At 43.6% G+C, this 144,179-nt stretch overlaps 1 protein-coding gene across 1 annotated transcript; it reads right to left on the minus strand.

Annotated features, from left to right (window-relative positions):
- Nucleotides 1–29,502: 29,502 nt before the first annotated feature.
- Nucleotides 29,503–33,327, minus strand: EOMES (eomesodermin). Its single transcript, XM_086741871.1, has 6 exons — nt 32,567–33,327; nt 32,097–32,251; nt 31,717–31,838; nt 31,074–31,232; nt 30,922–30,983; nt 29,503–30,238 (listed from the first exon to the last, which is right to left on the minus strand). The coding sequence occupies exons 1-6, from the start codon at nt 33,325–33,327 to the stop codon at nt 29,503–29,505; spliced, it is 1,995 nt and encodes a 664-aa protein (XP_086597997.1).
- Between the last annotated feature and the right edge of the window lie 110,852 nt (nt 33,328–144,179).

The following is a 144,179-nucleotide window of genomic DNA, read 5'->3' on the forward strand; positions in this document are numbered from 1 at the left end:
TGCTAATTGAAGACTTCAGTGGTGATTCTGGCTGCCTGATGGCAGCTTATTTATTTCAAAATAATAGACAAAGGATACAAAATAAGACAGATTTCTTCACAGTTTCCACCACAGGGGATGAGTAATTCCAAAGGTATCAAGAATCTCTTCTGTTTGCAGTATTGCTCTCTTGTGCTTTATTTAGAAGATACAACAAAAAGCCAACTCAGGAGATATCAACAAAGTTATACCACACAGAAGGATCTCCTTTGCAAGGGGAAAGGATGCCATTAACAGCTGTCACATATAAAAGTTAATTGCACGTTATTCTTTTGCAATGCAGATTCTTGAATCTATTTCAATAGTTTATCAAGATAAAACAAGGTAAACAAAACAAGCTAAAAAACAAACAACTCCCCCCATAATTTATTCAAATGTTTAAACATTCTTTAAAAGATAACTTCATTTGCTGCTGACTGACATGCAGATGGTATAAAAATAATCACACTCCCAGGCTTTGCTCACTTTAAGGCTTCTATTTAAAACTCAGAGAAGATTCCAGAAGAAACACCAAACTTCAATTTGCCACAAGTAAACTACACTCTTCTTGAAAGTCACAGTGCATGTAATATTCATTCACCGTACCAGTGGTAAGATCAGAAAGTGTTCATAGCCAATCTCTGTGATATATGAAAATGCACAGCCTATATAAAGCCTATATTCCAGAGATCTGGATTCAGTTTTGATGCATTGTTGAAAGCTGTTGATCTTGCTCACATTTGCAAAAGCTTGCTAGAACTGCTGGCTTTATGAGATATTTATTTATATAACACACAGTCAACACCAGAGACCCAATACTATTTGCAGACAAATCAACAAGAACGCTCTTGTTATTCTGGCATGCTTTCTGTTAAGTCTTAGAAAAGAGGTATCCTTTCTTGCATGCCTAGGAATATAAAAGTTCCATCAATCAAAATCATTCATCAGTTTTGTAATGCCCCTCTGCCTGACCTTCATTGCCTCATGTAACAAGCAACCTGCTGAGTCGCCTTCTCTAAAGAGCACATCTTGTTAGCCTAGTCATCTAATCCATCAAACAGAAGAGGAGTAGTTGTGTTGGTCAAATTAATGCAAAAGGCATGCTGTGGTAACTAACATTAACTGAACCTCAGGATCCACATCACCTTAAAACTCTCACCTTCTACACAAAACAGGCAATAGTGCAGTCATCTGACAAGGAGGCGACTGGCAACTGCGTTTAAACAGATTGGGCCAGATTGTCTTTAGGCCGACGTTGTAACAAGAAGAGTACAAGCAAGAATTATTTTAATATTACATCCTTATGCTGCTTATGATCCAGCTTCTCAGGAACATTTACAGTAATATTGTTCTTTTGGATAGCAGCGTAGGGATTATTTTACACTAGCCTACAGCATCTGAAAACTTGGAGTCGGGTAAGATATAAAAGTAGAATTAAAATGGTTTGAGTGAGCATTTACTCACATTGCAAAACTACTGCTAAAAGAAGGTTGACTCTGGCTTTTGATGTGGCCATAATAGAGAGACTACTCTGATCCGAGATTTAATTATGCATTAATAGCATCTGAAAGAGATTCTCTGATGGAACTAATCCTTTCACACCTTGACCCATATATTTTTTCCTTAACCAACAGGAGACATTTAATAGATTAGAATATTAAATATTACTCTGGTCTAGACCTGCATCATAAATCCCTGAGACAACATTTTCAATTAAGACAGCCTGAAATAACCTGTTTTTCAGTGTCCATGATCTGATACACCTATTTGGTTTAACTTATTATTCCAGTCATGGAGCTTGTTAAAATTAGGTGGCATATCAGAATCTAAACTATACATCAGGACAAACCCTGGAATTATAGAGCCTTGCCTCTTTCCCAAACCTCTTGACCTCATTTTCTTAAACTCAGCCTGACCAAGGATCTCTCTAGGTTATTAAATTGTTAACATTTCACAGATTTTTGTATTAGCAGCATGAGACTACTGAAAAATCTGCCAGGATAAAAGCAGAGGTTACCATAGATGGGGAAGTAGTGGCAAGAACTGGAAATAAGAACTAAAAAGGAATTGGTTTGAGTTTTGGGACTGAAAAAAAAAAGATTTACTTTTTCACAGTAGTAATTCTGAAAGTGTTCAGATTGCTTTGTATTTGACAAGGAATATTAATTTTCTCATTCCCCATCCCAACCTAATTTACACTGCAGATCTTTCCCCCAAAACTTGAAATTATAGTAAGGAGGAACAGAATGACAGCAGATTTTGTTTTACTGTATATCACTCCACAGTAATACACACACAGCAGTTTGTTTTAGTGACTTTAAAAATTCAGTAACATCTACAGAGAGCTGGCCATCTTAACAGCTGAAATCAGGGAAAACAATTTAATGTTTTGTTCTTCTAAAAACCTTCATGAATGTTGCTTTTCTCTGTTAATTTTAGATCCATTTTTCCACTCTTCCAGATCCTTCACACACACCAATATGTAACAGTATGGCTTAGCCTCAGACAGACTGCGAGGCACTGCACCAAGGAACCGTTAACTGGTTTGAAGTATGATCTCATTCTGCTTTTTTCTTACTGCTTAACCAGTTCCTCATCTCATGCTCTCTCCCACGTTCAACAACAACAAAAAAAAAGCCTCATGTGAGGAGCTTTGTCACAGGCTTTTTGAAATATGATCTCTACATAAAAAGTTGCTGCAAAGATGTAGACTACACTAAAACTAAACAGAAAAGGGATCAGAAGACCAACTGCCTGGGCATGACTCACTTTCTGCCACACATGTAAGCTATGGCTTGAGAAAGTCATAAAGACAGAGATCAAGAAGTCTTTGATAAAATGGGAGCTGTAAATTTAATGACTGTTAACAAGTGAGAAACAGCTTCACCACTCTGAAAAGGAATTGTTAGTGTAAATCAGATGCTGGCTCCCAGCAGACCCTCCTTGTCTAAGTCATTAAGACTCTCCCTCCTACCACTATTAGTCATGCTGAGTATTAATATTATTCATTATTACTCATAGTTTACTCTTTGAATAACCTCATTAATTTCAATGAGACATTTGCAGTAGGAGGTAGTAGATAATCTATGCATTTCTCTATGGATACATGTCTAATTAAAGGCTATCAAATGAGAAGACTGAGTTTCCCTTGCTGACTAAGCTGATTCTTAAAACTCTGGACCCAGAACTGAAAGTATTTGTGGCTGCTGCTGAAGACATGCTATGTCAAGCTTTCAAAAGTACCTGTGTCAGAATCGGTCTTCACAGCAACTTTCATGAGGATACTGCGAAGTTGAACCAGCCTTTCACCTCCAGACACTACTGTGTAGAAACTTTGAAAGGGACAGCTGCCTGTCCTTCAGTACTCCCAAACAGCATGCTAGTAACAAAATTAACAAGCAGATTCAGAAGAAAACACACACAGTTTGGTACCTCACAGACCACTCTTATTCCTGCTCTTTTGTGGATCCCACTGATGTTCAGAACATTTCTGCTCTGCGGGTCTTCCTTCTTCCAAAGCTAGGGAGAAGAGCAAGCCAGTTAATCATTCATTATAAGATCAAACTGTACTTTATCTCCTTCTGTAGGTATCCTGTGATAAGATCATCTGGGGAGAAGGGCAGACTCTTCTTAAAAGAAGTAAATGGCCTGTGAGAACACCTCAAATCATCCAGGTCATAAATAACTTGAGTGTTGTTACTTTTTATTTTTTAAAAAGGAGAGTTAATTTTCTCAGTCATTTCAATACATTTCAAAACTTCATGTATTACAACATTAACTACTGAATTATAATTTTAAAGAGGAAAATTCTTGTGATAACTTCTACAGAAATAAATTGGGACAGCAGTGTTACAGGGAGCAGGAGACTGGAGGGGTATGCTGTCTGAAAACATGACAATGAGTCACAAAAGCACGAATGATGTCCACTCTCTGATCATTTCCTTCAAATGTTTAAAGGAATTCCTGCTATAGATGAGAACTATAACTTTTTACTCTGTCCCCTTGTCTTGCCCTCACTCCCCTCCCTCCAGTAGCACAGCTACAAAGTCATCACCCATCCTGTTTTCTCACCGCTACCCACCTCATCCCTACGAAAGCCAGCTGGATCAGGCAATGCCTGTGAAGCCAGGCTCCTAATCCCATCAGGGGAGGGTGATAGCAATCTGAAAGAAGCAAGGCGGGACACTTTCTAAACACTACCACCCACAGGAAAAATTTTACTCAGCTGCTTACAGACTATGCAAGCCTGTCTGCTCTCCTGGCCTGAACAAGGAGCAGGAAAAATAAGCCTAGGATCAGACCACGCTGTTTAGTGGCCAGCCCTTTGAGAAGCAGACTCTGTCTCTCCCCCAGCTCTCTGGAGCACACCTTGAACGTTAACCCTGTCCTATTGAATTTGCTCGGTCTCACACACTGGACACGTTGGCTTACATGAGTGGTTCCCACTTCAAGTTTGTCTGAAGCCAGGGTTAAAAGTCAGAGCCACAGGCTGCCGTGACAGCTGAGCTGAGCTTAGTGGATCACAGAGTCAGAGGCTACAGCTCTTTTGCCACGAGATCCTGTCCACTGCATTCCCATGTTCAACAAAATCCCACTACTGGATCCACCTGATCAGCATAGGCCCCTCTTCTACGTGCGCAGCCCACTGCACCACAAATCTTCTCCCATCACAAGCCTGGCTGCGGCATGTGTTTGAGACTAAATCAGGAGGCAGCACACTGGATGATACAAGGCTGCCTTCTTCCTCAAATTGTAAACATGAACCATCCCCTGCAGCTGGGGACAATTTTATTCACCACAAGCTCTTAAGAAATAATAGCCTATGCACTTCCCTCAGAACTGGTGGTGTATTTTGCTCTAATACAGACACATACTGAGGCTGAGGAAGGAAACATTTATCTCCCCCACAGTGGAGCCAGACTAGAGGCAGGCGCCATCTTATCCAAAACAATGAATAAAATGATCCTACCATTGACTGAGCTTTCAAATGCTTCCTTTCCTTCAGATAGGCTTCTCCCTAACACAAGAGGAGGGGTGGAGTTCTTCTCAGGCTTGTAAATATTATCAGATGTACATTAAACATATTGATTGCTAAGGTGTGTTTCTAGACAGGGGCCAATGCCAACATGGATTACAGTTCCATATAAATCCTCCACCTCCTCCTTCCAAGAGCTCAGTCATAATCTCATGGAGATTGATCAAGGCTGACATACTGTAGCTTGAAAAAAAATCGGCCCCAGGGCATTTGCAAATAACTAGTATAAGAACCAGAGTCTATCGGCTAAAACCAGGAAATTCCACACCTGTGAAACTCAGGCTTTCATTATTATTATTTTTAAGAATTCTATAGACTCAGTCATATCATTCTAGTCATCTCAGTTAGAAAATTCTGAATTAATGTATTTCTCAGTTTGAGAAATAGACTGAACAGTTATTTACCTATCACATAAGAATATAGTGAAGAAATATTAGGTAACATCTGTCTCCCAAGTAATAAATCATTGCACAAGTACCAAGGAGTATTAGGACTTACTTTTTTTTTTTTTTTTTTTTTTTTTTTCAAAAAAAGACTCATCATACAATATGTCTTCTACAAATACGGTCGTGGCAATCCTCGTGGATATAATAAAATGATCTGTTATAATCTTTCAAAAAACAGGTTTCATCAAGGATCCAACGAACAAATACTTTTTAATGGGAACCCCTCCTCAAACCAAACCTAGTATAAAACTATCTCAATTTTGATCATGACAAATGCTGGGTCAGTCTATTCCCAGTCACTGGTAAGCAAATAGCAAAGCATCCATTAGCTTCAATGGGAGGATGAGAGGACCTTGAGGCAATGTGTTTTAAGTTACTGATATTCACAGGAATTTCCCTGTGAGCACAAATGTCATACAGTAACCACTGGGCAAGAATAAAATGGTGACATTACTACTAGTGCAGAATAATGGTTCATGATCTTTGCACTGTGCCCTATAGTGCAAATGTCACTACATTTATTAAGATATTTCTTTTCCGTTGTGTTTGAGGGTATGGATCACAGCAGGAAATATTTTATTTTTACAGTGACCTTTGCAAAGCTTGCACAGTTAGATTATGTTGTGGTAATAGGACAACCCAAAGGTCATGAAACATTATTCTGCCCTAGTAACTATTAGAAATGTGATGGGAGTTAGAAAAGGTATCTGTCCCCAGGGCCAGTTTTTCTGGTCTTCCACCTCTGGAGACCGGGGTTCAATATTGGCCACGCCAGTTATACGCTGGAGGCTGTTAAGAGTCCTCGTTAACATTTCACCAGTTAACTGAAGGCTATGCTTCCTGACTTGATGAAGTTCACTCTCTCTTTAGATACTACTGAATCATCCAGACAGTAAACTTAATAATAATGTTTAGACGAGGGGGGGCTGGGGAGTGGGGAGGGGGTGATTTCCAAATGCAAAGGAAGATACTGCCATTCCCTTAAAAACAATGTGTAACTACAAAACCAGTTTGAAGATGAGGAAGAGGCAGCTGGATAACATTGTTGAATAAAAAGCTCCTAACACAGCGGTGCACAGCTTGTTGGCAGTAGACTATATTAAAGATATTTGACAGTCATTGTCCAAACATTAGAAGATAATGACAAGTACAGTACGGTGTTAGTCCATACTTTTCCAAATTACACAAATCTAAAACATAGTGCATGAAAAGCAATGCAATTTTTTTTAAAAAGCATTAGTGTGCATTTTCATAGCAGATAGTAAAGTGAACAGCAATACTGGCTAATGGCTATAAATGTCTGCAAAATACATGTATTTTTGTCACAATATTGTTGACGGGCACAGGATGTCACAGGCAAGTGACAATTGGAAAAAAAATAAAATCTGAGGCTCAAAACCACATGGAAGACAAAATAAGCAGCGATGAGACACTAAGGAAGCAGAAGCAAAAGCTGGTATATCCACTGATGAGTTCAAACTGTCCTGTTGATTCACACATAAACATCATGAGGTGAAGTAGGTGCAGCAGAAAGACTACGGTTCCTGGGGATGACACACGAATTAGAAAAGCATTCACCTCCATTGCGCCAGAACGTCCCGTTCTGGCACTGCCACAACATGTCACTTTGAAACCAAAATGGCATTGAGAAGAATTACACAAACATGGGCATGTGGTTAACCCTGCTGGGGCTTGTTACCATGATGTAACCACCTGATTTTTTTTCCTCAGTGTTTTGCATGCCAGAATTATAAATTTTTTACCATTTTTAGCCTCCAGGCCTTAATTATAGTTGCATTTTGCTGGTACAACACTATTTTATGCTACCTAACTTTAAGAGAACATCACCTTTTCATGTCTTTGCAGCAGTAAGTGCATCACTTTGTTGTCTTCACATGAAGCCAATGCTGAAAACAGATATTCCAAGATTATAGAAATGGGGAAGAAATGCACCAAGAGAAACAAACCAGTGGCGATTTCACAACAATTATAGAAAACAAGAAGAATTGGGGTGGCGGGGCGGGGGGGTAGATTTTTAGGAAGCTTCAAGGTTATCAATAAGATTCCATCTAGGTTTTTTTATTTTGTTCTTAAAACAAACAAACAAACAAACAGATGTAATTTTCAAGGAAAATTACCGCAGAATGAGACTTTTTTTCTAACTAGGATTGAACACGACTGGTGAACTTCACGTTGGAGTCGCAGAAAAGGAGTAAATAGGTTTTGTGACACAAACATGCCCTCTGCTGGAAGAACAAGAAAATGGTAAATACAAGAGAGAGTCCGACTATAATTTCAAAGGAATACCTTTGATATTTCTGGCTTTGCTGTGTACAAACAGAGTTTCTTCACATTATATGTTCTCTTTCCTTGAATTCCAATGAATGAATTTTTCAAATTCTGAATAATCCACTTCATTCAGTGCTACAAAACAATGACCAAATACCTTAGCTACCAACAGAACATTACTGATCCTGCATAGGCCTAATTCTATGCAAGAAGGCAAATGCCGGTACAGTCAAGCGTCTGCAGGAAGCAGTGATCTGACAAAAATATTTGTGTCTTCCTTTCCTTGTGAAATTCCCCACTAGCTGTACATGTGCACCATACCTCTGGGAATATTCATCTTCCTCTAATATTTTCACTATCCATGAACTGTGAAAGTCACATCTACCTCTGCTCTGTGGTCCCACTTCTGCCTGTTCTCAATTATTTTTTCCTTAAAAAAACACCAAAAACTTCTTTGAACAGCTCCAGCATGTGTTCTGTATTAACGTACACAAAGATCAGTGCATATTAAATAGGCTCTTAAGGCCCTTCAGCGTGCTATGAAACCATCATTTTTCATATAAATGAATAACCTCATTAAAACTCTGTCTCCTTGCAAATAAAGGACCACCTAGTCCAAATAAATGCAGGTGACCAGTGCTTGCCTCCTGACCTATGCAATCAAGCAAAGCTACAGATACTGAGTGTATTGTAAATACATGGTTTGCAGGCACCATTCACTTATTGCAAAAGAAAAGCCCTGTTTCTTCCAGCAGTCACCCACTCTCAGCTTAGAGTTAAACTGTGGCTCATTCTTCAGTCTTCTGGTTTATTACCCCTGGGTATTCCAGCTTGTCCAACCTGGGCATGTTGCTAATAGAAGCTATTAACGGTATGAGCTCAAGAAACATTTGTGCCAAGAGATGAACTCCAGGCCCACTTAGGTTATAGCCTCCGCTTTTTCATGGACCTTATGTCAGTAAATAGTTGTACCCAGGTGCTCTTGCACAAACATAGGGTAAGTTGAAATATTGTAGCCACAAAGTCTAATGGTATCACTACATGGGTCCCAGAACCCGCAAAACTGTGTTCAACCATGTTTGGAGACTACTTTCCTGTAAATGTGATCCCCCAACATGGTACTCCAATGGGACAGGTCGGACTTGAAACATGAACGGATCTAAGGCGACCAAACATGCTTTTAGCCACCTTCATAGTTTCACAGGGCACATATATTCAGACTCTGCAACTTTCTAGGGACTGATAGCTCTCCTCTCTGAGCAGCATCTACAGTCATGCTTTTACATCAGCTGGCATGAGCCTTCTTCATAGGCAAAGGTATCAACTCACTCCCTGCTATGGCTGGGCTCCTCGGAGCTGGCTGCTCTATGACCTGCATTCTCACAGAGCTGCAAGGTGCTCAGAGTGGCAGCTTACTCCACAGCATCCCTGGCAACTAGAGAAAAGTATGGATCCATTGTCTTGCTGGGAGCAACAGATTCTCTGTGTTTTTCTCCTGTGTGAGACAGGAGCTCCTGGATCCTGCTGAGCTCCTTCCTATTCCAACTGGAGCCAGTGTCCATCGTGAAGAGCAAAACGGACAACCTGGCTGATCACTTTGCTTTTGAAAGACTTCCAGCTGCTGCACTCAACTGTGCTCTGATTTCACCAGCAGCCACGAATCAATGTGTCCATGTAAGCACTAGTGATGAAACATATATATATTTGTTATTATAAAACTATATTTGAAATCTGAAAACTTCTCAGACATACGAAAGTTCACCTGCCAAGTGGCAAATACCTCAGAAATTATGATAACTCTGAAAAATCTTTGTAAATGAGTTTACAACCACATGCTTAGGTAAGAAAGCACTGCAGTTGGAAATATGTGGAAGCACGTCATTCATCTACAAAAAAAAAAATATATATATTTATTACAGATTTGAACCTCCTACTGATACACACTGTAGGAAGATGTTGCAGGCTAGGCACTATCCTGGGAGAATCAGAGCTCAAGTCTACCCTTACACCTTTGCACTGCACAAATAAGTAAGTCTGGTCTTCAGGACAACCCTCAGCAGGCAAAAGCTGTGCCAATATCTTATGTTGATATAATCAATGTGCTTAAGGTGGAAGAAATACAATCCAGTAAGTATGGAATGTAACAAATTAATTTTTTACATTTTCATGTTGCTGAGTAGCACTGGCATTTAATTAATAGAATCCTTGATTGAAGAAAATAATAACTTAAGGCAAATTTGTGATATTTAAGATAATTATTAACTATGTTAACGTCTTGCATATGACTAGTAAACAAAGCCTATCTTTATTAAACCAAAGTAAAGCAGTGAATGAAGTAGCTTTATGGGGCACTCACTTCCTTTCTGCCACAGGGCCCTAACCTATGAGAACTGTCTACTTCAGTAAGCGAGAAGACATGGTGTTTCCACAACTCCAGATGAATCTCACATGGCTCTTGCTTAAGGGCTGGTGATGGTATTTGCAGGTGCAAGCCTAGTGCCCAGTAAGGACCAATAAGAAGTAGTAAGGACAGACTGGAGAATGCGATGGGACACATCAATAGGACTGGAAGACAGGCACAGGATGACAGCATCTTAATAGCTAAATTCCGCTTCCAGTTACTATCATGCAGGCCCTCTGGCACACTGCATCTATTTTCTAGTCAAGATACCATCCTTTCCCTCCTTCCTCATTTCTCTGTTCCCTTCTGTGCAGCTCAGTTCAGTTTGTGTTCACTTTACCAGGTCTCCCCTCATTTCTGTATCTTTCTCTCCAGCCTCTCCTCTGTGGACTCTTAACCAAATAAAGTTAGGGTGGAATCCTCACAGTTTATTGCATCGAGAGCAAATGTTTAGAATAGAATGTTTAAAATGAGACAAAAATGAGTTTCTGAATCTACACACTAACCAGAGAAAAGCATGGTAGAAAAAACCAACCAAACAAACCAAAACCAAACAGTCTACTTTCTAATTGACTGCAGGGATACTGCATGTTTCCTCTGTCTGTTGACTTCAAGTGAAGTCTAAGTCCCTAACACTTGGAAAAACCTGTGCCAAGTCCTTCTTTTTCTAGGTTTATGCAGTTCAATGGTCTGTATTGAGGAACTAGGTCTGGATTTTTCTTTTTTTAATGTTATGCCATTCTTGCTTACAGACTTTAAGTCTTGGTAATACAATGACAGTTTTCTTGCTTAGTTGTCACTTACACTCCCCACAGTTTTGTCATGAATTTTACCCTCAAAAGGGTAGCTATAATTTTAGAATGATCAAAAGGCATTTGATCAAATGAGTGGGATACATCCCCTAAATTTTCTATGTCATAGTTAAACTTATTTGCATAGGCAGGTATTTTTCTTGGCTTACAGTAATCTTGAAACACTGTGGTCACAGCGGATTTTTGCTTTGCCATTTTCAAATGATAATGTGTCAAAACCCTCCTGGGTCTGTCCTACTCACTTAGTTCTGATCACTGTGCCCTTTCTTCCCTTGAAGTTTTCTTCTTTTCTTCTTTTTTTCCAATCAAGATATATTAATTCTCTAATTTCAGAGGCAAATGAAGTGCAGCTGATGAGTTTGGGGTGGGGAGAAAAGAAAACTTCAGTCTTTATTCCTGCAAAAGAATAACCAGGTTTGGCTATTTATTTTTCCTACACAATTAAAGCTCCACAGCACAGCAAGGGCCCTGCCTCTGAGTGTGGAGACAGCACTTAACACAACAAGATGCTCCTCTTCATAACAGGTCCTGTAAGCATCACCACAATAGAAACAGTAAGTGTTCATTTTCCAGCTAATGCCAAAATACTAGCAGAATACAAAGCACATTTTAAACTGTAAAAGCCAAAAGGCTGGCCTTCTATTTGCCTCATACCACAGAGCCAAACAAATTTTCGGTGACTAAAACACAGCTGCAAAAGAACACAGCAGGAAGAGGATTTTGTCTTCAGTTTCCTTCTTTCTGTGGCAGCCAGGTGTTTTGGAGAGACCTTTGGCATCAGCCGCTGTTTACCAGCGCTCACTCGCACAAGAGGGCACTGTAGCCACACACATCAGAGCAGAGTCCCTCGGCCCAGCAAGCTGTTCGTCTGCAGAAACAGGCTTCAAACAACTCTTCCCCCGAGTTCAGAGTCCTTGTCTTCTCATCCAGGCTGGTAGCAAACACAGCGATATGTGCTGACGTGTTGCACTGGTACACCTTGCACAGACGGATTGCTCTGGGGTAAAACAGATCTTGTAGAGTTTATCCCACACCTTGCACAGACGGATTGCTCTGGGGTAAAACAGATCTTGTAGAGTTTATCCCACACCTTGCACAGACGGATTGCTCTGGGGTAAAATAGACCTCGTAGAGTTTATCCCAGTTCCAAACTTGAATAAAATTTGACAGTTATGCTTTACCTGCGTGCCCAGGGAGTTGAAGTCAGGGAAACGATCATAAGCTTTTTTTTTTTAAAAAAAAAAGTTAAGTCCCAGTTCATACTGTTGAAAGGAAAAACATTCTGTGCTTGTCATAATGTGAATATTTAGATTATACTGGCACACAGAAATCTCCTAAATATTCACAGGACGACCAGAAGAGAGCTCATGGCAGTTTGAGATGCAGGGTATTAAAAACTTACTAGTGTGTCTGACTGCTTGTCATGCTTCAAGCATGTTTATGCTTCCAAGTAAATGGCCTGTCTTTAGGATCAGAGCATTCACAATTCCCACTAATTCATAAATAAATAGTAAGCACCATATACCTCAAAATATCAGGCTACCATTATCACAAGATACTTGTCAGAGTTGCCTAACTTTAGGCTCCCCACTTAATATTTTCAATTACATTTATAATAATGAACAACAAATAGCAAAAAGGTAAAATACTGACATCCTAGCTCTGTCTCAAAGTACCTGAGGTTTGCAGCTCTAGAAACAAAGTAAGATAAGTCTGTTACATAGAATTACATTTATGTTCTGATTTGACACAAGTGGACATGAAGGCTGTTTAGCAAAAAAAAAAAGGGAAAAATAAGAAAATGAAAATCGTATTTAAAACTAGCCACAGAGGGGGCCATTCCTAGAAAAGAAAATAACAAGAGAATAAGTAAACTCCATGTGTATTTTTGCAGTGCTTTTCATTTAGCACAGATGATTAATAGAGTGGTTTGCAAAGAATAAATCTCAACAACATGTATTAAGATTTCCGGTGAGGAAATCTGCAACCAAACCTTTGCAGTGTCAGACTGCAGAATTTAAGGGGTTCCTATGGGGAATGAAGTTCGCTTAAAGGATTAAACCACATCAAAGAAGTGTTAAGTATGACAGTCCAGAAATAGCTCAGGAAATCCTTAAAGCTGATTGCTGGAATCTCTCAGGAGAACTATCAATCTGTAACATATACAATAGCTCTTACACTTTTGCTATTAGCTGCTCTAGAGAAGACATACTGGACAAGTCGGACTTTTGGCCTAATGCCGTGTAACCACTGTGTTCCTATGATCCACCCTGACACACAGGAACCCGTACCGTTACTGATCCTGAGAGATGACCTGACAAACCAGGCTAGGCCTTCAGCCTACTTTCCTGCTACTTTCATCTAAGTGCTAACACACATGGAACACAAATTTTCCAGTATTTTCCTTCTCTTAACACCTTTCTTGTAACTCCTTTTCTTTCTCTGCCCCACTTTTCCAATGCCTGTACTACTGAATAAAAAGAAACAAAAACGCAATAGTCTGGCTTAGGTAAAGCTGTTTTATGCAGTCTTCTCCTAGAAGACTCAGATTAAAAAGGCAGCTAAAACCCTGTAACTTCAGCAGCTGATATTGATTAAAATTTGCCAGGTCTCAGAATATCTAATAAGTTCATATGCTGAACGTGCTTTTCTATGACAGCAAGATTACTAGAAGGCCACCTAGTTTTAGTACAAGTCACAGCCTCTCTCTTTCCTGTTCTTTTTATTTCGCTTTTGCATTTTTGTCTTCTGTTGCCGTGAAGCAGATTTGGACTACAACAACCATACCCCATCTAATATGAGGGCACATGATACCATCTTTCTGCCATGTAAAAAACAAACCAAAAAAAAACCACTAACCACAAAATTGTAAAAATTGTGAAAAAAAAAATATTTTAAAAAATCTTCTCTGTAAGGGATATTGGTAAAATTAAAACTTTCTTGGTATTACAAACATTATCTTCCCCCATGTCTCCAAAAGATTCAAAGTGACAATTATTTGCTACACCATTTGATAGACCAATATTTCTGTTCCCAAAGTGCCAGATAATGGTTAATAGCTGGCTACTGTATGATGACAGTGCCATGTAAACATCATGAGCTGTCAGAGCTGTTTATTCCAAGAAAAAAAAAATAACACAGCAGATTACATGAAATCAAATGAGAATGTTTCAGATTCGCAAAGGCACAGTTGAAATCTGCATCTGATGATCCACCTTTAGATTTCCTAGAACTTCTCTCGCATCTTCTTTATGCCCAGACACAGCCATAAATTCCTCCCGCTTGCAGGAAAAAAAAATCACCTTTTGTGAATGGAAAAGTACTTTGCTGAACTCAGTACTAGCATTAAAGAACAGAAGCCTTCCCTATCTATGAACTGCTGCAAACAATACATGTAAGGTTTGAAAAGCTGTTTGTGTATAGCCAGTTCTAACATTTGCTATTTACAAAGACAAAACAACTATAGTAAATTAATTCTACCAAGATTCTTTGCACTAACCACAGGAGCACTACAGGTGCATTTGTAAAGCCAAAGGGCATAGCACTAAAATAGAATAATCCCTTGTGACATACAAAAGCAGTGTCTGATTTGCTTCTATCATCCAAAGACATTTGCTTGTAGCTGTGCGCTACCTAAATCTAAGGTGTTAATGTACTGGCCTGACTTCAGAAATCTCAGGAGTTGCTCACCCCAGGCAAAAGATAGGCATCTTTTTGGGGGGCTACGCTGTAGTATAACACATGAAAGCTCTGCTTCTTAGAGAAGTAAGGCAGAATCTTAGATAACATCTAAGGGAGCAGATTCTTTTTCCCTTCTTCTAGGCTAATTCTTTTCTTATTAGATTTGTAAGAAAAATAATCATGTTGTTCTTCCCCCAACCACCCCCCACACCTAAAAACTCCCTGCCAAAAGAAAAATCCCAAATCCCCTCAAACCAACAAACTCTCAGAGCCAGTGCAGGATTGGACCATACCTCTCTGTCCAGATTCATTTTAAAGAGCTACAATTTTATGTTACTAACCTAGGGCCAAATTCAACGTACTCTACTCGTGTTAACTTCGATGGGGATGCATGAATAAACAGGATTCTGTGAGACTCCTTAAACTGGTACATGCTACTCAGCGTACAGACTGCCATATCTGGGCCTTTATGACAGCGTCTCTCTTACCCAGCTGGAAGGCACCCTGGCTTTGGAAAGTCTCTGATTCCAGCCAGTACCCTACTTCTACAGGAAAAGTTTTCCTATGTGTATCTCCAGAGTATCTGTATCTTTCTCCTACCCATACTGCCTTATTCGCCTTTTCCAGATTGCATCTGACTGCATGCTATGTCATTATCCTTCATGTATATATGCCCTTTGCATGTTTAGGTGTGTGCTAGACAGTCCATAACCATTACTACATCAAATGGGCTGTGCCTTAAATGTTACACTTGCAATCAGAAGTGCTAGAGCCACAAGCCCAGAAAAGAGGTCTGTAAACCCTGTTGGAGTTGAAGCTGGAAACTGAGGCTACCTGCTTACAAAAGTCAGGCATACCCCTCACAGCTGTGACCTGAAACCTTCCTCCACACTGCGGAGAGCTTCCTCAAAGGGATGTCTTGTGTTAAGTGACCCGGTAATTCTTACAAGTTAGGAACAGTTATGGCTACACAATTTGGAGATTATCATCAACATGTTACAAAGTAGAATTTAAGATGAAGCAAGCTAGAACATCTTCAGCAGTGAGAAACACTATGTACAGATGAGGTGGCTCCTGATGGGCCTGGAAGCTTTCAGTTCAAGTGCTGAAAGGAAGTCAAGTTCAGAGCAGACATACACAAATGGTATGGAACAGGGACCACAACCCTGCATTAGCAAAGAGAAGCCATATGCAACTCCTTCGCACTTCCTCCTGATGTGACTCTGTGCCTGGCTTCATGCTGCAGGATTGAACCTCATTTTGTGGAAACAACAAAAGAAAAGCTCTGATTTGGCATTTAAATGCTACAGCTCAAGGACCTGGCCCTGGGAAGCGCTGACCACTTGATTTTTGCTGCAGTCAGTTCTTTTTTTCAACACCCTGTACTCAATGCCCTCTGCAGACCCAGACCTTGCCTTAGGGATTTAAGTCAAACATTTTCATCAGGAGCTCAGGTAGGGAAGGTACCTGACCTACTCAGAACCATCTCTGAGAAAAGTATAAGCCCCATTCAGAGTTCAGGAGCTCAATGATTTTGACTGATCCACAGAAAAAGGCAACAGACTGTCAGGACTGTACTAGAAATGATCAGGGTATTGCTCATTTGGAATGGAAACATTCAAAAGTGACAGAATATTATGTAGAAAGCACAGTAGAAAGCAGACACAGGAACCACTGAGCCAGTTCCTACTGATGCACTTCAGTTAAAGTTTCACTATCACATATAATGCAGCCCTTAATAAATAGTGAACACAAGATACTATTTGTTCATGAATACTGTCATAAGGCTGCAAGCTAAATACACTTTCACAGCTGTACGGTGAGGTCATAAAATCAGACTCTGCTACACAAATCTACAGTGGTACAAAACATTCAAAGTAATTTGATCTGAAAGATTTCAGGTCCTTTTGGAAAAAAAACATAGAATTCAAACAATTTATTTGGAATTCAGTCCATTTAATTCCATAAGCAAAATTATTCTGCTCAGACATTATGCCATAATGTTTCAGTTTTGTTTTTTTTTAAATAAAGCGGAACTCCTGCCTTATTCATTATATTATACATGATTTTGGAGCAACTGCTACAGAAGGCTACTGCATTTCTACAGAAACTTCAATGGGATTTTCAGGATGGGTAATATAACACACTTACTTATCAGACAGACTGGCACCTTTTATTTTTACTTTGACTTTTTTTCAGCAACTTAAAGTATTGGTTCAAGAAAAGGTTTTCTTGGTATTAGTTTTCTGATACTGTAGCATAATACACCGATTGCAAGGCTGTAATAATGTATAAACCTTACAGCATTCTGCGAGTTTTCCATGCGGTGGCAAAATATAAATTGAAGGTGCGTTTTGCATATTAAAAATAATAATAGCATTCAAAATTCCTACCATATCAAGCACACATAGTGATGCCGGTAATTCTGTGGCTGAGGATTGAGCATGACTTCCTGGCAATTGCCAACACTTCTCCTTTAAAATGGAAACACAGTGTTTACAGCCATAGTTCCATACAATGATAAGTCTGGTTTTAGGGCACTTGACATCAGATTTAAAAAGGTGATAGAAGCACACAACATAAATCACTACATTTCCACAAAATCATTGTGCTTGATCAAAGCTCTTCGGTTAAGTCCTGAAAGGAAACATTCCTTCAGCAGGCTTTGTTTGATGGGTATCCTATCTTCACACTGCTCTGCAACTGATCTTCCTCAGTCAGTTTAGATCTTTACTCAGTGCCTTCCCACCCCTTTTCTGTTCCGAGTGCTCAATAATGAGCGCCTGGTGTACTCTTCAATGCTGATCCAGGCCTCCAAGTCTCCTCTTTCCCTTGTACATCCACCAGAGTCAGGCCTTCCTTCTGCTGCTGCTGAAGCATCCCATCAACTTAAAATCCACCGATTCAGCCCACATCCTTGTGCGGGCTGCTGCAGAGCAGACAGAACTAGGTCCCCATACCAGTCAGCCACGACTGTAAAAGCATCCTCAGGAACACCAGCACCCCAGGCTAGAGGCCACCCTACTGACAAGAAATGTGAGGACCAATTTCATCTAGCGCTACCAGAAGGGAAACATCACAGCACGGGTACTTGAAGTGGTGCAGTGCTAAAGCTCGACATCTCAGGGAGGCCTCCCTGAAGGCTCCCAAGAGTAACATACTCAAGGGCTGCTACAATATCCAGCTCTTACACCTCAACATAACTAGTGCAATGAGAGACTAAACTGCATTTAGGCCAGGTTGGATGAGGCTCTGAGCAACCTAATCTGGTTGGAGATGTCCCTGCTCCTTGCAGAGGGGTTGGACTAGATGACCTTTAAAGGTCCCTTCCAATGCAAACTATTCTATGATTTAGTACTACCATTTACTTGATGAAGGAGACAAGAACAAGGAACATACTGCTGAAAGAGGGGTGGGCACTCAGGGAGGGAAAGAAGGAATGAGAGGGAGGCAGCTCCAACAAGCAGCACTCTAAATTGCAGAAGAATCTAAAGAAAGTGTCCAGGGTCTGAAAACAACTGTAGAAAAGAGATTGCTTGGTAGCATCTTACAGGGATTACAGATAGCTCACAAGGCTGGAAAGGTGAGAAACATGGATGAGTTTCAATCCATGTGAAGGGCAGGTTGCAACACACTGCTTTGCCTGGAACAAGGAACGAGGCAGTCAAGAGCTTACTGGTAAGGATCAGAGAACAGTCCAACATAGGTGACATTGTGCTAGGTTCCTGCTACAGACCTCATGATTAAGAAGGGGAAGTAGAAGAAGCCTTAATCTGAAAGCTGGAGGAGGGTCCATGAGCTGATACTTGAGGTCTAGACCCCACTGGTACTCACTGATGCCAAGAACCACCCTGATAATACTGCTGGGCAAAGGCAATCCAGATTTCTGGTCTGTGTTGATGGTAATTTCTTGATGTAGGCAACTGATGAGTCTTCTGGACTTCTTGTAAAGAATAAGTATGGGATGTAAAGGGCAGCCATAACATTGCGGAGCTTAAAATTCTGACAAGTGAGAAAAGCAAGTAGTACAATTACAAGCTGGCATTTCAGAAGAGCAGAATTCAGCTTGTTCAGGGATTTTCTTGGTAGAATCTCATGGAAGACCGTTGTGGAAGGTAAAGGGAAAGCCTGTGAGAGCTAGCTGATCTGTCCAGATCTTCTTTAGAGCATGCATCAGAAATGCAATACAGATATCACTTTCACCGTATCTATGGAATACTTCTACAGCTACTGATACACCGATGGTGACAGATCTCTGTAAACCTATCCAGACCAGCCACAGCTAGGTGTCACTTCCTGAACCAACAGTTTTTCAATACCAGGTCAAGAATGCCTTTTTTTTTTTTTTGCTTTTTTTTTGGTAAGACTGAAGAATTATGGCCCCCTGATCCTGAATGCACTCATCATCTTTTTGAAACAAGACAAAGATTTTTGCAAGCCACTTAAACTGGCTACATGGCTAGCACACAATTCTGCACCCATCTCTCTCCTCAATTACTGTTGGCTGGAGTTTCCAAGTGTCCTGAGAGATGATGGTGAACAAATATGATGTTGCCTGTGCAGGATATTATGTACTGTGCCTCAATCAATCAGTCAAGAATAACGACCTTCTAGTTTCTCAAACTCCTCTTCATAGCATAACTCACTACTCACATACTGGATTGTAGCTCTCTCCAATCGTAGCTTCCTCCCACTGACAAAAGACATATTTTCTGACAGACAAGGTATATTTTACCATTTTCTATTATCTTTGTCCCAGCTATGGTTACATAGATCTCAGAAAACAGAAATTATTGTGAGAAGACGAAGAAATAGGGAAGATCTCACTAAAAATAGTAAAAAATCTGTGTCAGAGGCAATTCTTTCCTACAAAGAAAGGTAGCTAGAGGGTTAGTAACATATACAATAATAATGTTAATATCTGTTAATAATAATCTGTTTATAATCTGTTATTATATAATATGTTAATAATCTGTTAATATCATAAACCAAATTCAGTGGTTTTCACTTTCACAAAATTCCCCTTGAAATCTAGTGTTGCAGAATTTAGCTCACAACTTGGGTTCTTCCACTGTCCATTTATTTCAGTTTTACCTTTTTAGGATTTTTTTTTTCAGTTTATAGAGTGCCTCCCCTGCACTTGGATATTGACCACTTACAATCTAATCTTGCAAATGCTCGCAAGTTGGGCACTTACTCTAGGAGACCTGAGGTCTACACAGGGAAGTCTCACAGCAGTATGTGTTATGTTTGGTAGCACTGGCAACACCAGTTTTTTTGTCTGACATTGCTGAGCTTGCTCCCTTCACTTTCTGTATTTGACCCTGAACATTTATTTCTTATTTGCAGGAGAAAGCAGAGGCATCAAAGCAGGTCTTTTCTTAAGGTAGTTTGCTATCAATGAAATATACCCAACTCCCCACTTCCCTGAGCAAATTGCACAAATAAAACCCATTCTCGTGGACTCCTTCAGCAAGCTTACTTTACCGGAAGAAACAGTCCTCCAGAGCCTGAGCCAAAAAGTGTTAACTCCTATCTCCTTGTTCCCAAATTAGTCCCTGAGAGATGTGTCATTCATTGCAGAATTAAATTTGGGTGATCATGACAATATGGCAAGGTCAGCAGCCTGCACAAGAAAGGTCACACACCCCAAGTAATATCTGCATTACCATGTTCTCAGTCACCTCTTCCCACCTGATCACCCGACATTTCTTAAAGCCGTGACATAGGGAGTGACTTTGCAATTCTTTCCCAGGGACCTTGGCCCTTTTGGACACTTAGAAAGAACAGAAAGGCAGTAATGAAGGATTTATCCCAACAGCCTGAGGAAACACCATTTAATCTGAAAGAGAGAGTTTTGTCTCTTTGAATGATAAGGCTGCAATTTCACAATCCACAACTTCACAAATTAAGTCAATGTAAGGTTAAACCAAAGTCAAAATCCTGCCCTCTCTTCCTGCAGTCCCTGGGCAGTTGCTTGCAACTCCCTTCTCTACCAGTCCTGTCCACATAATTCTGCCCTCTCCTTTGCACTGTCTCTGACTCTTATTGGGTCTTAGTTGAGCCAATTCAACTCACGAAACCAGCAGAAAGCAATTGTTCATTTCTCCTGGATGTATTTTCTGCCAAGTCTGTAAAATTAATCAACTCACAGAAGGGTATGATGAGCCCCACAGCTGGTACAAGGTAAGAAGTGAACCCACAAACCAATCATAAAAAGGAAAGACTAAGGAGGGATAAGAACGTTTCTCTTTTCTCAACAGTAAGTGGAACCTTAAATCAGCTCAAACCCCCTCCCATTGCTTCACCCTTCATCTTCAGTAAGGATATACCATAAGACTTGAGATGCTTTGGCCTAGCTATTAACCTCTGTAGCTGTTGTAAGAGAAGACTGAAAGCTTTAGCCTTAGACAAAAGAAAGAGTTAATCCACTTAGTCTCCACCAGGATTTTTTTTAGGTGTGGTTATGGCCAATCTTTAAGTCTTTCTATAGAAGAGTGTTTTCACTCTATACTTCAGTGACCTTTAAACATTACGGGCGGCCATTAGCACTTCTCAGCACAACAATATTAATACCAGTGTGGAGAACGATGCAGATCAAATCTGATTGAAGTGGACAGGGTAGAGGAACACAATTTGCCTTGTTTGCTGCTGGTCCTCTCTCCCTGCAACTCCTGGTTTGGAAAATTCCTCAACAACAAGAATAGGGGTCTGTGGGTTGTTTGTTTGTTAGTTTGTTTTTTCCATCTGCAGTCCCTGGGTGGGTTGAGAAAACATCAGAAGGGCATTGCCTCTCACCTTATATTCTCCATGCTTCCTTACAGAGACTCAGAGCAAGGGGAGAAAGTGGCAACTACCTTAGCCACTTGTCAAAAACACCCACAGTCCAGTCTCACAGAAATCCTCCCTCACAGTTCAGAGCAATCCCACCAACGGTTGTGGGGTTTATTTTTTTAACTCTCTTGTGAAATACTCCCGTGTGTTTTGTTTGTTTGTTTGTTTCTTGGGTAGTGTACTAGAGCCAAACACACTCCTTGTTCCTCTAGATAATCACTCCAAATGTGAAACAGAAAGGAGCCTGCCACAGAGCATTCCTCCTGCAGCTGCTGATCAAAGACACTGCTCTGGAACTCCTGATATTTCAGGCCATTTCCAGGGGAACTGCATCTCCCTAAGGATTCTCACTCAATGGGAATGTCAGAAGCAAGAACTGAACCCACATCATAATCACAATTTTTGTGCACTGAAACTGTATTCAGGCTATTACACACATTCCATTATACTATGCAATGATTAAGCCTTTTGCAGCACAGCAAAACCAGGGAGCTTGTGTTTTCTAATACTTGTGGGAATGGCTTTCTCTTCCCATGGTTGAAATCAGGAAAGCAGCAGACCTAACCACAGCATAGACCAGGGACTGGGAAGTAAACTATGGAGCATGCTTGTGCCCATGGAGAGCTGCTCTGGGGTATGAGAGGTGCTGTAAATCTACATTTCACCATATTCCCACAGCTACCCAAACACTGTGATTGTACCACTGTGGCATCTCCACCCAATCAGAAAGTCCCCTCACCATTTTCCAGGCACAGGGTTGTACCAAGTTCCTTAAACACTTCCGAAGACTGGTACCTAAACTGGCCTCGACTTTGGGTACTGACTTCACCATTCAGGCATTATCTGGCATGTGCTGTTATGGGGGGGTGGGGGGGGGCGGGGAATAATTAAAAAAAATAATAATAATGAGTACTGCTGCTTAAACTGATGAAAGCAGTCACCAGCCCCCCCCCACAGGAATATGTAAGGGTTTTTTTTACTCTTACATTCTACTGTTTCTTCTTTCTGCTCAGTGGCAAGCACAAGTATTTCTGCTGCTGCACAGTGAACTGAATTAGATAAAGGATCTGGCTGAAAAATAACCAGATTCTTCACCTCCAATTCACTGTCCTTACTCACTGGCCCACCCTGACAGCAGGCATTTCCAGAGGTTCATTATGTACATGTAATTTAAGTAGATCAAGTAACAAAATATATTGCACATTTGAAACCAAGCCTTACAATGCAGATTTATCTGAATAGATCATTGCTGGCACAAACTTTAGGAACATTATTCTTTCTGTGAGTAAAACAAAAACCATTCAACTGTCACAGATTTTGCCATAACTTTTCATCTGGATCAAAGACATTTCCACCCAAAACAAGTAATTTGCCTAATCTTTCCTCTCAAATGATCCTGCAAAGGAGTTTCAATGTAAAGGCAGCAGAGCAGAATCCTGCCTTCGCTGAAAGAAGTAACAGAAGGGCTGGGTTAACGATAACCTAACAATAAAACACAAAGCTACTAGAAAATAAGCAACTTGATATATCAGTGAAGACTAGGCTACATAGGCGAGGCTTTGTCTGTTCTGTCTGGAGTAAGGGATAGGATAAAATTTACCTGCTATTGTGAATAGCTCCTGAAAATTCTCCTTTGCATTGATATGTCCTCTGAAGCATCAGTTTAAGAGCTCTCCTTGCTTAAATCATACCTTCATTAGGGCAGGAATATCATGTTCTTGTATCCTTATTTGGCATAGGAGAGAAAAGTAATAACACTTCTGCTACTGAGAACTTATTACTAAGAGCAAGCAAGCACTAACACATTATAAAACAGTTATTTTCCAAATAATTCCTCTCCCAGAAGAATAGCCAGAGCATTGTGATCATTTTGTTGAACAGAAAGACAGAAGACCCTAAAAATAAAGGTGAATTGTTTTCCTCCTCAAAGGAAATTTGCAACTATGCCAAGCGATTTACAAAGATTGTGTTGCTTTGTGGACAAATGGGATTATAATTGTTCCATTAAGTTTAACAATTAGTGCCCTAACTACACTAAAAAAACCCTAACCCTGCTGTAAGAAAACCGGGGAACATTCATAACAGAACTGACTCCTTTGCCCTCAGTATATACAATCACAGTACAGATGAACCCTAACATAAAGTTTTGTTCCTAAACCTGTTAAATTGATACTACTTTATGTTACAACCACTTTAGTGGTGCCTCCTTCGACTGTAAGAGTCTTTCTGTAAACCGTAAAACTGCAGAGCTCATACTTCAGCAGAGGAGAACATGGACTTACACGGAGCTCCTGCTACAGATTTGTTAACTGATGTCCCACTCTACTCATCCTTTCCTCATTTGCAGCCATCAGCCCCGGTAAAAGATAACTTAATTTTGTCTTTGGGGCCTTTCTTTCCATGGAGAAGACTCCAGGTAGAAGGAACTCACCTTCCTGAGCTTGCTGATAAGAGACTGTCTGACTTTGAAAAAGCTCTAAAAACATCAGACCAGATTTGCGTCCTAGGCATTCAAAGGAAGCCTGACCTTAAACAGCACCAGGATGAAAAAGATATGCTGCTTTTCAAGCTTCAAACATCATCATGCAAATTCAGGTATTCATAGTTTGGATTCATTGTAGTGCTATAAACCAAAAGGTGGTATGTACTAGGAAAATGCACCTGTTCTACACCTTCCCCAAAAGCAAGAAGTGATGGAAAGCAGCCAACTTGGTTTTAGTACTCTTACAGGAACCACAAGTGGAGCCTTGTGCCGTCCATCTTCTCAGACCACCTTTTGAGGGAAAATGGTCAAAATAGGTTGGTGCCTTTATATGAGTAGCTAACCTATTTCTTTCATGATCCCAGGTGATTATCACCACGTACAACGGAAGACAAACTGCCTGATGCCATTTCACCCTGTGGACTACATTGCTGAAAGGCAGTCTGAGACCATGGCAATGAGGGTCAGACAGGAACCAGCTCATGGGGGTGTTGAAAAATAACCACTTTGCTAATAAACATTATCAGCAAAAAATCAGTTCCTTGCCACAGATGGACACTAAATGGCGTACAACAGATGAAAGACTAAATTTTGTTCACAAGGACTGAGCTGGTGGTCAAAATCTCGGTTGGAGAGAGACTCTTTCTCCAGATACACAGGCTTCCTACACCTGATTAACATCACTCACAGGTGAAAACCCTCTGCAGGCACTCCTGTGTGTAAAGTAAGGCCTTATTTTTTATTATCTGCAGGGTCAGGACTGCAGATTTACCTCCTTCCTGCCCAGTGCTCTCTGCACTAATGCAGTCCTTCAGGCAGGCAAAACACTCAGCACTCCATCTCTCCTTTATTTCCTCTTCCTATCCTGCATTTTATTTGACTCCAAAATGAAATGGAGGGGAGAGGGCGGCAGGTTACAGGAAAGCCTGCAGAGGATTCCACCTCCCCAGATTAGGATTTAATTGTATTCCTAGTGAGTCCCTTCTGGTTGCGCTCGGTCTTTCAGATGAATGTTTCATCAGTATGATTAGGATCACATCCCTCAGTCTCGTCTATTTACACAATCGGTTGTGACAGCTCAGAGTATAGTACTCCCTAAAGGAAATATTAGATACCACCCTATCATTTTATTCAAATCATATTTTGCACGCCGTACTTTCAGCCTAATGTCATTCTTCCCTGGATTACATATTTGTGATATCCAGCAAGCACTAAAATCCTCCCAATAAGGATTAGATTAATATTTGTATTAGCTGTACTCACATTATTATGAACAGGGCTGTGGAGGTTTTGGAAGGGGAGGAAGTGCGCTAAGGATACCTCAAGGGGTTGGGGAAAGGGCTTGTATGTACAAAAAAAAATACGGGGAAAAGTGTTAAAATTATTATTAATAAAACAATAATACTAAAATATATTACTACTAATAATAATAATAATAGCACTGATTGTGGGAAAACTCTGTTCCATGAGGTAGACAGGCGTGAGGGAAGAGCCTTGGAAGCCCCATCTCCCTCGCCTCAACCCCCTCGGCGCCATTTTCTCCTCAGGGTCAGGGCCGCCGGGGCCTCCATGGCCGCCCACCGCCCGTTCTCCCGGCACCCCTAGCCGGTGATCCCGGCGGGAAGGAGCATTTCTGAAGCCTAACGGGACCGTAGAAGCCGTTAGGAGCTTAATCCCGTCTCAACCGCCGGCGGCCTCCCCTCAGGGCGGCCTCAGTGCGGAGGGCCCCGCCGCGCTGAGGCGGCGCTGAGGGGAGGGCGGCGGGGGCGGTTGAAGAGGGGCTGTAAAAATAACCGTTCTCGGGAACACCCCCTCCCACTATTATCCGTGCTCCCCTCAGGCGAGGAGGTGGAAAGCAGCGAGCCGATGGTGAAAAGGCGGCGTTAAGGAAGGTGGGAGCAGAAATTCAGACCGAAAGTAAAACCCCGCTGCGTTAGTCGAAGAGAAAACACACTGAAAAAAAAATAAATTAGAAAATAAAAAAAACCCAACTTGCTCCTTCCTTCCCCCGAGCGCTGAGGCCGCCGACGCAGGGAAAGGAGCCCCTTTCTCCCCAGGGGGACGGTGAGATGTCGTGGGAAGGAGAAGCCTTTCGGGGTCGTTTCGTTTTCTCGCCCGGGGGTGAAGTACCGGTGACACAATTTGGGGCGAGCAGCAAGGGACGAAGTTTCGTTGGAAGAAAAAAAAAAAAAAAAAATAAAATAAAAATCAGACCGTTGCTCCCTATGCGCCGCTGCGAAGAGCACAGACGTGAGGGTCGATGAGCTGTCGGGTCTGCTTTAACGAAAAAGACCCCAAAAAACCAGAATCTTTGCTGAAGAGCGGTCACCGCCGTCCTGGGAAGAGCCCGTCCCCGCCACAGCCATTTACCCGCCGGTCGTCCACGCTATTGAAAAACAAATAAACGCTCTGCCCACGAAGAAGAGGGAACCTCTCCCTGCCCTCAGTGGGGAAATAATCCAGAAAATGGCTCTTTCGCGGGGAACGGCCTCAAATGGTTGCACCGGTTTTTGCCCCGTTTCACGGCGCCCGCGGATCGGGACGAGGCGTGGGGAGTGGGGGGACAAGGAGCCCCCTGTGCGGGCAGAGCCACCGGTGCCTTCGCCCGTAGGGAGCGAAGCAGAAGCGGGCGGGCTGCAGGCGACAGCCCCGATTTTTCCTTAACCGATTGCTACGTTTTGCCCCTTCTCCTCTCACTGTGCAGCACCGCAACGCTGTAAATGACTACTTCTAATATATTTGTTTTCTCTCTCTCTAGACGCCGCCTGCTCTCTATCCCCGTTTCAAAGTCGGATCTCATGCGAGAGGCACCGAAAATCCCAGGGACGGGGCCGACGGGCGCCTTTCGCCACAGCGTTTTCTGCCCGCAACCTGCGAGGCGGAAGGTGCCCGCCTTTCCCCGGCACACGCCCGCCTTGCCCGCGGGTGTCGGTGCCTCGGCTGTGGAGGAAGGGGCAGTCACATCCTCGGCGGGGGGACTTTTGGAGGGCCTCCTCCCTCCAAACCCACGATAAGGAGCCCGCCGAGGCTAGGCGGGGCTTCCCCCCACCCGCAGCCCGCTGTTTGTCTCAGTAAATCACATTACGAAGCGAAGTGCAAGGGTAGTTAACTTTATCTTCTGTTAATGTAAACAAATAAGCAGCATTCAGTTCCTTGATCTTTATTTAAATATAGAGTTGTTTATCAGTGTCATCCTATGAAGATTAATTAGCTACCTTTATTCACAATTTGGCGTCTGACACCCCGTTTTAGGAATGCATTATAATCACAAGGTGTTAATTGGGGCCAGCCAGGCACTTATGTTTCTATTAAACAGTGTGAGGACTTTTCACAAGTATTAAATTCTTTTTTAACTGTGCCGTGCAAAAATATACAGCTTTTATTGGCGCGGAGGAATCGCGCTTCCGAGCGCGATATCCTCCGTATTTGCAGCCCGGGAAGGGCGGGCGAGGTGCGGTGGGCTGGGAACGGGGGGCAGCCGGGGGGCTTTTCCGGGAGGGGGTATCCCCCACCTAGATGAAAAAAAAAAAAAAAAGAAAGAAAAGAAAAAAATAGGGAAAAAGAAAAAAAAATTATTCTGTCTCTAATCGCTTAAAATTTACGGCGAGTCCCCTTCTGTCCCAAATAGGATATGACTCCCTGCGCAGGGGGAGAGCTGCTGGGACACCGGTTTATTTCGCTTGCCAAGGCGCAGAGCCGGAGCCTCGCACCGAGAAGCCAAGAACCGATCGAAATCACCTCGGGAATCCGCCGCTCTCTGCTGCGGAGTCGGGGGAGCCGCTGCCGGTGTCCCCCCCATCGCGTTACCTCCTCCCGGGCGGGCCCTGGCCAGAGCCCCTGCTTTATTTTGTTTGCAACCGGGCATCGCTAACAGTTTAATCCCATTACTGCCTGCATATCCTCAGGAAAGATCCTGCTGCCGGGGGAAGCCGGGATTCAATCGCTCTGCCAGGAGGGGCTTTCTCCCCAAGATAAGCGGGCAGGGGAATTTCTTACCGCGTTCCGGGAAACCGAGGGGGTGGGTGGGGGAGCCGGGGACGCGGCTGCTGGAGGGGGGGGAAAGGCAAGCCGAGTTCACAGGTCTCTCCCCGGGACGAGGGCTGAGCTCACACCTCACCTCCCGCAGATGGGGGGAAGGTGGGGGACCGTCAGATTTTTTGGGCCAAGCTTGAGGGATATGTACAGAACTGTGGCAAACCACAAGATGTTAGAAAAAAAAAAAATTAAAAAACCAAACAACCATGCACCGATGGCTGCTAGCAGCATCCAACAGAGCACCACGCAAAGGATGAAGCACCAAAGAAAAACTTTGCGAGTGGTGGCCAGATTAGAGACAACTCAGCCCCCAAAGATTGCACTCCCTCCTCCCCGCTCCCACCCCCAGCTGGGGCATCCGGTAGAGGTAAAGAAGAGGCAGAGAGCCACCCCCACTCTCATCCCTGGCACCACCACATTTATTAAAAATTGCTACTATGTACATAGAAAAAGAAAACAGAACCAAGTTTTGTAGGGAGAAGTTTGTGTGCCAGTGCTCTAGGGCTGATCAGTTTAAAATGGCTCAAACTATAGGCAAGAAGAGCGGGTAAGCTACATCACTTCCAGTTTTGTACAGGGCAGCTGAAAAAGTCACTTTACATACATGTAAATAGAAATCTCTTAATGTTTTTCGCAATGCTCCATATGCTAAGTTTGATTAACCAGAAAAAAAAAAACTTCAAAGCACCACCGGAGTTCCTTCTGACTGAACAGCTATAGGTCAACTATTTATACATTATTCCACAATATTCTACAGTGTACCTAGACAAAACACAACTGTACACTTTTTTGCCACCTCAATAAAGGTTAGGCTTTTGGGATGGAGGCATGGGTTTTTTTAATGCAAGTTCTAACCTAAGAAAAGTCAGATTTGGTCATTGTAACCCCATTGTTAGCAACAAGACCTTCAAGTCAAAATCCTGCCTGGCAAGCAGGCCTTATTTTGGCTGTCTTCTGCCAAAGAAAGCTTTGGCTGAGCAATATCAGACTCAGCCAACTGTGCTGAAGACAAGGGTCAAAGAAGCCAGCTCAGTTTAAAGCAGAACATAGCATTTGTGCAGCTCCTCACAACCCAGGCCCCATTTATCAGAGGGGCAGGCAGGGAAGAACATTAAGTCTGGCATCCTACCCCCCTCTTTCCTTGCTCAGGAGTGCATAGATTTGATCAGGCCTCTGAGCCAAGCCAAACTGTACACTTTAGTGTCTCTAATAAATAAGCCACATCGTAGAAAATCTAGGCTGCTGCTTACAGCTTCACATGTGGTTCCTTCTAAAAGAGGGGAAGAATTCTATCGTAGTTTGCTCTTTCCCTACTTCATTACCTGCAACAGTCAAAAACCTTTGGCACCTTCTTCAGAATTGCACACAACAATTCAAGGTGGAAGGCAAGAGTCTTTTTGGCAATTGTAATGCAAAAAAAACCAAGGCCACCCTGAAAAAAAATTAGCCAACTGGACTAAAAGGATGCTTTAAGAACTGGTATAGAACGCGTAGTAGCCCATGCCTTTTGAAGTGTCTTTGCTATAGTCCTCAGCATTAATGTCCTCACATTTCATAGTTGGGGAATTTTCGTTGCTGGAAGTGCTAGGGGAGAGCCGTCTTCTCTTACAAGCACCCGTGTAGACCCCAGAATCATTTGAATCTAGAGACTTTATGGAGGGTGGAGTCTCTATCCAGGATGAGCCGATTTCTTCTTTCACCTTCTCCTTGGAAAGCTGGTCTTCAGAGAAGCCTGGAGGACTTGTTCTGGAGGTCCAAGGTAATCCTGTTGCCATTTTTCGCTGGTAAGAGCCCCTGCTCCCCCAGCCTGTCATGGACGGAAACGTTGGGTCAGGGTAGTACCCCAGAGCATGAGATGTCTGAAGTGGGAGGGATTTAATGCCGTAAGGGAGCAAGGTGCTAGGAGAATACTCTGTCTCATAGGAGTTCATGTCCAGTTTGTTGGCAGTGGGCTGTTGTACAGGTGTAACAAACCACCGCTGAGGAGGGCTGGCCACCTCTTCGTTCTGCTGCGGGGAGATCAAGCCGTTTGTCTGAGGGACGGTTCTCTCACTGTTGTAAAACCTGGCTGGGGGCAGGTTGTTGACAAACTGTTCTTGGAAGAACGGTTGCATGCTGTATCGGGCACCGGGGACGATCTGGTGGGATCTAGGAGAATCCGTGGGAGATGGAGTTAATCTGTCATTTTCTGAAGCTGTGTACATGCTACAACATAAAAGAGAAATACTGAGCATTGTTCTTTACAATTACAGTATGAGAGAGTAAAACACAAGCAGGAAGAAATTGAGTTATTGCTTAATTAATAACTAGGTTTAACTCTATGGTTGTTCATTTTCATCTGATTTAGGACTTTGTTTTTCCTAGACCAGTATAAAAATTTCTAGTATTACTGTCACAAATACACACTGTTATCTGCCAGACGATCCATTTTAAATGAGGTGCAGCACCTTCCTCCCAGAAGCCATACTTGTGTATATGTACAGCTCTGGCTTTTCAAAGGCCATTTGATGATAGGAAGTGAGCATTAGGCAAGTCTTCTGTTGACAATTTGAAGAAGCTGCCTGCTCTGTGCGGATACTCAGTACGCTACTGCCAAAATGCCAACCAGCTAGGTTCTCCCAGTACAAGTTTTCCACGAAAATTCCGACACCTGCTGGAAGACAGGTCGTCAAGACAATATGGTAACTATTCAAAACAGACATTTAACACTTCCAGACATTTAATCTCTTTGAAAGGAGCACATCAGCAAGGAAAGCTGCCAGTAGAAGAATTACTACTTCTGAATAACTGAGGTAGCATCTAAAGCAAAACTCTCCCACACACATTTGGAGCCAGAATCCTGCCTCCTAGACAGAGATGGCTGCAAGAGAAGACAAAAGCATACTTACGAGTCATAGTTGTCTCTGAAGCCTTTCGCAAAAGGATTATGGTCAATTTTGAGCTGGGTAATCTAAAAGTGAAAGAAGAATATGGTAAGATGGGATGTTGAACCCACAGGCCAATTGTATTCTTTATTGTCATTTAATATATCCATGCTTACATCAGTGTTTTGATACGCTGTAACTGCTATGAACTGCGTTTCAGGAAAAATAAATGTCTGAGTCTTTGAGGAATCGTTCAGATCTTCAACACCATCTTCAGTCACTTCCACAATGTGAAGCCGGGGCTGGTACTTGTGTAGAGATTGCAGTACTATCATCTAAAAGGAACAGCAGAAGAGACAAGATCTTTAGACAAACTGCACCCAAGATTAAAAGATCTATTTTATAGCCTGACGTTTTCTTCCTCTTAATTTTCTTAATTGTCATATTTTGACTTGGGAATGGGGCAATTTTAACTGTTCACAGGAGATCACTCACAGCTTATAGCCCTGTTTCATTAGGTTACTAATATGCTAAAGTCTGTAAATGGAGGAAATCAAGAGCAATCAGCTACGCTCCCACTTGCTGAGCAACTCCGGAGATAGATACACCAGCTAAAACCAAAGACATTCACACATCTATTTCTGACATTCCCAATTGTCTTAATAAGAAGCAAAGAAAACAACAAGATCTACCAGTTCAAGAACAAGTCACAAAAGCAGTGCTCTATGTCTCGATTAAATCCAGTAAAGCCCCGCAACCCCAGGGGTCCCGCGGCTGAGCCACTAAGAGCCCCTCAAGACTCCCCCCGCTCCCATATACCTGCGCGTTGTTGTTGTTAGCACCTTTATTGTTCGTTAGCTTGAGTTTCCCGAAAGAAATCTCTTGCCTCATCCAGTGAGCCCCGCTGTTGGGCGACTCGGGGTGAACATACACCTTGTTCCCTGGGGAAGAGAAGCCAGTAAAACGGCAGCCGGGCACGGGGGCTTTGTCCCAAAGCCCGCATCCCCCAGTGTCCCCTCTTCCTGCACAGTCTCACACCGCGGCGTGGAACATAAGAAAATGTTGCAGAACACCCTTAAAAGCGTAGCTCTGCCCGCAGCGGGATGCCGAGGGTGGGGAAGCCCCTGCAGAGGCGGGGGGTGAAGCAGGAACCCTTTCTGGGAAGGCGGCGGGGAGAGCCCCGGGGAACCCGCACCTACCTTGCATGTTGTTGTCGGCTTTGCCGCAGGTCACCCACTTGCCCCCCTGGAAACGCCAGTGGTTCGGGTCCGCCAGCACCACCTCCACGAAAACGTTGTAGTGGGCCGTAGGGTTAAGTCCGGTGATGTTAAAGCTCAGGAAAGGAAACATCCGTCTGGGAAGGCGAGGAAAGAAAGAAAAAAACCTCAGGGAATGCGATGCGGGCCGGGGAACTAGGTGCGGAGTCTGGTGTGCCCCGTCAATCCCGGCACCGACCCCCGCCTCATCTCCCGACCGCCTGGTACGGGGAAACTGGGGGAGCCGCTTTTCGGGGAAAACATCCCCGGACCCATAACACTACCGACGGGGAGGGCGCGCACCCACTCGCCCCCCTCCTCATTTTCCCGGGGAACGAGCAGCGCTGCCCGGCGGGGAGCGGCCCCAGGCGCCCTCACCACCACCGCTTCCGTTCGCCCCCCTGCCCGCTTACCGGCCCTGCTTGGTGATGATCATCTCCGTCTGGTGCCGGTGGAACTTCAGCCAGAGGGGCCGGTTGCAGAGGAAGACCTGCGCCCGCAGCCCCGGGCCGGCGGCCGGTACCCCCAGCGCCCCGAGCCCCCCGCAGGAGCCCGACGCCGCCGGGTAGGGGCCGTAGAGGGGTCCGCCGGCCGCTGCCTGCCCGTACTGGTACCCCCCGCTGCCGCCACCGCCGCCGAATTGGGTCCGGCCGCCGGGCGGGCAGACGGCGCCGGGGAAGCCGCCGGGCGACAGCACCGATCCGTAGGGGTACCGCGGGCCGCCGGGGGGCTGGTAGACGGCGCCGTGCTGCGCCGCCGGCGGGTAGGGGAAAAGGGCGCAGGGCCCCCCCAGCTCGGCCCCGGGAGGCCCGGGGGACTGCAGGTAGTAGCGCTCGGGGCTGAGGCCGTCCATGGAGTAGCGGGCGGCGGCCGGGGGCAGGTCCTCCTCCGCGCAGGGGGTGGCCTTGCGGCCGTCCGGTTTAGGGGGAGCGAAGGGCGGCTCGCCCGCCTCTGCCTCGCCCAGCATGGCGGGGGCGGCCACGAACTTCTTGGGCGTCTTCTCCAGGTCCAGGCGCGGCGGTGAACCCGGCCGGGGGGGCCCGCGTGACCCTCCGCCAGCTCCCGTCCCTGTGCCGGTGCTGCCGGCGCGCCCGCCGCTCTCCAGCGGGTAGAAGGGGCCTCCCGGCAGTGGCCCCCCGCCCGCCGCCGCCAGCAGCGGCTCGCCCAGCTGCATCCTCGGTGGGGCGGAGCAGAGCGCCCACGCCGCACGGTACCGGTACCCAACCCGACCCGCGGCCGCGTAGCGCTGGGCCAGGGCTCCGCCGAGGAGATTTATACCAGTGCACCCGGCTCCTCGGGCCGCCGGGGAGGGGCTTGCGCCGGGCTGTCTCATCGCCGCCCTCCACCCCCGCCGGCCCATTGGCTAGGCCGCGTGACACTAATTTAATTAGACAGCTACTAATTGGAACAAGTCACCTGTGACTCTGCTGTGTGTCGTGTGTCGTGTCCCCCCACCACCCTCCCCGGTCCCCCTTCCCGCAGCCGGATACCGGAGGGGCTCCCCCCTGCCCCCGCGCCACCGGGGGGTGAGGGGAGCGCCCCGCATCACCTCGCGGTGGAGGGCCCGATTTCCACCCCCCTCAGAAAAACCACAGACCTTTTGCCGAGGTGGCACCGTCCTGCTGGGTGCACGGCCACTCGGGCACGGAGGGGAGGATCCGCCGTGGGGATGGGGACGAAAGGAAAAACGAGGAGGAAGAGCCGGTCCCAGCAGCGGTACCCAAAGCGGAGAGGGGACGGGTGGCGATCCACCGGGCCGCTGAGACGGGGCGGGTGACCCAGTCCCCGCCACCCCCCTGCTGGCCGTCTCGCCCTTCAGAGAATTCTGCCCAACAGCCGCCTTCCCCCACTCTCTGCTCCCCGGGCAGCATCGTTATCACGGGGGTGAGACGTTTCACATCCCCTGGGACATCTCTGCTGGAAGCGGCGGGCTTGGTTCAAAATTTCGGTTTTCAGGAACTCGGCGCTCGGTTTCTCGCAGCCCGCGTTCCCCTTCAGTAGCAGCCCCCTCACCCCCCACCGGAAGGCAGATTTATAGTTCAGGCAGGTGACCGGATTTGTTTGGCGCTTTTTCTCGGTACGAAAATCGAAGCCTTTTGCCCCAAAGGGTAAGTGAACAGCCCTTGGGAAGATGTAGGTGCCTGTGCGGTTTTTGCGGTGTGCGCAGAGCCCTGTGTGAACCGTTTGCGGCTACAAATCCGCGGCCCCTCGCTCCCTGCTCGCCGCCAGCCAGCTCGCAGGGAGTGCTGCGCAAACCCTGCCTCCTCCTTCACGCCTCAATTTTAAACCGAACCCGCCGAGGGGGTAGGATTTCGTTACCTGACTCGAAGGACCCGCCGGGAGCGGGGAACCGGCCGGGATGGAGCAACCGGACTCTGCCACCCGCTCCCGCCGGGCCTCTCCTCGTCGGGGCAACCGAAATAAATCGCCAAGAGTCGACTGCGACTGCCAAACCCCCGGGGCAAGGGGGCAGGTGGAGCCCCGCTGAGATGCGCGTTTTTTGCGTGAAATCGGGCGCACCCGCACCGTGCCGAGTGCACCCCGGAGGGTGCCCGGTGCCGAGGCAGGGGACAGGCACCGGCGGCTCCGAGGTCAGCCGAGGTTCCATCCCTACCCGCGGTGGGAGCCGTGGGACGGGGGAACCGGCTGCTGCTGCGCCCACCTCCGGCTGCGGCCACGCAGGTCGATGGCAGCCGGCGTTGAAATACCACCACCCCCCGCAGCCCGAACCACCGGGATGATGTTTGGCCCCGTTTTTCCGTTGATCTCGTAAAAAAAAAAAAAAAAATGCACTGGAGAAGCCGGACGCTCCGGCACGAAGGGGGTTTGCGTTCCCCGCGGGGTGAGGAGGGGAGCGGACCCCGGACTCACTAGCCAAATTATTGTTTTGCTTTGAAAGCAAAACAAAACGAGGAGCATCCTGGTCGGCGGAGTCCGGAGCCTCCGCGTCCCTGCCCGCGGCCGGCGAACCCCGGTTCGGTTTCTCCGCGGGGCCGGCCCCCGCCCGGGGCTCCGCTCCCCTCGGCTCTGCCCGCCCCGGGCTGGGGCAGAGACCAAAGAAGATTTTACAGAGCTACTAGGTAGGAGTTAAGGGAGTTAATTTTACGGCATTATAGACCGAAAGGGTCCCGTGATTTAAAACATCCCCGCAATTCAGGTTGGAACGTAGTTCGATGCTGCTGCGTGATTTTTTTTTTTTTTTCTCCTCCAAAACTCGGCTAAGCTCGCTTTTAAAGGCAAGGTAGAAAAGCTTTCGGTGTTGCTTAGAATCCGTCCATCCAGCTCTTCCCAGGCTCGGGGTTGTTTTCAGCTCAGCTCAGGAGAACAGCAGCCTGGCCTCGGTCCCCGCCTCGCACCCCGCAGCTCACGCAGAGCCAGGCAGGGGAGGCCGGAGCTGGTTGCCCCCAGTCACCCCTCGGTAGCCCCGCCGGGCACGGCTGCCCGCAGACCTTCGGCCGTGCCGGGGTTGGAGGGAACGGCCGGTAGCGCGGGGGGTTGTTTATTCGCTCCCTATTGTATGGGAAGAGCTGCTCCCCCGCACCCTTCCCGCAACCTGCAAATTAAAGTTGCCACTGCCGTCACTCACTAGCCAAATTATTGGGACCCAGTGTTTGTCATTCCCTCAGCTTGCAAATCTCCCCTCTCCCGGACCTTTCCGGGGTCTGGCGGGGACCATCGCCGTACGAAGCCGCGGGATTTTCAGTCGTGTGCGGGATCGGAGCTTTCTGAACGGATCCCGCAACCCTTTAGATGTTATCTTAGAGATAAGGCTGCAGAAAGAGCAGACTCTGGTGAAACGGAAAGGAGCATGTTAGATTCGTAAATCCACTAAAATAACCTCCAAACCACAAAAAGAATGATGAAAGAAAACGTAGGTCTTTGAAGGGTTACAGATTATCTTGGTTTGATGGGCTTTATTCAAATATACTCCTGGGGTTTATTCAAATAAGGAGCGTCTCTGACTTCAGAAAAAGCTGTTCCAGAAGAGCTCTTTTTTTTTTTTTTTTTTTAAGCCCAATTTACAGTGTAATTCTGTAATTCTGCCACCGTACCGAAGTATTTCGTCCTTTGCTTTTAGGCTGGGATTGAGCCCTTTCTTCTTTTGTCGGAGGTCATCGTATAGGAGAACGGCCCCCCACTTTAACAAATGGCTTGGACCGGTGGAACTGAAACTGTTAAACTGAAGTACCCAGCTCGTAGGGCCTAAGAGGGGAAAAGAAGTTGGGATCCATAAAATCTATTCTATCGGGGTGTTGTACGTATATATATATAGAAATCCATATATTGCCATATACAAACATATATGTCCTTTATCCTTATAAATATGGCTACACACACGCTGCGCTCCCCCCCACCCCCGGGTCTATATGTACATCTTAAAAATTTAGGTAGTAAGAATCACCTGCCACGCTGTTCCATCACTGTATTCTCTTCCTGAAGTCCTGCTGTCGCCACAGCAGGACCGACATGGATTTTCTGAGAGCTGCGTTTGAATAGTTTCTGTCAGGTAATTTTTTTTTATCCTAAAATCTGGCTGCCGGTTTCTGGATGTCCTCTTCAATTTGCTAGCAGCTGATTCCCCACAGGCTTTGATACTTTCAATTTAATGTCAAGTTTGTGCTGGGATTTTGCAGATTTTCTGTTTTTCCAGTCAGCCAATCTAGCTTCTTTTTTTTTTCTTCTTTTTTTTCTTTTTTTCTTTTCTTTTCTTTTTTTTTTTTTTTTTCTTTTCAGCTACATACAGACTACCTGGCTAGCGGTAAGGAAGGGGAATACTTTTAAATGCATTTATAGAACTTGCCACTCTTCCACCATCTTTCAATATCACGTTAAAAATCACTAAATCGGACATTTTTTCAGATGTGGCTATATATGAGTGCCTCCTTTTAAAAATCTCGGTACTTTTCTTTCCAAGGCCGTTGAATGCTTACAGCTCTCAGAAAAATCAAGGAGATATTAATGTGCCTATGCAAGGTTTGGCATTTCAGCTTGCCACTTAACTTCAGGGGCTATTTTTATGAAGAAGCCAGCTACTCCCTTCCAATGCTTAGGCTGTTTCATCTATGAAATGCAGACAACAGCCATCTCTTTCATGGGAATGTTAGCAGACTAAATTAATTGAAAATGCTCCTTATTTTCTGATGAAAGGAAGTTCTGCCGTAGCTGCAAAGACCGTCAATCCATTTTTGTTTATGCCAAGTGGGATTTACAGTGTGCAGCAGTATACAGTCCTGAAGATACGAAAAGCGTAGCTTAAAATCTGCTTTGAGGTTGTGAAAATTCAAACCCAAGAGGATGAAAAAGCAGAGTTGATTGTTAAAGAGATATATATGGGCTTTACATAGAAGCAGTAAATAGCCCTACAAAACTGAAGAACTGTTATCTTTAATATTAACTGGGGATGATGCCACATTAACAGCAATTCTACTCTTTGGTAATTAATTCAGTTTAGCTGACACTTTCTTAGCTATCAAAACCAATTTAAAAAGGCAGAATACAGACATACAAGCCCCATAATAAGAACAATGTAAAGAATAACCTTTTCTAGTCAAGGTATATGAAACAGAAAGAACAGACATGAGTCAATGAATCATGAGCTGGAAGAAACAGCTCAGTGTTTGAAAAGAAAGCGGTATTCAGAGCAGCCTTATTGGTCACTTCCTTTCTCCTCCTTCGAAGAAAGATGGCACCTGAAAAAATCTTTATATTAAAGGGAAGTGCAATGATTAGAAACTAGTCCAGGTCTGAGCCTACTTGGTAAAATACGGCACTATAAGCAAGGAGAAGGATAAACATATTCAGTGCTTGGAGGGAATTCTTGGCAATGGATAATTTTGCGAGGTGAGACCCCACAACAGCTTTTTGTTCTTGGGCCTATGGGCTAAAAGAAGAAAAAAAAAGTCTGTTCAAAAAAATGTTAGTCTTTATAAAGTGCCATTTGACAAATATTTTGGAAACTTACAAGAAGGGAGATGGGAAAGGTATTAAACTTGTCTTTAGCTTCCAGCTGACTTGCTCCAAACGGAATTGTAGAAATTTAAGGGAAGGAAAAGACTGAAATTAGGCTCACAAAACCAACCACAACCACGAGCAACATTTCATATTTTGTATTATTCATGCATAGGGATCTCCAAACAGTTCTTCTTAAATGCTTGCCTTTTCACCCTCCAATAAGTTTAATGAGGGATGCCTAGCACCTTTTCCCTGGTTTTAAAGCAAGATCACTTACTGGCTTATAGATTTGTGCCCATTGACAGCCTGACAGTTGTGCAATAAAGATGTGAGAACACAACAGGATCCATGACATGGGTGTGATGACCACAGATCTGGCTAGTTTGATCCGATTTCTATTTACAAATCTAATGCTGAGGGTTTTAAACAGCTGATTTTGGCTTGCTTGCCCTGCTTTCTATCAGAAATGACCATGGAACGAGCCTGGATGTGACCATGCTGTCTAAATCACTGCCATTAAAATCAGCAGCTCAAATCCCACAAAAAGATGTTCTGCTTACACTTTAAAAAGTGCCATTTCGTCATGCAAATGCCCCGATAAACTTCATGCTGCTCGGGGCTTGTGATGTCAGAGCCATGAAATATTTCCTGCTGATAGCATAATAGCTGAGAAACAGGAGTTTTGAGAGATGTTTGGGTTTTTGTTTGCTTTGCGTGGATGCTGTATGAGGTTTATAGTGGGAAAACAATTAACTCGAGGGGCTGGAAAAGCGAGTGGCAGTGGGCTACTGTGTAATGGCAGAAACACGGGGGAATATTTCACCCGGTGTCACCTGTGACAGCAATCAAACAGCAAGGCCTAGCAGGGAACCACATATTAAATAGCTGCCGCAACGGGCGAGTCCAGTATCAAAATAAATAGGAAGGGGAGGACATATGTACTCCCTGGGAAGGTGAAAAGATAGCTGTGGGGTTCCCCTCCTGGGGAGGGCTCGGTTTTGGTGGCTGCTTGCCCCGGTTTCCACCGGGGATGGGATGCAGCCGGCACCTTTCCTTCCAGGTGGGCTCGGGGGTGGGGATTGGGGGGGGGGGCGGGACAGGGACCAAGCGGGATGACCAGGTCAGGGGGGCAGCTCAATGGAGGGGGAACCGCGGCGGGAGCAGTTCCATCCCGCATAAGCCCCCTCCCCTGCGGGGCTGTCGGGGGCGGGGAGCGGCCCCGGCCGGGAGCGCTGCCCCTCGGGCGGTTTCAGGCTGGGGGAGGCATGAGGGGGGGAAATGCCAGCCCCCGCCTCCACCCCCTTTTTTGTTTGGTTTTTTTTTTTTTTTTTCCACTCATTTTCGAAACATCACTGCCAAATCTTCCCACCTGCCTTCCAAACCCCCGCCGTTCCCCCGAGTCAGCCCTTGCGGGGAGCAGCCCGGGCCGGCCGGGGAGCGGAGCCCGGCAGGGGCTCGGCAGCCCCATCCCCGTCCCCATCCGCATCCCCATCCCCGATCCGGCCGGATGAACGGCGGGCCCTTTGAAGTCCCTTGTGATCCAGGTCGGGGTGCTCAGGGCCCCCCATTCAGTTGTAAATCCCCTCTAAGCGTCTTTAAGTACCTGAGCTCGCAGACCCCTGCGCCTTCAAAACAAGTTTGCGCACGCAAAATAGCTCCAAAATTACCCATCTGGGTACTCGCAAGACCAAAGGCGGAGGCGAGCGGAGTCGTTAGAAAATAATCGAGGCAAATGGGCACTTTCTTTGCCACGTGAATTTCGGCTCGGAAACCCGTTTGCAGGAGCCGTGGATTCAAAGGTGCCCGCACCTGCGGTGCCTGCGCCCTTCGGCTGAAACGGTCAGAAAGAAAGAAAGAAAGGAAAAAAAAAAGGCAATTAAAAAAAAACCCCACCAAACAAAAACAACAAAAACCACCAACTTCCATCAGAGAAAACGTTAGATGAGGAGGAAACGGCTGCGGACACCCTGGTGAGATGAGATGTCTTCTCGCTCTGGGCAGGAAGAGTTTTTGCCACTGCTACCAGCACTGCAGAATTGTCCGTCTCTTTTTTTTTTTTAATTTTTTTTTTTTTTTTTTAGCAGCAGAGATTTAGGACATATACAACAGCATGAAGTTAAGTTATGAAGAAACAAAAAAAAAAGATGTGACCTACGCTTCCACCCCCCTAAAAAACCCACTTACCCCTTACAACAGAAGCCATTGCTGCTTTGCCACCGTAATTTGCTTCTCAGGGACACAGGGACAATGTGAAAGGATCCCTGCACCACTTCTCTCCAATTAACTTCAGCGAGTGAAGTATGAGCACTGTTGTTTTTTTTTTTCCTAGCATGGGTGATTGTCTTGATTCCTAGCACATTAGTGAGGGAAAAATTTATGTTGAAGAGTTTGAGTTATACAGATGAGAACAGACAGATGAGCCACATCACAGAACTTTAAACCATCTCACAAATATGTATTCTTTCTGGTTTTTGTTTGTTTTTTTTTTTTTACTGTATTCTTTCCTTTCTCCACTGTTCATGTTCCAGGCAGTTACTGGTTCTCCTGTTGCCCACAGCTATGGATTGGAGGGCAGAAGAGGAATGGATGTAATGAATATGAAAAGGATGCGAAGAAAAAAAAAAAAAAGCCTTCTGATCTTTTGTTTTAGGTGTTGATCTAAATTAAAAGACAACTCCCTTTAGTAAGACCCATTAAAAAGTAGCAAGGTTCTTGGTGCGAGTAGTCAGACCCTGATGTCCACAGGGTGGTGAGGCCTTGGTAAACATAATACTATCGCAGCAACATTTCTGCCGAGTTTACACCTTATTCAGCCCTACTCAAGCTAAAATCCTACCTTCCAATTACCCTTATATAGAGCCTAAGGGGTAGGGTTTGACAGCTGCGGAACAACGGGGCAAGTAACATACAGAGCCCCCCAGCGCGATGGTAGAGATCAGGGGGCTGTGCCCCTCACCCGTGGGGTGGTGGCAGATGCCTTCCTGGTGCCAGCTTGGTCACAGGGGACACCCCAGGACCGGCTGTCCTTGACTCCCGGGAGGATTTCTACTTCCACTGGTCCCGCTCCCTGTCTGACCTTTTCTCCTAAACTACACGTGAGAGGGAGTCAGACATAAGCGGGCAGCCCGTGGGGTGTCGCAGCAAGGTGAAAGGCATGCTTTTCCTTCAGTCACAGCAGCTACAAAAGCAGGAGCCTTCCACATATAGGGCAGATGGTAACCAGCACCCGAGCAGGGCATGGGACATCCTTCCTTCAGTGACTTGCCCCCGGGAAAAGGAGCAGGACGTCGCAGGGTCACGGTCTGCACTGTTGTAACAAGAGCGGCTGGGGCAATGAGTAGTGATTTGCAAGTGGCAGAGCTGGACCCAGCGTAACTTATGTTTCAAGACAGTGTAAGCTGTGTTGTAATTGCATTTGAGCATTTGGTTGGTGTGGGATACTGGCACGCTCCTGCCAGGCAAGTGCTCTTAATGTCCACCCAGGGCTCAAGGACTGCGTAGACACCTTGACCATTTATTTCATCATTTTTCTACATGTAGTGTAGTAGGTGGGAGGTCCTAAGGGATGAATTTTTAATGCATTGTCTATTTCTGAATGCTAACAACTTGGGGGGAATATTTGATGAAACATGGCTGTTAGGAGCTCCTGGGTAGAATAAATGCAGCTAAAAATCCACCTTTAAAGTGAAATTATAAAAAAGCCTACTGCAAACATGGAAAACCATCCCACCAGGCAGCAATTACACAGGTTTCAGGGAAAAAAAAAAAACAAGCAAAGCAAGCCTACATTTCCATCTGGATGCGGAACAGCTCTGGAAATAATTGTCCATTTTGTTTCACCTGTCTCCTTCAGAGGTTTTGGGTGTTGCCTGTCACATTTCACGGCACCATCTACCAGACCTCATTCAAGTGCTTAGGGGTGGGTGGTGCCCCAGAGGGCAGGACCTGCATGGGGAGTAGCACCAGCGCAGGTTAGGGGGACACGAGTGGGTGCCACCATGAGCCGCTGTCCCGGTTCGCTGAGCACTCTGTCGGTCCCTGGGGCTCTCTCGTTCTATGCTCTGAGAAAGTGGCCAATTATTTTTCTGTCTGAAAGAGTCTGTGATGTGGCAGAGAATGACAGCTCCAAGGGAGAAAACACCTCTTCATTAAAAAGTGCTGCTAAGCACACCGTCTATCCAGATCCCAGCACCCAGTTGCACAAAGGTTAGGATAAGAGCCAAGAAATTATGCACTTTCACAGATTTTTATATACACACATATGTATGTACGTGTACAACTTACACACAGACACACACACAGATTTACAGGTTCTCTTTCAACACAGGCTGGCCAAAATCGTTTAAGTTCCTACTCAGGCAAAACTCTTGCTGAAGTCCAGTTTTACTATCAGTTTTGATGTGATAGGAATCACCTAGGAAAAAAAGAACCAATGAATTTGGATACCAAATGCAAGAAGAGACTCAGCTTCACAGAAACAGAAATGACTGGAAGTGTGTTGAGGGAAAGATTAAAAAGGAAAAAGAAAACAATAATCTGTGTCTTGCACACCTCTGTTTGAAAGGCTGCAGGGAAGAGAGGGTCAGGCTGCCACATTTTGTAGGTTCCACTTGGTTTCATTGCCTTTTAAGTGATTTTATTGATTGCACGGATTCAATGTAATGAATGAGTAAATATGTCTTAAAATATACAAAATACATATCAATCGTGTGACAATGCAGAATTAGGTTTCTTCGTGAGGCACATTGTGTTGTAGAAGAGAACCACTCTACGGTTGATACCAAAGAAATCTCAAACTGGAAGTTGCATTTTGGGTTGTGATTTTTAACAACCTGCCTGTTCTTTTTCCTCAGAAATTCTGGAAGGCTGAGAGAAGAGAAAAGACAGCACATTAAGGAAAAGATGGGAGAAAAGGAGGTGACATGCAGGGCTACAGCAAGTCAGCAAGGTGGAAGTCATCGCTCCCACAATGGCTCTGTGGAAGAGTTTCGGCTCCAGTATGAACAGAAGCAGTCCTCCACCTTTACCTAGCTCCTCACAGCCCAGCACCTTTCCCTGGCCCAGTTCCCTGGCCACACACATTCATGCACCGAGCTGCGTGGGCTCAGCAGGTTGCTACCCATCTCCCCCAGTTATGAGCCTGCTTCTTCCTTTGCCTTCCCAGGGTGGCCCAGGTGGGATGCTCTGACCATCACACCACCAAGGTTGCTTTGCAGATGAGCCCCGCTCCCTTTCGCTCCAGCATCTTGGTGAAGCAGGAAAACCTTCAGATGGAATCAGGGCAGGGCAGCAAGTGACCCTCTGTCTATGGCTATCTCATTAGTTACAGGGGGACGTACTGAGATAAACCACTCCCAGTTCCCCGGAACTGGGAGAATATTCTGTCTGAACTACCAACCAGGAGTGCAGTGATGAATAAAAAAAAGAGATAGACTTACATACTTGATGTTCAAGGCTGGGCAGTGAGAAACGTGGAAAGCCTGTGCTGACCAAATGGATGACCTGGGTTTATGCCTTTATTTACTCACTTGATAGAATCATTAAACACAACCTTTTTCTAACTTTTCCTGCAGTTTTATTTTGAAATTTCCACCTCTCCATGTCCTCTCACCTGACCAGATAACAACATCCTAAAGAAGGAATCCACAACAAGGCAGAAATATTCAAAATAAGCAAAATCCTTTCTTCTTTTCCTAAGCAATTTACCTATGATAGCCACTTGTTTTCAGTAAAGATTTTAAGCCACAATCACTTATTTTCAGTAAGACTTTAAATCCTGCAATGGTGCATCTTTGTTCTCCTATGTTTTGATGCAGACCTGCTGGGTTTGGGTTCTGCAATATTCGTATTTGTTTTCTGCTTTAAACGCACTGTAACATAACCACAACAATATACCGCTTTTCCATGCTTAGCATATTCATCACCTTGTCTTCCTCTCAACTTCTTGATTTGCATGCAAGAAATCTGTGTCAGAGAGAACGCAATCTGCAAGCTGATAAAATCCTGTCCCATGGGAGGAAGGAGTCAAAGCGGTACACGTAGATCAGGTGAAGAATACAAAGTACATACAAGAGCGCGGTCCTGCATCACGTGAAAGGCTCACGGTCCAAGTGCAGTGTGCCAGGTGGAGAGTAGCTACTGCAGGAAGCAGAGAAAGGGCTCCGTCTGCAGTTCCACCAGGCATTGGCTTTATTAACAAAACCAGATCGTGAAGTCTGTTTTCATCAATAAACCATGAAGACTCCCATTGCCCGGTGGTTGCCCACACACCCCTATGACTCAGATCTTCGTCCACTCCAACATTTGGAAGATTGTGCTGTAAATCAAGCCTTGGGGGTAGTTCTGCTTAATAATCACCCCCTCCCCAAAAAAGTGTATGTTTAACCCTGCTAAGTTCAGTGATCAGGTTCGGCGTGCAGTCTTACCACAGCTGCATCAGCACAATGAAGGTGACAAGCAGTGTTACGGGAACAAAACCAAAGAGCCGTGGGCTAGAAACTTCCTCCCTTGGTTTCTCAGGCACCCCATTGAACCCTCCCCAGCGGCCGAGCTGGGGCAGGTTGGCCAGGTTGCTGCCTGCCGCCTGCCTGCAGCATGGCCACCGAGGGCTAGAGAACCCAGCGGTGCTCGTCTGACCCAGTTTGGGCTCAGGCATGCGGTCGCGTTTCTGTCAAATCGGGCCGCACGCCCAATGAAGGTTTAGCTGGTTGCAGGCGAATAGGCAGCACCCAGGGTTCAGGGTAAAGGCTGCTGGTGCAGAGTCAACCTGTTGATGTGTTTTGAAGAAATCTGAGAGCCCCCGCGTGGGTGTACCAATTGGCAATCTGAGGCCCGCAGCCACAGCACTTCTGATTCAGTACAAAGAACCTTAAAACCACATTTGTTGAACCATGGTCTGATTTGCTTGCAGCTCCTGGCCCACGGTGGCATTTTAAGGCATATGGAGACGAAAAATGATTTTCCTGAAAGTGCTGCACCGTAAACTCCAGTGTCTTGGCAGTAACCTTGTCAGCCCTCCCAGCTCTAAGCAGAGCAGCGATGAGAGAGTTAAAGCAGCCTGCATTGGTTTCTCTCTCTAGATTTGATCTCAAACACCCAGGACAGAGGCAGTAACACCTCTCTGAACTAACTCTCTGCTGCCTGCCTTCCTCTAGACTCACTTGCATAAAACCCAGAGTTAAAAAAGTGCCAGTTCAGAATTGTAATATGTAGTGGCAGATCAAGCCTAGTTGCACTTTCTGTCTCTCTCACTGAAGTGTAATCTGGTGGTATCTGATATGGCTAAGAGCTAGAATGATGATTTACTACGGCTCGCTTAACATAAAGCAGCTCCGGCTGCAGGTTCACAGCATTTCGTTTTGGGGCATGCCCTTTCCATCACTCCTATTCCCAGCTGTGGCCAATGACCCTTCAGCTGGACCGGCCCAACCATCAGTGGGATCTCCTTGTCAGCCAGAAACCTAAATCAGCTCTTAAAATCCACACTCATGGCCCACATGCCCACATGGTTGTGCTAAGGGTCATGCTGTGCTACGGAGGCTGGAACCCGTGGGAGAGAAGCGAGGCAACTCCATAAACCCATAGGACTGCGAAAGCATGCCTAACTGAAACCACAGCCTTGCAAACCTCAGTAGCTGGACTGTGCGCTCATTATCTGAACAAAGGCTTTGCCAGAATTGTCTTTAAATTTGCTCCTCATTACCCACCCTGTCCCTCCAAATAAATAAGAGTCTGCCAGAGACGACTTATTTCTCTGCAACTGTGTGGACTCTATATAGTGCTACTCTGCTGAAGTTTGCCTCAGTCTGCACTCATCCAGCTAGTGACAGGTCTCTCTACATGAAAATCTTAATGCAAAGGCTATCTTAATAAACATCAAATGTCTTCAACTAATACAATGAAGGCATACCCAAAACTTGACTATGAAAAGCCAATTCAGCCACGTAGTACCTCCTGTAAAACTGGAGGAGCTCCAGTAACATTGGCTTTTTTTTTTAAAGGAGGTTGCAGTTTCCATAGAAAATGTTTAAAGGTATGTGAACTGGAAAATGTGATAACCTCTGCTATAGTGAATCCCTGAAAGGCCCAGGTGAACGGCCTCCTAAGCAAAGAGGGGCACGGTGACATCTATGAAATCCTGATTGCACGGTTGACTTGCCATAGCTTGTTGCTTTTGGAAATTCTGACTTTATAGAGCTTGCGAACTTGTTATAAAAAAACGAGAGGTAGAAACAACTTTTGTAACAAGAAGCATTACAAAAATCCTTAGCATAATATCATTATAAAAAAAAAACAAAAGCAAGTCAAAGAAAAAGATTACACAGAAGTATTAGGTATAGCCAAACAACCATTAAGGCAGTCTGCTTTAAAGCATACATGCAGGGGCATCTGAGCTGAAAAAGTTTCACAATTACATCAGCTTTGTAGGCTGAACTGTTACTACCATTCACAGGAAAATAAGCCAGTGACTAAACAAAAAAAAAAAAAATATGACAAGGTTCTCCTCATCGAACTTCTCAATAGCAACGAGAACAACTTTGCCCAGCTGTGACTCATTGTGAGGTCAGCAGAGATTCACCAGGGGTGAAATGTCTCCCGTAACTTTAGCCACCACATTTCCCCACAGAGCCACTTGCCAATGCCTTTGTCCCTTGGTGGCTCAGCCGCCCCAAGATCATCTCATCCCAGCTACACCTTCCCCATTTCTTATTTTTCAGTGTGGGCAAGTCTGTGGTGTAGGCATCCTTACTATTGACTTGAGTGCTCTGGCACTGGGGCTGGTCTTTCCAAGCACCCAGGCTCTAACCTGCTTCCCACCTTCCCAGGAGTGGATCTGTCCCCCGCTGCCCCGCGAGCTGCACTGTACACGTGTCCCCGCGCCACAGGGATGGCCAGGGTGGCTGCACACTGAGACAGGCCCTAATGTTATCCCAAAATGGCTGGTACCCATGAACTGCCCCATCAGCCTCTCGGCTCTGCACATCCAGGGAGCTGGTTTATCTGATGGCGATCCATGTCCAGCTGGGTTTCCTGCAGCCAGCACTGGAGTACTCTTGGGTACACAACCAGCTTTTTATGGTCACAACACTTTAAACTTCCACTGGAGGAAAAAGCAGAGCAGATGGTGCCTGTGCTGGGACAAACTCACCTTCAATGTCTTCAGAATGTGCAGTCTGGCAAAAGCCGCAAGCCATGATAAATAACCCGAGCACCTATGTATCAGCCGTCCCCTGCTATCATTCTTTCTCTTCTTGCACCTGCTGTATCAGGAGGGTTCTGCCACTTGTGCTGACAATCTAGAGTTGTTTATGCATAATATTCAAAAATTATTATGTTACATCCCAGTGGACAAGTGCAGAAATGGTCTCAGGTTGAGCTTGGCTTCCTTACCTGGCTTGGCTACCAAAATTATTTGTCCTTTTTATCACTGGAATATGGACAGATCTTACTAAACACTCCACTTCTGGCTAAGTTTGTTTTTCAGAAGTGATAAAAGTGATGGCAGTTGGAATACAGCACTTTAAAAAAAAAAACAAAACAAAACAACTTGATCATATAAATTACTTAGAAGAAAAAAAGTACAGGTTTTATTTTCCTACTTTCTCCTTAACCCCTACAGGCTGTGATATCGTATGTGTAAATTCAAATTAACACTTCTCCCATCTGGATTTTTGTATATTTAAATTGGAGGCTTGGAATAATGTATTTCTTTTTAGAATAAATGCTTTTGAGAAACTATCCTGTTTGAAGAGTGACAGGTTGGGTGGCTGACCATGCTAGTGCCTGACTAGGAAAACCACCACCAGCTTTGCCAACTGGTTTTCACATACAGACTTCATAGCCCGAGGACAGATTGGTATCTTTGTAGGTAGGACACTTCAGCTGATAAATGTTTTTTTGTAATTTTGTTAAGTCCTTATTTTTAGCATAGGCATGACCTCCTACGTCTAACTCTATGTCTGCACTTTTTTTGGCTGGGCACGGCCACCTGCTTTGCCTCTTGTCCCTTGGTCACCCTGTTCCATGAGGAAGCGTGGTAGCTGCTGTGGTTGCTCCTTACCCAAATCTCCTCCATCAGGCAGGAGGGCAGGGATGAGTACAAAGGCATGTCTGCCGCAGGGCTGAGGGGAAAAAACAAAACTGGAAGAAGAAAAGTCCCAGGATGCCCACTGCATCTGTAACCAGGGCAGAGGAGAGCATCATCCAGGGTCCAGGCTGCACCACTGCGTGGACATCCTTCTTGTGAGAGCCAGCAACTCCACCTGCCCCTTTCACCCTGGCAGATGGGGCTGAGCATGTGTGAGAGCATGTTGCCTGCCTGCACAGGCTCCAGTCAGCTGCAGAAAGGCTACAGCAGTGAAGCCCTCAAAACCAGAAGCATTGGTAGGCAGCACCAACCCATTCCTCTCTGCCCTGCTTTTGTCTGCGGCTTCCCTGCCTGTCCTCCCCCGACAGTGGGGCAGGAGTCGGAGAGAAAACTCTGCTCTGCCATTCCCAGGCAGATGCCCTGCCAGAAACCCACCAACAGCAGCTGCTTTTCAGCCTCCTCACCCTCATGGGTGCCTCGGAGCGGGCTCCTCCGCCCAGGCGAACGGTGAGGAAGTGTGCCCTGGGCGCCCCATCCTTCTCCCCGCCACTTGTTGGGTGCTGGCACAAGGGGCAGGAAGCAGCAACCGCTCAGCAAATCTGCCTCGGCTCCCTCCGGCTGGCTCAGAGAAGGAAAAGCTTCAAAAGTCAATTGGCACAGCTTGAAAGCAAATCCCACTCCCTCACCCACCCCAGCAGCCCTCCAGACTTGAACGCCTGTTCCCAAACCCAGGGAGCCCCACAGCATTAAGCTGAGATTGCTTCAGCTGCCGGCGGCCCCACAGTGGACCCTGCCCACCCAAGGCTGAGAGGACAACCAGGCTTCTCAGGACCATCCTGAAACACGGACACAGGCTGCTGCTCGCGCCGGGTGGTCAGCGCGAGGCACACTGCAGTTTCAACAGGAGGGTAGGGGGAACATGATGGGCTATGTCTGCTGACATGATCACAGCTTTTTAAAACCAGCTTATTCTGCAGAATCCAAGACGTCTCAGATGACACTTTTCAGCATGCCGCTGGCTGGTGTGGAGGCTCCCAAACAACTGCAATTCAGAGCAGCTCCACAGGAAGCCACACACACACCAGAGAGTAGCCAGGAACCCGGGGCATGATGCTGCACCCCTCGGCCTCGGAGGCGAAGCTGCAGGTGATGGGGCAGGCAGCAGGATGAGCTAACAGGTTTTCAAGGACTCTCCCTTCCTTCATCACCACCTGCAGCAGCCCTGCACACTTCACTTCCATGCTGCAGTGTCATTCCTTGCTCTCAGCTAAAGCTTTTCCCTGACCAGAACTGGTGCCAGGTTCTCCCCAACCTGAGCTGGTGCCATCACACCAGTGGGAATCCGGTCTCACCTCCGCAATGCAGAATAAATCAGATGCTGCACCGATGGATGGCTGCTGTTCCTCTTACTGCTAGTGCATCTGGAAAGGCTCCTTCAGCTGTTCCATGCACCAAAGTCATGCAGCCCACATGTCCTCATACACCCAGTGACAGCAACATTTGCAGGAGGACAGCACAGTGTCACTGTGAGCAGAGCAAACCCTCCAGCAGCTCTTGCCCCTCGCTGGGTCTCAGCTGCAGCAGCACATCTGTGATATGCAGACCCCAAGGTCTTGCGTACTTGCATGAAATTAGGAAACAGCAAACAGCGCTATGGATGCCATGCACCCTAGAGAGGAGAGGAACTAGCTTCTTCATATTGGTATTGCTACCTGCACAATAAATACGTTCCAGTGTGTTTCTATACATTATGCAAGTAGCCCTTTTTTCCCTAAAACTGAAGTCCCCAAAGAAGCTGAAGCTAACCAGTTTCTGTCTCAAGTGGCGACCCCCGTTCCTTCTATGCCCTCCTTCTCCCTTTCCCCACTTTTGGCTCACAGCCCTCCTTCCGATGTCCAACTGTTGGTTGGTGTCAGCGTTCATATGGTCCTTCGTTTTAGTTCACTCAGCTGATGGAGAATCATCCATGTGATTTTCCTGTGGCTGTTCACACGAAAATCTTTATTTTCTCTGTATTAATAGTTCACTGAGTTAGGTCTGAGGGGCAGACTGGGCATCTGGAGAAGAGAAGGGATGAGGGGAAGGGAACAGGACATCTTCCTGTTGATGGCAGAGATCAGCTCAGTTGCATCACCTCACTTCCTTTTTTTTTTTTTTTTTTTGACAGTAGAAGGTCAGCTTACCTGACACTTTATCACTCTTCCTTCAGATTGGATGCTTTCCTTCAGAAAATGCTCTTGCTAAACCAGAAAGGCTGAGCTTGATGCAGGAGTGACTAAAGAAGTCCTATGGCTTGTGTTGCAGACAAGCCAGGTCAGAGGCATTAGGTGGTTATCATCAGTTCAGCCAACCAAGGGCAGTGGGCATGGGCATAACTCTTCCGTATGTATCAAATACTTTGCCAAAGCCAGACCTTGCTGTCCTGCTCACGCCCTGCTGCGCGCTCCTACTGCCAGCAGAAGGGTTTGCTGTTTTTCTTGGATTCAGGTAAGTCTCTCTCTATTTAATCAAGAATATCTTACACTTCTTGAAGGATGTGCTATTGTCAGCACTCTGGCTCCATCAGCAGCACGTCCAGGAGGCTCCTGTTATTCTGTCTTCCATTTTTGTCAAGGGGAGCTGAGACACCAAATGTTGAGCTCTGAAATTATTGCGTATCATGTGTTGTTACCGTGATTTGTACTTAGGCAAGCCTGAATCCCTGGGGTTTGAAACACTCAGAGGCACCTTTAAAAAAAAAACAAAAAACAATCAAGCCCATCCACAATTTATCTATATGTTTGTTAATAGAATGGATCTTGAGCCAAAATAGGGCACAGCGAAAAGACCATATGTCTTCAAAATAATTTCCCTTGGACCACACACATAAACGGCAGTTTAGCAGATTATTTGATTAAAGGAGTTGAGATTCTGCACTTAATTTATTCCTGGCCTACTGCAGATTTCATCACAGGAAAATGCTCAATTATTTTTCTGAGGACAAAGGGAAAGGTTTTCACTGTGTTGTTCTATGCACTATCTCCTTACGGAAGATGAAAAAACATTTTGACTTTGCTGGGGCTTTTAATCAGGTTACGCAAATCTGCTGATTTTATTGGGCAAACTGGGTGCTGCAATAATTTAAAATACCTAATAAAGTTACTTCTTTTTGTCTTGTTACCATCGAGCGCCATTCAGGTGGTACACTATGGCATATATGATGCTTCAGGTCTGACTTGATGACATCGTGGCTCTAGGTACAGCATTGTTTGACTTGGGTTCTTGCTGTGGCTCTGGGGAAGGCGACTGCAGTGCATTCAGGAGCGGGGAACCCACGGCAGAGCTAGCTGAAAAACAAGCAGAGAGGTGCGAAGGATCAAGTTCATGGCATAAGCAAATACTCTACAAATCATCAAGAGACTAACCGGATGGCCACAAAGAGATTTTTGTCAAGGGTTTTATACAGCTAAAATCAATTCATTCACTTCATCTGTTTTGAACAAACTGGGGATGCAGCTAAAGATGTCACAAATGGTTAGAGTTGCCTGGAAACCTTCAAGGTGTCAATTGACCATATTTTTAGGAGCAGGAATGTTACATGGACACACCACAATTTCACCAGTGATTTCTTTAAAAAACAAATGGAGTCAGAAATCTACAAGGGAATAAAAATATCAGGAGAGTGAAGCTGAGTTGAAGCAGGGTAACTCAAAATCAATATTTTGCTTTTAAACTCTTAAGGGGAGGCCCAGGGGGGCTGCACTCATTTTGTCCTCCTTCCTTATTGTCCTCAGAGGATTGGCTGAGAAGTGACAAGGCTGCTCCATACTTACCGCAGGACATTCCTCACTAACAAGCCACTTGTTAGAGTAGTCAGCTGCCACTTCCCTGCCCAGCGCCCAGCTTTTGCTGAACACTATCAGACAACGGTCAAGCTGAACTGGAAACTGGAGGCAGAAAAAGAGTTTCTTTCCTTTTTGCTGTATGCAAGTGTCAAATGCCCCTCTGCCTGTAAGCTCAGCTCTGGAGACGAAAACGGGTCATTGAATCTCCAGCATCCCCGGCACAACCAGGGGATGTTTTGCAGGGTTTGCATTCAGGGAGTAAATTCAATCTGGGTCGCTCCAGAGCCTGAGACAGTGGCGAGGGGAAGGAATTGGCCACACAGCTGTATCTTGCCCATTTCACTCGTGGTTATTTGTCTGTGGCTTTGCCTAAGACAACTGGGGAAAAAGGAGGCAAAAACTTACAGGTGTTTTTCTAAGCAGAGGTGGACAAAAGGCCAGGAAACTTCTGGGATGCTATTTTCTGTAGTTCTTACAGTATAAAAAAAAATATGGCCTGGAAAGTATATAAGGTCCTTAGGTCCTTGACTCCCAAAACGGCTTCCTGGGGCCACGTGCACCCAGACAAAGCACAGCCACCCTAGGGCAGGGGGGGCAGTTCTCCAGGATGAGGGGTACAGATAGTTTGCAGTGGTCTAAAACAGACTTTGGTCAAGCCAAAGATGGTGCATTGAAAAATTCAGAATCTGTGCCCTCACGCTGTTGCGTTTGCTGGACTCAGGCAGCTGAGACACAGGACGGAGGTGTGAACTCCCCATCCCTGCACCAGAGTGAAGGAAGCAGGAGCAAATTCCTCCCCTGCCCCGGCTTAAACAAGGAGTACTTTACAGACCACTGGCTGGCCAGCTGAAATTATGGATGGGCCACTAAAGATTCCAGTTTACCAATATCAGCCTGTGCACTCCCCTCACCTCTGCAAGACAGAAAAAGGGGCCTATGGTCCTGCAAGCCCTGACCTTGGCATCACCAGGGGGCTGTGTCACAGCAGAGCTTCTTCCCTGACCCATGAAGTAGCAAACACACCATGAGCAATGCTATTGAGTAGAATGGGGAGGACAGCAGGATAATAGAGCATGTAAATCCACAAAGTTATCCAGCACTCAACTTCAAAAAATACTTTACCCAAATCCTAAGGTGATGGGAGCTAAGCGCCTCAGGACTTTCAAAGCTCTGGACCTAAATCCCGACAAAAAAAAGTGGGGTAAGCCCTTGATCATCACTTTGGGCTCTTCACAAGCCAATAAACCAGAACCAGCACAAGCTTAAGGTGGAAGAGCCACAATCCTTGTCCCTGCTCTGCTTGGTCTATAGCTTTGCAGGTCAGTAGGAGCTTTGCCTTAGGTTCAAGATCACCTCTTGAAGAAACATCTCCAGAAATATCTGCTGCAGGAGGTGCAAACATTTGTGTACCCTGGGCCTTGAGATCAGCACCAGAGCAAGGTGAGGAGGTTGGGTAGCATCTTGGGGAGACCAAGGTTCCCATCTCCCTGCCCTGCAGGGCAAGGAGAGTTACAGATACAGCCACAGGATTTAGCTCCTACAGACCTTCAGGCAGTGTGCAAGCTTCTTGGTACAGCTGAAGCATAGAGCTATGCAGTTTCTGTCCATCCAAACCCTTCTGGGCTGTGTGTCGCCGAGTTGCCCTGCTGACAAGGGAGGGTGGGTTGCCTGATGGGAGGCTGTGGTGCAGTGCCAGTGGTCATTTCTCCCTGGCTCCTGTTTGCAACAAAGAAAATTCAAATCTGAGTGGGGATTTACACTTTTCCAAAATGAGTCCTCCCTCAGCAGAGCTGCCCACTAGAGATTTTCAAAAGACTGGCCAAGGCAGTCCCCTCCGACCAGTGCTGCCAGCATCAGGGTCCTCAGTAGGACCCAATTGCTGCCTGCAGAAAACTTGCGCTAAAACTCTGCTCAGAGCAGCACAAAGGAGCTTTCAGTTTTGCCCTGCCCTTTGTTCTTTTTTCCTGCACGTTTCCACTCTTTTTCTAGATGTTGCTGCTTTCCGTGGTTGCACAGATTTGTAACATGCCAAATCACCCCAGAGCCTGCAAAGCGCTTACATAAGGCTTCGCTTTGGTTTATTCCAGTTCCATGCCTCTGTCAGTGACACTAAAATGCATCAGACTTCAGACATCCCAGGGAAGACAGATGTGTGCGTCAGTGCCACCTCATTAAGTCGTTTGTTTAAACCCCCCAAACAATCCACTTTCATGCGGATGGAAATCCCAGCCTCCCTCTTTTCACTTAGATGTGGATTCTCCCCTGGCAGATACGTGTTGATCTGCTCAGCTGAAAAAACCAAACCCCTAAAATTCTGGTCTTTGACCCTACCCTAAAACTAATTTGAACTATTCTCAGCTGATCTGGAGTTGAAGGAGATGTCTTTTAACTGGAAATACCTTATCTTTAAACAAGTAATCGTTGTTAATTAAACGAGTAAAGAGACATTAGCCTCTGCTTACTTAAGTTTTAGCCTGTGGATTAACAGACAATCCATGATGTCCTTTTAAATGAGGATGTTCTCATGGAATTGGTCAACTCAGCACCAATATCCTTTTCCTGTGAGATCTGAAAAATAAACCTTGCAGCGTGGGCTGATAGTAAGCTCTCTTGCGCAAAGCACACATTTCTAAAGCTTGCTTTCTCCCTTCAAAACAGACGTACAACTCTTCCAATTCAGAAAATTATTTTAGCAGCAATAGAAAAAAAAAAATCTGTAACCAGTTGCTAATACAGAAGTTACCATGTGGAAATAGAAGGTGGTGGGGTGTGTGTACATGGAGCCTTCCTGCACTGGCACTCCTCAAATTCATGAGTAACAACGCCAAGGTGCTGAAGTTTTAACAGTGAGAGCTTGACAGAAAATGGAAAAGAAGCAGCTACAAGATTTGACAGTGCAAGAAAAAAAAATATTTATGGAAAATATTTCACATTGTCTGAAAAACTCAGCTGCCTCACTGTTCATGTGTGGAAAGACAATGATAACCGTGATAATTGCAAAAAAATGGGGATGATGCACTGAGACAAAGTGCTGGGAGATGGGAAATGGGCTGGAACAGCCCAGGTGAAATATCCCCAGATGGAGCTGCCAAGCACATCCATGCAATGCAGAGAGCCCTTGAAGCACTCCTCACTTGCAGTGTGGTGTGTACACCCCTGCCAAAGAGAGGGTGGTGGAATCTTTGGACTGGTCCAGCAATGTGTATGCACATGTACCTACCTAAGGGGTTTTTACCTGAGGTTTGAATTCCCCCAATCATGTGTCTGTGTTAGCCTTCAACTTGGGCCAGAGACGCGTTACGGTTGCACTTACCAGCTTCAGTGCTCACCGGTTGGATTCTCTGTATACCGCCTTGTGCGGCATCGTTCACACTGGGGGAAAGTGAATGCCAGCTGCAAAATGCCAGCACTCCATAACTGTTATCTGCTATCAAAAGTGTCAGCTGCATGGTGCTAGTCAATAGCGAATTGACTCCATAAAAATTTTTCCCAGTGACTACAAATCAGAGAAAGCCCCATACAACTTCACAAATTCTGCCTGTGAAATATCATATACAAACCAATATTCATATTTTTGCACATTCATTACTGTGGTCCTAACCAACATCCCTCTGTTCTTTGGAGGTTTATTCCTTCTGAGGATTCCACTCTATATTTAAAATTAGCCTTCCCCTGTCAAATTGTTCATTTTCAAATTTTGTGAAAGACGGAAAAAATATTCTATCTGCACAGAGAATTTTTTCCTGCTCAAACACCTTTCTTTGTAATGAAGCAACATCAGTGTATCATAGGTCCAGTAAAGCTGAAAATTTGCTAGTTTACAGAAGTTAACAAATTTGTTGGAGCTTTTCCCATCAAGTTTTGATGGCTATGCTCTTTCCCAGACAGTATTGGCCTTTTTTTCTCTTTCCCTCTCTCTTACATGCACATGGTTCCTGTGACTAAATCAAGCCAGCAGAGGTATAGTACATTTTGTATGCCACAATTTAGATTTTAAAAGTGGTTCTGAAATTTTGCATATAGTAAAAAACCTGAATGTGATCCCCAGCTGTGATGTATTCTTTGAGAACAGTCTGACTCTTATTTGAGTTACTGAGGAAAGGCAAAGATGAAGACGAGATATAAGAAGATCAAAGAAAATTTTTCCTCTACTGTGTTTCTACTAATGTTACTACTGACTTTGAATGTCCCATCCTAGATTTCCTAAAATGAAACTACCAAAGGTCTTTTTTTTTCCCCATTTACCACCTTGGCTATGATGGGCGGGTGTGCTTAGGGGATGGTGGGGGAGGGAAAAGCAGGGGGGAATCAAAGCTTTAAAGTGCACAGACTGGCAGCTACAGTTGAGACCTTGACCTGTCACATCACGCAGCTGCAGTCAGACGAGATGTGACAAGCAGATCGCACAGCACCCCGGCAGCGGGCACCTGCACCCAGGACCTGCCTCTCACACCACCTGGGAGCCAGCGCAGCAGCGGGGCAAGATCCAGGGCGCAATCTCAGCCCTTCAAATCCATCAAGTTCACACAGAAGAGAGAGGTGTGTTGGCATTTAAATGGGACCTGAAGCACATTTGTTGGTTTTACACGCCTGGCTCAGGGAGGGCAGTAGCTGGGATGACTCCAGACAGAAAATACGAACTCTGGTGCTTTGCAGTCCCAAAGTTTCCCTCAGCAAATGGAGGTTAAAAGCCTCCTGGCAGCTCAGATTATGATATCCTCACTCGTAACAAGCAATACCTTACTCCAAGGGAAATCTCTTTGATTTTTAATTTAGCCTAAAGTTGTCACATAGGTGTAAGACACTAAGACTCAAAAGTTCCTGGAGAGTTAGAGAGTACTGGCATTTGCGTTTGAATCTCAGCTGCTGGGTCCAAGTGTGAGGGAGGAGAGAGGGGGCACAGTCTCCCCTCTCCTTCCTACTTACACTTCTTGTATATTTTATTTTAGCAAGAAAAAGAATCCTGGAAAAAGAACAAATGCTGGGGTAGGTCACAATGGCTTTAAAGGCTGTCATACTAAAAACTAGCTTGAAATTGATGAAGTTTTTTTTTAATTCAGACATTTACTTCTTCCGCTGAGTGACTTTAAAGAAGTTTAGTTACAATTTGTCATGAGTTACAGAAGAGATCTCAAGTTGTTTCTGTGTCTATCAGCCAAAGCTCGTAACTATTGAGTTTTCACCCGTTTAGCAAGTACAACCCTCATGTTAAAGACAGGAAATGGAGACATAGATAAAGTCTCCCCACAGCCTGTAAAAAAGTCAGAAATCACATCCAGAAGTCTGTCCTGACTATGCTTACTGCTCAACCCAAAAGCCACGCTTCTTCCTTGGATGTCGAAAGAATTTTTTGCTTTCTAAGCTTAGCACAAACCCTCTATTTTCTATTCTAGTTCTAGCACTGTGTGCCTTTGGTCTTCCTTGCAGTGTGTCTTTCATTCACCCCCACCGTATCCGAATGCCCCTGCACGTGCATTGTCGCCGTTCGAAGGCCCGGCCGGTGACCCGGCTGTGGCAGAGCTCGACGTGGATGAGGCATCTGTCTGGATGCCACTGCTGCTTTGTCCCCCAGCTTCAGTGTCGGGGTTCTGCAGAGTTTTCTAGACTGAATGCAAAGTGGAGAACAAGGACATGAGTGCAAATATTGGAGACTAGCGTGATTACGCGTGTATTTTAGATTCAGTTTGAATTTGGTCGCCAACTGGCCACCAAAAGAGAGAGAGTGAATGAACCCTGACCACACTGCATTACAGGCTGTAATGAGAGATTGATTTATGTTCCAGTTTTTCAGAAGATAATAGGGATTCACCTGTTTGAAAAGAGATAAGCAGGCTGGACCTTCAATTATCCCATTTGGGAGCATTGCCCTCTAAAGTGAAGTGTTTATTGTCCTTAATTAGGTTAATGCAAAAGGGTGTTGGGTATTTGCATACCAATTTCTGAACCTCCAAAAGAAAAGTGGTGATGTCTGAAAGCGCAGAATGACACCCAGCCACAGGTCTCTGGTTTCAAAGTATCACGATGTACAAAAATGACATATCAGATCCCCTTTTTTTTTTTTTTTTTAAATGCAAAAGCAAGAAAACTTTCAAAGTAATTAAGCAAATACCTTTAAAACACCAAAGAGACTGGGTTTTTTAAGACTTAGAATGTTGTTCTAGGGTTCTCTGCTACAACCTACCATTAACGTTAAAAAAATAGACACTTCCATGGTGGTAGGCAGGGTGAGTGCTCTCTTTTCTACACAGCAAGACATACCATGATAGAAACACTTCAACATTCGAGCATAAACAAATCTGTAAAGGACCAGCCAAGAAAACAAACCTGCTTGATTGTTTGACAGTTCCTTCACTGTCCATAGAAGGTATACGGCTATTATCTCCAGCGGCTGGAGCAGTGGGATACTACAGCAATAAGAAAGATAACCGACAGAAGACCCTTCGCACTATGTGGATTGTGCACTTGGCCTCGCAAATCAATTCATGCGTACCTTGTCTCATTTGCAAGTGATATCTGGAAGGTGAAGAGACAGAGGAACACACATGTAAAAATAAATTGAATTAATCTGGAAAATAGGCTCTCTTCCATTTTTTGATCCAGTGCTTTCCTAAGAAAACACTAGCTTTGGATTACAATACAAGTCTCAGCGTTTTACATTTGTCTATGCACAAATGCAAATGGCTTTGATTCAGTTAAGCACACGCCCAGCTTTAGACCTGCACTTAAGTCCTGTTTATCACAACTAAACACCACTTACAGTACTTTGCTGAATCAGGGTCTGGATTCAGTGTTCCCATGGATAGGCAGCCATATGCCACGCATGCTGCGGTATACAATGCTTAATTTCCCAGGGGAAAATAAATCTTGCAGAAATTTCTCTTCATCAGGACTTTTATTAGACGCTGCTAGATCTGAGTCTCAGTAGAGCATGATTTCCTTCGCTGCAATGGCATGTGCGCTCCTAGAAAATATAGAAATTAGCTGGACATACCAGTACCAGAACTGGTATCAGTTCTAACAGCCAGTTAGACCTTTGCTTGTGCATTTATTAACAAATTATCAGGAACAACGAAAAACAAACAAAAGAAATTAACATCACTGCACCTGGAAAAACCTTGCTGTGCCACAAGTCTGCCCTTCCTGGCTGTCCACCACCCACCAGCCTCTTCCCTTCCTGGCCATGGTCTCCATGTGTTGGGATGCTGGACGGGAAGCAGCAGCAGTACCTTGCTGCCCAAGCAGGGCTGGCTCCAGTGCTGCAGCGGAGAAGGACCCATACCACCACCTTTCCCTCCATGGCCCACCTTGACCTCTCAGCACATATGCTGACCACTCCTAAATGTCTCCATGAGCCCAGCACAACCTGGCGTGGCCCCAAGCTGGAGGAAGGGGAGTCCACACTGGACCACTGCCAGAGCAGGGAGGCAGCAGAGCACACAAAGGTGAAATGCTCCAGGCATTATGGGCCAGGCAGGCTTGAAAGGATGCTGCTGGGTGGGTCACCAGGTATTAGTGGAAGGAATAATGGCTTTGGCTCATCAGTGAGTCCACCTGAGCACCAGGAGGGAAGGCTGCTGGGAAGGAAACTTGCTATGGCAGTTCATACTTTGCCAGATTTGCCCCTCTCCCTCTTTCTCTCTCTTCCAATTTTAATCCATCAAGTATGCTTTTAATGGTTTGACACCTGATGGAAGTCAAGGACAAATTAACACGTTACTTCTAATTGACATACCAACATTTTCCAAACTACTTCCCTTACTCTCCATGCTGGGAACACTATGGTCCTGCTCAGCCATTATTATTCCTGTTTTACTAAGGGAACAACCAATCTCACTCTGAAAAGGACACTGTCTATGATCTGCTCTCCTTCAAATGACACATGCTCCCAGGGGCACTCACCCCTTACCACTGGTGAACAGGCAGTCGCCGTGACGTAGGATGATACACTGGATAGAAACTTGCAGGCTGCTGAGACCTAGGTGCCTGTTCCCTCTCAACATCACCTTTTTCTTCTCTTTCATCTTCCATCAGACACATGCAGTAAGATTTTTTAAGCCAAGATTTTTCTTGTCATATTCCTGTGTAGCAGCTATGTTGGGTCATGGTGACAGATGTGCACCAGAGCCCTACATTACCAGAGACAAAATTCAAACAAGTTTAGTCCCTCATGGTTTTATTTCTTACCTTGATGTTCAAAGAATGATTTGTCTTTTTGCTTTTCCACCTCCCTTCGCCTTATCTTTTGCTCCGTGCAGCAGAGTCGCTCAGGATCCCCCAGGGTGAGGAAAATGAAACGTGTCATTGTAGCTGTTGCTGCTCTCTTAGACACTCTCTTCCAGCATGGGACAGCATGGCATTTGAAGATTTCCTTCACCAGCAACATCTACTTCAGCATCCCCTGTGCCACATCAATTCCCTGTTTGTGTATGGCCCCATCCATTTCTCCATTCATGGATGAATGTGGATGGAGAAACCAATTCAGCTTAAATATAATCAAGCAAAAAAGATTACCCTGAAGAGTGATGGACTCCCCGTTGCCTCTTGCTGCATGGCTGGACAAAGCGCTGCTCAGTCATAACCAAGAGAACCGCTCCAGGGCAGGAACAAGGAGCCAGAGGGAAGAAAGTGCCACTTCAGCCCACTTTGCTGCTGCGGAAAAAAACTACCCATGGAATCATCCCCCACCGTTTCAGTACTTTTTCAGGCTGAGACACTTCTTCCATTACCATTTAAGTTACCTTTTAAAAACAAAATAAATAACTCCTCTTCTCTAGTGTTCCTCTAGGTATAAGCCAGGTTTGCTAGCGCAGAAGCTTTCAGCATGTTTTAGCTGACCTCTGTTCATCCAGGAAGAGAGGTCATCTATGGATGAAGTAGTTGGGACCAAACACAGACTGGACTGTGGGTCTATGCAGTCTTCTGTTTCACTATACACCTGGGCATGAAGGAATTCAAGTCTGATGTGGGACATGAAACTAATTGTATATTAAGGCATCTTCAGAGGGTGACATTTTTCTTGCATGCTCCAGGGTTAGCACGGTCAGAATCAAATAATTGATCAAATTTAGATCTAGCCCTGAAAATGGTGAGCATCTCCTATGTTCCCATGCTCCATGGGGCTGTGATTTCATGACAAAAAATGTTCAGCAGCAAAATAGGCTTGTGGTACTGCTGGGGTCCCATCCATGCTCTGCCCTTCTCTCCCCTCCAATGACGGCTGCTTGTCTCTGCTCCTGCACTGAGAAGAGATAACCAGGCTGGGTATAAGTCAGGAATAACTTTAAGTAGGGATGCTAACAAATACTGTGCAGTAAAACCATCACTCAAGAGCACATTTCTGTTGTTTGCTTAATGGAAATAGAAGAAAAATTACAAGTATAGATCAAACTGGTTTGCTTTACTATTGGGGCCAAAAATACACACAAACCAAGCTACTGAAGACTCATCAAGCCACACTAATATGACCAGCATGTTCATGCCTAGATATTGCTTAATGCCCCAGATAATTTCTGGAGGAAGAAAGAAGTGAGAAGCACACACAAATAATATCAACACACAAAACCAATGACCCACACATTGCAAAGATAGTCAATGTACTGGATCAAACAGCTTTCTTCCCCCTGTATCTCAACCTTTGGTGCTTCATCACCACCAAAACAGCTTCCTTCAAAACTGCAGAATATAACTTTGTAAAAGAGTAACACAAATTAAATTGTGTACACTGCAGGAATTTATCAACCTGTATCACCAAGGGAGAAAAATCAGACAGACAAACCATCTATGTCTAACATGCTGCAGTGAGAGAATTGTCATCCTCTTTGGGTTCTTTTATAAATAAAATAAATATAAAAAGACAAGTAATTTTCTCACCTAATTTTCCTGTAGAACTGATAATTAAGTGTTGTTGACTGCATCACCAGCACACATTTGTGATAGTTGATATAGTGTCTCTGCATGTTTAGAAGCTAAAAATCTTCTCTTTTGCTGAGTAAAAATACCTGTTTCATGGCCTTTTCTCTCCTTTAAGTAACAAGCCAGCTTTTATTTTTTAAACTTGCCATCAATGAAAAGTCTTTTATTTTTTTGCATCTCTCACATATCTAGGATCTCACTGAAAAGCAATTACTGTATATATCGTAGAATTAACCTAAACATACTAACAAAGCTGTAAGATGCTACCGCATGTATTTTTAAAATGTATGTCACAAAAACACTCTCTCTAATAGAGAGTCAAAGTTTGGAGGGCCAAATCTCTGCTTGAGGTGGAATTCCCTCCTTCAGCTGTTGGCTTTACTTCACTGTGTGACATTTTGCACATCCATTCATTTATCTTCTTACTCGAGAAGTTCTGAAAATAAAGCTAAGACAATACTGGACATGGAAAAAAAATCATCACACATGATGGAAGCAGTTGTGGCTTTCCTCACAAGCGTGTAGATGCATACTCTTTAAGTGTGGTTCATTCTCCATGCAGCAGCTTGGCAATAATATATCACAGAGCCAAACCTTCCTGGCTGAGAGCTATGCAAAAGGAAGATGAACAGATATGATACAAAAATAAGAAGATTTAAGCTAAGATGCTGAAGTTGGAGATAGACAGTCAGAGCCTTTGACAAAGAGCTTCTGCACATCCTCAGGAGTTAGATACAGCTAAGTGAACTCCTCTGTACTTGGCTTTTCCTCTCTCAGCAGCCATCATCATCACCTCTGCTTTGCTGTTTGCAGAGTGAAGGGGAGGCTCAAATGAGGTTGGACTCTGAACCAGTGAGTGAGAACTAGCGCACGGAGCTGGAATCAGTCATACATCCATGCTCCTCTTCTTGGAAATATGTCCAGGATTTCTAGGTGCCTTACAAAAGTTGCCAGCTGGAGATCAAGACCGGGATGCTGGAGACCTGGTGCAACCTGATGGATGGCTTTGGAAAGCAGCAGGATGGCTGTGTCCCTCTCCCCATGGGCTTTCCCACCACAGTAACACCTCATGAAAAAGGAAGGAGACTACAAACTCTCTTCTAACTCCCTGAACTCAACCTTGTTTTGCCAAGGGTTTAGGTTTACCCCTGCCACTTACTCTGTTCTGAAATTGCTTGTAGGCTAGATAAACAGAGCGATTGGGATGGCAAGAGACATCAGCACCAAGCTGACAATAACCCACCGACAGGACATTCAGTTGGTGATGGGTGTTAGAGGGCTGGGGGCATCTCCTACTCCTTCTCATGGACAATGTTCTCCAAGGCCTCCAAAAAATCCCACTCCCTTTGGGAAATAATGGACTTGTCCTACACACCTTCTGCTCCCAGAAAGGAGTAGATGAGAGCTGAGGCAACTTCTTCATCCTACCTTATACGTTCTTGGGTTTCAGCTCTGTCCTCAAGCCCTACCTCATCTGACTCATAGCTCTTCTGGATGTGCTGAAAGACTGTCATGGCCCAGGGGAGCTCCTGGTAGCCTGACCGCTCCCAGAAGATACCTGACCACTTCACCTGCTGTAGAGCATCAAATCTTCCAAACCAGGTGGCCTCCCTCAGCCTGGAGTACCAAGTGAAGCTGGTCACTTCCCAGGTGCACCCAAAGTGTTGCCTCAGCTCCTTTCTGTCCCTTCCCACACACACTGACCAGTGTCCTCCCAGAGAACCACACCCCCCAGCACCTGTCCAGAGTCTCTGGCTTCTGCTGCCACTGCTGAACCATGGACCAGGGACAAAAGTAAGCCAGGGTAAATGCTGGGTGAGGAGGCATCTCCAAAGGTGGACCCACAGTAGCTTTCCAAGAGGTTTGTCAGAAAACAGAAACCTGAGCAGAGGTGATCAGGTCAGAGCGAAAGTATGTGTCAATGGTGTCGTTAGCACTCAACGTGGCGAGGGGGATGACAGCATCTCACCTGGAGGTGAGCTCTCCTAGCCTGCCGTCTGTGGAGGATCCACCTGGGGATGCCACCTCTGCTGGTAAATTCAGCTGCAGCTCTGGTCCCCGAGGACAAATGCGTTGTGCTGTGATGTTATGTTGTGTCTGGGACTCATCTCCAACCACACTGACTGACAGGCTTTAACAAAAAACAGTGTCTCTACATAAATCACAGGCCCTGACACCCATGCAGGGGTATCCAGCACCTTGCTTGTAGACACCCACCTTTCATTTAGTTTCACTTATTTTGCTAAAAAAAAAAAAAAGAAAGAAACAACCCTCCCAGGAGATAACATTATAATAAATTGCGTTTAAACCGAAACCAAGTGCTCATACAGTTTTCCCCAGCATGAAACTTGTTTTAAGTTAAACCATTGAAAGTTCCCTGAGTACATGAGGCTCTGAAGAGCGTGCTTACTACTGATGACACTGCAAACTTTGGCACTAGCCCACAGTAACTCCCACATCACGTATGCAGTAGTGCAGCGTTAGCAAAACTGCTGTCATTTACCAGTCACCGTACCTAATCAATGCCTGCATGCACATACGAAGCTATGGCTGATGCTCATGTCATGTCACGGGGTGGTTTTTGCCAGCCTGAGGTGGCAAGAGGCATTAGAGGAGACATTAGAAGAGACTCCCTTAAAACGGTCATGGGAAAATAGCCACAAATGCATAATAATTACATCACATGTGCAAGTTTTCTTGCTAAAGTAAATCATGAGGTAGGACCAAAGCCCTAATTTAACTCCTCTAACAGGATCAATGCTGCTTCTGCAGACTCTGGTGTCTGCATACTGCACCATAAATCCTCAAGGATTCGTTAGCTCCTGCAAGTCCCTCTGGGGTGATCTAGGTTTGCTGTTGTCTGCCTTCATGTGGAGGCATTAGAAGAGGTGGGACTCCTGTGTGAGCCTTCGTCACCACAACTTGCATCCTGCATCCAATTAAATTGCTATTGATCCCATCTTATGTTCATATTCCTGCCTATAGGCTACGGTATTTTGAGCAATCCAGTAATTATATAGATGGCTTTCATTTTGTCAATTAAATGCCAAGCATTGTGAATTGAAGCCTGTAGCTGTCTGGAAGGACAGAAAGCTGTTTGGCCAGCAGTAACCGGCGCGGGCCGAGCACAGGAGCACCCTCCTGTGCTCACCCAGCCTTTACCTGCATTCTTGCCTGTTTGCCACCAAGCCTGAAGCGTCAGTGCACAAAGCCCTGGTAGCAACCTGATATTCACCAGTGATGCATCCACACTCAGTCCTTTCAGGACCAACCATGTCTTCTTACAAATTCCAGAAAACATTTTAAAAGGCATTTCTAAGGAAAGGTTTGTTACTCTCCCAAGTAGAGACAGGCAGCCCCAGCTTTCTCCTTTCTGTGCTTTCCCTTTTTCCCTATCAACCTTGTGTAACAAGGCACAAGATAGATGACATTTATCACCACAGTTCTCATCCATTCACCTGACAATTAGAAATGCCCAGTGGGTGGGCTGGAGGCCTGATATTTGTGTTTGTATTTTTGTGTTTCAGCATTTCTGTAACCCTTCGTTACCATTGGTATAGCCAAAAGTCAGTGCTCACCTCACACTACAGGCACATTCACATCACTAAAATGCATGATATTCTCAACAGATCGAAAAGGAGCTTGGGCATGAAGTCTCATTTGTGTGAAGAGGCACCTCCACCAATATTTTCTGCTCAGCTGCCATGTTGCAACCAGTCGCACTTATCATCGGGGAAGGTTTGTCAACCTCTCTTTCCTCTTGGAAAAAAAAAGATGCTATTGTGGGGCAGCGACGAAATCTGCCATTTTTTTGCCAATCTGGCTAAGGCCAGATCTTGTATGCAGCAAAATCAGATTGAATTACTGTTTATGAAAACACATCCTGACTCCACTTCTAAACAAATAACAATAATATAGCTTTGTCATACCTAGCATAATTTTATTGGTCACATCATTACCCCATTACCACCACATATTTTGAGGAACATCACATGGGTTACACCATGCTCAGGTAAATCAGGACAACTAGGGTGATTTAAGGCAGAATTAAAATGAAATGACACAAACTACGACGGGTTCATGCCCAGACCTACTGTCAACAGAGTAGCCAGGATTATTACTCCTCAATTTATTTGCAAAATAGATAATTAAAAGAAAGCAGGTTCTAACTTGCTTAGACATGTCTGCAAATAATGAAACATCATTAATTATGAAAGAAACTTGTTATATATTGGTGTACTTGATTTTTTAATACCAGGCTTGGTTTCTTGCTTCTCAGTCTCCATAGTCCTGCCATCACCACTAGTTGCAAGGGAGGTGGTTTCGCAGGCAGTGGCATTCCCCTGCAGAGGCTGTGACACCACGCTGCCCGGAGGCTTGGCGTGTTGATTGAAGCATGGTCTCTATGTGTCATGTGTCAAGGATGATATGTCACCAAATCATCCTTGCATCCCTCTGCAAGGTGTTGAGATAACACTATCAAATCATGGCCTCATGACTTTTTTTTTAAGTATCTAATATAACAAATCACTACAAGCTCACTCAGTATTAATGTCGATGTCATGAATGTTTACTAATGCATACCAAAGCTGTGATCAATGCAAAGAAAGGATGTAAGGAAAGGATGTCAAGTATAAGTTTACAGTGAATTAGAGACACGGAGCTGTCTTCCCCCCTCCAGCACAAATTACAAGCGAATTTACACTGCATTGTGCAAGAGCAGAGTGCAATATTTGTGATACATTATTAAGAAAACAATGTTTTCCTTCTTTCTATGAAGGAACAACTTAATTTTGAATATATTGGTTTGCTACTTGCAGCTGTGGATAAATAATCTTGTGAGCAAAATGTGAGCTCTGGCTTGTCAGTGGACTAGTTACCAATTGCACTTAAAACTCAGCCAGGCTGACCTGACATCATCTAATTGGACATCATAGTGGTTTTTTCACTCCTCTTTTTTTCACGTTTCACAATTGGACATGTCTTCCTAGACCCTTTGAGATGGTCCACAACCGTGTCCAGTGCTAGTGCAGCTAGCATGGCACTGCCTGTGCTCACAGGAACTCCCACCCTTTCCCATCCAATTCCCCTCATGCAGCTGATGTTTCACAGGGGCCCATGGTTCAGAAGCGAACAGCAAACGATGTCGATTTGAGGGCAGCATGCTGTTACTTTCAGTTTAATGTTTTGCCATTACTGCTTTGAATAGCTTTGTAAGCTTGCCTTGATAGAGTGCTTTTCTCTGTCAAATGGCAATATTTATTTTAACAAATGGTTTGGTGTAGACAGGTTAAAATGCGATTCCCCTACTTCTATTTCCTGTTTCCGGGAGGGCTGGAGGAGATGCCCGCTTCTGTGTTGGTATCTAACCTCCGCATTCGTCACTCCTGACCTGGTGAACATCATAACCTGCTGCGCTGGGTCTTCAGCCCACTCCTCACCAGGCAGCAGCACTGTGGGGTGTTCCATGGAGCCAAGGCATACGAGAGAAAAAAGCAGATGCAATCCTCCTCCTTCGTGCACCCTCTCCGCAGCTGGGCCATCTGTGCCTTCACACTACCATATTCTAGAGCTGACCCAAAGCGGCCAGGACCCCCTTGTTCAATGGTGTTTGGCGCCAGCGCTGCTGCACGCCGTGCCAGGTGGCATGAGGGTGAGGTGCTGCCTAAGCCTCGCGCATGTCTGTAGGAAGGTGAGCATTGGCGTCTCACTTCAGCCTCATCCCAGATACGTGTTTGTGCACATGTGTATTTTCACAGCCTTGCGAATGAACTAAAAATACGGCTCTCTCAAGCAGTGACAGCCTCTCAAGAAAGTGGCAGACTTGAGACATCAACACTGCAGTTCCAGCTTGAATATCAGCCTGGGAAACCCCTGCCCTTGCATGACTACACCCAGCTGATCTCAGCAGGCACATCCCACTCTCCCTCTTCGGTCCTGCCAGTCGCAGCAAGGCCAGGAAAATCTGTGCAAGCTGGACAGCTGGGAGTTATGGGCATCTGAGGCATGTAGGGGCTGTAGGCATTACTGCCCTTGCCTTTCTGCCCCGAGCCTAAAAGCGTGCAGCAGGATGCTGGCTCGCACCTCACCAGCTCCCATGTTACAGCCACTGAGGGCAGAGAAAACCAGCTTGCAGAAAGGGGCTGGACTGTGAACTGTGGCTGCAGATGCTGGTCTCGACCCAGTGCTGCTGTGGCTGAGGAGTCACCCTGAGCAGCAGAGCAGGGCGGCAGCAGCCTGCGCGATGTTGCACACATCTCCAGGCAGCTTTCTGAGCACCTGTGTCTCAGCCCAGCATCAGAGCTGGGTTCGAAGCAAGCTTCAGGCAGGTTTAAAGTAAGACAGTGTAGAGAAGACTGAAGGTCCTGGCTAGCGGTGCAACCACACACTGCTCTGAGCCATCACCCAGCCTGGCCAGGCTTCCTTGCCTGTTGCTAAATAACACAGGGTTACTCCTGCCACAGCCCCACACCTTGGTGTCCTCATCTGCAACCCAGAGCCCACAGGACTTCCCTTCCTTTGCAACGCATTGCAAAACATTTGGACTCAAAGCTCTAGCTAAGAGCCAGCGTCACTTCTGTACAGCAAATGATGCTGAAGGCAAAACAGCAACCGCCTGGGAGTTGGGGGAAGAAGAGAGGGAGAGAAAACCTCTTGATGTGGACCTGTGAAGCAGCACCACAGATGAATGGATAAATGACACAGATCTTCATTTTGGGAAGTGTGTTGAGGGCACTGTAAGGTAAGGCAAAGTAACTGAGCTGTCACCAGCACACCGGCAGCCACAAATTCCCCACTCATAGTAAAGCGTCACTCACCGAGAGGACCCAGTTGCTAAACGGCCTTGAAAGAACCCAAGAAACAATTTTTGATCTCATACCCGGCTGCCTTCGCTGCCAGCCAGCAAGTGACACAGGAGGAGCCAGCATCCGATGAGTGCAGGTGCTGGGTGCCTGTGCACGGCAGCAAGGGGAGGGCAGCGCAAGAGCCAAGGTCTGTGGGAATCTCCACAATTAGAAATGACTGCTTGTCCAAAGTATTACGATTACCACTTTAGCTGCTCCTCTCTGAGATACCATAGTTTCTTTTTGCGGCACCTGAGCAAACCAAGAGCAGAGAGCACCAGAGGCTGCGTGATGTTTTTATCTATTAATCTGTCTTTGCAGCACTCCTGGGTAAGTCAGAGAGAGCAACTAACCTTTTGATTTCCAACACAACCAGCAGCTTGTAATCCATGACTGCCCAAATCAGAAGAGTACAAAACTTTAGCTTTAACCCCCACACACACTTTAATTTCCTTCAGCAATTTATCACCTCTTTGCAGCTCACACATACAGAACAACCAGGAAAATTTCTTAACACCCCTTTGACAAGCCACATGGAAGCAACTGCCACAGTATTTTTTTATTATTGTTTTCAGCGCCTATGGCAAAGCAGACTTAAAAAAAAAAAAAGAGCACCTAAACCCAAAATAAACTAGGAAAAAAAAATAAATATTAAGTACCTACCTTCCACAGGCAAGACGCATGCAAAGAGCGTGAGAATCCACATGAAAGGGCAAAAGAATCAAAAGAATTTTTCTTTCAAACAGAATTACCCTGGCAAACACATTGAGAACAGTGTAATCTCCAAATATATATTTACACCACCTACTATACACACATGTGTTTGTATGTGCATATATTATATATTTACACAAATTATTTTAAACACATTAGAGTAGGATGTTGCTCAAAGTTTCACATAGGAGCAGCAAAATGGGAAGTAAAGTTCAACTCCCTGCTCCAAATTCACTGGCACTGCAAACTCATTTAACAGTTTTCCTATTCTATTGCTCTCCTTTCCCAATAAACCATCTAGCTCAGACTCAGGCAGCCTGTGTAACTCCAGCACCAATGGATTTGCCCTTGTTATTTTCCATTCATACGGCAACTGATTCTCTAATGAAGCAAATACTTTTTTGAGGCTCCATATCCTACATTCTCATTTTATGGTGGTGTGAAGTGGTGGTAAAATGAGGAGGCCTTACTAATTGGTAGTATTTTACACCCACTAACCAAACTCTTGGAAGTGGCGCTAATGATTACGCAGAGTGTCAAGCCAGAAGAATCAGATCTTAGGGGTTTATGGCCCGGAGAGGTGAGAGCAAGTGCACCTTGCTGGACTTCCAGCACTGAAGCCTTGCCATGAAGATGCTTGTGCAGCTTGTTTAGTGCTCTACATGACCTGCTCGTAGCCATGCAGTCTTCTTCTGACTAGGGCTGTAGCTATGCCTTCTCTAATTTGCAATTTCATTAGCAGGTTTCATGGCCAGGTTTTTACATCCAAGGTGAAGGCTCTTTAGAGACATCTTCCCTCCCCATGCCCAGCACAAGGGCACATTTAAGCCATATTAAATGCCAGAGACACATCCATTCCAGATTTGAGACCACCACACGACAGACCTGCCCTGGGGCTCGTAACTCATTCGCCGCAGAGATTTGTGCCTTTTGTCCCACACAAGTGTGACCAGGTTAATTAATTCCCCAGCACTCATCCTTATCATTGTTAACTCTGTGATTTGATGAGATTCATTTCCACAATGATACAGCAAAAAGCAACAATTTCATTTCCAATCCACGCTTCTTCATTAGGTGAGTAGGCAGCCAGAGTGCTGAGCAACAAGACCCCACTGTTTCTGACTGGTGGGCATACCTGGGTGTCTGTTTGGAGCTTCTTGTCCAGCTCTCAGACCACAAGTTCTTTGAGATGAGGAGTGTCTGTCTATTGGGAATCTATCATTCTGCTGGTATAGTGGAGTCCTGACCTGTGAGCAGGACAGATCCATTTTTCATCTCTCATATAGAGAGCATGTTGAAAATGAAAATTCTGCCAAAGTTCCTTCAACTAATCTTCTCTGAAGTGTTTTGTTACACCACAGGTCCAACATTTCACATGGGACATGTAACTGTTCCCATTACCCTTCGCTTTCGAGACCCTTTTTTCATGCAACATGTCTACTGCAGAGGAGAAAAGCATTCATGTAGCTGCATTTTGCTCTCACAGCTTCTCAGTAGGAGGCAAAATCCCCTCTCTTCTATCTCTGTCCTTGATGGGCTTGCAAAGCCCACTGAGAAGAGGTTGACACGCAATCTGCTAAGTGCTAGCGTTGCGGTTCCCTGCTGTGCCCTATCTCCTGCATGCACAGTAGACATTTGCTGCTTACGGGCACTGGTGTATTGGCACAGGGGTATCAATTTGCCCTTTCAGAAATGGGAAATTTAACAGTCATGTTATATTTCTTCCTGGGACCACCTACCTACTGGCAGTCCTACAGCATTTTAATGCAGGATCCAAACACCGACAAATTTACTTACAGAAGAGTTGTCCTTTTATGCTTTGTGTGCTTCACACCAGATATATATGAGCGGGTGAGTTTCTGTGGCTCGTACCAGAGGCACAAGTGAGTGTGCGTGTGTACAGACTCGTGGCACTTGCATAGTAAACCCCATGTAAGCTGTAATAGGATATGGTATCAATCATCGTGTCTGCTTTGATTTGTCTTTTCTCATACTACATATAGTAGAATAAGAAAGAGTTCTTCCACTGCACACGGGATTTCCTTGGAGAAGGAGGAGGATTCGACTACTTGATGTTTGGCATCTTATTGAGATGTCTATCCTGCCTGCCTGAAGCGCTCTTCAGAGCCACAGGAGAGAGGTGAGATTTCACCCCATCACAAGAGGCATTGTTTCTCTCCGCTGACTCCACAGACACTCTGAGGGCTTTAGATGTTGCTTGTCTCTAAACATCCAAGATGCCCACCCACCCTCTCCTCCCTTTTACAGGGGATCTCGCAGTCCCACAGCCACTGTGGGCCCTGTTCAGTGCACTCATCTGGGCCAGCGTGGGGGAAAAGGGGTTTCCCCCTCAGCAGCACCCCACAGACAGAGTTAGGGACAAACTGTGCTGCAGCACTTAGACGAAATGAATTTTACCTTTACTCCTACTTTCCTACTTTATTTATTTTTAGTTATCCCCAAGATCAGCTTCTTCTCTCTCAGTTTTCTTCCATTTCTATCATATACCATTCCCTCCCCCCTCATCCCTTAATGCAGTTTCTCTTCCCTCTACTTCATATGCAGCAGTATATTAGGAAAACAGAGACAGACAAAAAACATTTCTACACATGGTATAGGGCACAGCCATTAACACAACCATGCATCTCCCTGGAAATGGGCTTGCAGCAGAACTCCAACTTTTATTTAAACTCTAGCTGGACTTCAGTCTAGGTAAATTAGAAGACAGTTTGCTATATCATGGCTGAAAGCAGCAAACTATCTTATTTTCCTATTTTTTAAACTGTTAAAATTTCTAATTTGAAGATTATAAAAGAAGACTTGGATCAAACTTTTGGACTGTTTCTGAGCAACACTACCTGTCCAAAAACAAATATCAAGGTTCTGTCTCAGGCTTAGGGATGAGGTTGATTCATAATTTATTAAGGCTAAGGAAGTCCTCTGGGAAAGGATCAATATAGGCTTTCCCTGGTCTCATGTTCTTTAGGCATCTTCTGCTGGGTAGGCAGGAAACTGGCTTGGATGAAGCATTGATCTGATCCAGAACATTTAGGTTGTTACCAGCACTTTCCAGAAACACCTATACAAGGTTCTCCATCAGCATCTATTATCAGTGAAAAAGTAATTGTATGGTAAGGGAGCAGAACTGAAAACTCCATAATGAGTGTTTTGCCAGCTGCAGATCCAGCCTTTGCAGCTGAGGCTGTGTGAGCACACAAAGTGGAATGACCTGATGAAGTCAGGTATCCACATTGTTCTTCTAATTCAAATCCTCCTGCAGCTTAGAAGTCATGCAGCCTACCCCTTATTTGTTCAACGAAGTACTCTTAACTTCTCTGTTTACTTTTGTCTCCATTCTGATCACAGAATAAGCATTATACCCGAGTTTAGCCAATTTACTAACAGAATGGAAAACCAAGCAATACAGTTTTGCTGCAAGGTCAGCTCAGAGGAACTGACCCCCCGGGGCAGACTTAGTGAGGGAATTGATCCTATCCACCCAGGGAAGAGGGATGCTGCCACACGGCTGAGCAGCAGCAGTCGTGAGCTGAGGCACGGAGAGGTGTTGAGGACTGCTGCTTGCTTCTCCATGCCTCAGCTGGAGGTTCAGACCATACCTGGGCACTGCTGCTGGCGAGGAGGGTCATGGGAATTAACACCAGTTTGGGAACAGACAGCTCCTTACAGCTGCTCATGGAAATTCATGCATAAATGGCTTATAATGGAAAATTCAGAAGTGCTGCAAAAAGTGGATAAATCTATGCTGGAAGAAGAATGCCAGGCATCATTGGCTGGCATATCTATGCCCTCCACATGAAGAGCTGCTTCTGCCTACAGCACCAGGCTTTTGACAGCACAGCTTAAGTTATGCACAGTAAGTTATGCTGGCCAAAGCTTTTACTTTTCCCTTAACGTAACCATATCCGCAAAGGGCTTTTGGTAGTACAGAAATGCTGTTAAAAAAATCACACTTCTAATCAAGAGTATTTTTCTGGTAAAAGTTGCTAGAGTGTGATCTTAAAGCACTTTACACTTGTGATTCTCCTCTGTCGTGCTCATACCGCACCACAGGAATCGGGAGCGCTTGCACAACATCAGTAGGCAATCTTCCCTGGTCACAGCATGTGCCCAAAGTGTATATTAAATACCCATCAATATTTGGCATGAAAAACTATTCTCCATCCCACTGTCACACAAAGACATTTCAGCCTTAAAGCTGTACCTGTACAGCTTTAAATTAAACTTGCCGGGGACTGCTCTTGGCCACTGACGCCAGCCGGCACAGGATGGCCTGCATCTATGCTACCGGCTGCTCTTCTCTTCCAAAATCATGTGGCTGCCTCCGGTCTGGTCACTGGGAACGGCCCACGCTGGCTCCCAAGCACTGCCTACAACCCGCTGGGAGGGCTGCTGCCTGCTTGGACCGGGTACCAGCACAGATGACCGAGTTCCCATCCCAGGGATTTTCCCTGCCACTGTTTTTTGCCTCAGATGGATGCAGACAAAGTGTCTGCACAAAGCGTAACACGCGCTGAAGATCTTCACTTAGATTATTGCACAGAAGGACTAAGAACTCCATAGGCCCAGGTCAGCAAAGAACAGTTCAACAAAACGTTTACACATACGCTTAGCTATAAATCAGCTGAAACGTGTGACAAACAAGCCCTGTTTCTGTGCTTTGCCATAGCAAAGCGGAAGAGCAGTAGGAAACACAGGTCCTCCGGATGCCTCAGGCAGCTTTGCAGCATACATGTGGTATGGGTCATGGTGGCCAGACAGCCTACAACCAGAACCTGATCCACTTTGACCATGAAGATGGTGGCCCTACAGGTCTGTTATACCACTTCAGTGACTTACAGTTCTTCAGAGCTAAGGAAATGGAGAAACTGCAGAAGAATTAAACAGCCACAGCTACTGTAGGCAAGGAAAGCTCTGCAGAGACAAGTAATTATTTTTACTAGACCAATTAAAACAGCTGGCAATAACAGATTCTAAAAAAAAAAAAAAAAAAGATTGATATGCCCAAAAGAGTATCCTTTCTTCTGTCATTTGAGCTAGTAACAAGTATTGCCTTCTCCTTGCTACTTTCCTTAGAGCAGCCCAGCTTTTACTGTTAGAACTACTCTTGCAGAGCAGTGGATCACCAAAAAGAACCAAGCCTGCTGCTTCTGGACATGATGCAACTCCTTCATACCAATGTCAGAGCAATCTGCCTCCCTTTCCATGGCAGAATCCCTGAAGCCAGAAATCAAGGACTAACCAGCAGAGCGCTATCAGAGGACACATGGCTAAAGCAGGGAGTAACTTCCCAAGCCATTGTGTGAGCATCACATCTGCAGATAGCATAATTAAGTCCTACTGGTTGGACAGACATTAGATTAGATTAGATCAAATCAGATTTAATTAGATCAGAATTAATTCAAAATGGGTGCCTTATTATCTCTTGACAGAGCTCTTGTTCTCACACTGGCATTTTAGGAAGCCATGAAACATCTTGAATGGTTAGAAAACATAAATGCATTTGTATTCTGCCCACAATTCATGATTTTGTTATTGTTAAAGATTTAAGAGGTGAATGAGGTGTGAAACCAAATTGTAATCCTGTTCATGACAGATGTACTGTATTACCAACAGTGTTGGAAGTGCTAAATGACAATGTCACATGGACAATTTTTAGCTGGGAAGGAGAGACACGCTCGCAGTTTAAAGGATAAATAAACATTGCATGTTTAAAGATTCTCACAGTAAAAAATAAATACCTTCTGAACACAATGGTTCCTCTCTCAGGATATGGTTACCTGCTTGCACCATACAAAACCAACAGCAGCATAATGTTCCCAACCCGAAATAGCTGCTACACTTCTGTTCTGAAGGTTGTTAGACATGATTTTTGCATATCCTAAAAGTCTGAATGCACCAGTGAACAACAGCTAACTTCTCCTACGTTTAGCATTGTGCAGACGAAGCGCTGAGTTCTTACTTATTCAATATCAGGATTACTCAGCCTCCTCTTGCCCTCATTTTTTTTCTGCTGAAATAAGGGCTCAAGTTCAAACACCTTAGGTTCTTTGCAGGCCTGGAGGCTCTCACTCCCCTCACATGCATGGAGGGGAGCAAGAGCCACAATCATCTTCTGGCTTATGCACGGAAACATGCAAGGAAAATCCGAGAGAAATGGCAAACTGGACACATTTCTTCTCATTAGGGGAAGTAGGAACACAGAGCTTTCTTAAGGAAATATACTTTATACAGTTAAACAGCTGGAAAGATTTAGTTGCCATATGTAGACATGTAAGAGCTTCATTGTGTTGTCCCTATCTCCTCATACCTCTAAAGTTTTTCACAGAGTTAAATAGGGAATGGCCTCAAGGTTTACCCACAAACTACTGCTTGTACCAGGGGAGGTGGCCATTAGATGCATGTGCAGAAAAGGACAGGGCTGGAAGGTCTCCCAAAATTTCTTAGGCTCCCCACTGTCTACCTTGTAAGAGGGTATCACAAAATCAACTTAGGTATGATTTAAAAGGCAAAAGCAAAATAAATTCTCCAAACACCACTGATGTACAATGATGGAGCCATTCAATCAAGTCATCAGTGGCCTCAAGTTTATCCTGAAGGCAGATCAGATCCAATCAGCTTCTTAACTACTATTTTTTTTTCACAGATTCCTTACAAGAATCAGATCAATTAGGCCATGTTGATGCTGAGGCTTCTCTCCTTTTGAGGAGTGCCTCTCTCTTCTCTTATTTGAAAAGTTAACTGCATGGCACAAGATAATTATCTGTGTTCTTGGAAACTCATGGTCACAACCACGTATTTAACTGAATTTTAAATGCAAGGGCACATCCACACTGTTATGCTAAGAATAATTAGTTAGACCTAATAACAGGAAAAAAAAATTGAGCCAAATTTAAGGTATTCTATGGTTCTCTTCTGTCTGTGTACTTTATTTGTGTTCTGGTTTTGTTAGTGAGGGGGGGCCTAAGGTGGTAGCTACTGTAGGAAACTGCTAGAAGTTGCTCCCCTTTGTTCAGTGGACTTGGCTGGGCCTAGGGCGGACCCACTGCTGGCCAAGGCCGAGCCAATTGATAGCAGAATGTCCCGTGATAATGCCTCTGCAATAACGTTTTTAAGTAGGGGAAAACAGAAAAAAAAAAAAAAAAAAAAGGAAGAGATGTGAAGCAGCTGAGCGGGGGGCAGAGAGGGGGAGGCGCGAGCCTCATGGGCCTTGCAGGCCTCACCCTCTGGCCTCCCGCCGGGCAGCCGACTGGGCCCAACTCGGCCCGGCCTGGCTGCAAGAAGTGGAGAGGAGATGAGAAGTGAATAAGATGTAAAAAGGATCCTGAGAGGCGTCTGCCAGCCTTTTGTGAGGAACGGCTGCAGACGCCAAGGTCAGTGAAGAAGGAGGGGGAGGAGTAACACGGCTCCTGGCCAAGATTCCTCTGCAACTCGTGGTGAAGACCATGGTGGAGCGGGTTGTCCCCCTGCAGCCCATGGAGGTCCACGGAGGGGCAGAGATCCACCTGCAGCCCGTGGAGGACCCCACGCCGGAGCAGGTGGAGGCCTGAAGGAGGCTGTGGCCCGTGGAGGGCCCGCTGGGACAGCTGTTCTAGAGGGACTGCACCCCGTGGAAGAGATGACCCACACCGGAGCAGTTCCACGAAGGACTGTGGCCCGTGGGAGGGACCCCACGCTGGAGCAGAGGAGGAATGCAAGGAGTTCTTCCCCGGACGATGACACAGCAGCATAAAACAACGCATGATGAACTGACCGCGACCCCCATTCCCTTCCCCCCCACCCCCGTGCCGCTCGGGAGGGGAGGTAGTATAGATAATGTTAAGCTTAGGAAGAGGGAGGGGTGGGGGGAGGTTATCTTGTTCTCTGTCTCATTCTCCTGCTAATTTTAGAAATAAATGAATAGTTTTCCCCAAGTCGAGTCTGTTTTGCCCGTAACGGTAACTTTAAGGATTTTTCCCCAACCTTATCTCAAACCTTGAGCCGTTTTTCCTATATCATCTCCTCCTATTCTCTCAGAGGGTGCGGGGAGTGAGAGAGAGACTGCGTAGTCTGGTCCCAATCGGGGCTGAGCTACGACAATTTGTCTTACTGTTTATTGATATTGGAGTAGATGAGGCAGACAGCATCACCACCCAACCACATTTGAGAAGAGAATTCACCACAGGGATGGCACACCTGGAAACATGCCTCCTTGGGCTGTCTCTTCAAATCCACTGCAGAGCCACAGGTGTGGCTTTTGTACCATTCCAAACCATTTAACCTCTCATGAAAAAGAGATGGAAGAGGGATGCAAAGGCTGACACCATTCAGGACCATACCAGGCTTGTGAGCGATGTCAAGAAGCTTCCTTTGGATTCCCCTCCCCATAACCTCTTGTCTACACAGCTTGGTTCACGTCCATCATACACAACCCACATATAGCTATGTCATATATGCCTCATTTTTACTGATGCTAGTCATATTTTTAGGACTCAAGTATTAACCATCATTTCCATGGGCTTAACCTTTTTTCTGCAACTCTCACATCCTCTTGGACAAAAGGAGAAAGATTTCTTGAGATGTATTTAACTATTTTCACATGTCCTGGTGAAATATTGCTGTCAGACGCTGCCCTCCATCTCTTCTGTGCACAGGCCCAGAAGCACTGAAGAACAGCAGCAATGACAGAAGCGCAGATATGGAGATAAAATACAGTCGTATTGAAATTTGGCATAACTATTGTCTATTGAAATCACAAAGGTTGCTTCCGGTGAGCATGCTTCTGGCAGAGGATTTCATATATGACATTTAAAAAGCACAAGCGAGAATCTTTAAACTATAACGTGTTACTAACACAGCTAAAGCAGCCTGACAACCCCTAGCAGACATAAGGCAGCCTGGGTGCTCTGTCACAGCTGCTTTTCTCAGTCTCTGCCTGACAGCAGCAGCCCCTGAGCCTCAGTAGCCACAGACACAACTTCTCCTGGGAGATGTTATTGGGAATGGTTTTTGCTTTTACCCCTGCTTCAAGATAAATGCTTTGCCGTAAGCGCCCACGGTGGCAGGTTTCCATTTATTTTGGCCCAGGTGAGGATACCAACCACCAAGTTTCGGAAGCCGTGGATCAATGATGTGAGTCACCACAACAGCGCTGGTTTAGGCTATTTTGTCATGACAGTGCTTTTGAACTCTGATGGCATAGCTAAAGCACAAGAGGCACAGCAGTCCAGCCCTAAATAAATTAAGTGACTACAAAAAGCAAATTCATTGCCCATCAGCACTGGCAAGCTGGACTAAGACCACAGTAGAGCTAAACTCTAGACTGACGGTGCTACTTTAGATGGTTTACATTTAAGAAAACACTTCCTGAAACCACCCTTGTGCTACAGTTTTAATAGGAGTATTTTCACAGTTGCTTGAAACCATTTTGTTACAAGGATGCACTACCTAGGGGAAAAGAGAAACATTTTCCAACAGAAAAATGGCCAGGGTCTAGAAACTGATGGCAACACATAGATCAGCAGCTGGTTCCCACACAGCTGTCCACATGGCCAGGTCTTCTCTTAGTTCCTCTGAAGCCTGGTCTAGACCTGGAAGTGGTAACCACGCTAGAGAGGAGTCTGTTTTTTCACAGACAGATGTATCAGGAAAATCTCATATGCAAATGCAGCCACAGTGATATAAACACACCTTGCACCATAAATGTTATTTCCTATCCTCAACTGGAGTTGCTACAACCTTTATTCTGACCCGAGTCTCAGCAGGGGGGTGTATTACTTTAGCTAGACAAATTGACCTTATTATACTCAATACACTTCAGCAGCTTAAGCACCTTGTCAACTAGATTTTCAGCAGCAGAGAGCTCTTTAATTTACTTTGCAAAGGCAGGACATCATGCTACGGCTAAGAGCTGAGGGAAAGTGCTCTTGCATATTACCACTAAACGAGACCGGATTACCAATGTCCCCTTTCACAGTATGCTTCGTTTGCTAATTTATCATAGTTTTAAGAGCCCTCTGTCCACGTGCTCTGCTCTGTCCCCTGGCTAGAGCTGTGGGTAAAGCATGGTGTCTAAATCAGATCTGCTGCCCATGGAGGAGGTTTTTATTCTAGCCCCAGCTGTTCTGGTGGAGGCAGATCCTGCTCCTGCAGCAGATGTTTCGGCTCCCTCAGTTGTGCCAAATCCTGCTTCAACTTGCTATGTGGCCATATGCTAACCAAGGAGGTGGAAACCACCAATGAAAGACTGGGAGAAGAAGGGATACTTAAGTTGGCTTTTGGTTTTGTGGGTTTTTTGGTCTTTTTTTTTTTAGGCAAGAGGCAAAACTAGTAGCTTTAATTCAGGCTAGACATACGCCCCTTGCAATAGGGAAGGTAATGAATTGAAAATGTTGTTAGAATTTTTTCTCCTCAAAGTTTTAAATCAATAGCATACCTGAAAAATGTGTCCTAGTTCAAATAGATATTAGAAGGTCCTCAAATTAATGTCCTTCTGATGTAACATCTATTCATCTAAGGGGAACTGGAAGGTAGGGGGAAACCTTACTGCTCTGGTGCTAGACCAGTTACTGCAACATTGAGAATATGTTTTTGTTGAAGAAGCCTTGAGAAAAGCAACTGTAAATTTGCAGGTAATGACTGAGGAGGTTCATCCTACATCCCAGGCAGTGAAGTGCAATGGACCTAATGCTGCTCTAACTTACCCCTTCAGAAGAAACTGGACAGCTGAAGTGCAACTTTCCCCACTTTAGATTCTTCTCAGCCCCTCTGGACTAATTTCTGAGCTTGACTTCTAACCTAGAGCTTAGCACAAAGCTGAAGTGTTTTTGAAGACTGGACGAAATTTCCTGCAAAGAGTTCAGAAATTGAACTACCCGACAATGTGTGTGGGGTAGTATGGAAGGATTTTCACACAGCAGGATTTTTCGCTGGTTGTTATTGGTTTCAGTCAAAAGGTTATGAGTGGGTGTAGAAGTTAGATTTAAGAAAGTTTGTCTGTTTCTTTTTCTTTCATTATTCAGGCTAGCAATAACCAGTAGGAATATATTGCTTTATAGAAGATTCTGAAACTTGTAAGAACTTCAAATCTGTAAAAGAGTCGTAATGGGAAAAGACCAGCAATAAAGTGGAGGCGAAACAAAAGGACAGATTTCAGCCCTCCTTCCCCTTTGAGATAACTTGCCCTGGGCTCTGTGGCGACTCACTTCTCTGGGTAGGTCCCAGCCATTCTCCTTTGCTCCTCCTCACCTTCCCCTCCAAACCTCTGAGCTCCCTTACAAAATAAAGCACTTTCTGATGGCATTAAGCACAGCAATAGGTTTCTACAATAGTGAGCATTTAGTTATTTCGAAAGCCATCTTTCCAGGTCTCATGACTTCTCTACATTTTGCTGCTTAGTACAAGTTTCCTCATTTATCTTTCAAAAGGTTGCTTTTGCACCAAAGGGAAGTTTTCACCAAAAGAAAACAAAGCTTTAATGACATCGCAAAAGGTCTTCAGAGCTATGGATATAGTCAATCACCAGTCCCTCCTCAAAGACTCAAGGTTGCTCAGAAAGCACATCCAGGCAAAATGAAACATGAAGACAGACTGAAAGGATATCAAGACTAGCATAAAATTAGAATCTGGATTTAAAAAAAAAAAAAACCAAAACAACAACCCCAAACATCAGAGCTAAGAATCAACTGCACCCACAAGCTTCCAAGCTCAAAAGCCAGTGAAACTGGTGGAGTAGTTGCCTTGGAAAACAGAAAAGCAACATCAAAACAATTTCAATCAAGATGAAGCCTATATCTCGAGGAAAATTTACAAAATTATTGGTTTGGGTTTTTTTTTTTTTTTTTTTTTTAATCTGCATTTAAACCAGAACCAAAACCACAGTGAAAAAAAAATAGTTTTCAGCTCCCAGAAGCTTCAAAACATGACCCAAACAGATGTGGAAACAGAATTAAACCAGTAAAATAACCCATTGTCAGTCTTTTTAATTTAAATTGATCCCTTGCCTAAAGGATTCTAAATCAAAGTAGATTCTTAATATTCCTAAACTGTTTGAAAGTTTCCAAACCAGTTCGCCACTTTCTCAGAGACAATGCTTAGAAATCCAAAGAAGTTTAGCACACTGGTTCTCATTTTGTCTCTTTGTCCAGTTAAAATACAGACCATGACAAAAGTCTGATTTTTTCCACAACAAAGTTTGAAATATTAAAAATCCCACAGATTTTTAAAGTAACTTTAAAATCATTAGATTCTGTTGTGTCAGTTAAAATATAAAATCATCAGTAATCACAGCTTTTTTTGTTGTTTTTCCAGATCCATTCTGTTTTATCACTGCTTATACATCTTTTGGCCTTTTGTTTGTAGAGAAGGAAAAAAGAAAAGAAAAGATTGTATTGGGCTTCATATCTGTTTGATGCTTTCAAACCACAGAATCGCTGGGAAATGAATGGAACCAGATACGCATGTGAGAAAAGTGACTTAATGATTGCTTTCTGAATAAGTATAAGAAACATCATAAGAACATTATAAAGCCTGTCCTGGGTTAGACCACATTTAATCAATATCACGTAGACAGGAAAGAGCCTAAGAAGAGGAAAAGCATGTAGTGATATTTCCTGAGATTCTTCTCCCAGCAATTTGAAGTTCAGGGAATTTGTAATTCAGAAGATGGGGTTTTCTGTTTAACAGAAAACATTGGGTTTATATGCTATGAATTTGCCTATTCCCCTTTCAAACTCATATGAAAAAGAACATCTCCCCAGGTTTGCATGCAATAAACTCTATCAGTAATATAAACACACACTTACTGCGTTCGCACAATAGTCTCATCACAGAGTTACAATGAAATAGCACTTGATACTGTAGAGTAGGTTAACAGCTTCAAAATAATTTATGGTAAGTGCAAAATACTGTGTGAAAAAAAATAACTCTGAATATGGTTTGATCTGATAGTTAATATCTCATATATTCTGATTGTTGTAAAACCGTATCATTTCATGTACTCACAATGGTTACTATTATTCTTCTTTTACCTTTAAATTTTCTTCCTGAGTCCATTTAAAGTAGAGAGAGTTAAGTTACAAACATAATGTTAGTTGTGATCCACTAATTCACTAACACACTCTATGAAAGATGTAGCTTCTCTTTATCCATAGAGAGCGCCTGGAAGTTTTTTAAATTTAAAAATATATATACATAAAGGCGGGCAGTAAGGCTTCTGATTGTTTTCTGCATTTAAAATGCTTTTTTCTAATTCTAGAGGCTAGAAAATTGCTAACATTCATCACAGGAGGCACCGGAGAAGCAAGGCACCTGACTCCTGCGGATGGGACCTTAACTAGAAAGTCTACAGTCTAGCATGTTTTATTTTTAATACTTCTATAGCTTTAATGCTAGATTAACACTTCGGAGAAGGGATATCTTTCTTAGAAATGCATCAGTCTTAACACTTTAAGGTGAGAGAGATCACAGCAAAACATGCTTTTAAGCAACAACAGAGCACCCTCAGTCTTTCTATGGACAAAACAGGGAAAACCGCAAGTCATCTTAACGTATCACACAGCAGTGACACAGAAAGACCACGTAGCTCAGATCTTCACAGTTAATTTTTACGAGCTGGAGATTAGCACAGAAAAAAAAAAAAAAAAAGGAAAAAAAAAAAGAGAAGTAGTGAGCTCTATGGCAGAAAAATTAAGTTCAAAAGGGATTTCCAAGCACTGTAGCTGATGAGTATCAAACCTGTTACTTCCCAATCCCTGAATTAAATTTGGTCTTTGAGACCAGGTGATGTGAAGTGGACCGGACATGCACAGTCCCTGCATTAACAGAGCGGTACCCGAGAGCCCCTTCAACCAGCAAGTCAGCAATGCCCCTCATGCCTTTAAGACAGACTAAAAGCCACCGGGGCTGCATGTGTAGCAGAGAGCTGTACCATTCAGTGCCAAACAGGCCAGGCAAAACCGAGGAGGGGCGGAAGAAAAAGCATTAAATCAAAACACAAACCATTTATACATCAATATGTTAAAAATCCTGGTATTAAAAAGAACAGAGGGCTGATGGAAACCACATCTCTCTAAACTGGCAGCGTATCAAAACTTTTAAAAAAGTAATTGGAGAGGTGCAAACCACTGAGGGGACCCTGCTGCTTGCAAAGTGGAAAGCAGCTCATAGTTCTCAGGACATAACTGATTTTGACCCTCTCACATGTCAGCACCTTTCCCACGCAAGCCCGAGATAGGGGGGTCTGCCAATTGACACAGCCGGGACTGGCCCCTACAGCCATCTGACTGCAATGGGGTCTGCAGTGACAAGTGTGGTGACCTGGCATGAGCTTTCAGCTGCGTTGTTCGTGGCAGCCCAACAGCTCTCCTCCTTGTCAGGGATGAGGTGACGTTCAGGAGATGGGTTTTTCTGGGTTGTGGATGGTGACCTCCGCACCCCTCACATTTCAGGCAGGGCTGGAGTGCCCCATGGGCATGCCAGGACAATACAGTCCCACAGTAGGCACCAGTGGGTGCTCTTTGGGCCATACAGTAGCGTGGGCTTTTTCCATCATGTCCTTTTTGTTCCCCAAAAGTTACTCCCAGCAGGAACATGTACCTTTTCTGGGTAAAAAGCCAGAGATGGGCAGAGTCACCATAAATGCTCAGCCCTGACAGATGACCTGGTGCTGGGTCTCAGCTTCACCCTGGCTGTGATTTCATGGTGAAATGTGATGCATTTGGTGGCAACGCCAGGGTGGTGAGCTGCAGCCTCCCTGGCTGCTGCTCCTCTACTGCCCTCGCAGCTCCTGGGGCCACTTGGGCTCATCTGCACCCGGCTGGCAGGGTTCTCCCCTGCCCTTCCCCAGCGACCACCCAGCAAGGCAGTTTGGAGGGAAGGCGCCAGCCCCAGCTGCAGAGCAGTGTTTTGGCAGATAGGGCAGCCACGGTCAGCCATTGCCACAAGTACCCTTGGTCCAGGCACATTGTTGGGCTTTGGATGTGCCAGGCAAAGGGACCCATGGCCAGTTTGGTTTCTCTCCGCAGGTTCCCACGCACGCTAGCAAGGCCTGACGAACAACAGAGGATGGATGCTCTGCTAGGGCTGTCAGAAACAAACAGCGCAATTACCCTCTGCAGGATTGCTTCAAGTTGCAAACAAAAGATGACAAATGAAACACACAACAGATCCCCCTCCAGGACCGCTGGGCAATCAAGTAGGAGGCTGACAATGGCAGGGCCCCTCCAGCCCTGTGCCAAGGACATTCACCCCCAAGGACAAGCACACGCTGCTGCCTTGCAGAGCCCCTGGCCACCCGCCAGCCCTTTTGTCTAGCACGTATGGAGCCCATCCTCGCTTGCAGACCGCTCTGGCTATGCCAAAGCTGTGTCTACCACCGGCCTCCTTGCCAAGAGTTCAGCGCCTCTCCCTGCTGCAATCTCAACCCTCCAGTGCCAGCTCCTGCCCGCTCACCTTCTCCTCCTCCTCCTCCTCCTTCCTGGGGAGCAGCAGCGCCTGCCTGAGCTGGATGCAACACAAGGGTTAATACTCAGTACCCAGAAATGAGTCAGCAAGTTCCTTGCCCCCGCAGTCGCTGCCTGGTTTCCAGAAACTCTGACCGTTTCCAGATCACCCCAGCGTCTGATGAATACATAAAAAACACATCTCTGAGCATCAGAAGTGGAAGAGCCCACAGCTAAAAGCCAGCACCACGCTCCCCAGGCCAACACCTCAGAGGGGTATGATGGAACCCGAGATCACTTTCTGTCAAACGCCAGTTTGACAACCAAAGGTCTTTGGTTGGACGCCATTATGTCCATGCAATTAACAATGCTCGTTCACTGTAAACCACTGTCATAAACACACTGAAAAGTGCAATGCAAGCCTCACTGTTCGCACTTGTTTCTGAGGCTTGGAGTCCCCATCCTACCTCCCTTCCGGCATCTCTCTTTAAAAAAAGAAGTACAAAGACACTATGTTTTTGACTAAAGAGCAAAAACATTTACTCTTCTCTCACCTAACTACGAAGGTGTGATGACCACCTGATTAGGAGGTTAAAGTTGGTCTGGCTGAGTGTTGGGGCACTTGTCCAAAGGGCTACCCCAATTTCTCATAGCTTCAAAGCAACACATGAGGACCAAAGAAAACATGATTTCTGTGAGCTGTTGCTGCAAGAGAGACAGGAAACACTGTGAGAAAAGGTTTTCTCTGCACACTTCAATGTTTCCACTTCCAGACCAGGAGGAAGTCCTCCACAGAAAGGCTTTAAATCAAAACACTCAGTAAGTATAGAAGTTCATCAACATTTTTAGGACTTCCAGGAACACAGCTAACAGCCCCTGTAGTGTGGGCTTCAGGTGAGGGACACTGTTTTTAACTTGATTATGAAGTGTTAGAAGCAAATCTGTACACTGCTATGATTTCCCAGGAATCTAAGCATTGTTTTAGAGAAAAATGCAAATATAAATACTCTGATAAAGGACTTAAACTTCGAAATGAGCATTTTGGTCCAGGAGGGTCTACCCACCACAATCAACGCCTGCTGACTTTCAGCACTGCCAGCCTGCACAGAATATCATAAGCCTCATAAATACGGCACCTCTCGTAAAGTCCTACATCCTAAAATCATACTGCTTGATAACAAGCTCTGAGTCTTGGCTTTTGCTTTTCTTAAAAAAATAAAAAATAAAAAAAAAATCAAGCAGATCCACATTCACCCATGCTAATTAAGCAGTCCACCCAAAATGTTTATAATGCAGAGAGTATAGTGCCTGAACCTTGCCTTCTGTGACTTATTTTACAAAATTTTATCAATAGCAAAAAGCTAGAATTAATTGGAAAAATAATTAAGATTGGGGGAGAAGGAAAAGAAAAACATCTGAACTTGTTTTGTTTCAAAGATCTTTAACAATCTTTCCAATTTCTCTTCATCATGTATATATTTTAACTTTTTTCAAAGGAATATTGATTTTTATTTACATGAAAAAAAAGACTGTAATATAGACAAGGAAAATGCATGGTCCCTTTTACATGAACATAAAGGAATAATTCATCAAAAAGCACTGTATGTTTCTGTGCAAGTTCTTTACTGATTTTTTTTTAATTGATTATTTTTGCTGTTGAATTCTTTTTTCCCCCAAGGGTGTTCATTTCTCCCTGTCAACTCTTATTCCAAGAACTTGTCACCCACATTACACCTGATCGTTCACTTAACATAACCTGGCTTACAGCCATTAAGATTTAAATTCTGCTTATTAAAAACGATTCCAAATGATCATTTTCATTTTGGCTCACCCATTCACATAAATTTCATTTCTGCAATATTAGGTTCAAACAGTCCCTGTTTGCAGCTGTGAGTAATTCTTAATTTACTTTTACCACCAATTAAAAAAAAAAAAAAAAGCCCACTAGTTTATTCAATCAAGTCTCCATTAGTCATCATGAACCACGTACCTAAAAAACACGGTTTTCATTTCATGTACTCATTGGCTGTTCAGGCTGAGGGTGGAGGTATGTGGGCTACGAGTAGGAGAAAAGAGGTTACTGAGGTTAAAAAGAGGAACGTATGACTGTGTACGCCCCTGGTACCTCTGCTGCTTAGTCCCTCATTGTTTTACATCTTATGCTGGTAGGCACACAGCCGGCACTCTTGCCCAAAGGTCAGCTGCCTAGGTAGTAACCTCTTCTGCACGTTTTAGCTAATGGATGTGGTTGTGCATGTGGTTTTATTTCAGCACGTGCAAGCCCAATACAACATAAAGTTTGGCACATGCCTGTATTTTCCCACAATATTTAGCTAACATGCTTAGCTATATAATGGGATCTGTTACTGGATGTTCCCCTAAATTTGCGTTGAATTCTTTTGTGCCTAACAGGCATGCTCAAAGGTGAACACACCCAAACACATGCATATACCTGTATTAAAGAGCTGGATCTTCCCCCCATGTTCTCCCCTGAACGTTATCAGTACGGAGAGCTCTGCAGAGCTGAGAAATCGTGCTGACACCAGAGACTTAATGTCCCAGCCTGCCTGAGCTTTGCACAGTCTGAGAACCAGCAAACAAATGTGAGGCAATTCAGGGCACGCTCAAAGTCATCCTGCCAGTTCTGTCATCTTCCTACAATCAAATGGTCACAGTTTTCAATCTTCTGCGTGCCTCTGCCACTGCCCCAAAGCCCTGGTCTCACTTTTGTGAAAAAATCTCTGGGCAAGATACTCATTGCCTGCAACCTCTGTGTCACTCGTTGAAGATATTCCAGCTGTCAATGGGGACGGTACAATCTGCATTCAGTGCTTTCTTCAGAGCCTGTATATGAAGAGGCTCCAGGTGATGGTGAGCTGCTCCTCCCTGCCAGGCAGATTAGGTGGTGGCTGCAGCTGTATAAATCAAGGGAGACACAGGCCAAGGCTGTTTCTCATGGCAGGGTCAACCAACTTGTCTAGGCTAGAGGGACAGTTTTATTCCAAGATCATCTGACATATTCACGCAGCACCATCTCTGACCAGTTCTGGCAGGTGTTCCCAGGCACCATCCCACCCCAAAACACAAAAACCATGATGCTTACACAGGATCAGCCCAGGGACTGGTCAGCACTCCCAGAGAAACCTGTGGGAGGCACTGAGCTGGAAGGGCTGCCCCCATGGAAACCTCCACCTCTGCTGGAAAGAAGAGGCAGTGGCTGTCTTTTCCTCTTCTCCCCTTCCTCATACTTTCCCTGCTCAGCTCTAGGGAATTTTGTTCATTCCCTATTTATAATTAGACAGTGGAAAACACTTACTGCCTTCCCAGTTGTTCGTACTCTAAAGCAACACTTAAAGAACAGAGAAATAGCTGAAATATAGGCCTTTTCAAAAACAAATTAAACAGTAGCCCTCGTTACTACACCTGTCCCTGAATCCCCCCTAATAATGCTTGTGGTTTTGCATCACATTTTCCTACATTAAAAAAAAAGAAAAAAAAAATTTATATCTTGTGTTGCAAGTTGAAGAACCCGCAAACAAACGGGCAAATCTGACTAACTAGTTAAGCAGAGAAAACAATGGAAATGTGTGTGCACCAAAGGCTGTCAATAACCCCACAGAAAGAATTGGAAAGACAGAAAAAAAAAATTCTTTAAGCTCTTGTGACAACAAAATGTCAAAACCAAACAAATAGCAGACAGAAGTGGCAGCTAAGTGTTGACTGTGCCTTGTTAAGAGTTTAGCGAAAAAAGCAGTCCCAGCCTTCCCCCCAGCTGCCCCAGTCCAGCCCTGGGACTGTCCTGCAGCTTTCAGGGAGTTTGCTCCTGCAATCCACGCGCCAGCAAAACTGTGACTGATTTCAGAGATCTCCTGAGGAAGGTATCAGATGCTGCGTGGTATTTTAGGATGGCTAGTGGGAATCCTTCGTCCTACCCCCTTCCTTTAATTACGATTAATTCAATTTGACTGAAATTCTGTCCTGACATTCAGATACTGATATTTATACTGCCTCCATTTTTCTTCCTTTATTTTTTTTAATCTCTTTTTTTATGTTTTTATGCTGTAGCCTAGAATAGGTTATGAATTTCCTGGCTTCTGTGGGTTAGATAGGAAACTCAGTGTTACTATTTTGATGTAGAATGCAGACATTTTTGTGGTCGTATTTATCATAGCTGAGCTAAACTCAACAGGAAATGGCATTTATATTTGCCTGTTGGCTCAGGGTGCATATCCTACAACTACAGTGTAGAAATAACTGATAAACTGATGGGAAGCCAATGATGGCCAATGTAGACAGAAGGAAATAGCAGGTGATACTCCGATGGTCCAGGTATAAACCACACCAAGAAAATACACTGCTGCTTTGCATTCAGGCATTTGTACGAAGCCAGGACCAGCTACAAAGTCTTGGTTATCAAAATGGGGCTTTTCTTATGCTCAAGGAGGGAGGGAGGCTTGAGAAGGAAGACCTTCATGACAGAGTTCAGACCTTGCCTCTCTTTTTTTTTTCTTCTCAAGTAACTGTCACAGCTAATACTTTTTTATCATAGGCATTCTAAGATTAAGACATAGTTGTTGGAAATCCATGGGGAGAAGAATCTAACCTAGGGAGTCAGAAAATACCCTTTTATAAATTTGTTTGTTTTCTGGGAAAACTCATATGTCCATACGCAGTAAGGTTTGGTACAAGACACCTCTGGGACTGCTGCAGCTCAGAAGTTGGAAAGGACAGAAGACTTCAGGTAGCACCACAGCTCCCTTCTGTCCCTCCCATCAGGAGACTGTGGCAAGGATACTAAAAAATAGCTAGGATTTGGGCGGGTATGGAGCTAGGTCTCAAGCTGTAATATTTTGAGGAGAATCTGTGGGAAATGGTGCTGCCCACCTTGCACTGACCTCTAACCCCAGCAAGGTATTGGCCTCCCCTTGACTCTTTTAAAACAGAATGTTCCTCTGAGTTTGTCCTCTATGGGCTCTAGCATCATGATTAAACTCAAAGACAAATATAATCTGACACAACACCCTTGGGAGGTCTATCTCATTCTTACTCTGTTCAACCGTAATTCCTTCATTCTTCCTCCAATATACTACAGTTCTGGGACCTCAGGAACTGCCTGTCCCTCCTTGCTCAAGCAGGTAGAAGGTGCAAATTGCACCTGAGGCTGTGATGACATAATGTTCCCTGCTTGTCCCTTTCTGAGCTGAAACCTAATTTTCTGAATTTGGAGGTCTTGTTTGGTATTACGATCTTAGGAGGCTCTGTGCAGCCCTTTTTAGGTTTTATATGGGTTGATACCTTGTGTTGACAAGGTCAAAGGACTTGCCAGGGCCACATACTTCCTCTGTGATCTCCACCTAAGCCAACTGAAAAAAAAAGTGCTGTGAAAACTTGAACTTTCTATCAAGTAAGTCTTTATTTATAGCAATAAAAGGCAATACTGAATATTATCCTCATCAGGGGGGACTGTTAGAAGTAAGGTTTCCATTTGTGCGGGCCATGCATCTGGCAGCACTTTGTGTACCGTTAATTTCAAGTTTCCCCACCCTGGGCACTCCGTCAGCTTTGCCCACCATTTGTGTGACTTCACACAGCAACTGAGGAGAGAAAAATGTATTAAAAATAGGAAAATGTGACTGTTCAACTCCCAGCCTTGACAGGTGAAACTCAGATCGTAAAAGCAATCTCCAAGACCATACATAACTCAATTTTGCAATGATTGTCTTCTAAATCTTCCTTTTCCCCAATCAATCCCTGTTAAAGTAAACCTGGGATATCCCAGGGGTATTTCATGTCCTAACCAATTAGTGCGATTTGATAACCACATCATGACCACAGTTAAAATGATCCCCAGGGAGCAGATTTCTCTCTGAGGACGATGACAGACATTGGGCAGCAAATTCAACTTGGACAGCCAGGGCTAGTTTTGTTCACAATAGTCCACTCTATACCATTGTTTGTTGATCTCTTCAAAATACAGCCATCTGATCCACATATGAGCTAGCTCCTGAAGCACCAATTTGGCCTATTAAAGTAGCTGCTCATCAGCTTTGGTTGGCCTGAACGTACTGGGTGGCACTGCTGCTACATGAGAAAAATCAGATATTCCTGGGTACATGTGAAAACATCCACTAGAAAAGGCAGGTACATGGCTGGGAGAAGTAATTGTTTTAGGCAAAGGCTAGAAACTCAGAAATACTGCTCCATAACTCTCCTCAACCACCTGAACCAACATACTGTTTATAAGGCAATGGGATGAACCAGACTGGGAAACTAATCCCACAGAAAAACACCGTTGTATAGGCTGTACTGGGACCTTATCCAGGTAACTGTGCTCCTGCACATGAAGTCATACCAGCACAATAGCAAGCATCGCACAGGAATAGCAATGAGGTGTTGAAGGTGGGGATGGTTTTGATGTCCCTGTCACTGAAGCTGCACGCTACCCTGGGCAACATCGCTAGACGTTGTGGCAGCTTCACTGTTACCTGAAGCAGTGCAAATGGGTCAGAAAATGCAACAACACTTTAAAATCCAGAAAAGAGTTGGTCAGGATGCCAATTCGTGGGCACTAAACTTTTGATGGAGATCTGCTGGGTTAGTGAAACTTTGTACTCTTTCATTGTTTAAAAGTCTTTGGTAATTTCTATTACAAGCAGGTATATATCTATTAGCTGTAAATTAATTTAAGTTAAGCAGATTCTGCTTGCCTTGTTGCAAGGATCAATCTTATTATTATTCTGACTTATCTTTTCCATTTCACCCTATTGGTGGCCACTGTGGAAAAGTCATTAACTTTTGTGTTGGTGATTTTAAGACTTTGATGCCATTTCGTGTCTGAAGAAAGAAATCCATCTGCTCTTTTTGATCCTGAGCTTACCTTTGTTTCTCACATTTCCTGTCTTTGTAAATCTGCTTATTAACACTTTCACTATATTGCCCTATATTCAACACTGTCTCAGTCACACTTCTGCTGAAAGTCTTATTCACACTTTTGTCTTCTCCAGGCTTGATTATTGTAATTTTCCATCTCCATTGCCTTTGCCAGGAGTTTACTTTCTTTAGAAGGCACAAGAAAGATCATAAAATAAGAACAACTCACACTTTGTGTTGTATAGAACAGAAAGAATAAGATGATTAAGAAGTTACGAATGCAAGTCCTCAGCTTGCATTAGGGGCCTGTACCATCAGCTCCTCAAGGCACAGCAGTGGGCAGTGCTGCAGCCCAAATAAGCAGCGCATTCTCACTTCTATTTTGAGCTGCTCCCTGGAAACAAAATTTTCTCATTTCTCACTGCCCAGCTCAAATACCCAACCCTTATTCATCACTATATGCATTTTGCATTGATCAATACGCCAATAGCAGTGGATAAGACCATGGTACAGGTGAAGCCGAAGTATTTTGATCGCTAAAATTTCTGTTGCAGAGATAGACTACAGCTCCTCATCTGCCTAAAATGATGACAGAGGCCAGACACTTGATATGCAGTTAGCATCCTGAGCAATACAGTGCCTATGGGAACATGGGTCCACATACAGCTGTGTACGCTGTGATGCCTCAGGTCATAATGGCAAGCTCCTGTTGGAGCAGAAGGTAATTTCCAGGTGTTACTGTGAATGATCAGGAATGGGTCTGTACACCGTCATAGCAAATTGTAAGAGATATGTAAATCAAATAGATTAAATGTCCATTCTTGTATTTACCCTAATATTCATAGAGCCTTCAAATGGTCACAGCTACACAAACAGGACCATGCTAAACCTCTGTCTTCTGCTAGCCAGAGTTGATCCAGCAGTTTAAGCTCACATGCAGTAGATAAGAATTTGGACTCAGTTGTGGCAGAACTGCAGAGGGGCATGGGCCAAATCCCTCTCTGAAGTACACGTTCTCATGAGGTCTATTCACACAGATGTAACATGTACTCACGAGGTCTGTTCATACAGATGTAACCAAACTGGCTTACGTCTGTCTGCACACAGTCCTGCATTGTGCAAAAGACAGTATGAGGCTATTTGTCCAGCTGCCAAGCTATTTGTCCATTTGCTATAGATTATCTATAGATTTTTAAGGCTATCATAGCACATGAACTGACTTTCTGTATAACATTGCTCAGAGTCTCACAGAGTTACACCTAAATTGACCTTAGGAACATGCGTTTACCTAAACAACTCTTCTAAAGAGACATTTGGCCTTGGTATGAAGACACCAAGAAACTGAAAGCCCACAAGAGTTGCTGGTGGTTTCCACCAATCATTTATCCTCTTCACAATTCAACCAACCAACCAACACATCTTATTTCTAGAGTGAATGTACTTGGCTTTCCTTTTCAGTTACTGAATCTTTTTATTTGTTTGATTGTTAAAGACTTCTATACATACACACTATAACAAAGTAGCTCTTGATTTTTTTTTTTTTGTTAAAATATTGATTTTAAAGTGTTTCACTTGAAGGTGCTTTCTCCACTCTCCTTTGTATTGTCCCCACGTAGACAGCAGAACAATGTACACTATTCTAGCGCGGGGTATGCTCATGCTGTATTTGGAGGTAAAGTTACTTCTTGCCAATTTCCACCAACTTAAAATAGCTTTTATTTAAGGCAGAGTCTGCACAGCTTTTCACATCTTTTTAACTACAAAAATTAATATCTTGATTTAAATCAGAATAATTCCCACTGAATACAAACCTTTGACGTATGGACATATAATTAACACATTGTGATATACAGGACATGGACACATGAAATAGTAAGTCCATATTATAGTGTACACTTAAAGCTCATTATCTACTCCACATCAGTTATATATATACATACCCTTACTCCATAGTAAATTCAAAGGATGCTGGGGTACGTGGTACATTGATGCAAGTGCTGGCTGTGATTCCATACTGGCCATGACATGCCGGACAATACCTAATCTGGTGTGAAGCCTGCTAGGATGAAGTTACTTCACCACTTTTTTGAATAAATGAAATCTTGCAGAGTGAGCACAACATATGGATCTCACACTAGGAGCCCTGTGACTGGATTTACTGTCTTTTGGAATCAAAGTCTAATAAAGATAGACTCAGTAATAGGCTTTGATTAAAACAATTCTCAACAAAAACCCACCCCAAAAATCCAGTTCACAGTTGTCAGAGAAACCATCTCAGAAGCATGTTTAGACATAAGACAAACCAAGAAAAACTGAGGACCACAAGGAGTTGGATTACACCATTCAGAGTCCTTGGGGACTCCAAAGGTTTTCCTCTGGGTCTTTTGTCTCTTAAATTAAGCAAAGCACTGACATGACACTCTGTTTTCACTAGATGAATCATGTGGCAGTACTTGCCGAGTAATTTCAGTTTCCATTTGATGTTTTTCATGTCTTTAGTGTAACCATTTGGATTTGCCCTTTTTGCAATATCCTGGTGGGGCAGAAGATGCTTTAGGTCATTAAGGACACAATTCAGGGTTTTCATTGGGTATTATTCGTGTATTACGACTGGAAATCTAGACTAGCGCTCCCTTCTTGGCCCCTACGCAGCCCCACCAACACAGAGAAACCTCTGACCTGAGCTTAGCTATGTGTTTGGTGTTTCCAGCTAGAATTGACACTCAAGAACATAAAGCTTGCTTTTCTTCTCCTCACTTGAGTTGACAACCCACTTGCTTTGCAGTAAACCTGCCCGCTAACCCACTGGAACGGGAACAGTCCTCCAGCGCCTTCCCATGACTTTCTCCATGTGTCGACATCAGGCACGTTCCATGGCAGTTAGTTAGCAAAGCCTCCTGGGGCCAACCAGGTTCCTACAGGCCCAAGAAGCACAGGACAAACCCCACAGGACCAGAGAGGTCCCTTGCAATACCAGAGAGGAGCAAACTGTTTTTCTGGGTTTTTTTGGTGCAATTGCTCATCTCTGAGTAACGTCCAGCCCAGTGCCCAGATTATGGTCACAGCTGCCCGCATTTGGCTCCACTATGAAGCTACACTTGGGACACCAAGGAGATTGTTCATACATAAATAAAAAACATATTGTTTATAAACACTATCTAGAACCTAGAGAAGGGTTTTCAGTTAATATTGCCAATAAATTACTTCTGTTAAGCATCCACTTAAAGATGCATTCAAAGGGCTATTTCTTTTCAGCCCGGGCTGAAACAAAAATATAGACTGTGTGAAGTGCTGTTGCTTAAAGGGATTCAGAGTAGAGAAAAGTCATTTGGGCCAAGATGTTTTAGCCTGCCTCTTATTTTGCAGTATCAATATAGAGATGAGTTTGCTGTCTTATTTGCTACTGCTCTGATCATCAGCATTTGTTAGAAAAGTCTCTGTTTAATAAATGAGAAAATTCTGTATATTAAACATACAAGGAAATTATGTTGGATTGTACTATTTTACTAACTCTTGTCATAGCTAACATTTAAAGTTACTGTCATTGGAAATATATTATACACATAACTGTATCAATTACTGCTTGGTTTTCATTCTTCCTTTTTCTCTTATTTATTTGCTTTCTGCTTTTCCCTACATTTTTTTTTGTATAAATAGTTCACCTTTCCAAGAAACAATCTTAAAATATTTTAGGTCTCCCTCATAATGATTTTTTTCCATTTAGAAACAGCTTTCCTAATTAATGTCATTATTTCCATAGCGAGCTAATTTCTTCTTTTATTTTGCATAGGGATCTCACACAACAATGAGATCAGTCTGGTGGAAGACAAAACTTACATCAAGGGCTACACCAAGATATAATACTGTAATACCTTTTTTTTTTTATTATTTTAATGGAGTGAGGACTACACACTACTGAAAGCAATCCACATGTACCCGCAGTGATTTAGAGCTGTTTTTAATGCCTAGTTCAAAATGTCACCAAATTAAAATGAAATTAAATGCTTTTGATAGCAGATGGACCATGGTTTAGCTAAAACCATTGTAAGAAAAACAAACAAATAAGAACTGGGAGTTATCAACACTAGAGTACCTTGAAACCAAGGGAGCTCTACAGAACACAGTGGAGGCGTGAGACCCCGCATAGCATACATCTTCATTTCCTTCCTGCCCACCCCATATTCGTAACATCAGGTCAAATGCTTTCTCTCTCACTATTATGTTTTTCCTGGCACTCTATTTTTGTTAACGAATTTTAAAGCAGCTTCACACAATCAACAATGTGTTTATAATTCCCAGCCTGTAACAGAATGTTTTAGGGTTCATAGGGAAAAAATAAAAGTAAAAACTCAAATATTTCAAGGTCTTTTCCTTCACTTGCCGAGAATGTTCAGTTCAGAATATCTCTTGACTAAGATTTGACAAACGTTCTAAGTATAACAGTGATTTAAATTGTCAAAAAGGAAATAATACCATCAATGTCTAAGGCAAGATTGTGACGTTTAACACTACCGCTCTGTGGCAAAGACACACACAAAAAAAAGAATTACACGATGAAAAATTAAATGGTATAGCAAAGTACTTACATACTGTAAGTATCTCATTGGGGTTCTTTGTATATTCAGTGGAGAGATTCATGCTCCTCCAGTACTGGTGATTTAGATGTTAGGGGAAATAGTTCCTTGCATAGTTCACAGGGGGTGCCTACTACAACAACATTCTTTTGTCTAAAGTCAGGTGAGCTGAAGTTGACTTTTAGCAAAGTAACATACAGACTGAAGAGAGTTAGGCCCTATTCCTGGGTTTATGCCAAGTTCCCAGGTGATTTGACTTTGAATGTAGCCCCTGCTGCAGTTCCAGCTGTCTACTAAGGGAGGATGCTGCTTTCCCTTTCTGCACCTTGACAGGTGTTGTAAGGCTAAGCCACAGCTATTTCAATCATAAGGCATGTATTGGTACCTAGAAAAAACTGCTCCAGGGAGTGCAGAAGAAGCATAAAGGAGCCATCCCTTGCAAAAACTGGATATATTTGCTGATTGGTTTGTAATCACTCTGCCTCCTGTGTTTCCCCATCTGTTTCAGGATAGATCCCTTTCTGTAGAAGTTCTCCACTTTAATGAGATACTTTGTACTGAGGGCTTGGGAGAAATGACACCATCAGGCTGTGCCTGGAAGGAGACCTATAGCCAGAATTCTACAAAAGCACATACAAGTTTACCAAATCTCTCTATTGGGATGTATTATTTGTAAAATAACTGTGCTACGTGTAACAGGTACACACAGGTGAAGAGGCAAGCCCAGCCCAGAAAATATGCGAGAGACAAAAAACCTCTGGGAGATCAAGAAAGTGAACCCAGACCTGCGCTGGTCCTTAATGAGTGGTACAGCCACAAAGCTCTCCTTCCTCCTCATCTTGTTGCTCAGTCTAGTTTCTCTTGTTTCTTTGCAAATTTAGTCCTTCCCTCTCTTTTACAAGAAATCATCATTTAAAAAAAAAGTGAGGCATAAAGATGTTTCTCCTCTGTTGATTGCACTCCTGCCTTCAACAAACCATATCTATATGGTTACCTATTTCTTAATTACATTCTACACCATAAAAGTTGTATCTTAAATCTCTTTTCTCTGCTTTATACTTCCCTGCTCTTCCTGCTTTGTTATTTGGTTATAAACTAATGTGATAGTTTGAACATTCCTGGAACAGCTTTTCTTCTCAGATTAGTCTAAGAAACCCATATGTTAGTGCATGGGGAATGGCAATTCACCAAGAGAGAAGCAGTTCCTTAAAGATCACCTACACATTGGAAACTGTTCTTGTTGCAGAACCAGCAATTGTTCATCTTTAATTCAATGCGGTTGTGCCCACAATTGAAATATAAAGAATACTAGATTATTTCCTCAGTGTTTTGGGACCTGACTGTAACTTTTAGTCATACTGATGAACATTGAGTCATGCAAGGACCCCTTCTAGTCAAACAAGGTATTACTCACACAGATGCTCCTCAACATGAGTAAGGACTGGAAATTTGTACTTTAAGTGTTAATGACTAGGAACTAGTCTAAGCAGAGTCTTACCATAATTTGGATCAGTCCTAAAAAAACTCATGTACGAAACTCTTATTTCAAAATGCTGGTTCTTTTTAACTTTCTTTCTTTCAAGGTCTGGGTGGGGGTAAGTGAAAACATATACAGTAATAAGAAAAGTCCTCATGGGTTTTCTCAACAGCTGCTGTCATAGTATCATAGAATGGTTAGGGTTGGAAGGGACGTTCAAAGGGTCATCTAGTCCAACCTCCCTGCAAGAAGCAGGGACATCTTCAACTAGAGCAGGTTGCTCAGAGTCTCATCCAGCCTGCCCTTGAACGTTTCCAGGGATGGGGCATCCACCACCTCTCTGGGCAACCTGTTCCAGTGCTCTACAACCCTCAGTATAAAAAATTGTTTTTCTTAATATCTAATCTAAATCTACCTCCCTCTGTTTTGAAACCGTTACCCCTAGTCCTGTCACAGCAGGCCCTACTGAACAGTCTCTCCCCCTCTTTCCTGTAGGTACTGGAAGACCGCTATCAGGTCTCCCCAGAGCCTCCTCTTCTCCAGGCTGAATAGCCCCAACTCTCTTAGCCTGTCCTCATAGGAGAGGTGCTCCAGCCCTCTGATGATCTTCGTGGCCCTCCTCTGGACCCTCTCCAACTGGTCCATGTCCTTCTTATGTTGGGAGCTTCAGAACTGTACACAGTACTCCAGGTCTCACCAGAGCAGAGTAAAGGGGCAGGTGTCATAGGTGAACTCTATGAACATCCTTCTCTCTAAACTGGGGAGACATTCAATTGATAGACAGAACACTCAGTGGATAAGGAATTGGCTGGATGGCTGCACTCAAAGAATTGTGGTGAACGGCTCAATGTCCAAGTGGAGATCGATGATGAGTGGTGTTCCTCAGGGATCGGTGGAGAAGGCCCTGAGGAGAAGGATTTGGGAGTAGTGGTGGACAAGAAGCTCAACATGAGCTGGCAATGTGAGTTGCAGCCCAGAAAGCCAACAACATCCTGGGTTGTATGAAAAGAAGCACGGCCAGCAGGTCAAGGGAGGTGATTCTGCCCCTCTACTCTGCTCTCATGAGACCCTACTTGGAGAACTGTATCCAGTTCTGGAGCCCCCAACATAAGAAGGACATAGATGTGTTGGAGCGAGTCCAGAGGAGGGCCACAAAGATGATCAGAGGGCTGGAGCACCTCTCCTATGAGGACAGGCTAAGAGAGTTGGGGCTGTTCAGCCTGGAGAAGAGGAGGCTCCGGGGAGACCTTATAGCTGTCTTCCAGTACCTAAAGGGTGCTTACAGGAAAGATGGGGAGAAACTCTTTAGCAGGGTCTGTTATGTAGGACAAGGGGTAATGGTTTTAAAATAGAGGAAAGTAGATTCAGATTGGACATAAGGAATTTTTTTCTTACAACGAGGGTGGTGGAACACTGGAACAGGTTGCCCAGAGAGGTGGTGGATGTCCCATCCCTGGAAACATTCAAGGCCAGGTTGGATGGGGCTCTGAGCAACCTGATCTAGTCGAAGATGTCCCTCTCCTTGCAGGTGGGATGGACTAGATGACCCTTTGAAGGTCCTTTCCAACCCTAACTATTCTGTGATTCTATGATTCTAACTCCAACCTGCGTGACAGCAGCTGGCTAGAGAAAACAAGTTTCTTGGCTTGTCTTGCCTTTTTTTTCCATTTATTTTATGCCTCCCGTAAGATGGTCTCACTGAACTGCTTTACTTATTAAGTCCAATAGGTAAAAATATAAACTACACCGTAGACAGGGGTGAGCTTAAAGGAACATTTACAAGTAGGAAAAGATAAGAGTTCACTTCAGCAGAGTTCACTTCAGCAGTACAGCTACCACATTACTTGGTTCAAATGAGGCTCATGTCAGTGGCATACAACAGGGACACAGGATATAAACTTTCACAGCCATGCCTATGGATGGATGTGTGCTCGATTGCTTAAACTCCAGCCCATAGTCAGTCAGTGTGACCTGGAAAAATGGAAAATATCACTTTAAGACCACGAGAACAGCCTATTACCAGGTTTTCTTTTGGGTTTGGTTGATATTGTTCCTATGGGAAGAGGAAGATGGGACAACCCAGTCAAGCAGCAATCTTGCACTGTAAGATACCAGCTATGTACAAGATCATTTGTATTTGAAACGTGGTTTGTGTACCATGTCAGAGGGGTTAGTGGTCCCTGTACAGAACCTCATGTATCTGCATCATACCTCCCCCTTCCACTTCTCTCCCCTAAAAATATTATTGGTAACTGACACTATTTGGTTTCTCTGTCAGCAGAGTCAATAGACAAGCTGACAATTAGATTGAATAGAATTACTTTCTGTTTACGCTAGATAAACTAGCCAGTGCTAACAACAGGTGGCTGCAGTACCTGTAGATGTGGAAAAGCTTGTGTTGGATCACAACCCCAAGAGGCTGTGCTAAACCCCATTGTTTCAAACACGTAGCCTAGGGAGGAGCTGGCATGGTCAAATTGGCGTTAGCCAAACATGACAAACCTCAGCAGCAGCAAGACAGGACTGTTCACCTGTGCTAGTCACCATGACAGAAAATGTAAGAATGGTCTCAGCTCAGACCTAAGTCCACTTGAGCCCAGTGTCTCCCCTCCAACAGTGGCAGCAGTGGCTACCTAAGGCAGTGTATAAGCATCACAACGTGCAGTGCAGGGACTCTCTGTGCCAGAGGGCCCGTCTTTGAATTTCAGTAGAGTGCCATTTGCAGGTAGAGGTAAAGCACTACATGTATTTGAATGCAAACTAAATAATTTGGGGATGCAAGCCGAGAAAAGGGCAAGCTATTGTGGTAAAAATCTAGTATTATCATATATAGTTTCTCTCAGACAGCATCCAGATGCTAGCTTAGATGTGCTGTTCTGTAGAAATGCAGATGGACAGGCTAACTAGAAAGAGAGCACTTATGGGATAGGCAAAGTAAGTGGGGTAGAGATCTTATCTGTCCATCTCATTATTTAAAGGCAACTAATGAATTTCAGTCTCCTAAACTGTCTACCTAGGCATTTGTAACACACTGGCTTTGATGGTATCTGACGGCAATTCAGGGAATTCACAAGCTACAGTGCAGGTGTTACCTGCCTGGCATTTTCCTTGCTCAACACATCCTTTACCCCCTCCATCTTCCATCCCAGTACTGCTGGGCTCAGTTCAGCCCTCACAGGGAGCTGCCTCAGGTTGGTCCCCAGCAAGTTCACAGAGCTGGGGACTGGCTAGGGCCCAGCTCCCTGACCTTGTGCCTCTTGCTATATGTTCATGCTCAGAGTAGCATGTTTCTTTTCTCCCTAACACTTTGGTGACACTTGCGTAGTCTGTCGTGCCAATAAAGCCTCATTTTAACAGAGTTGAAATCACACTAACAAGATGCGGAGGAAGAAGTTAACAGCAATGAGTCTTTGGAAGGAAAGATAGAGAAAGGAAGAAATTAACTCTTCAAATTTATACATCACACCTAATTGCATGAAAATTTTAACTATTGCTTCTTGAGGGGTACAGCTGTGATCCTAATGACAAGTGTTACGTGTGTACAAATGCAACATGTGATAAAACAAAATTAGAATCACAGAATCATAGAATCATTAAGGTTGGAAAAGACCTCTGAGATCATCAAGTTCAACTGTCAACCCAGCACCACCATGCCTACTAAACCATGTCCCAAAGTGCCACATCTACACGTTTTTGAACACCTTCAGGGATGGTGAGTCCACCACTGAGCAGCCTGTTCCAGTGCTTGACTGCTCTTTCAGTAAAGAAATCTTTCCTAATATCCAATCTAAACCTCCCCTGATGCAACTTGAGGCCATTTCCTCAAGAGAGAAAGACTACAAGCATTGACAAAGCCAGCTTTGGACCACCAGCCTTGAGGAGCACTTGACTTGTGATTCCAGTAATCAGACAGCGTCAATTTGAAACCTGCTCCTCCATGAAGACATGCCAGGGCTTGTAGCTGCGCTCATTAAATACGTCAGGTGAAGGTTTCTGATATGATAATCGACAACAAAACGGCAGCTTTAGCATTTAAACCATCTTAATGAGGTGTTAGAACCGAAGCCCTTTGAGGTGAATGGGGAAAGTTTATACACACTGCTATTGTCCCAGCCCGTCTGGCTCTCCTCTCCAAACAACAATGCGTTTTACCAGTGATTGCCTTAACAGCCTGATGGATAAGAAGTTGAATTCCTGGGCTGTCTTTTTTTTTTTCTTTACACCCCTCTAATTTTCAAATGCTAGGAAATGTAAAGACAATGAGAAAAATAGTCTGCCATCGGAGGGACCGGGAGAGGGAAAACCACTCCTTAAATCACCAATTTATGCACCTTTGGTTTTGCTTAGAAGTTACCTGAAGCTTCAGTGTACTCAGTAGTAAATGGATAGCTCTTTATTACCGTTTCTTTTGTACGGAACAAACCGCTTTCTTTTCAAAACGACGGCCTATCAGGCGCTCAGGGCTGTGATTAAACGGGTTGGTATTTGCACCAGGCTTTGAAGAGAGCGGAGGCAGTGGAAGTGCTGCGGGTTATTTCTGCCCACGGAAAACTCCCCGAATTCCCCTTCCTCACTAAGCCAGCCTGGCAAACAACCCCCACCAAACAAACGATTGAAGACATAAGTACATCACTTCATGGCCCTCAGAGAAATATTAACTTCAAAGCCAAGTTAGGGCCATTTAAATGCAAGTGACTCTGAGAGGAGGAGGAGGCTGAGCGGGCAGCAATGGTGCAGTCACACACGAAGGGTTTGATGTACACAAGCATCAGACGGGATGCTTGTGTACATGCCGAAACTGTTTTTCCACCACCAGCACTGAAAGCAGACGTATCTTCTCAGGCTGTTCCTAAACACGAGTAAAGTTTAAGAAGAATAAAGATTTCCTCTATTTTTCCCTGTGAGATTACCTCATCCAACTCTTTTTCCTGGCGTCTTCCTGCACCACTTTCGATTGCAGTCAAAGGCCAACATCTCCACCCAAAGACTTTTAACTTGTCTAGCAAATATGGGACCCCACCTGAAGTCCACCTGAAGATTCTGAATAACTTCATTTGCAATCTAAATAGAACCGGTATTTGGCCTTCTTTTAGTTGTGTAATCAATTTCATTGTGCTATTAATCTATTTGTTGTACAATTTGCCATCAACCAAAACACAGAGGACAATTCTGGCATACGGCAAGCCTTCACAGACAAATAAATGCTTTGATGTTAGATGTAAATTTTGTTCAGCATTAGTAAAAAATATTTAATACAGTGTCCTTTGCCCATCCAGTGGGTAGGTGTCAGGCCATGGAAAATGTTTATGATATCTCTCAAAATAATTGTTCCCTTTATGTGTGCTATTGTTTGGGGTTGTTTTGTTTTTGTTTTTAAAATGAATTGACTGCCTTAAAGCAAGCAGTTGAGTACCAAAAAAGGGTTTAAGTGCTGTCCTTCAAAAGGAAGAAAAGGAGCTCATACTGATTTATGTAGACCACTGGAGGCTTCAGTAAAAGACCTTTTGCTTGGTTTGTGCAGGCAAGAGACCAAGAGATTCACAGGCTTATCTGTATCCTTTAGAAACTGCTCCTGGAGGAAGCTTTGTTGAACCCTTTGCTCCTTATCTTGTGTTTAATATTACAAAACCAAATCTCTGTACCCATACATGGTCTAACTGAAGTCATCAAGGCAGTACATAGCTCTTCGTCAGATACAGACAACTCTCTGATCTATTTTCAGTGTGAAGAACCTCCTCTCTCATCTGACCCTAATTTTAGATTTCTCTCTACAGTCACTCGTTCCGCAAGACTCAAATGCAAACAATAGTACTGGGGCTAAACCCCTCAGATAGGCTTCCAGCAGAACGGGAGTATTGATTAATTCCTGAAAACAGCACAACTAATTTTCAGGCTCTGGTGAAAATACTAATACTAACAACCAGAACTGCACAATTATTTCCATCGGTTTGGTACTAACATAATTGTACTATGCCTGACTTGCCAGAGAGAAAACAGAAGGGATTAGCCTCATTACCTTTTTGTAAGCAGACATATTTGATATGACAAATGTGAAAAAAAGGAAGAAATAAGAATAACTGATATAATATAGACAGTGAATAGTTTTATTTCAAAAGCCTTTTCCTCTCTAATTTTCCTACCTGATAGGAATGTCAATTTGCCAGGCTGCAGTCACAGCCATGTCAAGAAACAGAGGCTGAATGCAAGAAGGCCAGTCAGAGAGTGAATGCTTCAAGTCTGCCTTCCCAAAGGAAAACTTCCAGTGAGAGCTGGTGAAGGCATCTGGGTGACAACCTCCTTGAGGAACTTGTTGTGATTGACTGGAAGGAGAGGGAAAGCAGGGTGCTCTTGTCTACCCTTGCTCATGCCTCTTGGGGGAGAGCTGTTGTGTCTCTGTGGCAGTTCTGCACCACAGTCTGCTCTGCTGTCATGCAGGACACCGGGGCTCCAGTCCCAGTTGCTGCTAACAGCAGTTGTTCCAGAAGGGTTTGCTGGAGAAGGCGTGCACAGCTAAAGACATATTGCATCCCAGCTGCGAGGTTTGACAGGCCCTTGGGAGGACAACATCCACCTCCTTGCACCTTCACTTCGTATCTCCTTCCTCCTTGTGGTTTTCCAGACCTCTAAGGAACAGAAAAATCGATCACAAAGTTGACTAAACAGCCATCTATCCAGCCCGGGCTATCCTAAAAGATTCCAGAAGCTGAGACTTGAGAAAATAAAAACAAAAGAAAGGAAGGGAAAGTAATTTCCTTCAGCTTTACAGATTATTTTTTTTTTCTTTTTGGCTAAATTTGAAGAGCATGGAAGAAAGATGAAGGATGTTTTGCTTGTTTGTTTCAAAGTGACAAAATATCCCCTCATTTTCCTCCCTATCACTGGGAGAAAATCAGGGGACAGGTTATCCATGAATGTGAAACATGCGCTGCAATTAAGTAAGCCAAGCAGTTAAAGTTTCTTTGCTATGGAGGATGATGGTTGAAATACAAATATGGATATGCCTGGCAGATTGATTACATTACACTCCCACAAACGCACCAAGGCAAGTGCCACGTGCTTAAACGTGGTGGAAGCAACCACTGGGTGGCTAGAGACATATCCTGGGTCTTGAGAAGCAAGTTCTCTGGTGACATGGCACTCCAGAAAGAATTGAGTCAGACAACAGGACTCATTTCTGAAACCTCATAGATACCTGGGCCAAAGAGCACAGCATTGAGTGGGTATATCTCATCCCCTATCATGCACCAGCCTCTGGTAAAATTGAACGGTACAACGGACTGCTGAAATCTACACTGAGAGCAATGGGTGGTGGAACCTTCAAACACTGGGATACACATTTATCAAAAGCCACCTGGTTAGTCAACACTCAAGGATCCAAGAGTCAAGCTGGCCCTGTCCAACCAGAACTTTTATGTACTGTAGAAGGGGATAAAGTCCCTGAGGTGCAGGTAAGGAATATGTTGGGGAAGACAGTCTGGGTTATTCCTCCCCTGGGCAAAGGGGATTGCTTTTGCTCAAGGACCTGGGTGTACTTGGCGGGTGACGCAGGAAGTCCGATGTGTACCTCAAGGAGATTTGATCTTAGGTGAAAATAGCCAGTAATTTGAACTGTATATCATCATTTCTGTAGTTATTGTATGTCATATTGAAGGGTTTGCAGCAAGAATCACCCTGATCAGTGAAGAATGAACTTCGATGAAACCGAGCAGGATGCAACAGTGACAGAACCAGAACTGGCGCCCAACAACTTCCTCAGATCAACATCTTCAACTCGCAGACCATGGACATGATACACCAGCCGCACCAGATGTACTAACTGCGAGCTCCAGATGCAGCATGCAACAATCCCACATTATGCACCATCTCTCCTGCCCTGAAAGACTGTTATGACACATGGAGCCCAACGCTGTGGACTAAAGGAACTCAACAGACTTTGGAGGGATGGTCAATAGATTGAGGGAATGATATCTGTGTGTGTATACATATATAAGCATGACGTAGATGGCATGGAATAAGGGGTGGATACTGTCTTGGTTTTGGCAGGGATGGAGTTAATTTTCCTCTCAGTAGCCAGTGTGTTTCAGATTTCCTATGTGAAGAATGTTGATAAACACAGTCATGTTATGAGTTGTTGCTAATGAGACCAAGGACACTGTCTGGCTTTCCAGGTCTCGCTAATGTGCAGATGCAGGACACATCTGCAGAGAAAGATGGACATCTCCACATCTGGGAGAAAGATGGACAGAATAATTGACCAAAACTGGCCAAAGAGAGTATTCCATGCCATAAACATCATGCTCAGTATATAAGTGGGGGTTGCCGAGAGTGGGGAGCATCGCTCGCTGGCTTCGCTCGCTCTGTCTTGCTCTCTTTCTTTTGCTCTTTTGCTTGCTGCTTGGTTTTGTTTCCATGATCACTGCTTGGCACGAGCTGTACTGGTCATTGGGACATAGGGTGGTGAGAAATCATGTATTGTTCATTTTGTGTATTTTAGTATTATTGTAATGTTCCTTTGCTATTCTAGGAAACTGCCTTCATCTCAGCCCCTGAGTTTTCCTTTCCTCCCAATTCTCTCCCCATCCCACTGGGGAGAGAAGGGTGAGTGAGAAGCTGTGTGGTAACTCGGGCTAAACCACAACATTAGCTCATTACACTGACACCAGAGACAATATTTTTGGTCTACTGATTTATAGCTTCCCTCTTTTCTTACTTATAGCCCGTCGCTTTAAAAAAAATCTAGCTGAGGATGTAACTATGGCCCTTTACATCACACACTTAGCTGGGGGACTGTGAGATACAAGGTGTTTGCAGCCAGCAGGCCCAAGACCTGAAGCAAAACTGTACCTGCTCCTATTCCCACTCACTTGTACATTCATCGGTTGAGGATGTTCAGTCAAGAGGAATATGCTTATCTAAGGAAAATACGTATTTTAACACCTTTATGGAAGCTGGTGCTGATGCTGTCAGAAGAGGCAGGAGCGATGAGTAATTTTTCAGGCTGACAAAAAGCCCAAAACCAGCCAGTGTCAACCACCCAGCTACCACTGAAGGGAGTTGCTGGGGGCTGCTGGTGAGGCGAAGAGGGAGAACGTGGGAGTTTCTTCAGTTTTGACAAAGGTGGGCTGGAATTACCCTGGAAATCATGACTCAGATGTTTTCGTGGCCCCAGCTTGCATTACTCCGAGGAAACTCTCCGATGCCGAAGTCACAGTTTGGTTACATCAGTGACTCAGAAGTGTGAAGATTCATATTTTAGCACTTGGCAATCAGAGGCAGCACTAAACCATTTAAAAATGAATGCTGATGAAAACGAAGAACTTAGGAGTGCTGCTGATCATGGGTGTGCATTAGGATCCTAAATTGAGATGAATGCTTTAATTGTTTCCTGTCACTTATTTGGGTTAATAATTGAGGGATAAAATGAGTCTACTGTTGTAAGAAAGATATTTGTTTAACCCTGTCAGGAGAACCTACATTAATTTTCACTTTGCCTTATGTGCTAGTATATAACTGAAAGAGAAATCTCATCTGTGAACACTTCTGTACCCTGGACTGCCTCTCCTGAGCTAATAGAGAGCTCTCGTTTTTCCCTAAATTATGGCAAAGATAACATTTCCTGCCTCTTTTGGGAGAATCTTTTTGAGCAGCAGCAGCCCTCTTCTATATTTCTATAGCATCCAACTCAAATGAGGTCTGCCCTGATGGCCTTTCAAAATGAAAACATAAAAGTTATTTGTGTTATCAGCTTTGCTGAACCTTGCAATTTTATCATAGTTCTAGTACTATCAGCTGATTTTAAAAGTTATTTATTAAGTACCAATATTTCAAGTCTTGTGATTAAATGGAGATTTTGGTCCTCTTTTGCTCTTTTCTATAAAATAACTTTTCCATCTTTTGTAAGGATAGCTTGAAAAGATGAATGGGAAAGGCTTAAAAAAACCAAGGAAAACACTCCTCCAAGGTTTGTAAATACATGTCTGTGTTTATGTGTGTGTAGGGAATATGTCTGCTTATGCATTTGCAATATGTCCTGATTTTTAACCGAATATCCTCCTTTACTGATTATTTTTGAGCCAGTGACTGAAGGCATTGAATAGCAATCAAAAATATTTTAACTGTTTCTTCAGTGGCTCCTTGTGTGAACTTTTGATTGCTGAGTTAAAGGAATCATCATTTATGCAGAACTATCCATTTACCTGGTGTCTTGAAACAGATGAAGCATGACCAGTAAGAGTCATCTTTTTGCCCTGAGGCATTAAGATCTAATGCATTTTATTAACTGAGAGAATGTAGCACAAAGTGGCATATGGCCTTTTAGCTGGGATGATTTATGGTGACATACTCCAAAGGAGCAAAGAGAGCTTCAGGATTCTCTATGACTATTGTAGCTTTTCTGAACTGGGCGTAGGAAGCTGAACGGAACAAACTCGTCTCTAATTTACAGCGACAGAAGCGCGATGACTTCTCAACAAAGGTGACACTGAACGAGAGCAGTGGACCTGCTTGTTCCACTGGTGGCTGTACTGGAGTGAGAGATGAAAAAAGAACCAAAAATGCCTTTCTTTTAAATGGAGGGTACTTCCATTACCCCCTCCTAATGCTGCAGGTCCCATTAGAGATTAAAATCTCTGTACAAGCAAAACACCAGCAGTTTGTTCAGAGCCACTCAGCGTTGTGTTTTTCTTTACTTTTGGCATGACAAGACATGCTATGATCAATGAGGAAGTAAGTACAATGTGCAAATCCTGCTTTACTGCACGTAGCCTGCTTTCTAGTTTTCACCATCCTGTGCAACACCACGAGTGCTGAGACAAACCAGCAACGTAAAATAAGCTGCAATCTCACTGGCAAGGATGCATGTGGCCTTTTCCTTCCAGAGCTGCCTGCCTGATGTGCAGAGAGGTCTGAGTGGCCTTTGCTTGAGGAGCAGGGCAGAGGGGCCATGCCTGTTGCCAGGTACTTGGGTACCGGGACAGTGAAGCCACCAAGCGAGCATTCAAGCGTTGGGGAGGATGATAAACAAAGCTCCCCTCCTCAAACTGGATCTGTGGTGAGGAGCAAGGGCTGAGGCCTGGCAAGGCTGTGTGGCTCCATGCTTAGTGGCATTGGTGCAGCAGCCTGACCCTGCTGCTGCCTCCCTGCTCCCCTGTGCTGGCTGCTACATGTGGGGAGCTGTGTGGGGGAAGTGACTGGGGCTACGATGACCCCTCTTCTCCAGCAGTGTTCCTGCCTCTGGTGTTACACCGTGCTGGAGAGATACCCCTCTGCCTCTTATACAAACCTCCCTGAAACGTGGGAAGATGCTGAGCCACATGCTTCAGTGGCTAGGGCAGAGATGCTTGCTCTGGTCCCTTACTCCACACTGGTCACTCCAGAGACAGGAGTCCCAGCCATGGGCCCATCAGCTCCTACATGTGTGAGCCTCTGTTTCAGATCTCATGTAGGTCCCCTGTTTTTCACAGCAGTAACTTCAAAGGAGGCAATGCCCAAAGCTGTGCTATGACCCTAGGAGGCAGTGACGACCCTGCGGTGGCCATAGCAGTAACGCCTTTGCTCACGATGGAGGTGATGCTGTGAGCCTGGCAGAAGCAGGAGCTATATTGGAAAGGGTCTGGCAGCCCATGGGTCCTTGTATTCACAGAAAGAGCACAAAGGAGCAATGGATCCAAGGTCCACTTTCTCAGATTGAGTAAGACGGTCTTGCAGCTGGGAAAGGCCAAGCAAGGCACTCCTCCTGAGTAGTTTCCGGGGCCAGGCTTGCAAGTCCCAGAGTCAAGGAGATCATGGTGGCGTTTGCAATGACAAGCTTTCCCCGATACTGTGCATTCTCACAAGACCATGCATGCAGTGTGAAGCTGGTGGAAGATGATCCCACCCACATCAAACTCCACTCCTAATGAGGTACTGCCACCCTCACACTGCAGTTCACCACCTATCACACACGCCTTATCACTGTTTAGAGGGCTGCAGTGCAAGGTAGATGAGTAAAATAATCCTGACTAAAAATAAAAGTGTTTGTTTTTTTTCCCCTGGATCCTAAAGGAGAGTGGCAGCACAGGAGAGGAATAACTGAAGTACAAAGAACAGGAATAGGCTCTGGGAACTAGAATGAATTGGAACTTTTAAAGCTGGTTGTGCCACCAAAAATAACATCTTGTGAAATCACAGTCAGGATCTACACAAAGGGTCTGAATTTGCATCTTTACAAATTTCCATAACATAGGAAAGCCCTTAATGTTAGCTCTGTTATCGGCAATAATGAGTGCTCTGTGCCAGACCTGCACGTGCCACTTCAGAAATGAACGCCTAGGAAGGGAAGTTCTTAATTTGATTATTCAAGCAGGCTTGAGACTGGTTTGCAGTCTCTTGCATCAAGATCCCAAACATCTCCTGTCAGAAAAGATATCCTCACTTATGCCCCATAGCTACTGCCAACAGGATCAGAAATGCTGTTTTTAATTAAAAATGTTATTTCTAAATACAGTTAGCAGTGTATGTTCTTGGTGAGAAGTGCTTCTCACCTTGTGAACTTTCAGACTGCTGTACTGCTGATCAAAAGACTGCAAGCCTTTCTCTGATGTCTTGTCTACCCGGGCTAAGCAAATGTGTTTTGGTTTCCACTGAAGGGCTTTGCTGGTGTAGCTGTGCTGGCTCAGAGTTGAAAAACCCATGCTGGCAAAAAGCTAGAAAAATAAAAGGGCAAAACTTCCAACCTTCTGCCATCCTAGCTTATTTAATTAAATGTGGGCAGCTACAATCACAAAGGAACTCTCTTGCGAACATTATCTACACTTTATCTATCTTCTGTATTAGAAAATTGCCAGTCACACCCCGCGCTCCCAACCCCTAGTGTGCTCACAGGAGAAACCCAGTAGCAGATTCATTCATGGCCTCACAGCAAATTATTTTAATCAATCAGGATGGGTCATCACTCCTGTCCTCAGACCAAACTCATTCTTACTGTTGTACGCATAAGACTGCACTCCTACAAAAAAACCCGCCTCTTTTGTAAAGGAGCTCTTTTGCTAATATAAGCTGAGTTTCCACTGAGGGCTTTACTGTACACTTCCAGTAATTAATGTTTTCAAGGGCAGACAAGCTCAGAGTCTTGACAAAGGTCATGGTTTGGACCTAATAACAATTGGCCTGGTCTTCTCTTGTCCTGCATCTCGTACAGTCACCTACACCTGTTACACCTGTTACACCTGTGGGTGTGAAATGCTACCACATGAGAGCAGTCCTGTCTTACATCCTCCTTCACTTACTTGTCGTAGATGTAAATAACTGCATTTGTTTCAGGACAATAGATGTTCAGACCCAACATGCTCTGGACCAAAACACACAGATGGGGGTGCTTTGTTGGTCAGCCAGGTTCACAGTACTCTTTCAAGTCCAATCAACAAAAGTTTTTCCATGTACATTTCCCACCATTCTCCTACTTATACAGTAATCCCCCAACAGAGAAGTCACATAAATAAGGTGTAAAATACTGTCACCAGTATTTTTTTCCCAGGCATATATCTTAGGTGCAGAATTAACTCATGCTCTCCAATTTGGTGTGCGTCCCCGCAAAGAAAGCTACTACCACGTTACACTTAGGGCAGTTCAGTCCAGCTTCCCTGGCCTGCCTTAGGATGCAAACCTTCAGTGAGGGGATTCTTAACCCCCTCACTCTGCAGTGATTGTGAACACAAAACTTCAATGTGGCCACTAGCCCTCTGACATCTTCCAAAGATGGAAGGAAAGAGATAGGAAGGTAAGATAAATCCTTTCACAACAGACTAGGAAAGGATCACAGAGCCCTTCAGTTTACCACACTCACAAATTTCAGAGGACAAGTCCTTAGAAGCTCCCACAGTGCACAAAGTGCCTGTGCATAGTTCTGCACGGCGACCGCTCACCCCCTACGACAGCTTAAGCTCAGATGTTCATCCCCATTAATGCTGCAGCGAATCCATTCCCATATTGGCAGGCAGTAAGGCAACAGAGGCAACACTAGCTACACCATGTCTTCTTGTCATCTCTGGGGTCAGAGTAGAGCTGATATGACAGAGGAATGAAAGGTTTATATATGCAAGGCCTTGGAGAACAAGCAAAACACAAGTCTAACAGAGTCTCCTTATCCATAAAAAGCCAAATAATCATAATAAAAATGGTTTCAGTGTTAGTGACTTTACTGCAACACTTGTCATATTTGATTGTTTTTTAAAAGGCCCCACTCTCAATTTTCTTCTTGAAGGAGCTGAAGGAACAGCTTTCATGTAAAAAATACAAAAAGTACTCCTGTGGTTGTGGGGCGAACTGTGAGAACACAACCCACAGCAGTTAAAAAACCAGAAAGCAAATCACATCATTGCCTGAAAAAGCCACGCAGTATTATAATAGCCTTATGACTCTGGGAGGCAAAACTCAGAGTCGTTTGAGTGCTTGGCAGTGGTATTACACTAGTTCCACTGCAACTCTGCTTAACAGTGTGAACTTGCCTGCAGTCCTTACTTCTGAGTGTGTGTGCCACATATAATTGCTGACATTGCCAAACACCTTTTCCCTTTTCCACAATGCTGCTTTTCGTAGCTTTTCCAGTCAGCTTGTAACTTCAAGCAGACAATAAGATGCTCACAAGCACTGTAGACCTTTCCCAAGAGTAAGCTATCAATTTGCATGAAAGCAAAAAAAGCAGGACTCATCAAATTGTCATCGCATCTGTACAGAGCTTTAAAAAAATACTGTCTTTTTTCTTTCTGTTTCTTTCCCTTCCTTTTATTTTTCACAGAGGTTTTCCCTGAAGCCTCAGCTCTCATGCACTGTTCAGCTGTTGCTGTGTTTCTGACAGAGACCCTGTGGATTACAGGGGTCCCTTTCTTGCTGAGCCTCTCTGATACTGGTAAAAAGAGAGAAAGCTTCCAAATGTTACTGTATGCTGCATTATTTCTCTTTTTCTGATCTCTCATGTGTTTTCAGTTATGTGTGTATGTTCCTGGTTTTTTGAGACTCTTCTAAAAGCTTTTAACTTCTCGAGCTTTCAGTCAAGCGCAGAGCCGAACATTGCACAGACTCCCATTCTGACAGATCCCGAAGAAAAGGGACAGAGCCATTTGTAGCAGCCAGGAGCCCACGTGCGTGGGCATGCACACAGACACACACAGGGCTACGGGAAGCTTTGCAGGAGGAAGGACTGCAGGATGGAACCACGCAGGCTTAAAATTTTCGCTAACATACAATGCCTTTCCTGCAACTTCAGTTTCACAGTTTGTCACTTCTAATATTAGTAAGTGACCAGAAGAAAACAGAACAGCAACCAACATGCTTGAGAAGAGAATATTTCCATGCACATTTCACAAAGAACTAATCCACATGAATCCCAGCCCTTTTCTATGGGACTAGGCACTGCTGTCCATCAAATGAACTGTGCTGTGTGCTTATTGCAGTATCATTGTATTTTTCTGCCAGCAGCCTGTCATTTCTTTTTCTTCCTACTTTGCAGGCGACTAGTACAGAAATCTGCAATTCAGAGTCTGTCCTAGATTCATCCACTGCTGCACTGTTAAATCACACATTTGATGGAAAAAGACAGTCTAAACGTTCAGTTCAGTTATGAAGACTCAAAACACGAGATCCAGCTGTTTTCACGCAGCCCGTTTTGATAGATGATACAGGCTTCAGACAAAAAAAAATACTCCAGCTCCCAGTGCTGCAGTGTATCTGACTAGAAACATTTTTAAAAGCATAACTTTTTAATTAAAGAAGCGATCCAGAATTTTAAAATATGAAACTTGCCTTGCAAGATCTGGGAAGTGTCTGCCCCTATTCTGCAGTTCAGGGATGAACCACATGTCCCCATCTTCTTTTGTTGCTAGCAGTTTTAGATCTCATCCAAACAGCAGCTCTTATGGAGCAGCTCACACTCCTCCCAATAAGTAGATTGGGACTGCGCTGCATATCTCCTAGAACTATTCTGAAATAAACACTGTGAAAATTAACAGCTCTGTAATCTTCTCTAGAGCTTATTTTCACAAGTCATAAATGTCTGTTTACCTTTTTCTTCTATCGCAATCAGCCACTGATCCTCCCAAGCTACAGAAATATCACAGGTGCAAGGAAAATAAAGTGTCTGTGCAGGCCTTGCCACTGCAACTCTTGTTTCACTGGGACAAAAGATTGTACAACAAATTTCCAAATTAGAGCTTTAGTTAACCACATATATGTTTGATCTGGAATGATTCGGAGGGGGCGTCCAATTAGCAGTTTAGAAATGGCAACAAATCTTTACTAAATAGCATTTCTTTTTGCCCTCTGAGCCAGTTTGGGAAGCCCCTTGAGTGAAAAGTTGCTGAAACTCTTTTACGGGCAGCGTTCTCAACCTGGCAAGAAAGGCCCAAATGGATGACACTGATTTGATCAACTCAGTCATTAAGGGTGTTACTGCCAGCAGGGATATTGCACTCTTGCCTGCCTTGAAAGGATCGATAGCCAAAACAGCTCCAAGGGAGACGCCAATTAAACTCCCTCTTATCTTCCTGAGGAGTCAGAAGCTCCAGGTCCTCACTACTGCTTTGACTCCCAGTTTCCTCTGAGTTCCTCCACTGACGGGCTTTTAAGTTCCCATTTGCAGCACCAGCTGCAGGACCAGCCTGCTCAACAAACTGTCTGGTGCCGCAGCCTTCCAACGCTGCCGTGGCAAAGGTGAGCCCAGAGGAGCCTGACCCTGCCTGACAGCGAACCCCAGGAGCGCTCAGAGCCATAATAAATAATGCAGGGCAAGTATAGAGAAGGCATGAGACGTGGGAAATGTGATATCTCAGTTCTGAAACCCAGGTGGACCAAGTTGGCAGCCTTGGATAGAAACAGAATAAGTGTGAGAAATCACTCATCCTTAATAAATACCAGTTTCATAGGCCTTGCTGGTTGTGAGAAGCATTCAGCTTCAGCAAGTCATTGAAAACAAAATGTGCATTTTTTCACTTCAGAGGGTTTAGAATTTGATTAAGTACAAAAAGAGGGAGCTCAGTGAGTAAAAGGACTAGACTGTCACGTCAGGGAATTCAGGTCAAGCCCTCTGTGAAATGAGTTCACGTCTCAGCTCGGCATCTCCAGCAGATACTAGCTCACATCACAAAACCACTGTAAAGGATGTGGCACAGTATGGCATGTCTGAGGATCCCTGCTCAGGAAGGGAGGAGGGAGGGAGGAGGCTTAGCTTGCATTAGTGCAGGACTGTATCATCCCATAGCTGCAGAAAGCAAGCCTGGGGAGATGTGGACAGGAAGGGTTGGATCATCTTTAACTGGAATCATATCTGCCAAGTGGAGACCATAGGAGTTCTATTTTACACTTGAAATGAAATCCTTTCCCTCCTCTCTGGAGATGGTGGCATTGAAGAGGAGGACTGAGGTGCCCTGCACAGGGCCCTGTCTCAGAGATGAGGAGAGAAAGTATACACACAAAGGACAACAACTCAACGTCGGTGAATCTGTAGCCACATTGATGTGTTGTCGGCTGTGTCCAGCTAACCTCCAGCCAGTTGTGTCCAGGTCCTTTTGCTGTGGTGTGGCTCAGAAACCGCTTGGCATCTACCAGATGAGCTCCCCAGGGTTCATAAAGCCTAGCATACCACAGTGAAGCCACTGCTACACGCAGTACTTAGAAAAGCAAAGGCAAATCAACAAAACCTGTGAAGTGAGCACACCTAAATTAAAATAAGTAAATTATGGAATCATAGAATCATAGAATGGTTAGGGTTGGAAGGGATCTTCAAAGGTCATCTAGTCCAACCCCCCTGCAAGGAGCAGGGACATCCCCAACTAGATCAGGTTGCTCAGAGCCTCATCCAGCCTGGCCTTGAACGTTTCCAGGGATGGGGCTTCCAACACCTCTCTGGGCAACCTGTTCCAGTGTTCTACAACTCGCATTGTAAAAATTTTTTTCCTAATATCTAATCTAAATCTACCCCCCTCTATTTTAAAACCATTACCTCTCGTCCTATCACAACAGGCCCTACTAAACAGCCTCTCCCCATCTTTCTTGTAGGCCCCCTTGAGATACTGGAAGACCGCTATCAGGTCTCCCCAGAGCCTTCTGTTCTCCAGGCTGAACAGCCCCAACTCTCTCAGCCTGTCCTCGTAAGAGAGGTGCTCCAGCCCTCTGGAGCACCACCATCTTTGTGGCCCTCCTCTGGACCTTCTCCAACTGGTCCATGTCCTTCTTGTGTTGGGGGCTCCAGAACTGGACACAGTACTCCAGGTGGGGCCTCACCAGGGCAGAGTAGAGGGGAAGAATCACCTCCCTCAACCTGCTGGCCACGCTTCTCTTGATGCAATCCAGGATGCGGTTGGCCTTCTGGGCCGCAAGGGCACATTGCCAGCTCATGTTGAGCTTCTCATCCACCAGCACTGAATCAGCAACTGAATTCTTCAGTTCTCAGGAAGAGTTAAAGCATAGGAAAAAAGGCCACTGTATTAGAGAGTGACAATTCTCTCCTGATGTCCCTCAGCATTTCTATATAGATGAATTCCAGGCGTATTCACGGGGGACTTGGGCAAGCCTAGTTCCTCTTTCTCTCAAAGGCCAATCTCTCTCCCTCAACCCGTTTGCTCCACAGTGAAAATAAGCAAACATCCATTTTTTTAAATGCAACATGAATTTTCTCAAACCTTACACCTTGGTCACCTTCAGGGCTTGATATACCGTCTTAAGCTTTGCTGATTAATACATCTCAGTGTGTTCTCTTGCAGACACAAAGCAGAAGGATGTGTTCAGTGAAAAAAAAAATCATATGCAGCAGGCTCTGAGCTCCAGTACCTTATAACTTTAGCTATAAATGCTTCACTGACTTTTTTGCAATTGTGAACATCTTTATGTTACAGTTGTGAGAATGTGTAGATGCCCTCTAGTGGTGTATTTTTTTTTAATTTCTGCTGCTGTGCCCTAAAGATGCTCCCAAACAGAAGACCATGCGCCCTCCTCTGCAGTGCTCTGCATAAAGGAGCCACGCCACAGTGCAGCTGGAAAAGAGAGAGGACAGCATATATAACTTCAGCTCTGTGTAAAGCCAGCTTGAGGCATGACATTGAGTCAGATGGCCCCATTCCAGACTTGCTGACCTTCGAAACCAGTAGGCCTCCTGATATAAAGAGCACCTCTAACTTGACCAAATGCGACATTATCTCTAGATCTCAGAAAAGGATACATTTTCCTGTCAATCTCAGTCTTCCTTGACAAACATCCACCCTCTTTGCTTAGCCATTCCCTTCCAGCATTGACCACTGTCCCCAGACAGGTTCTCCATAAGAAGCAATCTCCAACAACTAGCTGTCATGGTGTGTTGACTCTGACAAGAACTGGGAAGAAGCCATTCTTCCCTGTGAAAAAGACAGGTCTCGGGAGATCTTCAGACAATACCAAACAGTCAAAACACCATCAATGGAAAAGATAGGAGCTTGATGGAAATTTTTCAACAGACCTTTGTTACAGCTGTGCCACTGAGTGGGATTATTGTTTGGCCCTATTTTAGTGTAGAGCAGCTGGAAAGTAGTATAACCAAAGCTAGGCAATATCGGATAGGCAGTGTATTTATTGACTCCAAGCAGTAGAGAGCAGACTGTAGTTCTAGCTACAGAGGCATATATAGACCAAGCTAATGCATTGGCATTAACTTGTTTAACTTGTTACCACTTGATGATACTGGATAGCAGGCCAAACATCCAAAAATCCCACCCTCCTCACTTCACCTACTGCATGCAGGTGTCACAAGCGCATGTTCATCCCCTTAGAGGGGAACTACTTTAGACTCCTCGAACACATTAATTACTAGCTTTAGGAAGTGCAGACAGAAAAAACCAAGGACAAACAGTCTGTGGCTGTTTCTGATCCTGTCTTGTCCACCCCAACCATAGTGAGATGTTCTCTTGCAAGTATAACTTGCTTAAGAAGTTACTGTGGATGGAGGCTCTTCAAATGCACCTGATTCAGCTGGCACTGTGAAACAGAAGAGGAGTGCCAGCGCAGTTGCTAATTCAAATTCTGTTTTAATGAACAGATGAGGTGGTGATGCCTTGTACTACATTAGGTAGTTTTGCAAGAGGACCCTTAACTATTGTCTTAGACTATAAACCTTATCAATTCTCAGAAGATTCAGCTAGATTACATTTTTAGCTGAGGTTGGTTGTTCCCAATATATTTGAAAGAGGTAGACACTCTGCTTTTTTTTCTCCCAGAACACAATCATTTCTGGAGCACTTACAGTAAACGTAAAGAGAGCCAATAACACTTGAATTCTGGAATGAAGATCAGTGGTCTATCCAGCCTAGCATATTGTTACATTATCAGTCAATCAGCCAAGTCATTTAAACTAGGAATGTAAAATCTTTTCTAGATAAACCATAAAGGTTTGTGCAGCACCTAGTACAATGATTGGGGCCACCAGAGTTATCAAACTATGAATAAGAATTATAGCAGAAGGGAGCAGTCACAAGACTCTGTGTGTGAGGTAGTATCAATGCCCAGAGTACACCTCTGAGGAGTTTTTTGGCAGGGTGGGGCTGTAGGATCAAAATAAACAACTTAAATACATTACAAATTATGTTCTCATCGAAAAGAGCATCCGAGTCCTAATGAGATCTGAAGACATGCTCCTGGTATCCTCAAGCCTTAAATTCCACATTCTTGACAATTCGGTTGAAGCATACCAAAAGAAGATGGACAACTTGGGGAGGGATGGCAACCTACATGGACTTAAGAGTTGCTCCATGTCTTTCAAGAAATGAATCATTACTGATGACCAACACATGGAGGGGGGTGGCCAAGGGCCCCCGAGGTTGTCTGACACTCAAGGAACAGCGTTATGAAAGCAGACATCTTATAAATAATTATTTAAAAAATCTGTTCTGTTCTTTTGCATTGACCCCAGATGGGCAAGCCAGCCCCTTAAAGATTATATTTCCCTGCTCAGTCAAAAATGGTATGAAAATGAAGCATTCGACAAAGAATCTGTGTGCATTTGCAAAATACATTTTTCAAGCCCAACCCAAAGTAGCTGCTTGATAGCTTTGTATATCTAAGCTTCAAGCCACTTGCCAGCAATTATTATCACATAGAAAAGAGATTAGTTCTTCTTTTATATTTTGCCTTTTACAACTGTTTCTGAAGTAACATTTTTAAGAAAGGAGCAAAAGGGAAAACCACACAGTGCTAACTACAGCAGGGCAAGAAGCTTTGCTATTAACTTTTAACTTTTGCTGTGACTTCTACCAAAAAGGCTGTGCTTGTGTACGTCTAACTGGAAGATCCAACTTCCAGTGTCTGAGGTATAATTTAAAAAAAATGTTCAGTACATCTCTGCCTCACTGCCAGCAAGAGACATCAAGGCTAGGCATTACGCCACAGGATTTTCTCTTGGGGAAAATCGGTATCTCGATCACCTACTGACTTGGTGCTAAAAGTACCTACTACAATTCTTTATTTTGGTATTTTGCTTAGTTTTTTAAAGGTGCTTTTGTTTGTAAATCCTTTTTCTCTTCTGCATCCCTAACCAGGTTTTCTCCAGCTGCCTCTCACATAGCTCTTGTGCTCTTTCTGCACGTACCAGCCTCACTGAATGGAATTGAATCCAGGCCAAGAAATTCTTGCATCTTCCTGAGTCCCATGCCACTACTCACGGAGCAGAGCTGCATACTCCCTAAAAAATAAAAATACCAGATTTGCAACCATGGCATGCCCTAGCTTGAAGTACAAATGCAGCACTGTTCAGCTCTAGTTCCAGGGGAACAGTCTGCAGAAAGGTGGCCTTGGGGACACAAGACAGGGCTGTTTAATAGCAAACAGGATTTTCCCCTGCCTCAGAATAGGCTCTCAGGCTTTGAGACAAGGCAGTAAACTTGCAGAAATGCAGACATGTTATTTTAAGTAGTTCCTATTATTCACTCTCCCACTGGATATAGCTACAAGCAAAATGCAGGGTTATGTAGAAATAGCTGTGCTGCATTTAAACATGTTAACTCAGGCACCAGTAGCTGTGTAAGCACAGCAGCATGCAGCTCAGTGCAGGGCTGATTTGCCCTGCTGCTTGTTTAACACCAGCTTGTATAATTCCACGGTGATTTGCAGTAGCCATACCCAATTTCCACATCAGTTGTAGCTGGGTATAGCTTTCGCTCCTGTAATTGAGTTACATACCCTTCTTGTGCACTTGCAGCCTTTATGGCTATAGGCTCTGATCCGTGGTAATGGCTTAGGCTGGATGGGGAAGGGGATTAAAGTTTGAGTTCTTGTAACAGTCTAGAGACTGCCAATGAGGGAGAGAGAAATAATCAACATTAATAATCTAAATAGCAAGTAAAACTGTTGCATGTCAGTTACTAAAGGGAAGGTCTATGTTTAATTCTTCGCCAGTGTGGATCTATCTGCAGTATCTAGCCCTGAGACAAGAGGGGTTTAGTCCTCCAAAGTGCTGTGTATCTCTCCCACACTGGATCAGCAGAAATCAGGGCACACAGCACCCGCAGAGCATTTTCCTCCTCTGGCCTTGCTAGCAATCAAAGCCTCTTCAGGTGTCAAATCCTTAAATCCTTCTTCCTTCACTCCTGCAACAAGTCTGCATGCCTTCAACATCCATAGCCTTACTCCCATGTGTAGTTTTTCTAAGTTCCTCAGACAAGAAGGAGTTGTAAGAATTGTCCTTTAAGTTACGAAGTGAAGGAAAAAACAAATTAGAGTCATTCTGTCTATCAGACAAGCTCAGGAACGTAAGACTGGGAAAGGCTGTGCCTCGCAGCAGGCTGAATCTGCTGTTTACAGTCTTGTTCTTACTGCACCCAGCCATAGGAATAGAAAAGGTTGGGAGAGAAGGGCAACACCTCCTGAAGGGAATGGTCACTACAGAAATAATTAAGAAGTGCAAACTGACTCAGATTGAAAAGTCAAAGCGAGGCATCATTCAGAAGGGCAGAGCTGCCACGAAGCCCCATCAAGTGACTAACACAACCACATGTCAGAGCCAGAGGCAACTCCACGGCCACCAACACAACTGACAGCCTCAGGACTCACACAAGGAGCCAGATGCTCCGTCTGGGAATCCATCTTCCACAGGTCAGCATCAAGATCCCAGGACTGTCATCTTGAGACAAGGAAGAATAAGTAAAACATGGTGACATAAAACAAAGGTTGAACTGGACTATATTTGGTTTTGTTTAGTTGTTTTTTTTTTAAGGCACTGAGTTATAAATAAAACACCTTTTGCCTTGCTGTGTGGCTAGTTTTGCTTGTAAAAAGAAAAAGAAAAGCCTATGTCCTCTTTATAAATATTAAGAATGGGCCCCAATTACATGTTTCCCAGCACTATTGCCTCAGGCTTGGGAACCCAAGGAAACCAGCCCCACATGCTCCTTTGCAAAACAAACTCAGATCACAGGCTGATTAGGCAAACAAACCCCTCCCTGTCCTGCAATGGAGATAGGCCAAGAGAAGAAACATTTACCTAGCTCTCCGCCCTGCACTTTTTAGATAAGAGGCTGAGCCATTCTTGATTTTGGTAATCAAGAATTGAGCCAGTGACAATTACAAAGTCAAATACAAAGGCAATATCCATCCTTGGAGGCATGTCCATCCAGGAGAAACAAACTTTGAAGAGTAAAGTAAAAAATGCCAACTTGTTTACCTCCCAACAAAACAGTAACAGAATTACTAACTCCAATTCCCTTGCCCTGATATTTTAACAGGACCACAATTCGAAGGTGAGAGCTTGAAAGTTCAACCCAACAAATGACTCATTTTTGAATAGGCATATCCCCACAATCTTTTCTGTCTGCCAGTGTCAAGTGCACAGTATCCAATGTACTCCCAGGGATGAAGGCTGCATCAAAAATTAGGAAATTTAGGCCACCGGCAATTTGGTCTATACATATCTAAGGTTCAATATTGGGAAGCAGAGCTGTGGTGTGTTGGCTTCAGCTCTGTTGGGTCAGCTGCTGCTGCTACTGTGGCTCAGCATTCCAGCACAGTGGGAAGAAATGCAGGATATCTTGCAAGAATGCAGGAGACATCATGTGTCTGGTATTTGGGCAAAATTTATTCATGTGCCACACCTGGGTTAAAAAGAGTGCTTCCTCAATAATGGAATGACCTAGCCATCCTTCTTTGCATGAAGCAAAATGTTGCTTTCCTGTAATTACACCTAGTATTTTGTTGTTTCATGGGAAAACAACTGGTGTATATATATTGTACCAGACTGTAAGTAAAACTGTACAAAAGGGGATGTGGGGAGATGATACCCTCCAGCAGCTCCATCCAGCAGGTGGTACAACTGGCAGTGGTCTGCACCAAATCCCACAAAAGGAGAGGAGAGATCCTTGTGTCCAAAATTCATCCTAGAAGCAAGAAGTGCTTTTCCCTTGGTATCTTTGCAAGGATCCCCTCAAGTGACTCTGTAGCATCAGGCTGAATCAGACCAGATCAGAGTTGATGTGGTAGCAGCGACAGCGCTGCCTGCTCAGTGGCTCCCAGAGCTGACTTCCCAAGGCCAGTTGCGGTGGGATGCATGCTGCCAAGCCGGACTGTGTGTCTGCATATTGAAACAGGGGCTGGCATGGTTGAATGTTTTGCACATAACAGAATGTTGAGCAGACAGGCAGTGGTGAATCCCTGATGACCACTGAATTTAACTGGATCTTTAGGTGTGCTTGAAGGGAATGGGGGCCATCAGCTTTTCTAGACCATAACAATGACTGGATGCACAGACTGATATCTAAGGGAATGTTCATATTCCTAATAGACTGATTGAGTTTTGCTCATCTTGCTTTTTGGAAATGTCTGTCATGTTGGTTTTAATTTCTTCCCTCATTTCCTTGAGACTCCAGAGACTCCATATTCTGAAGGCCTCCAGGGTGTGCAAGAGTGTGATTCTCCTGGAGAAGAGGCTAAGCAGCTTAGCATCCAATTTCCCTGAGCCAGAGTTGGAGCATAGCTTTACACATAAGCTCAAGACATTGTGCCATTTTGTGTCATGAGAACTTAGGGAACTCACCCACCCACGCTCTCCATGTACGTCTATCTGTGCACAGGGGATTTTTCTATGAAGGCTGTAATCTAGAAATGCCCACGACCATTTGTCCCTCTGCACAGACAAAGAAATGGAGACCTTTGCCAACATTTCTAATTACAACAATTAATTGTACAACACAGTGACGTACCTGTCATTTTAAACATTAGGCAAAACTTGACGGTGTCTTTGTTCCAACTGTTATAATATAAGTTACTGAAGACAAGTCAAATAGCATGTGAACCTAGGATCAGCAAAAAGATAGGGAAGCTGCATGAAAAGAAAAATCCCAGTGAAAGTTTAGAATAGAAAATGAAGAGGGAATTCACTGATAGACCAAATTTTTTGTTGTCATTAGGTGGAATGTATATTGATATAAATACCATGAGTTCAGGCAGGCCATGTGATTCATATTTCTTGTTAGTTACTCTGTATTATTTAGAGTAATTGCTAGTGGAGTTAATTGTCGAGACTATTAATCTGTGGGAATGTAGCTACGTTTTACTAGTCAGATATAATTACAAAATAATTCTGTTTTCTACAGATTCAAAAATATTCATCAAATTGTTTACTTAAAGAATTAGGAAACTAAGAGACAACAGAACTGCTCTCCTAACTCCAGAAAAAATAAAATAATTTCATAGAAAATAATAAGAGCTTTAAAAAGCTAAACCAAGCAAACTCAGGGGAACTACAACAGTCAAGCTGAAAAATGGTGAAAGAGAAGAAATTACTGGCAAATGCTATGTGTCAATCCATCTTAACATGGAATCATTTATATGACTATAACCACAGTAAGAATAACAAAGGTAATCATTATCTTTTCTTTTGATATCCCTTGTAATGTACTTCAAAATAACAGTTCTTCCAGAACTCTTGGTATTGCAAAACCACACAGTTTACCTCTCCACACAAAGATTAAATAGGACCATTGTGAAGTTTATCTTAACATGAACCTCCAATGAACCACCTACACAAATTCCTTCTAATATGCTCTGTCCTGGTTCTTAAAAACGAAACTCCATCACCAATTCTGGTTTAAATGTCAAATGCAGCTTCAAAAACTCGACAGGTGGTCTGACATTTAGGGTTTTTTTCTTGTTTCACTCATCAATTTACCTACAGTAAATCTCCACAAAAATTGCATCTTTAGTTGCACTCACATCCCCAACATTTATGTGATGCCCTCAGAATATTCATATGTGCTATCAAATTGAAACATCATAGGACCCAGATACATGTTCTATACATACTTTTTACAAGTGAATTTAAAGATATTCTAAGAAGGTCTCTCTCTCATCCTGAGTTTATCTATCACATAAATATGAGAATAAATCACAGTAATAAAACATCAATGCTGGAGTGTGGGAAGTGTCAACACACAACCAGTAGAGGGTTGACACCAGCAGAGAAGCTGCTTTGTCTGTGCTACATTCACTATGTTAAATAGTCGTATCTAATGACTCAAATCAGCTTGAACTTGTTTGTGTGGGTGTCACACAGAGGACTATCTGAATATACCAATACACAGATGCAGAGAGATTGCCTACAACAGCGTCATTTTACCCCAGTTATGGATGTGTTAAGTGATCTGTGTCTGCAGAGCACTGGGGGAGAGAGAGTGCTCCATCTAAAGGGCAGAAGCCCAAAGGTTTTTGTCTCCATCTCCGATGGATCAGCTACAGCAGTTATTGCAGCCGCTGCCCACATACCCCTCCTATCAGAGGTCACAGCCTCCCTCACATGGGTGCCAGAATGTCAATCAGCGATTTCATAGAATGGTTAGAGTTGGAAGGCACTGCCACTGAAGAACAGGGGCTCTAATATTTATGCAATCCACCCTTGGTTTTGCTTTAGGTTAACACACCAGGCCGTGAATTAGGTTGAGGAGCAAGCCCTGTTGTACTATTCCTGCTCTGGGCCTAATGAAGCTGATGAAGCTGGCCTTTGGAGGAAGAAGAAGCCTTTTGAGAGACTTTTTTTTTCATACAAATGGTTAAATTTAAGAAAAAAAAATGCATGTCTTTTAGAGATATTGAAAACTAAATTAGATCCAAAGCAGATGAAGCCATATAAGTGAAGTGGATAAAGGTGGGCTACATGCTTTTTTTGGGGTGGGTCTTTTTTTTCCCAATTTATCCCAACAAATGTGGTTTGTACCTAGAGTTATACAGGGCATGAAACCAGCCTCATTAAATCAGTAGGAGTTTAGACTTTTAACGGAACCAGGATTTAATCCAGAAAGTTTTACTTGTCCAACTTTACAGCATTAAAGCATTCAGTTAGACCACATTCTCTGTGCAGCAGGACGTGACATACGTCTCACAAAATCAGGGGAGATAATCCTATAGGATGGCAATGGGCCATATTTAATATTCACTAGATTTGCTCTAGCCCCCAATGACTGCATTAGCTTTCATTGACTTCTCTGGATCAGAATCACACTGAAACAAGCTCAATTAATTTATTTAAAGACTCAGCAGTCAATGAACATGTGACATAAAACTATTCATTATTTGAGCTATTGTTCTTAATTAGCTCCCATTTCCATCTATCATTTTAAAAGGATGCCACAGCCATATCACTTAATAGTTAAGTGTTCATCCTTGAAAACACTTGCATTTTTCACATCTTGAGTATTCTTAACTTTTTTTTTATGACAAAAGCTGTAAAATTTCCCTGTAATCACTGAGCATAATTATGTCACTGATGGGCTGCATCCCTGACTTGTGCCAGAATGTAACATAGCTCTCAAATCCAGGCAAAGATATTAAATTACATGTTGGAGGTGAAGAGAGGAGAGTTTAGAAAACAAGCTGCAGAGAACAGAAAATATAATAGAGGACAAAGAGGATACAAGTATTTTGTGCAGGAGACGAATTGCCTGCAAACCATGGGTTGGTGTTAAATCCTGAACTTTAGTGAGCAGGCGATGAGCTGGGTTCATGCGACACCAACAAACATGATATAGCTACAGGGCATTTCACCCTGGTTAAATACCAGATGAATTAAAGGCTGTTGCCAGCAGCTGTGATGAATGTCACTGGGATGCCATCTGATTGCTCTCTGAGTTTTATGAGTGAAGTATGTCGGCTCCTTCTTTGTTAAGGTCAGCATGTATTTCTAGTGGTTCATCTGCAGGGCTTTGCTGAAGGCACCAGTGAGAAGACAGGTGCCGGAAAATGTCTCTTTTATGCAGCACGGACAGGAACAAGCAGGACTGAATAGTGTCAGAAGGAACTTTTGCATCAACATATTTGCAGTGTGGAAACAGGACTCACAGATCAGGATATAAACTGACAGGCATTTGTGGATGAGACAACCTTACTGCCAAACAACAGGCATTTTTATTTAACCTGCATAAACAAATAACTTCCCTTGAGTTACCCGCTTCTGAAATTCAGAGAGTTGCACAACTTTTATATAAAGTGCTTAAAAAAAAAGCCTCAGACTGTTTTCAAGGCTTGCAAGGTTTTTGCTACTGGGTTCTGAGACAGTGATTCAGAGAAGGGGTTATGAGCTTTTTAACCTTCCTCATCTGTTCTGGAAGGTTACCTAAATTAATCTTGGTGCTCCTATTCCCCTGTTCTTCTTTTGTACAGGATAAAATGAAGCTTGGCTTTCATAGCAATTTGAAAGTCCTGGTCGCTCACTTTCCCACCCATTCTCAGCTCTTTCTCATTCAGTCTGTCTCTACAGACTACTGGCAGAGGAATAATTCCTAAATTTTTGTTGTGGTCAACAGTTGTGTAACAAATTAGGCACCTTACTGCATCTTATTGTTCCTCAGTGAATAAATAAATAGCTAGATGTGTTCCTCCCCTGGAAACTTCCATTCTTTTTTTTTTTTTTTTTTAAATATTTTTTAAGAACATTTGATTGTTGTTACCAACAAGCCAAACAATCTAGCTATCCCAATGCCAGAAAAACATGTTCTATCTAATTCCCCCAACTCGCTCACTAACTGCATCTTTACCATCTCTTGAGGTAAGAGGATAACTGAGATTTTGTTTATAACTAAGAGTAACCCTAATCCTGGATGTTGACAACAGGTACAGATAAAAAGAGTCAAACTAGAGCTTGCATTGACTGAATGAACTCACTCATACTTGCCAACATCCATCATGAACAAAGTGATTGGAATCTGACTACATCCAGCGGAGAGCTACCATGGAAGCTCTGTTGATTAGCTCACTAAGGCTAACACTTTTATGGATTCACTTGGCTTTCCATGAATCAGTCTTGCTGCATGCATGCATAGACTCTGACCCCCGCACACATGCTCTCCATGCTCAGATCACTCTACTCCACATATGCTGCGAATCCCTAGTATCTGGGACATGTTGAAAAGCCACAGATGCTTCTCTGCATGTATGCAGTGATCACTTGTCTGACCAACCGGCAATTGATTACTGCCAAAAGTGGGCACGGACTTCCCTACAAGATGGTTAATGTTGCCATGTGGAAATTAGAAACATCAACATAAGTCCCTTTACCTTCCTTTTGTCTTAGCACTAAGTCTCTCTAATGTCAGGAGATCTAAGGAGGACAGAATGGATGTTTATTTGGAGCCTTTTGAGGCATAGGTAGCAAGACTGACAGAATATCAACAATTCTCTCTTCCTGAGATTAAAGGAAGGTTGACTCTCAGACGCTTGTGAAAAAAACCCCTATCATTTAAAATAATCCACATAATTTCAATGATATATATATAGGAGGACACACTCTTAGTGGTTTTACACAACTTGGTTTTACAAGACTTGGTTTTACAACGCAGGTATGACTTTGTACCAGCTATTCTGCACATTGGATCCCGTCTGATGTGAACCAGTCTAATTCACTAAAATGGGGGAAAAAAAAAAAAAAAAAAAAAAAGGACAGTTTTCTATTGTTTCAGTAAATTAAACTGGCTCATGGGAGACCTCAATGACTGCTACAGCTGGAATAAGGAAAAGGGCATGGACCAAGAGAAGTAGTGAGGGAAGAGCAAGGGAGGTCTGCTCTATCATGGCAGTTGTCTGTGGCTTCAGCATCATACTGAAAAGTATCATAATGAATCTGTGGCAGGAGGTGACCAGTTCAAACCAAGTCAACACAGTTTGAAGTAACAATACAAAATGTTGCAAAACCTGTCTTGTCATCTTTCTACCAAACATTTACTCACTAAAAAAAAAAAAAGTTTCAATTACGAACACATTTTGTAAGCTCAAACAAATGAGAAAAATGTGCAGTGGAAGACATTGCACCCTGAGCAAATACATAACTAGGGAAACCTCAACACGAGTACTCTCTCCCACACAACGCCTCCTGCTGCAGGTGCCCTCTTTGTTCCCTTCTCTGTTCTTCCCTCCCACCATGAAATAAGGGTGAAAGCTTCACAGCCCTGCCACTTCATCATAGCTTGCATTGCAGTAAACACAGAACTCAAGGTAAAGATAGACAAATCTTCATTAAAAAAAAACAAACAAAACACTGTCCTTAATTCTGCAAGATTCCTATATGGCAAATATGACCACGGTCAATCAAAGCAAACAGGGATTTTTGCAATGGTGTGAAGCTAGATAAGTTCTCCAGACCATGATTTATCTCAAGAAGCCAGTTCCCATTTTCCCGACTCCAGTAAAACTTCCACCATAACTCAGTGAACAGACAGTGAATCATCTGTTTCAGGAGAAGATAAAGCTTATGCCATTCAACTTGGTTTTGAGTGATTCTCTTGCAGAACCTTTTCTGTGACAGTTTACAGTCCTAGTGAGACTTCTGCCATGCTTCTACAGCCATAAAGGCCAGAAGTGGGGCTGACAGTCACTGCAGCAACTGTCCTGCTTCCCAATCACACCTTTCTCCTTGGTATATGGTTGGCAGATACTGAATGCAATAGAAACCACCACCAAGTTTTTTCCTTACCAGTAGAGGCTGATAACACTCCTGGAGATCTGTGTGAGACTGAATCAGCTACCTTTAAAACCAGATTGTGCTGAAGCAAAAGAATAATGCTGTGCTACAGGACTTGGCCTTTCATTTAATTCTCCCTGTTAAACTGCTCATTTACACTTCGAAGAATATTGACCCTGAATGCGGAAAGAAAATTACTAAGCGCGCATTTTTCTTCATCTTCACAGCACAAAATTGTTCTATTTCTTTTCTGACAGATGTAGGACTGCTGATTTAAATTGCTTTCCTTCATACCTCTCACCTATCTCTCAATCTTCCCCTATTCTCTCCCATTTGCTCTCTTACCAGAAGACGTGGGCTGGCAATCAAATGCTGAAATGAGGCTCAGGAGAGCTGATGTACAAGCAAGAGCTCCTTTCTGTCACCTATAAATGGAGATACAAACTCCAGTCAAAGAGCAGAATAAGTGTTTGGGTCACTAGTGTCTTAAAACACCTTAAATAAATCCATCAGAGCCCACCTCTCAAAAGGTCTCAAGCTTTCCTCATATCCTCTCTTAACAGCCTCACTGCCTTCAAGTTATGCTACTTTCAATTTTTGTTTCTTTGCAAAGGCCATCACTAACAGAAAATGCAACCGATTTTTATTTTAAATGCTTGTCTGGTTATGATAAGCAAATCCATTTAGTAGTTTCTGTGACTTTATAAACGTTTTATTTCTTTTTCAGTATGTAAAATGTGTTTTTCCAATTGGCTCTGATAGCACACTGAAAAACCTGGCATCGTCAAGGTTCACATTTTCACAAGTGATCTCTAACTTTTGATGCCTACATTTTTGCATGCCCAGATGCAGAAATTGAGACTGGTTTCTCAAAGCTGCTCATGCACTGTAGCTCTGAGAAGAACCACAAGCTACACAAATCCTGTAGTCTGGCATGTCCCACTTTCAGACCAGGCATTCACACAGAACAAAGCCCTCAGCCTACAGATATATAACATGTATGTTATTAACACACATGCTCAAGGACAGGGCTTCTTGGATTCTGCAGAATCAAACTCCCACTGTGCCAAGCTAAGCAATGCATGCATATTTTGCAGTACAACGTGTTCTCAAAGAAGCACTGTTAAGTGTCAGCTTTTTGTGTGCCTAAGCTGAGAGGACCCTCTAACTGCAAGTCACATAAAAGGGTCTAACTACAGAGGTTCTATGAAGTACCTGAAATTATTTGGGAAGAGGGTATATGGAGTTTGTGAGCTACCACAGAATTATTTTAAAATGATCCAATGTAAGAAACTCCAGACTTGTCTTCCTCCTGTGATCTCTATTTTGTACAAAATCATTCTTGCATTAAAAGCAAGCCAATGTTGTAGCAGTGTAAAACTTGTGATCTATTTCCATCATGATAGCTTTTCATTTATCTTTATTCCTTTCCCTTTAGTGTGCAAAAAATATGAAAATGAATTACTGAAGGGGGGGGGGAGGGAAAGGAAAGAAACATGAACTCCTATACTATGTAGATATCTACAAGTACCAAAGTTTTGAATCGGGTGACACCATAGTAGAATCTAAAGTTAAAAGATACCAAAAACTCCTGAGAAAGCAGTAGAGATTTTTGCTTTCCCACAAGATGCCTCACTGGACTCTTTGGAGTCAAATGGTGGAAGATTAAGCTTCTCTGAGTCAGGAACCTACACAAGTTATTCTACCATGAGTTATGCCATGCCATAGAGAGAGGCTAAAGCACAAACATGGCAGAGTAATGCAAAAACACCGTCACTGCAAGGTAGTACAATGTTGGTGCAAGAGAGGCTGGAAAACCAAAATATTTTTAAACTGTTGAAAGCAGAGAGGGAAATTTCTTTCTGAGCCAAACACTCCCCTCGCACTGTAACATGACTTCACTGTCTGATGATTGTCTCTTCCTGGAAGCAATCTGCAGAAATAGGGGTGAGAGAAGAGACCCAGAAAAACAACAGTGAAAACACAAAAGACACAGGATTAGATTTTGCAGTGTACCCATTGTTGTTCTGATTTTGTCCCACTGAAGCTAATTATAAAACCTCCATCATTTCAGCAGAACAAAGCTATAACAGGACTGCATACTTCTGAAAATATGATTCTTAAGAGAAATTCAACTTAGAGACTGGCAGGGCAGTAGGAGTCTCCAATCAAACAAGTAAAAACACTCTTTTTTCTTATTGCCAGAGAGGAACATTTATTTTCCTACTTCTGAAGAGGAACTAACGCTCTGAAGTAAGTAATGGCTGTGAAATCAGCACATTTGCTAGACAAGGCAAAAAAAGATGACCTTTGTCTTTGCTGTCTGACTCTCTAAATTCTTGAGACAATTACTACAGTTTGCTGTCTGTATAGAGAAAGTGTGGCTGGGAAGAAAAGGACTTCCTCTCCTGAGGACACCTGCTCTGAGAAGCTCTGAAAAATTGAATATGCATAGCACAAGAGAGGCACTTGCAAAGTGTTAAGTAAATCACCTAACAAGTAACAAGGGAGGTGGGAAGAGGAAGAACGGAAGGATACAAGACAGACAGACTATAGGACAAATTAAAGCATACACAGAATGCCATAATGAATATGTACATCAATATTTAAGCTATTTTAATTTTTTTTCCCATTAGAAGTATGCATTTCTTTCACAGTTTCCACAAGCAAGTGGTGATTTTGATTGATCTTCCCACCTTTCCAACATTGATTGAAATGAGAAAATGCTCTATGTCACCCTTAAATTAAGTTTCTATTTTAACATCAGAACACCTCATTTCAAATCCAAAATGTCTACATTACCCACTTTTCCACATTTGTGACTTTTCAGAATTAGTTCCTTAAATTTCAGAATGTTATTCTGATTATCTTACATCCATGCAGGAGTCATTCTAAAATGGCAAGCTTTTCAGTTAAATAAAAATTCAACTTGTTGAACAACTCAAACAGCTTTTCACTGACAGCTGCATTTGATGCCCAAGACCTATAGAAAAGTAAGAACACCCATAATATAGCCTAGGTTTACTGTATTATCATAAAATTTTATGCATGCCTCCCTGATTTTGTGACTGATAAAATTGCAGATTTGAGCAGAGTTACACACAAGATTGCTGAAAATACGGGTGAAACTCACATTTGAGATGTGCTAATAACTAGCCATCACCTGAAAAGAGAGATCTGCTTCCCCCTTGCTCTACCGCTATTGGTACCTCCCACCACATATCACCTCTTCCAGCCTTACACTCCCACTCTGTGGCAGCTGCTCTGGAGCTAATTTGATTCACAAATTCAGCACTAAACTACTGATACTTTTGCTGTATAACATTCTGTGGGTTCAGTGAGCTCAGCCACTGCAGCACTGGATCAGAAGACCACCAGAGCTGGTCCAGGGTGGAAAGGGTGCCAATAGGTCAGCCTCAATGGTATTACGTAATTTAAAAATTAGCTGCCCTTTTCAGGCTCTTTGCTAACTTCAGTATGTCTCTTTAATATATATTTTTATTGTCTTTTATTGTTAAGAGACAACTCAGCTCTAGAGCTATTTTTCTTTTGTTCAAATGTACTTAACACCTTCATCTCCCACTAGTCTCAGTGGGAGCAGAGGGAAGTCAGTCATGGCAAGGCTGGGCTGTCTGCAAACACGTACACAAAATGTCTGTCCTGACAGCTAAGAGGGAAGCCACTGACGGAACTACACTGCTCAGTGCCTTCTAAGCCCATATAAGTGTTATTTGTCCCACACTTTTATGTGTGTCACATTTGCTTGTTGTTTGAAAAAATAATATCTGTGCTCATCTCAAGCATAGATATGATTTGGTTTTGTTGGTAACATGTTTGTACTTCGCTAGCGGAACCTTAGCCCAACGGAGGCTTAGCATTGACTTCTCTTAAGCACGGCAGGTAGGCCAAAATTTTCACACATAACACCTATATTTAGCACCATATTGACATGGAGGACTAGATGACAGCAGGACTGCACTAGAAACTTTTGCTGGTAAAGCAGCGTGTAGCACCGAGTTGGTTAGAGGTGTGATTTCAGTGCAGCATCGCTAATGTCAGCAAGCATGCTAGCACAGACACAGTTAAAAAACTACTTCTTTGCTGTAAAAGCTTATTTCATTCTGGGAATTGATACAAAATGTAGCCCAAAAAAAATGTGTTTTGCTGATAGAAGTTAGAGTGGACTTCAGTAGTGATCTAAGCCAAGTGAGTGCACAGCTGTGATCACATCGTATGGCACAGGCACATGTCTTGGACTGGTTCGCACCACTGGGGAGGGGACTGGAGGGACTAAGCATTGTTAGTCCTGCTGGCAAAGCTACTCCTGCAAAAAGCTGCATCTCCTAGGCGTGAGGCAACAGCAGGACTACACCAGCACCAGGTTTACGCAGGAAGGTGGGCCTCAGGTTGATGTTTTGCCATCACTAGAACCTCGCAGAACTCAGGTAGTGGAGCATTTGTGAAAATCTTAGATGCTAAAACGTTAATATTTTGTGGCAAGTTTTAGCTTGATAAATACTTTCTGAATGACTAGAGACCTAAGTTTGTCCATAGAAATAGCCTGAGACACTTCAAGTATCTTCATGACATCTCAAGAAATAAATAGGATGAAGGCTGAACCCTCCTCTATGTTTGTGTGTGTGTGTGTGTGTGTGTGTGTGTGAGAGAGAGAGAGAGAGAGAGAGAGAGAGAGATCCTTTTCCTCATAAGTGTGAAGGAAAGCTACCAACATACCACTTCACATAAACATCACGTTAAACCCTACTGCTGTCAGGGCTAATTGAAATTTACAGGATTGGAACTTGCAGTATTAACCCAGGAACTGTCAAGTTTCATTATTTCCAGTGGAGTCTGACAGTCTTGTCTTAACATTATTAAGTGTCAGTCTCTTTTCCCTTGATGACAAAGAAATAACATCTGCATTTCCCCACCCTATAAGGCTAAAAGGGTATGAAAACTACTGTTATGGTCAGTATTTCAGTGTTTTCAGGATCACAATGGTCCAGTCACTGCTGTTGTCAGAAATACAAAAGAAAATAAAGTAACTCTGTTTACTTTATAATTGCTATCTTTCCCTGTCGACCCAAATGAATACTAGTTTCCCTTTAGTAGAAACAATGCTACAGTTAACACTTGTAATTAAAAGACTATCTAGAAGAGTCCTTTCTTCCTTTGTTTACAACTGACTGAAAGGACTGAGGTTAGCAAAAGCAAAGCAGCGTTTCATCTTCAGATCTGTGTTCAACTTAAAGCTTGGGCATGAAGTGGAGGTTGTCTCCAGTACAAGCCTTCTCTGTTGTATCAGATTCTGAAGTGTTGTCCACAGGGATGAATTTAACGTCTTACAAAAAGAAAGAAAAAAAATCAAACCCTATATTAATATGAGCTGAAGCCTAATATGAACTTCCCCTCATAGATCTTTAACCAAACTCTATTAAACCCACTACCGGTCTTTCCACCAGCATCAGTGGTGCTGAGATGTTTATAGGGCTGATGTTCCTTGGTAAAAAGGGGTGAAGATATATCCATATAAGCAAAAAAAGAAACAAAAAAAAAAAAAAAAAAAAAAGAAACCCTAGGACTACTCAAATTTAAGAACTTGCAAACTAACTTTCGAAATTTCACTCAAAATTACACTGGCAGTTAGCAGTTCCAGATGGGTTGAGCAGGGTCTCTGGGGCAAGCACTGGTAGACAAATCCATCTTCCCCAGAAGGAAACAACTGGAGGTAGTGTTATATATGCAAACTACCTTTGTAACAATTACCACAAAATCTTGTTGCAGGAGTCAAGGAAATTTATCTAAAATTAAAGAAGTAGCAGCTGTTTTTTCTCAGTTCGAATCCAAGTGCTAAGCTTTTTCTTCTAAAAGCCCATGCACAGATCTCACCCATAGTACAGACTTTTGAAAAAGCCAAACTCCACTTCTCACCAGTGATGAGGGCAACACAGAAAGCCAGAGAGTGCACCAGTATTACATAGTAATAGTGCAAACCAGTTAAGTCAAAATAAAGTAAAACCTACCAAATCTGAACAGGTTGCCCTCTGCAAATAACCTGAGCCTGGCAGTTCCATTACAAGTGTTTCCTTCTCTCATTTTCCCTCCTGCTGTTACTTGTCCCAGGTCCTTTTCCGGCTAATGTCAAATTGCAATTGAGTGGATCAACCTAAAACCAGTGCAGGACTCAGATTCAGCCTAATGGAGTCCGGGTTGGTTCCAGCAAGTAACGCTCATCTGTAACTGGGCCATGACAGGGCAGTGCCAGATCATCCTAAGACAAGATGGGACCAAGAGACTCAGGCCTATTGTGCTGCTTTGCACAATAACTGTTACAGAATGAACATTACCACCTACAAATTTGCAAAACACTGAGATCTCCAGTGTACCTGTCTATACGTGTGTGTAGAACATTATAAACCAGTGGATCAATTTACCATCGCTCCATCAGATTACCTGAGATAATTGTTAGCTGTGAGCTATTAATTTTTATTGTTACTGTGCTCAATGCTCCAAAGCCTAATTAAGGTATTAATTTGAATGTACATAGGCTAGCATCTATTCTCACATTCAATAGATAAGTGGCTAAAAGAATTAAAATCACTTATGTGATCGTAAGTACAACAGACCTCACGTCTCTCTTCATAAACATTCAGAACTTGCATGTTTTCAAACACACAAAACTTTCTGATTAAAAAATGGATAGAGGTTCAATGAGGACAAAAGATCATTAAGAGCTCAGTGAAGCTGAGAGGAAGAACATATTTCTTGATCCTCTCCCATCTCAATTCTTTCAACTCAAATAGAAGCACAAAAGCAAAGGTCAATAATCACCATTCTTGCTCCTATTGACATAAACTCTCTGTAACTACAAGGCTAATTGATAAAATTGTAAGTAAATTCCCTGATTAGAATCACAGGAACACCCATGACACACTCAGCCTAATCCATTCATCCTCCTTACCTGCAGAGAGACAATATCCAGAAGTACAGGGAACTATCTAGTCGACTTTCAGGTCTTTGTGACTGGAGAAACCAGGAAAAGATAAAAATAACAGTGGAAGTATATTAAAAAATTGCATAGTACAGGAAAGTACACTCTACAAGGCAAATATTAGCATTAATTTACACAGTAAGATATTAAAAAAAAAATTTAAGGATTTTTTTTTTTTTCACACAAGGTCTGTCTGGACTGTAGAACTGTTGCAGTAAAAACCAGTAAGATATTACCTTAGTGTCATTAACTGTCAGATACTGGATTTTGTGCTCAGACTGTGGGTCTGATCTAGTAAAGCAATTTCTGTATTTCTTATTTGCCAGAAAGATTCAAGCTCATTCACACATTTTCTCATATGTGTATCCTTTTGATATTCATAAGGTAATTTACAGCATTTGGAAACCATCCATAAGTCAGGGTTTACTGCCACATACTTAATACCACGTTTGGCATCTGTTGCAAATATTTTTCAGGATATTAGTGATTAATGGTATAATTACAGATTTCATATTGGCTAATAGCTTTAATTCTGGGCAGACATTAATATTGTAGATTTAGCACCATTTAGCAGTATTTAGCTTTGAAACAGATTGCGGTGTTGTAAGTATTAGCTAATAATCAATAGCTGTTACATTCATTGTAATCTACAGTGTTTAATAAACAAAAAAAAAGGAAGCAAAACCCATGATCAAACAGTATTGCCTGAGCATCTTTGAGTATCCCTCTAATGCTTACCTATCATCTTTTCCTCATATTTATATAACTTATATATACACCATGGTAAATGCTGATATATCAGGAAATCATAGGAAAAAAACCCCACACATTTAGGCTGGCAATTTCATTTTGTTAAAAACAAGAGGTCCATGCAGAGGATGAAGACTATTTGCACTTGAAACAACAGAACAATTGGTTTGGAAAACAGAGCTTAATGTGTGAGCTGGCAGCTTTCCAAGTATCTCAGAAAGATGTTCATTTTCTTTGCTCAAAGGCTTCCCAGTCTCTTCCTGAACTCCTGGTTTATTGTGACAGCCGAAAGCTACCCAATCTAACCTCTCACCAGGTTTGGTGATCCTTTGTAGGAAACAATTCTCACCTGAAGGGCCAGAAATAAGGGACTGTTGTTTTGATGCCACAAAACATAATTCTTAATTGTGGGAATAAATTGGCTGTGAGATATATCTTCGTGGACTGGGTGTTTTTTTTTTTTTTTGTACTTCCTTTCAACTACAGTTCTCCATTTTGCTTTCATTCATTTTCCCCTCATTCAAATGCCCACACTCCAATGCGTCCCTGTTTTCTGACACTTGATAAGAATTTATGCCAAACACTGTTTATATCCAGCAGTGAATCTGCTGGATTTCCTAATGGGTATTCCTATGATTTATACTTTATTCAGTTTGTATATTATTGGCATTCTGAAATATTACTATTTGTCATACACGAACTTATCCATTTTCTGTTCACACATCAGCCTCCAATACCTCACAGATTTTTGTAGTCTACAGAAAGCCATGCATTAAGCTGAAAAAAATAAGAGACATATTCATTCTTGTGCAGCTCAACTCACAGAGAATCAGTTGCCAATAAAAGTAGAGAAAATAACCGCTTAGAAGTGTTAAAGATGCTAACTGAGTTCCAGTTAACTTGGCCTGGCTGGAAGCCAGCATTTGTAGGATAGCACTGACAGGGAGAAAAGATCTATACGCTGCTTATCATAAAATCATAGAATGGTTCAGGTTGGAAGGGACCTCTAACGGCCATCTAGTCCAACATCCCTGCAAGCAGCAGGGACATCTCCAACCAGATCAGGTGGAGCTCAGAGCCCCGTCCAGGCTGACCTTGAACGTCTCTAGGGATGGAGCATCCACCACCTCTCTGGGCAACTTGTCCTTAAATACTACGTATGTTTTTCGTAATAGCAAAAAATGGTTTGGAAGAGGAGCAGTGGCAACATGTGCTAAGCATTTTTTTTTCTTCTTTGCCTAACACTTTATTGTCTTCTTATGATTAAACCATTATCGTCATTCAATGACCATGATTTAAAAGGGAAGAATGAGTAGAAAAGGATGCACAGGATAGGTGAGACTTTGTTACAGCTGTGGAACTTCTTTAAGTACTATTTGGTGATCCATACCTAAAAAAGACAAAGTTAGAGAAAGTATGCAGAATAGCAAACAAAATAATTGTGTAGGAGGAGCTACTCTTTTGTGAGAGACTGAATGGGCTGGACAGCTGGACAGCAGATGAATGAGGACTGAAGGATGAGTTTAGAAGCTCATGATGGCAGTGGAGAAGGTGAGTGGTTATTCAGCACATTGAACTAGGGGATACACAACAAATAGGAGACCCATCTAAAAAGTATTTTTAACTACTTCTTTTGTTTTTAAACAACAGGAATGAACTTCTGGAATCTATTGTCACAGTAGGTTGCGGAGGCAGAAGAGGTTCAAAGAGGACTGCATAAATTAATGGACAACAGGTCCATAAGCAGACACTAAAATAAATGGGCAGGGATGTGCTCTCTGACCTCCCTTATCCAGCAGTTGTGAATGGTGGGGAAAGAGAAGGGGAAAGGAGAGAACTAGGGAGCCACAGAGACTAGCTAGGGTTGCATGTTGCTCCAAAATAACTTCTGCTATTGTCAGTGTGGGAGACAATACATTGGACAGGAAAAGGAGATCAAAAAATTGCCATGTTGGGTTAGACCATCACTAACACCGTCATTGCATCCTATATACTCATCCTATATGCTCCTATACACTCATCCTATATCCTGATTTCGGTATGCTTGTAGTATTCCCAGCACAACAGGGACCTCTCAGTGCCAAAAACACATGGAATCAAAATAAACATTAAGTTACACACAGGTCTACAGAAACTACATAACATGCTTGCTGAAGGCATGATGTAATTTCTAATTATTTGACAACATAATTTGTTCCATTTTTTCCCCCTCTTAAAAAAAACCCAAACCAACATTGTATCTAGAACTTTTAATAATGCATGTATTTTACCAATGAGGCGTGTCTAGTTAGATGTGATTAGAGGTGATAATGTCCTAGTAACCTCAGGTTAGACTTAAAAAAGTAAAGCAAATACATCCCAACAGAAAACCAGTGTTCATTTAATAACTTCCCTTTATTTTTCTCTGCTGGAAATCAATACATTGCTATGGTAATTCACCTATTTTATCTTCAAACCATAATAACATACAGATGCAAGGAAAGAAAATTACCCTCCACATAAAAGTATAAAATTTGCAGCACATGTCCTTACTATGATAATCAGAAGTACTTAAAGTTGACCTCAAAGCAAAAGTAATTGGGTCTCTGCTCTTTTGTGTTTCTTAATTATCTCTGGAGGGGATAAAAAAAAATTGTCTTTTGTTTGTTTTCTGCATTAGAAATGCAGATGTTTTCTGCCTTGGAAGACTTGAGATCTGAGACTTCATAAGAGTTAAAAATCTGGAAATGACTTGCAGAAAAGGGAAGGATTCTTATGTTTGTTTGTCCTTGAATCTCACATAAAACCAAATATACAGAGCACTAGAATAAACAGTCATGGGAAAAGAAGCAGTATGCATGCTTATCACTATATACAAGGTAGATAAATTCACGTTTGATATCTATAACAAACAGATGCATTTTGGATTGTTCAACCTAGAAATGGGCAAGTTACATTTATATACATTTATCCTCAGGTAAGCCATGGACTTACCACTCACTTATGTGCTCTAGAGAGTCCATACAATTCTTCCAAATTATTTTGGTAGATCTGGCTCCTCAATTAATTCTGCTAATAATGCAAATACTTTTATTGGCCCTTGTCACTGGATTATGGCACGTGCCACTAGAAGGCTTGCTGCTTGACATACGTTCACGAACATGTGTTTTTCTAATGAACAGACAGCATTCCTCAACAAAAACACAAAATTAAAGAAAACCATCTCACTCTTTTGAGTAGAGTTGTGCTATAGGAGCATTAGATGTTAAAAAGAGAGAGGGAGAGAGAAAAAAAAAAAAAGAAGTGGTGTGTTTTCTGAAAGAATTTACATTTAATCCAGGAACAAATGGATATCCCCTTATCTGTTTTTTTTTATCTCTCTAATGTAGCCTGCAGTAGATAACTACAGGCTTCTTTCATTTTTAATCAGTTGTTAACTACAAATTTTGGTAATTTTCTACTTTTTCCAATAGAAAAAAAAATGCTGTTTTCTATTATTTTCAATTCTTTTGTAACTAATTGCAACATGGCCTCTAGATTCTTACACCAGGGCACCAGGGCATAATAGTACCTCAATGCCATTCTTTCTTCAGTGACCATTTGTTGATAAAGAGCTGTGGTTTGAAATAATATCTATTGAGAAACCTAAACCTAGACTTATCAAATAAAATAATAGTCAGTATTTACAAACTAGCTAGTTTCTGCACATAGTTCTTCCCCAGGAATAGCAAGAATCCTTTCTTCTCATCCCCCAAACAAGGGAAGAATTAGATCTTTAGCTAGCAAAGCATCTTCAGCACAAGTTTAACCATGAGCATGAGTAGCACATTTTAAAACAAACTCTTGAAATTTAACCAAGAACTTAGTGAGAAATGTAGGTACATTGCTATTGTACAATTTGCATTTTTTAAAAAAATCACGTTTCTCTCCCAACCTGCTTACGTGTCATTTTTCAGTTCTTACACTAACCCCCAATGGAATATCAGATTACACAAAGACCAACAACACCTCTATGCCCAATCTCTCTCCAGCAGGAGATTGTTAAAACATTCCCTGAAAGATCTGCTGACACGATGTTCCCCGACTGTCTAAACGTAACACCATGCCGGCACTGCAGCCTTGCGCTAGCGAAAGCTCCCACCAACCAACCAACCTCAGAACAATACCTCCATCCTATCAGGCAGGAGGCTCTGGGGTGACCGTTGAGTGCACTCTGATTTTACAAACTGTCATATGGCGAGATAGTGGTGGGTTTCAATGCCGTCACCTATTCAATCAGCCCAGATGAACTAGAATCACCATTTCAGTTATATCATAGCTCGGGGCGAGAACATGTCACCCTCTTTATTTCCACCTCGGAACAAGCTGCTTAGGCAGATGCTAACTGTGGTCCTCCCTGCCATGTTCTGTAGAGTGGCCTTTGTCTGGGTTAATTGAGCCCCCACTCCATTTAATAGGCTGTTGAAGTCTTATTGAAACAGAGCTAGTGCCGCAGGTTAAATACATTGCAGTGCTCTTGTTAATCCCCTCATTAACGGAGCTGTAAAGCTTGTTGAGAGCTGTGAGTTTGCATATATTATCAGAGAGTTCTTCACTCAAGTGCTATCAATAAAATGACAAAGCCAGTTTGCAAATAGTGAAATCAACAGTGACACAAAGCTAGATACCTTAAAAAAATAAACAAGTTAATAACTGATAAATCTAATTTTCACACTTGAAGGATAAAAAAAAAAACAGGTTGAAGAATCTCCTTTTTTATTGGATGAACTTAAAACATGAATTATACAAACACGATTACTTTCCTTGAGCAGAGAGAACAAGCAAGAAAAATCCCACTTGTTCAACAGGGGCTTCTGGCTGAGGTTTGGCTGTAGCTGTTAGAAGTAACTTAATGAGCCATGCACAGACTAGCTGCACTTAGCAAACCCAAAGAAAACAAGTGAATTAATAATACAAAATAAGAAGTGAACTTACATATAAACCAGAATGGAGCATATTGAGAAAGCCTCGTACAGTCTCCAAAGGAAAAAAAAAAAAAAAACAAAACCAAAAAAACAGAGTAGGCCCTGGAAAAAAAGGAGTAGTTAAGAGGAGCATTTAGCAAATCAGGGTTCTCTCACACCTGCCAGGAGAGGGAGCAGGAGAAAGGCCTCCCCCAGTACATCCAGTGGGAGATGGCTGACTGTCAAACAGCAAAGAAACAGGAAGACAGGACGTCGTGGATGATATTCACCAGGACACAAGAGAAGGAGTCTGAGCAGAAGAGGCAGCCACTAAAAGCAGGATGAGAGCAGAGCCACCTGGAGGCCAAACTATCTGGTGCCGATGTCAAAGGGCACTTTGTAATGACCCGCTGGGGCCAACCAGCAGCCTCTTGACTTTGTGTTTTTCCCAGTGCTGATCTGAAACAACAATCTTCCTTGCAATAAGGAAGACAGAACTACCTGAAAATACCTTTTTGTGTATATTGATCTTTATCTTTTATCTGCATTGTAGGCATGATCCTTGGCAGATCAGGATGCCATAGAGGAGCTCATAGGTAAAAAACAATTACTAACATCATCAAAACTGAACTGTTGTAGCTGATGATTTAGTGCTGATATCAACTTCATCCTCACTATCTCTGACCAATGAATGTATATCCCCATCCCTGGAAGCATTCAAGGCCAGGCTGGACAGGACTCCAAGCAACCTGATCCAGCTGGAGATGTCCCTGCTCCTTGCAGGGGTTGGACTAGATCACCTTTAAAGGTCCCTTCCAACCCAAACTATTCTGTGATTCTACAATTCTATATCGTTTAGAGAAGCCCAGTGAGGTAATTTCAGAAACATGACAGCCACAGCTGAGTCCTTTATAGATACTCTCAGAAGTTCTTTTTCTAAAACATAATATGAATGTTGTCGCTTATGTCCTAGAATGTTGCCTGGTTGTCCCTTATTTTCTACGTCTTGCTCTGACTTGCTGGCCTATAAGAAATCCTGATTTGCATTTTTTTTTACCCTCACCTCTGTAAATAGTTAGTTATAGTTCTGATCAGGGCCTGTTTTTAAACCCTGCAATAAAGCATAGGTAAAGTTTGCCTGTCTATACTAAGAGTCTACCCTAATGCATGCACACCAGTAACTGGACTGGACAGTGACTTTAGTACAGGCGACTCCTCACAGTATAATGAGAACTGTGTCTTCTTGGGCACTTTCAAAACTTAACCCTGAATGCTTTCTTCTGAGAATGAATCCTATGTCCTTCCTGAACACTTTTTTTTTTTAGTTAAATGAGGACTGTATACTACCCATTTTTTTTTCTACTGTGGTTTGATGTTCTTTTTTTTTTAATTTTGAAACAACCAGAAAGTGGAGTTTTGGGTTTTTTGGAGGGTTTTTTTTTCACTCTTTCTTTACCTGCAAGTATTGTCTCTATAAATTATATACAGCTTCATGTAAATGCAAAATCTTTCTTTTCCAAATTTCCAGGATGCTACCTTTGCACAAAAAAAAAAACAAACCCAAAACTGATAAAACTGGACATGACCTGGCAATGTGCGCTTGCAGCCCAGAAAACCAATTGTATCCTGGGCTGCATGAAAAGAAGTGTGGCCAGCAGGTCGAGGGAGGTGATTCTCCCCCTCTACTCTGCTCTGGTGAGACCTTTCCTGGATTACTGTGTCCAGCTCTGGAACCCTCAGCACAGGAAAGACATGGACCTGTTGGAGTGCGTCCAGAAGATGGTCAAGGAAACGATCAGAGGGGTGGAATACCTCGCCTGTGAAAGCTGAGAGAGTTGATGTTGTCTCATCAAGAAGAGAAGGCTTCAGGGAGACCTTATTGTGGCCTTTCAATACTTAAAGGGGGCTTATAAGAAAGATGGAGAGAGAATTTTTACCAAGGCTTGTAGTGACAGCAGAAGGGACAATGGTTTTAAAGAGAGTAGATTTAGATTGGATATGAGGAAGAAATGGTTTATGATCAGGGTGCTGAGACACTGGAACAGATTGCCCAGAGAAGGTGTGGATGCCCCGTCATTGGAAGTGTTCAAGGTCAGCTTGAAGAGGGCTTTGAGCAACTCTATCTAGTGAAAGACACCTCTGCCCATGGCAGGGAGTTGAACTAAAGGATCTTCAAAGGTCCTTTACAACCCAAACCATTCTATAATTTTATGATTCTAGAGAAATAATGCAATCATCTTCTTTTACCTCAGAGCTTAAAAAAAGTTCATTTTCTTTTGTAATATTTTTTACCTTAATCATAGTAGTAATAGAAATGGTAATTTCAGCCACCACAATTGGATTTTTGTTAAAGTTTAACTGCTGTCATTGTGAGGTTTTTTTGACATATCTTAAAATTTAGACTGTAAGTTTTGAGGGACAATCTGAAGCAATTATAATTCTTTTGAGAGCAATAATAGATAACATAAATATCTTGTTACATGTCCTTTGTTTAGCAAGTCCTGGCACCTGACCAAGGTCTCATAAGCCACTTTTTAACATCAAATATGAAGTGCTTATATCTTGCACTCCTTTTTTCACACGAGTTAGAAGTGGTGGTGGGAGAAAAAGTAGCAGCCATGGTCAGGAAGCTCAACACAGTGCTTGAGAGTTGGCAGGTCTGCAAGTGTATCTTGCAACAAATGATGTTAGGTTTTGTGAATCTGTATGCTGTTTAACATCAAGGGTGCTATATTTAACATCAAAA

This window comes from Chlamydotis macqueenii, chromosome 2 (assembly GCF_036417535.1).
Source record: "Chlamydotis macqueenii isolate bChlMac1 chromosome 2, bChlMac1.mat, whole genome shotgun sequence".
In the NCBI taxonomy this organism is placed as follows: Eukaryota; Metazoa; Chordata; class Aves; order Otidiformes; family Otididae; genus Chlamydotis; species Chlamydotis macqueenii.

Excerpts from the sequence above, each read along its gene's own strand:
- EOMES (XM_086741871.1), bottom strand. The coding sequence starts at position 33,327 with ATGCAGCTGGGCGAGCCGCTGCTGGCGGCGGCGGGCGGGGGGCCACTG. Across the intron at positions 32,252-32,566 it reads ATCATCACCAAGCAGGGCCG|ACGGATGTTTCCTTTCCTGA; the intron begins GTAAGCGGGCAG and ends TCGCCTTCCCAG. Across the intron at positions 31,839-32,096 it reads AGCCGACAACAACATGCAAG|GGAACAAGGTGTATGTTCAC; the intron begins GTAGGTGCGGGT and ends TCTCTTCCCCAG.